A 141,709-nucleotide genomic window follows, 5' to 3' on the forward strand; every position below is an offset into this window, starting at 1 on the left:
AATAAATGTCTCCTAAAATAGCATGTTACATTATTTTCCCTGGAGATATTAGGAGACAAGATAACAAACCTGTATCTATGAATTATTAACTGAATGTGCCTTGTACATTTGAACATGTACAAAGACAATGCCAGAGATTACAAGGAAATGTTTCTACAACAGTTTTTCAGATTAATAGAAGTAGTGTGTTAATGAGTAGTGTATTAGTTTTGAAGGATAGGTGGGAGGTCAGTTGATGTTTTGCTTTAGAAAGCTGAAAACCTCCCATGAAGGGTGGGTGGTCTCAGGTTATGTGCTGTAGTAAGAGCCCATAAATACAGAATTAATTCCAGTTTACCTGAGCAACACGAGGCTGAGCATTACAAACAAGGTGATTTGAAGAGATGAATGCAGCTGTGCTCTTCAACATCAACAAAGTCTTGGGCAGCAATTCAGTGTGGAGCCACTTCTGTGAGAAATACCTGGGTGTGGTAGGAAAACAAACTTAGTAAAATGGTTTAAAGCAGATGAGTGTGGGAAGTTGCAAGGTGAGTTCAAATTCCACATGTGTTGCAAAGGGGTTTGAGCTTGATAGGTTATTTTTTTGAATATTTATTTATTTATTAAATGACCTGCAGATCCTAAAGTCGCTTTCTTTTAAAATAGGGGACTACCCTTCCTAAGCTGGAGCCCAAATTTGCCAACTATGTTAAGAACTGCTTCAGGACGGAGGACCAGAAGGTAACAGAATTCACTGGAGCTTATAAAGTCCAAAAACTTTTATAACCTGAATTAGGGATTCTTTTCCACTTCTTAATCTTTACAAGCTTTAGACTGTTTCAAAAGCTTACAAACCACAAACAATACTTCAGATTAAATATATGGGAATGGTTTTAAGGGTTTAGTTGGCTAAGAAGGGAAAGCGAATATTTTATTACATTTTTCCAGCTTTTATATGGCTGGTAAATTATCTCTTGCTTACTAAACCCACAGAATTTTCCTTTTGGCACGATATTGGCTAAGGAAATGAGCTGTGGTTTCCCTTGCTGCTGAATCTGGCCACCTAGGCCAGTCTGGTGTTCAGCCCTTTGTTGGGGGGGTGTCTGGGACGGGGAACTGTTTTGTGATGGAGATTGTGGCATTCCTGCCACATTCTCTCCCAGAATCAACTGAACAAAAGGAGCACAAGCCAAAAGGTGGTACCAGGAAGCAAGTTTCTGAATTAGTTATTACTTAACACAGACTAAGCTGAAAATGTGTCTCAGATTTCCCTATCAAAATTCCTTCAAGTTAATTTTTTTTTGCAATGACAGAATTGCTTATGCTTTCCTGCTTCTCTCAGTGGTTCAGAGTAACCTTGTCTGAAGGACACATGGATCTGTTCCTGAGGGAATGTCACAAGGCAGTCAGCCTCAGCTCCTGGGGCTGCTGTGGCATTGGCCAGGGTAGCCAGAGTTCAGCCAATATTTGCCTCTCTGGTCCACACCCATCCTCTCCCTCACCTTCAGTGAATTCTTACTACTGTGACCAGTGTAAATAACAGTCTTTAGCAGAAGAACCCAATGTCATGCTTTCAAGTTGGTTTTCTCTGAAGGGAATGTATTTCTGTTATAATTTAATGTCAGTATTTTATAAAGTAAGTTTAGTAAACTAAAAATAATTTTTAAGAATGGATTTCAATTTCTTAACTTTTGTTTACACTTCCAGGTCATTCAAGCTCTCTGGCAGTGGAGACAGAGTCTGTAAGAAAAGAAGGCAGTTTAAACAGTTTGTTAAAATCTGCAGTCTTACTTCTGTAACCATTATTTGGCTGTTCTTTTTACAAATGCTGAAAGAGCTTTCCCTCCTGTGTCTGATAAATGTCATCCAGATTACCTTGCCAAGAATGTGTTGTCCAAAATGCCTGTTTAGTTTTTAAAGATGGGACTCCACCCTCAGCTTCATGTTAAGTATGTATGGAATGTTTTGATAAGGCACGGTGGTGGTCAGACAAATGGAAATGGTGGGGAGACTAAATATATTGTGGAAAAAATAAAGTTTAGTACTTTAATAAAGTACTATTGTTTCTTTTTTTTTATGGGTGAGGAGTGTCTGCATTCTAAGGACTTACAAAGTTCTCTGAGGAGCTATCTTTGAGTATTTTAGCTACTTCTCTTTACCAGGTACACATAAACTATCCTCGTGTGTTGTCAGCTTCAAAAACAACTCCAGTTCCATGAGCTTTGCAGCTACTGAGCACATGATTGGTGAGAAGACTGGAGTGGCAAGCAGGGCATTATTCTTGTCTGGAAGTGACCACTAATTGTGTAATTGCCTAAACCAGCCCTTCCTGCATCTCAGTTCCTGACCTGCCTCACTGCTCTTTGGTTTATGGTTTCTCTCTAACTGCTGTGTTTATAGGGCCTGGAGCTCCACTTGTAAAATGGAATACTTTTGATTTGGGATTTGCTGGCTGTGCTGTTTTTCTGAGGAGCTGCAGAGTCTGATGTTGCCTCTCATAATGACTCCTGAGAGGGTTTTGTGGAGAGAATAATGGGTGAGCCTAGGGAGCTCACTGGGTGAGTTCAGAGCCTGTGGGTAAATTCCTGGGAATGCTGAGACTAAGCTCCAGCAAATCCTAAAGCTTAGAAGAGCAGGAAGTCCTCTCAGGTCCTCTGGTCTACACGTGATACTAAGAGCCAGAGTTCAAGTTTTGGGCTGATCTTGTTATGTGAATTAAAAACCCCAGAGGTTGTAAGGGCTTCCATGTGAAGGGAAGCATGGATGTAATGTCTCTATATTGTCACTTCCAATGACTGTTCCATCTTGCGCCCAGGAGCTGCAGTAATGGGGGGAGACCAAGAATACTCACAAAGCATTCAAACAGTTGTATGGTAACAATTAAATTGCTGTAATCCTTGCTGTGTTTGAGAATCTTCACAAGTGACTTGTACTCTTGCAGAGGGAACCCCCTGAGTAAATCAGGGTGAGGTTTTCCCCACTTCAGGGGCCTGGACACTTGCGTGCTGTGGAGGTGGCCTTGCAGGACCTGTGAGCACAGCCTGGCTTGTGCTGCTGGGGCATGGGGACTGCTCTGAGGATTCTGTATGATGTTCAGGTAGGATTTGTAAAATTGCCACTGAATTTATTATGTTTGCTGTTATAAAACTGTTAGCTTCTGTAGTTGAGCAGCTGGGTGCAATGGAAAGCAGTGCAAATCTCCAGAAGGAAACATTTTTTTGGGAAAACAAAGCCAAGTAAGGTGCATGGTAGAGAAGCAAAATGGTGTCAAAGATTTGTTTAAGCCCGAGTATAATAGTAGTATGTGAAATGGCAGAGTGTAAGGGTTTGAAATGCCTGTTTTGGTGGGGTTATGTCAATAGATGATGTCATGTGCACAAGTGAGAGCAGATTTCCCTGGTGAAATAGAGCTAATGGCACAGACAGACTTATTTAAGCAAAATTGCCCTCAATTTTGGCTGAAAGAAGTGAAAATTGTACTGTAATTTCAGCAAGCGGCTTTCTAGCCAGTCAAATATTCAGATTATTCAAGTTTTAGGGAAGGGCAGCATGCTGTCTGTCTGGAGGTGACTGACCAGAGCAGGTCGTGGGCAGCTCTGGAGATGATGGCAGTGCTGTGCTGAGCTGCGGTGCAGTTCAGGTGCTGCTGAACCTCATGAGGCATCTCTGAGGCACCCTCCTGGCATAAAAATAACTTCACTTGGCCCTGTTAGATCCCCCACTGTTGCTAGAGTTTATGGAGTGGTGAGGGGTGGTTGCTGCCCCACTTCTGGCCCTGGGGCCATGTCCCACCCTCTGCTGTTGTGCTGACCACATCTTCAAACCTGGCTCCTTTTGGGAATGGCCATCTGATGACTGGCTACAGCTGTATCCTTGGATATTCATGTGCAGCTGCCAGCTTCTTCCACTTTGAACAGAGCCTCAAAGGTTGATTTTAAAAAAAGCTCAGATGTGAAAATACCTGTTAAAGAGAAAAGACAAATACCAGATGTGGGTTTTTGAAGTACTGCTCTTGACTTTCTGCAGAGCTGAAACATGTTCTTGCCATGGTAATTGTGGCAACAAAGCCTTAGTGTTTTGATAGCTGTGTTGAGGGTTCTAAGGCTCTCTGTGATCCTGGCCCTTGAGGATGGCTTATTTGAGGACATGGAGCTCCACAGCCAAGCACATTGCAATAGCCATTGCTATTTCCTCATGCTGTGATGGGAAAACAGCTTTACTTCCTTTACAGGATGGTGAAACCCCTCTCCAGGTAAGAGTGCCTTCCCCTTTCCTTTGGGAATTTTCCCTGTGGCAGCAGTCTATCCTGGCTTTTTTCATGTTTCATTTCCTTCTGTGATGTCCCATTCCTTACAGTGACTGGGGTGCTGGTGTGTCTGTGTGGGACAGAGGGGAGGCCACCCAGCTGAGAGGGCGTGTGTGACCATGCAGGGCTGCCTGCTGACAGCTGCTCCATGTGCGTGGACCTCTCTGGTGTCTCTTGGCATCTCACTGCAGGAGAGGTGATGACAGGAGGACAGCATCCTGTCAGCAGCTGTGCCTGGTCCCTAGGGGTGCTCAGAAGTGCTTGTGGCTGCCCTAGGTCTGTCCTGGGGTTCTGCTTGCTCCCCTGATCCAGCACAGCTTCCAGAGTGCCTTTGCACAGGCCAGGGGCTGTGATGAGTGTGAGGCTCTCACTTTGCCTGTGCTCAGCAATTGTTGCAGCCTTTGGAGAGAAGCAACTGGAGCGTGGCTGGCAGGAGGGTGGGAGTGTGTGTGGGCTGAGGTAATGGAAAGCAGGGCCAGGATGGGTGGTGGTTCTGGGCTCCTTGCCACCCAGACAGTCCCTCAGGGGCTAAGCTCGTGCTCTGCCCAGATACCCCGAGCCATGTCCTGTCTCTCTCTGTGTGCCATGACTGACTGGCAGCCAAACTCTCAACTTTTCCTTCCCTCTCTGTGGAACCAGCACCTAGATCCTTGCTCTCCTCACTGTTTTCCCAGAAGGGTGTTAAAGACTGGATCCCACTGAGATATGTCAGAAAAAGCTGCAAAAGAATGGGGTGGTTTGGAGCTCAGTGTTGGATGGAGCACAGCCCCTTTATTCCTGCCCTTGGCTAGTGGGCAGTAGGCTCTGGCAAGCAGCAGCAAGTGCAATCAGTGGTGTTGAGTGAGATTTAGAGGTTTTGTGATCTGGTATTTATTAAGGATTGCTTTGTCTGAGCCTGGTTCTCAGTGTGAACAAGGAGAGCTGAGAGTGTCATGGGTGCAGGAGAAGGGATGCTGGGCCTGCAGATGTGCCTGAAGGGTGACCAGGTGTGCTGAAGGGCCTGACTTGTCCTCCATTGCAGGTAACTCGGGGAATTCCCTGCTGGCTGCTCCCTACTGTACCTGCCTGGACTCTTTGGGAACAGTTCTGTGTTGAGCTGGATCAGTTCTTCAGTGGCTGCCTCTGGATTGTCTTATGTGTAAATGGGTTTTAAGAAGTCCCTAATTGGGACCAAGTAAATCAATCAAATATATCAAATGTTAATTTGATGTGTGCTGTGGGGACCAAATGTATGGCCTGTGTCCAGTTGTATGAAGATGAGTTTTGCTCTTCTCTTTGCAGAAACTTTCTCCTCCCCTTCCAGCACTTGTCACCTCTCCCTGACCAAGCCGTGAGAGCCTCTATGGGAAAAGGATCCCAGAGAAAACAAGCAAGGACAATGAATACAAGGGGATAAAGGTGTCCAAGACTCAAAAGTGGGAATGGGAGGGGAGCTCAGCAGGGCAGTGCCTACCACACTGAGCTGGCTGTGCCAGCACTGCCTGCTGCTGCCCAGAGACTTGGCCAGGACAAGGGCACAGCCCCACCCCACTGGAACTGCAAATGGCCAAGAGAGGGAGCAGAGCCAGGCCACTCAGAGCTGATGCACCTGACTCACCTCAAGGAATTGGTTTGTGCTGGCACTAGAAACAGTCCTTGTTTTAATTGAAGGTAATTTTGTCAGAAGGGTCCTGCAGTCTTACTCAACCAGTTGCTGAGGCCTGAAGCCTGCTGAGCCCCATCCACCTCTGTTGACTTACTGTAGTTAAGAGAAAACAGTTTCTCTTGCCCATTTTCAAATTAAGCTTTAGGTTTTACCTTAATTTTGTTGTTTGTAGTTTTTTGGGGTTTTTTAATAAGTAATAATTGCAGAAAAAGTTGAAGGTGTATTGACTTGGCATTTCACCACTGCAGCCACCTTTATCCTGTTCATGAACCCTGGCCCACTGCTCCTTACAGTGTCCCAACGCCTGTAACTGCTATTTTCCCAGGAATGTCCTTGATGAAAGGCTCCTAGCAGCCCTTTTGGTGCTATTTTGAGGCACTGAATGTTATCTGGGCCCTGCTGGAGTGGTGTAAAGCTGTTGCCTGGGTGTAAATGTTTGTGAGGACACCATAACCACTGCACAGCTACAGCTAATGAGGAAAGCTTTCAAATTGATAATAAGGCCATCTCTGGTGTTCAGAACATTCTTCCCTGTTCCTGAAATATTTTTCCCATACTTTAAAGTCCTTCCTTCCAAGTTTTGACATGGAAAATAGATTTTAACTATTTAACTGCAGCTAAATGGCTGTAGCTAAGGGCAATACCATGTCATGGAACCACTGTAGGGCAGGACACCCACCAGTCCAGAGGGCACAGGGACATTGGGGGGTCTTGGCTTCATTTTTAAGGTCTTGAATTAGAAGAGATGCTTCTACTTGTTCCCTCTAGCTTCATGGGTCTAAATGGTTCTTTTCAGCTCCTTCCCAGTTCTACCTTTTGCTGCAACTTTGTCCTTGCTTAGTCCTTCACTGGTCTTCAGACTTTCCAGTCTTCTCCTTTCAGTTCCTCCTCCAGTCTCCCCCTGTTGGAGCAGCACAGCCTGTCCCTGGTCTTTAGGAAAAGCCTGCACACCATTGCAGACATGATTCCTGTATCCCTGTGCCCTATCTGGGCTGCTTGTCCCTGTGTCCCAGCTATGGCTGCTCCCTCCTTGTGGTGTGCTGGCCAATGCTGATCACAGCCCTGCTGTGCCTCCCCGGCTGCCTGGAGCTCTGCTTGTAGGGGATGGTTGTGCATGCCCCAGGAGGATGGGACTTCAGAGATGTCTCTTTACTGATCTGTGCCCCTGATTTTCCAGGAAAATGCTATGTTCTGGTAGATTTTTGTGTAAATCCACCCATATGATGTTTTTTGAATTCTTGCTCTGATGTAAAGTGTGACTACAGTTCCTCTTCAGAAAGATTAGTAGAAAGACAGATTTTTCCATCATTGTTTTCAGAAAGTGTCCTGTCTCACAGCCCACCCTGAGCTCCTCCAGAGCCACCCACTCACTTGTGCCACCACTGAGGGCAGTGGCAGAGGGCAATGAGAGCTCTGGGATGTCACCAGTCAGTGGCTGAACTGCCCTGGCAGTGCTACTGTGGGGATGTGGGTGGCTTTGCTCATGCTGTGAGCCAGCAGCTGGGGCAGAGGGCACAGCCCAGGGTGGTGCTGTGGCGTGGGGAAGGATGGCTCATCCCACAGACAGGGCTTGGGGATGGTGACTTGCTGGAGACAGCTTCGTTCAGGAGACTTCAGTCAAAGAGCTTTGTGTTTAAGAGCTGTTGAGCTGAAAAGCTCCAAGTTAAGGAAATATTAAGTTTTGAAGCTTAACAGCTTGTGATTTTTTTTTTTTTAATTTCTTTTTTAGGGAAAAGTGAAACCATAGAGGAATATAAATCCAAGGAGCCAAGCCCTAGGATTTAATGCAGTGCAAAGGCTGAAAAGTGGAATTTCCCAATGGTTTGTGTAGGGCTGTCTGCAGAGGTTGGCTTGTTCTTGCCTCCCTTCAGGAGCATTCTGGCAGCTGGCACGTGCTTGCAGAGGGGTGCTTCAGTGGGATCCAGGACAGACTCTGTGTGTCCAGCCTGTGCTGGACCCTGGAGCAAGGTGGCTGGGCTGGGGGACACAGGGTGGCTGGGCTGGGGGTCATGGGGTGGGGCAGGCTCTGGCTGAGGGGCCCTGGGCACTGGAGAAGGGCTGGATACCCAGGAGAGCAGGGTGTGGAGCCAAGCCACTGGCCTGCCCTTGGCTTGAGATCTCCATCACTGTCAGGAATTTTGTTTGCCTTGTTGTTCTGCTGGTAAAGCACTGGGATTTGTTTATCAGTATGCTGGAGCTTCTAGAGGAATCTGAGGTTTCAGTCCCCAAATCCCACTGAAAATCCAAGGGGTGTTCCAGTGGAGTAGAACCTTTGTAAGCTCTGAAACCCTGCCTGCTGAATAATGCCCTCCTCTCCTGGGTTTCTTTTCTCTTGCAAAGCAATGATGCACATCAGAGTAAGGGCTGCAGCAAACTGAGCTCTTCCTCTGTAAGGGGCCCCCAGGCATCCCTGTGGGCAGAGCTGGAAGGGAGGCTGTGCTCCTCTGTTCCCCAGCAGTCCAGGCTGTGATGGCTGAATCCAAGTCTTGGCTGTTCTTCACCATGCTCCTTCTGCAAGACTGCCTGAATGTGGTGGGGCTGAGGCTGAAGTCCTGTCCCCTGGACAGCTCAGGGCTGTTTTGAGGTGGCTCTCATGTCACATGGCAGTAACTGCAAACCCTCCTTCCCTGAGCATCCAGACCATGTGGCAGAAGTGCTCCTTACATTGGGATGAAGCTGTCTTTTTGTGTGTAACCTGAATAAAGACAGAACATGCACCCCAGCTAGTCTGAAAGTTGTTTTTCCTTTCACCAAGGCTTTCATTTTCAGAAAAACTCTTTGGCTGGATTTTCTGCAAGGAAAATTTGCTGATAGGAGCAATCCAAGGCTGGAGATGCAGATGACAGAGCAAGCTATACATGGATTTTCTCATGGGCAGCAGGACTGGGATGTGGAGCTGAACTTGGTCTTTGTAAAACATCAGCCCAGACTTTTCATTTTAATTTAAATCTTGGTGTGCCAGATGCAGCGGGAGCAGATTCTGGCTGTTCCTGCTGGCTTCTCTTTCACATTCCAGAGGGGTGTTGGGGTGGGAAGGCTTCTCCCTCAAGCTCTGACTCCTTGCCCCATTGAATGACAATGTGGGCACTGTGGGACACAGCTTTATTTCAGGCATTTGCAGGGGGGAGGGGAAGGAGTAGCCCCAGGAGCTAGAGGGCATCCTGCACTGCATGGCTCTACCTGGCCCTGTCCTGCTTTATAAAGGGTTGGGAGCACCAGGCTCTGAGGAATGTGCTGTGCCAGCCTCACACCCTGAGCTGGAAGGAAAACAAACAGCCTGAAAGGTTTTCCAGTGGGCATCAGCTGCTCTGGCTGGAGTTGTGCAGGGAATGTGATTACACAGGAGCCTTAAGCAGTGCAGCAACAGGTCTGGGTGTGGAGCTTCTCATATTAGATATAGATATGTACACACACACACATATATTCATAACAGCATAAATTATATTTCTGTTTGTTTGTTTGTTTTTTTTTACAGACATGCATGAGCTGCCTTTATTCTGTGCCCCATCTGTGTTGTTCAAGACTGGTAGTCTGAGATTCACCCAATACTGGTATTATTCTCCAGGTAGCTATTTGGATATTAAGGGGTTTTGCCAGACTACTGAGGCACAAAGGATGGATCTATTTGAAGAAAACCCTCTTTAAAACAACCCCTGGTGTAGCCCTGGCAGTTCTTGCTGTTTGTGGTGTCTGGGTCCTTCTGGCCTGTATGATCCAAGTCCTTCAGGTCATGGCAGCTGTGCTGCCAGCCTGTGGCTCAACCTGCTCTGGGCCAATGTCACCTGGGATGAGTTTTTCCATGTGTAGCTCACAGCTCTGTTGTAGCTGCTGTAATTTTACCTGCTCTTGGGGCAATTAAAATTACTGGCAGCAGCTAATAATTAGTTAGCTAGCAGCTTTACAAATTCCTTTTCTAGCTGTTGTGCTTCCAGCCAGGTGCAGCAGCCCTGGGCCAGCCTGGGTGCTGGGCAGAGCCATCAGTCCCTGTCTGAGGAGCCTTTTCTGGAGGGAGGTGATGGACCTGCCATGTGAAAAATCTGAGGAGCAGCCCAAGCTCACACCCACAGGTGACTGTGAGGGTTTTGGAGGAGTTACTGCCTCTGGCTTTGCAGAACTGCTATGTGTATTGGGCAGCAGACACTAGACTAGGATATGTATCTGGCAAAGTCAGGGGCTGGTGCATGTGGAAATGCTGTGGCTGCCTTTCCTGTGGCACTGAGCAGCACTACCAGGATAGGATGGCACAGGCTGGGCTTCTGCCACTCAAACTGCTTCCAAGAATTGAGGTATTACTGATGATTAGGGATGTATGGAATATTTTCACATCTGACTAAATACTGTGATCTTGTGAGTCCCCAAATTCTGTATTGTTCCAGTATAGGCATCTTGGTGAGCTCAGCTTGTAGGGCTCAGGATGGTGGCTCTGATGCTCTTGACCAGGTGTGAAAGGAGCTTTCAGCTGTGTCAAGGTGCTGTGAGACTGCTGGGACAGGAATGCATGGGGCCTCTGATGCTGGTGGCTTCAGCAATTGACAGCAGTTTGGGTTTTTGTTTTTTTTTTAAAAAAAACTTGTAGATCCATAAGACCAGAAGTGTGAAGTCTGTTAGATACATCACAGACATATGTTACTGCTGGAGGTTTTATAAGGACTTGCTTTGATCACTGTTTTAAAACTTAATGTTTTCTGTGCCTCTTGGGCCTGAAACCATGGGCCAAAAAACCCTGTGACTTGATACTTGAAGGCTCCCCAGTGGTGAGCTCCAGGGAGTAAAGATGCTGCTTGATTTGTGGCTGGATGCTGGGGGAGCAAGCACTCGGTCCCTGCAGAGGTGGGAGCAGCTGGGCCCGACACGCTGCACTGGTGCGCGCTGTTATTGGAGTGGAGACTTTGGAAAGCTCCGAGTTCTGAGCTATGGTTGTGTTCTCACTTAACAAGGTGTTAACTGATGTTGGGTGCTCTTTGGAGAGTTGGGCTATGCGTGGAGGTTAAGGGCTCCTGGCATCCCGTCTGAGCTTTCAGACAAAAGGAAAGAGTTACCGCACGCTATCAGCGTGTGAATTTTTTTTCTTAACTTAAAGCAAACCCCCAAACTGACGAAAAGACTCCCCGGAGCTGAGGCGGAGGAAGCCGCTGGGTTCTCGGCGGGCTGCGGCCGCTGGAGGGCAGGCGAGCCGTGCGGAGCGGCGGGGACAGCGCCGGGAGCGGGGCGGGCACGGAGCGCCGGCTGGCGCGGCCCGCGAGGGGCGCTCCGGGGCCGTCGGGGCAGCCGGGCTCGGGACGCCGCGGGTTCCACCCGTGTCGGTGGAACCCGGGGTTCCACACGTCTCCGTCATATCGGGGTTCTACCCGTGTCGGTGGTACCGAGATTCCCCACGTGTCCGTGGTACCGGGGTTCCAGCCGTGTCGGTGATACCGGGGGCTTTACTCGTGTCGGTGGTACCGGGGGTTCCCCACGTCTCCGTGGTACCGGGGGTTACACCCGTGTCAGTGGTACTGAGATTCCCCACGTCTCCGTGGTACCGGGGGTTACACCCGTGTCAGTGGTACCGGGGTTCCAGCCGTGTCGGTGATACCGGGGGCTTTACTCGTGTCGGTGGTACCGGGGGTTCCCCACGTCTCCGTGGTACCGGGGGTTACACCCGTGTCAGTGGTACTGAGATTCCCCACGTCTCCGTGGTACCGGGGTTCCAGCCGTGTCGGTGGTACCGGGGGCTTTACTCGTGTCCGTGGTACCGGGGGTTCCCCACGGCCGCTGTGCCGCCGTTCCGAGCCCCTCCGCTCCCGGGCGAGCGCCGCCGGCTCTTTGGGCCGGGCAGGGCTGGGGGCAGCCCGACCCCCGCTCTCAGTTATTCTGTAAAAATCGCTTTCCCGGCCGGGCGGTGCCCGCTCGGCGCAGGCGGTGCCAGCCCCGGGTCCGCCCGGGCGGTCCCGCCCCGCTCCGTGCCCGCTGCCGCGATGCCGCCCGCCCGGAGCGGGGCCCGGAGGCTCCATCCGCCCGGCGGGGCCGGCCCGGTCCGGGGGGACGCGGGGGGGCACTGGCTGATGATCGGAAGTTACTGACAATAAGCACCTTCATCCCCCCAAAGGCGGAGAGAGGGAGAGGAGGAGGAGAGACAGGGGGAGAGGAGAGCTGATGCCTGACGAGTCACTCGGCGCAGGCAGAGCGGGCGGTACCACAAGTTCCCGGCGGCGCGGAGCGCGGAGAAGCGCGGATCGCAGCGCAGCGGAGCGGAGCTCGCCGGCCGGATCGCTCCCATGTCAGCGCGGCGGCGGGGGACTGCGCTCCGCTAGCCACCAGCCGCGGCCACCCCCCTCCTCGCCCAGCGATGTATTCACTGCTCTCAGCCTGCACTTGCCTGTAAGGATTATGGCATATTTATAATTTCTTTCTTTTTTTTTTTTTTTTTTTTTAATTTTTAAATTTTTTTTTTTAATTTTTATTTTGGAGGCTCCGGTTGCATTTTCCTTGCAGCCAAGTGGTAATGGGGACCTGAGCCTTTTTATAAGCAGAGCATCGCTCTGAGCCCTTTAAAATATTGCAAACAAAAACAAAGCAAAAAAAAAAAAAAAAAAATCAACTTTAATCATTCTACCACATCATTTGATCTTTTGTTGCTTTTTTTTTTTTTCTCCTCTCCAGATGTTTACATTTCCTGCTGCTGTGCTTTCAGGTACAGGTACGTGTCCTTTCTGTCCTCTCTCGCTTTTGGTTGTAGAATAGAAACAAAGGCGGCGTGCTGACCTCGAGTGCCAGGCAGGTTTGGCTGGGGCTTTCACTTGTTTCCCTCTAGTTTTTGCGGCTGTATTGCACCGAGCGCCGCAGCAGATGCTGGGGTGTCACTCGCCCTGCACCGGGGCTTGCCCTGCGCTCAGCTCGCGTTCCGTGCCCGGCTGTGCTCGGCCCGGCGCGGGCAGGGGTGCAGCCGGTGCCGGTAGCGGGATCCTCTGGAGTGCATTAGCCTGGCTAATGATGTGAGAGGGGGTGCTGGACTCTCCTCGCACAGCGTTGATTGATGCACTTGCCTTGGAAGAGCAGGAGCTCTCCTGCTCGCCCTTTTTTCCCTTGCTCTCCCCACCCCACCTCGTTTATTTTTTGGTTGTTTTGGGGGGTTTTTTCCCTCCCTTCCTCTCTTCGGGAACTCACTCCCAAAAACTGATGCTTTGAAAAACACAAGTTTTGCTAGCCAAGAGAAGGAGGCTGCGTGCTCCCTCCCCATTCAGTAGAACGGCGTCCAAGTCAGCCCCAGCCTTTGATCCTGCCTCGGCAGGAATGAGGCCGCAGGAGAAACACCCTGAGCGGGGCTCTGCAGCCCCGATGCCCGCGGGATGGGGATGAGGATGGCAGCTGCCCCCTGCCACGGGGATTTTCGCAGGGCATCCTGGAGCAGCCCCACCTGCGGGGCCGGGCACAGCAGGTGCCACTACTCTCCCCTCTGGCTGGGGCTGGGGACACTTGTGCCACCCTTGGCCCTGAGCTGAGCTTTGGCCGGGACTGCACCTGCTCCTCACCCTCTGCAGATCCCCAAGGGCAGCAGGGGATGGTCCTGGATCAGCACAGCCTTGGAGGGGGCTCCATCCCTCTGGCCAAGCTGAAACCTGGACCAGCCTCAATCCCTGCTCTCCCACACATCCAAAAAATCCCCCATCCCATTTTTTCCCCTCATCCCCTCCAAAAAGCTGCAGCTCGCACCCGACACCAACAGAGCCTCCCCAGGTGGAGCAGCGTCCCCAGCAGCAGAGGATTCACAGCTGGAAATGACCCTGTGGCTGGAAGGTGTTTGCTCTGTTTCTGGCCTGCGGGGCTTTTTCAATCGATAATCGCCGGCTGCGCAGGTCTCTCAGCGCCGGAACCCTTTGCAGCGGGGAGAGGGTTTTTTGTGCGGTAACTGAAGTTAATCAGCCCTCCAGCCCCCTTCCTCTCCCCCTCCCTTCGGTGCTTTTAGTGAATCAGAAAAAGTTTGGCTGACTGCCTGGAAAGCACTTGCTAAAATCTGATCTCTTACTTCAGCAGCCTTAAAACAAAGTTATTGGCATTTATACAGTTGGAGCTTGCAGGCTTCCAAAGCAATAAAATAATTAAAAAAAAAAAAAAAAAAGGGAAAAAAAGAAGAAAGCTGTGTGCTCTGGTGCTATTAGAAGCATACTTGCTCCTTTCCGTGCTGCTGGTGCCGCGTTTGGGGCTGTGAGGTGGGATGGCCCGGCCGAGGTGTCCCGGCTGCGGCCGCAGGGGCAGCGGAGCTCGCTGGGTGTCACTCGCAGAGCGGAGCTCCTCCGGCGATTGCTGTGGGGAGCCAAAACATCAGATTAGTCATACTCGAGGGCCTTCCAGTGAGTGTTTACAGTATTAATGGTAGATGAAAAGATGTGAATGCTGTAAGTTTTTATTGCCCATTTTGTTACACTTTCTTTCTGGATTTATTCATGGGATTACATGTTTTGAGCCTGAATGGGAGCGAGGGATTATAGGATTTCTTTAATAATGATCAGTTTGGGTAGGAGTTAGCCTTTGGTGAACTGGAGTAAATTAATGCATCACTTAGGTTTAATATTTATTTAGTCTAAAGGAAGTTGTTTAGTTTTGCTTAAAGGGCTCTGTGTTGTATTGGGGAGATTTAAGAGCTCCTGAAGTGGATTATATTCTAAGGCTGCCTTTTGCCCTGTGTTCAAGCCATGATCTGCAGCTTGTCTCATGTGCTGGTCTTAGAGTTGCTCTGCTCTGCTGCTGCCTGGTGCCTGTGGCTCTGTGTGCAGAGGTAGAAATCCCTCCAGTGTGTGTGGGGCTGGAGAGATTCTGGAACAAAACCCCATGGTTTGGGTTTGCTCTGTGTGTTCTGGTGGCTGGGGTGCACTGATATGTGAGCTGCTGTAGGTCTGTGCTGGGGCTCAGCTCTGGCCAAAAGCTTTCCCACAGACCCCAAGGCCATCCTGAAGGCACCAGTGGGTAATGGGGCAGGTGTAGCATCTCCTGGGGGCAGATTGCAGCAGCACTGGGAGGTGTCCCCAGCCCTGGCCACAGTGGCAGGTTGGAGGGTCAGGAGTTTCCAGGAGCAGGATTCAGACCCTTGGATGAGTCAGACTCCTCCAGGGCTTTGCCTGACATTTCCACTCAGGAGCACAGGGACAAACACACGGTGGGGCAGAGGGGAGTGCTGCTGGGGTGTGCACGCAACACAGCCCTGGGAGTGGCCCTGGACCTTGCAGGTCATTCACCAGTCCCCTCTCCAATGCCCCTGTCCTGTTTTCTTCTCTTCCCTCTCAGGAAGTGTCTCTGCTGCCTGGGGTTGCTGCATTTCCCAAGTAGGGACACTGGATACCCTCACAGACCCTGGAGACATTAATTTATTGATGCAGGTTGTTCTTAGGGATGCCCTTTTGCTGATGGTTGTGAACTCTCCCTCTATAACATGTCTTTAGCATTCTTCAGTTTATTCTCCTGCCTTTTCACACTTCCAGGAGCAATTTCTCTTTAATGTGCTTTTTCATTCTGTGTGTCCGGGAGTGGTTTTGGGTTTGGCTTTGGAGTCAATCTCTGCTCTTCAGGCAGGTGAGAAACCCAGAAGCACCTTGCAGGGTTGGAGGGGAGTGCCCCACGCTGTGCTGGCTCTGGCAGCACCAGCAACCCTGAGGATGACAAGTCTGGGGACAGGGGACCACAGAGTGCCCCCTTTGCCAGGGCAGGTGGGGGCTGGAGGAGCTTCAGTGTGGCTGAGCAGTAGGATCTGAGGTTCTGAGCTCTGCCCTGGTTTGCAGGAGCTTCCAGCTCTTGTGTCCCTGAGCCACCTGGGGTGCATGGGCAGGCAGAGCACGGGGCCGTGGCCTGGCTGTGCTGCAGAGCACAGGGTGGTCCTGCCTCAGCCTCCTCCCTGCTGATGAACCTCGGGTGTTCTCCTGCACTGAGTGCATCTGTCTTACATTATGAAGAGGTCCCTGATAGGGCCAAATCCTTTGCTTTTATGGCTCTTGTAGGTTAAGATCCAGCTTTGGAATCTGATCCAGAAGCAAACAGGAGGTCAGAGGAACGCACAAGGCAGCACTAGGCTATTTTCACATCTGCTGGTGTTGTGTAAGAGGAAGGCTGCTGTGCACCATGCCAATAGCAACTGATGTTTCTCCTAAGCTCCTGTGCAGCGACAGACAGTTATTGTTTGGGGCTTTGTAAAATGAGACACGGAGAAGTGTTGCTTCCACACATTCAGTGAGCCAGATTCTGCGGTCTGGCCAAGCCACACGCAGCACATGTCAGAGGCGTGAGCCTGCTGAGCAGCTCCTCCCCTCCCCTGCCTGCTGCTCCTCCCTGGGACGAGAGGGACGGGGTGAGTGCCACCGAGTGGCTCTGCGGATGCACTGTGGAGAAGCCAGAGGAGGTCCTGGTCACAGCCCGCACTGCCTGGCCAATCTTTCTATGGGTGTGCAGCAGTCAGAGAGCTCCCTGCCCTCCTGGTGACAGCACCAAGGCAGAGTGCTGGACTGCACATCACCAGCAAGGTTATTCTCATGTGTCCCCTCCCTGCAGATGGGCACCCACCTGCTTTGTCGTCCTTGGGTCCGTCCTGAGGCTGTGTGTGCTGCCAGGGATGGAGCTCTGGGCATCCCCCTCTGCTTCTGAGGCACTGGGGATGGGGCAGTGCTGCCTCCCTGGGCTGCTCCCTCCTCGTGGTCAAGCCCTGCATGCCAAGACTCGGTGGGGCCCAGAGCCCCAGGCTGGGTGATCCCTCCCATGCCTGCCCTCTCTCTCAGCCTGGATTGGGAACAGCATGTCCTGGGCACAGCATCCCTCGGCCAGCACCTGCCTCCTGCTCCAGCAGGGTGGAGAAGTTATGCTGAGAAGGGCAGAACGTGGCAGAGGTGGTCTGTGGAAGGCTGGGCAGCTCTCTGTTGGTGTTTTGGGTTGCACCTGCCCTGGTTACTTAGAAGAGTAGAGGAGCTGCGTGAGGAAGGCTGGAGTAACGAGCAGTGTGGAATGCCTGGCCCCAGCATGGCTGGAGGTGATGGGATGCTCCCTGGCTCTGGCTCCGTGCTGTGCTGGACTCCTGGTGGAGGATGCAGCTCCTGGTGCTGTGGCTCTGCTGGTCTGCACCCTGCAGGGGCAGGGTCCTGTAGCACATGGGATCCTTTGTTCCAGTTTCAAATGCCGTTGCTCTCCAGGAAACCACCATGGGCTTGCCACGAGGCATTTTTATTCCCTCCTGCTGACTCATTGCACCAGACTATGAAGTGGTGTGTCCTGAAGCTGCCCTGTGTATCCTGCTTCTGCTTCCTGCACTTTGGAGAGCTGGGGCTGGTGGAGGAGCAGGGGACACGCTGGAAGAGTTGCCTGGGCTGGAGCAGGGAAGCTGCTGTTGGGCTGGTGTGTGCTGTGATATCTCTTGTGGGAGAGGCTCAGCTCGGGTGGGTGTGAGTGTGGGTGCTGCTCCTGCACAGATGGGATGTGCAGCTCTGGGCTGCCTTCTCTGGGCACACCCTGCCTCTGCCTCTCCCTGAGCGTTCCCCAGCCCTGCAGAGCCTGGGGCAGCCTCTCTGCCACAGAGAGCCCTCAAACACATTTAGCAGGAAGATTTGCAAAGCTGTTCCCAGATTCTCAGCTCAGCAAGGCTGACACAAAGGTGAGCTGTGGCAGCGTTTGGGGGCTTGGCTTTCAGGGTGTGCTGTGGCAAGGGGCAGCAGAGCAGAGCTGCTGGGGGGCTGTGCTCTGCACCCCTGTGTGGGTGCAGTTTGCTGCTCCAAAGCTCCAGAGGTGTGTGAGATGCTTCAGAGGACCAGAGGTGGATGTGGATGTAGAAGGACACCATGAGGTTCAGATTTTACTTGGAGGCAGCGTGGTGGCTGTGTTGCATTTCAGTTTTGCTTTCCTTATTGCACCTGACGAGTACAAGGCTGGATGGAGGCGAGGGGTGCTGGGTTTGGAACAGTGCTGGGACTCTGAGAGGTGCAGGGCTCTGAGATGTGCTGGGTTTGCAGCAGTGCTGGGTTCTGAGAGGTGCTGGGTTTGCAGTGCAGTGCTGGGTTTGCAGCAGTGCTGGGTTCAGAGCAGTACTGGGGCTCTGAGAGGTGCTGGGTTTGCAGTGCAGTGCTGGGTTTGGAGCAGTGCTGGGTTTGCAGTGCAGTGGGATTCACAGGAGGAATTTCTGCTCAAACCCAGAGTTAGTTTTTGCTCACAGAGCAGCTTGGCTGTAGCATACCCAGGCAGGAGAGAGAGGAGCAGAGTGGGCAGAGGGTGGCACTGCCTGGGCTCTGTGTGTGGCTGGCAGGAGGGGTGAGCTGGTGCTGGCAGTGGCTGCTGGGGCTTGCAGGAGGCTCAGGGAGGATGAGCAGCACTGGGGGCTCGGGCAGCCACACTGAATATTTGATTCTGCTGTAAGCTGATAGCAGTGAGCTGCTCAGCCAGGCCAGTGGGTATCTTCCTGTGCTGTGGGAGGCTGAGCTCTGGAGAGAGACTCCCCTGGGACTGAAAATCGTTATTTTGGATCTATAAAGCTACTTCCCAGATCCTTGGGAGTATTTTTATGTATCCTCCCTTTTCCCTGTTTTGCTCTATCCTCTTCTCCCTTGCAGAGATGCTTTTGCTTTGCTTTTCCACAGATTTGGATACTTTATTATGCTAAGTGCAGGTGTAAAATGTGTTCATGGAAAGTGATTTAAAAAGGGAAAAGAAGAATGACTGCTGTTGGTGCCTGTGCAGGGATGAGGATACCCTGCCAGGGTCCCTGCCCAGGCTCTTTGAGCTGCTGTGCCCTGGGAAGCCTGGGGTGGGTCATGCTGGGGGAGTTGGGAGCCCTGGGCCCAGAGAGGCACCTAAATGCCCTTGTTCCTGTGAGATGCTCTGCACAGGACATGGCCTTCCTGTGCTCTGATGCTGAGACCAGGGGGCTTCCACCTGGCTATTTGTGGCCTGGCAGGTCCAGACAAGATTGATTTTCTTGCCTGCCCTGGGTTTTTGTGTTTTGATCACACGCTGTGCCATAACAGCAGGCACAAGCAGGAATTATGCAGAGCTGTGCAGTGTGCTGCCTACCTGGCATGTCTCCTCTGTGTCCTGGTACCTCTCCAGATGTCCATGGAGGATTAGGCATCCAGCAAAGCAGCTGGAAGGAAAGTAAGGAAAAAAAAAAAAAAGAAACAAAATATAAAAGACTGTCTGGCTCTGCCAAAGTATTTCCCTATTGCCATTCAGCAGCCTCGCCATAGCATGAAGAGAAAGAAAGGGGAACAGAGAGGAAGGAGGAGGCTTAGCCTGTCATGGTCTGTGTGTTTCCCTTTGTGCTACCTCCTTTCAGCCCCAGGGGCTGCGGTGGGTGGGAGCCGAGTGCCAATCTTCCCCTCCAGGGCTGTGGGTCTGTGCCCTGGTGCTTCCATGTGGGGCTGGTCCCCTGGCAGTGCTTCCCCAGCCTCTGCCTGCTGTGCCCACAGCAGCAGCTGCATTCCAGGCTGAGCCACAGGGCAGTGCTGTCCATGCAGTGACAGCACATCTTGCCTTTGCCAGGCTGCTCACACCCTGCTCTCACCCTGCTCACCACGTCTGCCTTTTCATGGAGTTACTGCCTTGGTTCTGCCCTAGCCAGGAGAGCCAGAACCTCTAACCCTGTGGAGCTTAAGGTGCAGCACAGCTCTGATCTCCTGCGCGTGGCTCAAGCTGGGCTGGTGCTGCTGGAGCTGGGCTGGGGCTGGTACTGGGCTGGGGCTGCTGGAGCTGGGGCTGGTGCTGCTGGAGCTGGAGCTGTTGGTGCTGGGCTGGGGCTGGGCTGGAGCTGGGGCTGGTGCTGCTGGAGCTGGGCTGGGGCTGGGCTGAAGCTGGGGCTGGTGCTGCTGGAGCTTGGCTGGGGCTGGGCTGGAGCTGGAGCTGGTGCTGCTGGGCTGGAGCTGCTGGAGCTGGTGCTGGATTGGGGCTGGACTGGAGCTGGGCTGGAGCTGCTGGAGCTGGGCTGGAGCTGCTGGTGCTGGGCTGGTGCTGGGCTGGAGCTGGGCTGGTGCAGGGCTGGAGCTGCTGGTGCTGGGCTGAAGCCGCTGGAGCTGTTGGTGCTGGGCTGGAGCTGCTGGTTCTGGGCTGGGGCTGGGCTGGAGCTGCTGGAGCTGGGCTGGAGCTGCTGGTGCTGGGCTGGAGCTGGGCTGGAGGTGTTGGTGCTGGGCTGGAGCTGCTGAAGCTGCTGGTGCTGGGCTGGAGCTGCTGGTGCTGGGCTGGAGCTGCTGGAGCTGCTGGTGCTGGGCTGGTGCTGGGCTGGAGCTGGGCTGGAGCTGGACTAGAGCTGTTGGTGCTGGGCTGGAGCTGCTGGAGCTGCTGGTGCTGGGCTGGAGCTGCTGGTGCTGGGCTGGAGCTGCTGGAGCTGCTGGTGCTGGGCTGGTGCTGGGCTGGAGCTGGGCTGGTGCAGGGCTGGAGCTGCTGGTGCTGGGCTGGAGCTGCTGGTGCTGGGCTTAAGCCGCTGGAGCTGTTGGTGCTGGGCTGGAGCTGGGCTGGAGCTGCTGGTGCTGGGCTGGAGCTGCTGATGCTGCTGGAGGTCAGCATTGTGTGGGAGGAGACGGGAGCCTCTGAACCTGTGGCATTGGGGTAAAAGTTGTGACAGGGAAGGTTTAGATGGGATATTAGGAAAAATTTCTTCAACAGAAGTGTTGTCAAGCAACAAAAAGTGTCAAGCACTTGTCAAGCAAGTGATGTTGTTGAAAGAGTGGAGGCCCCACCCCAACAAGTGTTCCATAGATGTGTGGATGTGGCAGTCAGGCACATGGTTTAGCTGTGGGCCTGGGTTAACTGGCAGACTGGTGATCCTAGAGACCTAAATGATTGTGTGGTAAGAAGTGGGCAGTGGGGAATGGCCCAGCACTGCTCACTGCTGTGTGGCTGGTGATGATGACAGGAGATGGGGCAGAGCCCAGCCTGGGCTCCCACATGGAGATGGAAGCTGGGGAAGGCTGGGGGTGCTGGCACTGAGGGGGAGCAGGGTGGCAAGGGGCCACTGTGATTCGTCTGCTCATCTTTTAAAATCCACATGGATGGATGCTAAACCTTGGTGAAGGTCCTAGAGAAGTGCATATTGTCTGGGTACAAATGTCAGGATGCAGCAATTAATAATGGATTGCTATTCCTTTAGGGTATTCCCAGCACTCCTTAGTCCCCCCAGTTCTTTTTTCTCCTGCTCTTATTTCAAATCCCTTTTTTCCTGCTAGAATACTATCTTTGGCATAATTTTGAAGGACAGCTTGTTAAAAAGCTTTTGTATTGTTTGGAATGCCCAGTGCTGCTCTTGCACAGATATGCAGAATTAACAGAGCAATGCAGGGAGCAGTGGTGAGCCCAGTCAATGGCTCTGGGCATGCTGGGTGTCCCTGGACATGGCTGCTCACATAGGAAGCCCTGGCAATATGAATTAGGAAGTGGCATGAAGGACATTTTTGAGAGAAGGGCACTTTGCTGCTTCTCTGATGCTTTTTATTGGTGTGAGGAGAGGGCAGATGTGGAGCTGGCAGTGCTGGACCACTGGGGCTGGGGTCACTCCCTTGCTGCCCCCCTGGTGTGGCTGCATTGCTCCTCCCTTGGAGTGCTGGGCACAATCCTGACCAGAGAATCATATTTCCTTCCCCAAGCTGAATTTAAACCACAGGTGGAATTCAATTGGGCTGTAGGAATGTGGGAACAAAGAGTGAGTGGAGTGTGTGCTCCATGTGCAGCCATGTTCTCCAGCTCTAACACGAAGCTGCTTTGACCCCCTCACTCTCCGGGCCGGGAGGTTCTGGTCCCACAGGATCCCTCAGTGCCCGACTGTGAGGCTACACTGGAGGCTGCAGAGGCAGGGCACCATTGATTAGCTGTACAATTAATGATGATGGATGTCCTGCAGGTTTCTGACCCCCTGGTCATGACCTCGCTGTGATTGGGGCGAGCCCCGGCCAGCTGAGATCCGAGAGCAGCAGCCCTCAATCGATGGGAGAGCAGCAGCTCTGTGTGGGGACAGGGATGGGGCATGGGGATGGGGCACAGGGACAGGCATGGAGACATGGACAGGGCACGGGGATGGGGCATGGGGACAGGGACAGGGCATGGGGATGGGGCACAGGGACGGGGACAGGGACAGTGCACAGGGACAGGCATGAAGATATGGACAGGGCACAGGGACAGGCATGGAGACATGGACAGGGCACGGGGACAGGGCACAGGGACAGGGCCAGTTCAGGCACGGGGAGAGGCACAGGGCACCTTGGTCCCAGAGTGCTGCACACCTTCCTGGAATCAAACAATGAAAGCTGGAGTTCTGTGCTGGGAGCTGGGCTGTGCCAGCCTGGCCCTGGGCTGGGCACAGGAGGGACTCTGGGGCTTTTTCCTTTGGGGTTCCCAAAGCTGGAACATCTCAGGCTGGAGGGGAGGAATGAGGGCAACTCTGGGAGCACAGAGAGTCTGCCCTGCTCGTCACAGAATTGGGTTGGGAGGGACCTTAAAACCCTTCCAGTGCCACCCCTGCCATGGCAGGGACACCTCCCTCTGTCCCAGGCTGCTCCAAGCCCCAGTGTCCTCGCTGGCCAGGGTTGGAGCATCCTGAGGATGCTCCAGGAGCATTTGGACAGCACTCAGAGGTGCCCTGGGCAATCTGTGCCTGTGCCTGACCATCTCTGAGGAAAGAATTTTGTCCTAACATCTAATCTACATCTCTCTTCTTTCACTTCTAGCCCATTCCCCCTTGTCCTTTAGCAAATGGGAGCAGAGTGCCAGCGAGGCAGACGCCTTGCTTTGTGCTGTTTATGTTGAAAGAGTAGGTAATAGGAATTTAATTGCTGTTTAAATGTAGCAAACAAGAAAATTGAATTTATTTGCTCAGCTTTCATTTCTGGGAGCCTGATTTCCCTGTGTGCACCATCACTGTGTGTGCCAAGTCACTGAGCACCACCAGGTTCAGCTGTGGGGCTTCACTTCCGAAGGAAATCTGTGCAAAGTCTGAGCTGGGGTCAGCAAGGCTGAGCTGGCAGAGCTGCCTATGCTGGGTGGTGGCCCAGGGTGGCACCTGTGGGTGTCCCAGCCCAGGCAGGGGCCTGCGTGTGGATGCTGCTGGCTCAAAGGGCTCCTGGGGATCCCCAGCTTCAGGCCATGAGGGCTGGTGTCTCTGTCTGCCCATGCCTGGCCTGAATCTCATTTTCCCACTGCTGGTGACTGGTGATGGATTGAACAAAATGTGTGAGGTTCTCCCTGGTACCCCAAGCTGTGCAGGGATGCAGCAGCACAAACCTCAATGATTTTAACACCACTTTATTTTTTCCCTTATTTAAAACATTTCAGATTTTTCAGATTTCTTTTTTTTTTTTTTTTTTTTTTTTTTTTGCAAAACTGTTGAGAATTGTTTCCTGAAAATGGGAGACTCATAATCTAAATTAGTTAATACCAAATGAGAATTTCCCCTAACTCAACAAAGCAGAAAGATAAGAAATCCTATTTGCCCAGCGTTTGCAGTGTAAATATTTCCAGGCAGAAGCGTGGCTAATAGAGATCAGAACAAATCCTCTATTAGAAAACAAACCCTGCTTTTCTTTTCTGGCCCTAGGCTTGTGTTTGTTATATGGGATCCTGAAGGCAGATTGACAGTTTGGTTTGGATTAAAGTCAACACATGGTTTATGCCACATTTTTGATAAGGCTCAGTAGTAATCTGATTTTTTTTCTGGGCTGTCTTTAGTACATAGAAAACAGAATTGTCCATTCCTGGGAATATTTTTGCAGTGAAGCTATTGAGGAATTTATTTCTGGAGGGAAGATGGAATTACTTGTTTTAAAAACTCTTAAAATCCCAAGTAAAGTTGAAATCCACTAGTTGCAAACTTGACATGAGCTGGGCAAACTTCAGATATTTTATTAACTGTTCTGGAGAAGGTTTAAATTGCTTTAGGAAGGCAGAAAGGAGGAGACTGTCTCATGCAGAGGGAGCAGAGCAGGTCCTTGTGCTTTACTTGCTGCTGCTTCCCTCCTGGGTGTGTCCCAAAAATGGGCTTTGGGTACCCTTGGGTACAAACAGCTGTGTATGGTTTTGTATGGTAGAGATTTATTCTGTTTGTAAATAGGCTTCACTCTCCAAAGCCAGTGTCTTTTTGTCATTACTGTGTTTCCTAGAAAGAAAGTAGGGAACAAAAGGAGAAAAATTTGGAATGGGGAGGACCAAAGGAGGAATTGCTGAAGAGATTGGAAGTCTGTGCCTGGAAATCCATCTGCAGAGTCCTGGGTCTGTCCTCACTGGAGGGTCACAGAGCTCTTGTGGCTCATTCTGTGGCCACCTCCATCTCTGATGGCACTGTAGAAAATCCCAGATGGGGTTCATTGGAATAACTTCACCACATGGGGTTATTTGATCGGGGTGAAATGGATCCCAGAGCTGTCTTTGGTGCCTGGGAGTGACTGGTGCTGGCAGGATTGCTGGGTGACTGTGCAGTGCCAGAACTGGGCACTGAAAAGCTCTGACTTGCTGTGATGCTGAAAGCAGCTGAGATACCTGTGCCAGCTGTATTTTAACTCCCTAGGAAATGCAGTTAATGGAGCTGAATGTTGCCTGCATCTGCATTCATTTGGGGCTGCAGGCTGTGCCCAGCAAGGGGCCCAGGTGAGCTGTGCCCTGAGTGCAGCTCCTGGGGCGTGGCAGGGGCTGAGGTCCCTGTCCCTCAGCAAGGGGAGGGGTCCCTGCATCCCCCTGTGCTGGGTGAGTTGCAGTGCTCAGGCTGGAATGGAAAATGTGTTTGCACAATTAGCGTGGCCGTTCCTTCCCTGGCAGCAGAATGGTTTATTGATTTCTGTGGCCCACTCACCCCCAGCTATTTAGCAATAATGACCCTTCCACCCCAACTCTAAATCATCCCATCCCATAAGCCCTCTAATCTTTTGGGGTTGTTGTTGATATTGATGCACGTGCAGGTTTAAGGTCTGTTGGTGCTGGCTGCTGAAATGCTTTATTTATCATGGGCTGGGCCACACAGTCTTCTGTATCATGTTCAGGATGCTTCAGCTAAGGGTTGTGTCAGCACTTCCATGCACAAACCTGGTTATTCAGGGTTTTTCAGCCCTGCGGAAAAGAAAACCAGCAAGCTGGCATGGCGAGGGGAGGCTGGGAGGAAAGCCCAACTATTGCATGGACAACCTCCTTCCCTGAGGAAAACAGCCAGGAACATCCTCCTTCCCTGCTTTGATTTTCCAAAGAAAACCCTCTTTTGTGTGCTTGTGTTGGGGTCGGGAGAGCACAATAAGGTAGCACACGGGCTGAGATCATCTCTGGATGCTCAGGGAACAAACCTGGCTGCTGCAGGACAGAGCTGCCTTCCCCATGGGGTGTGGAGGGCTTGGGAGCTGCTCTGGTCCAGCCCACAGCCCTGGGAAGAGCAGGTAAAGGAGATCAGAAATGTGATTTATGGCCCTGTTAGTGCAGGAGATTGTGGGCTTATAAATTATTTTGGGATTTCTTGCTAATAGAGGGAGCGTGGTATAAACAGGAGAGATAATAGGGCTTGAGAATGTATTTCAAAGTGCTTTGGGGGAGGGAAAAGTTCCATGACTGCTGGCAGGTATGGGTGATCCTGGCTGTGCTGGAGGAAGAGCCTTTACAGAACAACCCAGCCAGGATATGTTTTATTTCTTGCTCTTAATGCTGATGGATTTTTGTGGGGGTTTATGGGACAGCCTGGAGCAGAGTTCATAATTTGGAGCAAAAATGCTCCTTGAGGCCTTTGGCTTGGACAGCAGGCTGGGGCTGGCATCAAGGGTGACTTGTGCAAACAGAATTGATCAGTGCTTGGGCAGGAGCAGGCAGTGGTGAAGCACTGAGGGAGCTGACAAAAAAGATGGAGAGAGAATTTACAAGGTGGTGTGATGCCAGGTTAAAAGGCAATGGCTTCACACTGCCCAGAGAGTTGGTTTAGATGGGTCATTAGGAAAAGTGCTTCCCTGTGAGGGTGGGCAGGGCTGGCACAGGCTGCCCAGAGCAGCTGTGGCTGCCCCTGGATCCCTGGCAGTGCCCAAGGCCAGGCTGGACACTGGGGCTGGAGCAGCCTGGGACAGGGGAAGGTATCCCTGCCATGGCAGGGGTTGGAACCAGGTGATCTTTAAAGTCCTTTCCAACCCAGGCCAGCCTGTGATTCATCCTGTGGCTGCTCAGGAAGGGAGCTGTGGTGCCAGGGTTGGCACAGGATGCTCAAATGCTGCTCCATCCTATGTGACTGGCAGAAACCCCTGAGCAGGTCCCTTCCCCTGGCACCATCCCCACAGAGGGGCACTGGGTGTTACCTTGTCAGGATGAACAGGAGTGGAACTGACTGCAGTCAGTAAAACCCTTCCAGGGAGGACAGCTGAGAGAGGAAAGTGATGTGGGATAATCCAGTCAGGTCCCCAGGCATCTCTGCTGGATCAGCTCTTAGAGAAGCCACCCCTCACCTGAGCTCAGTGCTTGGGAGCTGTGTGGGGACAGTTGCTGGCCAAGCCTGTTTCCTTTGCAAATGCAGTGCAAAAAGGCATTTTGTGAGTCCTGCCCTGGCCTGGTGTGCACTGCTTGGCAGTTGCTGTGTTTTACCCTAGAGGGAGTTGCTTTTCTGCAGTGGGAGCAGGGATCTGTGTTCCTGGGAGGATCAGGGGACCAGATGAGGAGAGCTGCCAGGATAAGCACTGACTCACTGCTGAGCTGCTGCCCCTGCAAATGTTCATTCTCTTATGGGGAGGCTGGTCTTTGGTGATCTTCCATCTCCTGATGGCAGCGTTTTCCTAGGTATCCCTCAAGTATCCCTTGTGTTCTCCTGAGTATCCCTCAGCTTTTCTGTGTTTTGTGCCATTGCTCCTGTTTCTGTGGAGCTCTTGCCTAGGCTGGTATCAAGCAGAAGAGCAGAGATGTCACCTTGAACCTGGCAGGCCCGTGCTTCAAGCTGACATTTTAAGTCCTTGTGGTGAATAACTGCCTTCTTCCAGCGTTTGGGGAATGCCTGACCAATTTCAGGGAGTGGGCTGGGGGTTTCCACTCTGCCCTGCTGCTGTGGCCAAACGGGTTTGCAGCAGGAGCAGCTGCCCTGGGGAGAGGGGAGAAAAGGTCAGGAGTGCTTTGAACCTGGCAGATTTCTCAGTAATTGGACTCAGGTCTCACTTCAAGAGGTGAACAAATTGCTGGTAAGTATTTTTAGTGGGGTGCTGCAGCTTTTGTCCCAGGAACATCCTGCTGGGAGCTGTGCCCTGGTCTCACTGCAGCCCCCTGCTCCTGCAGCCCTGGGTAAGCAGCAGATGTCACAGGGACAGCCCATGGCATGGGTGTGCCAGACTTGGCTGTGCCGTGGCTGTTCCATGGGTGTGCCTGGCCAGCAGTGCCCTGGGGTGGGGCAGGTACCCCCTCAGCCTTGTGCTCACCTGTGCAGAGCCACCTGTGCTGGGCACAGGTCAGAGCAGGTCATTTCAGCTTTCTCCATCCAGAAAAGAAGATGTTTTTTGTTGGGAGTGGAGGCACTTGCGGCATGCCAAGCTCCCTGGTCCTTGGTTTCACAGGGCTCGGTTGGGTTGTGCAAAGCCTGTTGTGATTTCTTTGCAGCAATGCTGATGCTGTGAGGAGGGACAGGGGCATGAAATGACTTCTGAGGAATCTGTGTGTCCTGGTGTGAGCAGTGAGGGGTGGTGGCAGCAGCACAGAGCTCTCAGGGACCAGTGTGGCCCTTGTGAAGGACATTGCCACTGTCAGCAGAGTGCAGGGGACATGGATGGACTCAGAGACTCCTTGTGGAGCAGAGTGCTCCCGTGGGGAGAGGAGGTGCCAGAGCTGCAGTGGCACCTCTGTGTGGTGTGGGGTCATTCCTCCAGCCCTGACACAGGGAAAGTCACAGGGACCACCCAGTTCTGATAAGGGCAATTTAGAAAGGAAGGGGAAGATTGTGAAAAGAGGGGCAAAGGGGCACAAAGGGAAGAAAAACCCCACCCCAGTGCCGAACAAAACTGCAGATGAGGACTGCTGTTAAACACACTGCCTGCGAGGGAGGTCTCACCGTGCCTTTCTAATCTAGAGCCAGCCAGGATTGCATTAACAGCTTCAACACCATGGAACAAATTAATCCCTGATGTAATTGAAATCGGTGAGGTCTCACAATAGGTGAGTTTGACCCAGTGGGATAGAAATAGAACAAGTATTGGAATGAAGGAGTGAAACGAAGTCACACTGTTCAGCCATTGGTATTTCATTCCTAGAAACAAAGGCCAGACAAATGCAGAGAATACATGGCTCTGCTGGGCATGGTTGAAAGCTGCTCAATAATATCAAGCTTTGAAGGGATATTTCTGTGTGCAGAGGAAGTATATAGCAGAGATATAACAAGCATTAAAAAAGAAAAAAAAAAAAGACAAAGAAAGAAAGGAAGAAAGAAAAAGCCCTGCTTGCTCCTTGCCTGATGGATAGCGTGGTAAAATAATACCAACCATTAACTAACAATAATCAACACCATCAAGATATATCACAACTGCAGAAAAATAAGGAAAGAACTTGAGGTCTAAGCTGTATTTCTGGAGACCCAAGCTGTCAAGAGCCCATGGCAAGCTGTGGCATCCTGCAGATTTCCCTCAGCTGAGGTCATGGGGCTGCTTTGCTTTGGTCAGCACAGGCAGCAGGAGCTGTTCCCACTGGGAAAGAGCTGCCTTGGGTGCTGGGGGGAGCTCAGCCTGGCCCCCCTGGGTGCTGCAGCTCCAGGCAGCTGTCCAGCTCAGGGACACTGGGTCTGCCCCATGCAGGGAGCTGAGGTCGTGGGGACATGGTCAGTGATGTGACCTGGGGGCTGCTGGCACTGACCTGTTCTGAGCCAGTGAGAACAGGCAGGTGTGGGGGCAGATGAGAGGCTGGGGCTGTTGGAGCCCCTCTGGGAGCTGCATTTTGGCACCTCAGCAGTACTCTGGTGCTGGGTGTGCCATGGGCAGAGCTGCCCTGCCTCCAGCTGGGCTTTTAAAAGTCATTTATCAAGGCTGGAACCCTGCTCTTCCCCAGGATTAACCATTTCTCAGGGTGCCACAAGTTTAGAATCCCACCACACCACAAATGGTACATTTTCACCATTCTGGCTACATCTCATTCCACCATCAAAAGGAGAAACTTCGTTTTCTTGAAGGTGGCATCATCTTTCTCTAGAAAATGGTCGAATACTGACTGATGGGCCATAAAACATTCATTTCCTCAAGCTCTCAAGTTCCAGATTTTGGCACTCCCTGCAGCCTCCCTCGTGGTTTCTCCAGGCTCAGTAACACTGTTCCTGCCATCCCAGGGCCCACAGATGCATTGCTGTTGCAGTGCTGCGTGGCTGGGACAGCTGGCAGGGTCCAGGCTGCAGGAATTGTGGCTGAGTGAGGGCTGCATGTCCCAGAGCTTGTGTGTTCAGAGGGGGCAGAGGTCTGCCCCTGCCCCAGGAGCTTCCATCTGCTCTGAGTGCACAGGGCTCTCTGGAGGAAAGGAGGCTACACTTGCAGGGCAGCTTTTGGATCCAAACATGTGTCACCTCATGGAGCTGTGTCCCCTTTCCCAAGCCCTCCAAATGTGTTCTCTTTGGGTCTTATTTAACATTTCTGAAATCCAAAGGGACAGGCAGGCTTGACCCCCACATCACCCCATTTCCTTCTCCTTTTCCAGTGCTCTCATCAAAAAGAAATACCAAAAAGCATTTCAAGTGGAATACTTTGTAAATGCCACTGGTAGAGGGTTTTTTTGCGGAATCTCATATCTGATCACTTTGAACAAGCCCTTCCACAGGGCTCCCTGCCCTTCCTCACAGACCATCTGAAAGGGTGCACAGTCACCATCCATGGTGACATCTCCCACGGCTAAGAGTGAAGCTTAAATTTCTGGATATTTATTTTTCGAGAAAAAAAAAAAAAAAATTTCCACGGGTATCAAGAAGAAGCAAACACCAGAGCAAAGCTGTAAGTTCTGTTATTTGGAAAGACTTTGGTCCATTTGTGGGATTCTGCCACTGTTGCCCCAGTGCCCTCTCTGCACTTCTGAGCCTGGAGCTGCTTTCCCAGCTACTCCTAAAGCCAAAGAGGGACACACCCAAGCACCGCTCATCCACTCCCCTCTGGCTCTGCAGCACGGAGGTAACAGCCTCCTGGTGGTGGATTGGCTTTGCAGTTAGATGGAGGAAAAAGGAGTGTGCTGTGTTTCTCTGTGTGCCACGGGCAGCTGGCAAACCCTGCTGGGACCTGCATGCAGGAATCCTGCCAAAGTCACGGAAGCAGAGTGGTTTGTTACTTGCCTTTGAAGGCTTGAGAGAGATCTGTCTTGGATATCCTCTTGTTGACCTTATTGAGTTAACTTCCATGTGTTTAGAAGGTCATGGAGAAAATCATTAATATTAGGTTGATTTGATGGCTGAAAGGTAATAAGTATTTCCTGCTTATCAGATGGTTTGAGAGGACTTTGAATAGCCTGATTTGTTTATCTTTTGCAATCGGCAGGGCCCGTAGCAGGAGGGGTTTGGTACTCCTGCTTCAGCTGGGGAATGACATATGGTTTGCTCTCTGCTGAGTGCTCCGTGGCATAAATAGCAAAACACCAGGAAATTGTGAAGCCCAGCTCCCAGTTAACTTGGCCATGCTGTGGGCCTTGGACATCTCATGCTGTAACGCTTTGTGACATGAACAATAACAGATTAACATCCCCTGTTACTGGAAAGCTCGAAATAGAAAATGCAAAGTGCGTGGAGGTTGGCTGGGGGGAAAGCCAAATCCCGGGAACGTGGCTTGGCACGGGCAGGGTTTCATTGACCTTGGCGGGGCTGGGACTGCTCCTTTCACATCTGGGAGTGCAGGGATGGGGCAGGAGCCCGGGCAGGGCTGACATCACAGCGCTGCTGCTGCAGGCTTGTGCTGCTCCTGAGCTTGGATTAATGCTCAGTGAAACCCGAGGCTGCCTCAGCAGAATGGTCCTTCCCTCACCCTCTGTCTGGCGTTTAACAAACAGGGGGCTCATTCTTTAGGCTGAAGGATCGTTGTAAAGCCATCTAAAATGAAATCCACCCTTCTTTGAGAATCATTTGGCAAAAAAGCACGTGAGACTCTCCTGCTGTGGACTCACTAGAAGACAGGTGTCGGTTCTGGTTCCTTTGGCTTTGGCAAGGGAGGTGGGACTGAATGCTCCACCTGGAGTCATTGGGCAAGGACAGCACACGAGGGACAGCAGCTTCTTCTCAGAGTGAGGCATTCCTGTTGATGCCAGAGCTTGAGGGGATAGTTGTTTTTAAAAGAAATGCTGTTTATTCCCTTGTATAAACTCTGGATAGCCAACTGTATTTGCAGCTGTGTATTATCACTGAAAGGTGTTGTGACAAATAAATAGTAAATAGATAAGGAACTGATGGAAAAGAAAAAGAGAGGAAGAGTGAAAATGAAACCAAATTCAATGCTCTGATTTAACAACTGGGATTTGCAGGCTAGAAGTTGTTGCCAAAGAATGAGATGGAATTACACAAAACCACTGTCCTGAGATGCTGAAACCAGCATGCATAAAGAGCAGCCTGTACCAGACAGACCATATTAGAACCCCAAATCCTGCAGGAATCCTGTCTCCTATGTCCCAAAGTGCTGCTAAGGAGCTGGAAGGTGCAAGCAGCCCTTCCCTTCAGGGCCCTGTTGTGTGGAGCTCTGCCCCAGGCTGTGTTCTGCTGCCTGCACGGGGCTGTGGATGATCAGCCTGAGAGGCTGAAAAGGGCTCTCACTCGGGGTAGGATTGTTCATGTGCAGTAATAGCATTTCAATGGTGAAAACAAAAAAGGAAAACTTGCTTTGGTGAACAGGAGTGAAAGCCTTTCAGTTTAAAGGACTTTAAGACATTTCTGGATTTGAGTGTATTTGAGGGTGGATGTGCTTGGTTTCAGGTGACCTCCCTGACTGGGTATTGCCAATCAGCTGCCAAAAGAGACATATGTTACTAATTTTTGTGAGATTTATAGAAGAGTCTTTCCTATGGTATATATACATGGCCTTCCTTATCTCAGGGAAGTCTGCTGCTTGAGGGAGTGCACCCTGTAGGGAAGGGGTTCTGTGAGAGCAGATTTTAGCAATGATCAAACAGGTTTTATCTCATGAAATCAACCCTGCATTTCTACATGAAATAATTTCTGCATGAAATTTTGGTTTTGGGTATTGATATTCTCCGTTGCATGCCAGATGCAGCCCAGGCTGGCACGGTTGATTCCCTTTGGCCACCCTCCAGCAGAGCATCCTGTTTCCACAGGGGGTTAAGCGTGAGCTTATCTTTAAGCAGGCAGCTAAATCCGGGTAGTTTCACTGCTGCTCTGAGCACAGCTCCTGGCCAGGGGACAGCTCAGCTGCAAGGGGAGCCTGGGGCTGTTCCTCCTGCAGGATTTCTGCCCTGGGGCAGAGCTGGGCACCTGCTGGGGCAGTGATGGGGTGATAGAGGCTGGGCTGGCTGTGTTTGGGGTCAGCATCACCTGCTGATTGCTGCATCAGCTGCTTCAGGGCTTGTCTGAGGGTGATGCTGCCAGCTCCTTGGACAGGGGAGGAGGAGATGTCACCCCCTGTGACATCCCCTGTGCTGCTAGAGCCCTTCTGGCAAAGGAAAGGGGTGCATGATTAGCTGAGCTTAGGCAGGACAGTGGTGACAAAGGTGCACAGGTGTGTTGGTGACAAAGGTGTGTTGGTGACATGCTGGAGCTGAGCACTGAGCTGGAAGCTCTGTGGGTGCTCCTGAGCTCACCAAGGCACTGCAGCTATGGGCACTGTGAGTGCTCCAGAGACAATTAGAAGAGAATTAAAACATGTTTTGGAAAACATTGCATTTTCTGTTGGGAGTTTCCAAAAAAGCAAAGCAACCTGCCCTTCCCCCCACTTCAAATCCCACCTGCTTCGTTTTTTTCCTAGAAAAATGTGAAATTCATTAACATGTGGTGAAAGCAATGTAACGACGTCATCTTGATTTAAAATCTGTTTTAAATCTTAAAATGATGGAGCCAGAATTTTAGCTGCAAATAGCCTTGCTTTGTGGGCACAAGACAGACTGACAGCATGAGGGGAATATCCCTGGGTTTGGTAGTTCAGCATCCTTTGCAAAAATGGGATTTGAAAAGAAAGTAAGGAAAGACATAGCAAGGAAAAAAGAAATTGATATTATTGCTGTCAAAAGCCAAGTCCTGCCTTCTGTGCTCAGGTGTAGCTGTGGTGCCTTGGGAGTGCAGGGCAAGCAGAGCCCAGCTCTGTGCTGGCAGAGCTCTGGCAGCATCCAGCTGTGGCACCCTGCCATGCCCTCTGCCAGGGGCTGCTCCTCCCTCACAGCCCCAGACCGGGGTCACAACTCCTGCCTGTGCTGTTTTCTGCCTGTGGGAAGTATTGTGAGCCCTGTCTGTCACCTCTGACATGGCTGTGAATGTCCCAGCACTGCCCTGAGCCTCCCTTGCCCAGCCTGTGCCTGTGCCTTCAGCTCCCTGTGGGCTTCTGGCAGCAAAATCAGAGCATTGCCTGCCTGAGCTTTTCTTCCTGCCTGGGTGTCCCACAGATAACTGGGAATGCTGCAGAGTTCTGTTGAGGTTGACCAGGATTAAACCAAAGAAGGGAGGAGCAGAAGTTTTTATTCAAGACCCCCCAGCTTGATTGTAACCTCCAGGTTTGGTTCACTGTGGAGAACCAGCTGTGGGTGGAATTACACTCCAGTGCTGCAGGGCAGCCAGCTCTGAGTGCCCAGTGCCCTTGGCAGGCTGGTGTGCAGCCTCTCTGCCCCAGAGCCTGCTTGTGCTCAAGGTCTGTTCTCTCTCCCCACGCTCTCAGATGTTTGCTGCTGAGGAGAACGTGGATTTTCGGATACACGTGGAGAACCAGACGCGGGCGAGGGACGATGTGAGCAGGAAGCAGCTGCGGCTCTACCAGCTGTACAGCAGGACCAGCGGGAAGCACATCCAGGTGCTCGGCAGGAGGATCAGTGCCAAAGGAGAAGATGGAGATAAATATGGTAAGAATATTTACTGGGATTGCCCCTGACTGCAGGTCAAAGGCTTTAATCCAGGGTGTTGTGCTAGAACCTCTTGGGAGAAAAATAATGAGAGGAAAAAAACCCTTTTCCAGGTTAGGACCATGAGATTTGTTTTGCTGGTGCTGCCTCCCAGTTCAGGCAGTTCCCACAGTCCTACCAAGCCCAAATTTATTGGTATATGGTTGAAGAGAAGAATGAGCCATGAGCTCACAGTGTGTTTACAATTCATAAATGGTCCCTAAATTAGTGGGGAAGTAATTTCCCCATGAACTCCTTGGCTCATGTTTGGGTGAATCCAGTGTTTGAATGAAGCACTCTCACCTTTTCAGGTGATGGGGTGTTTGGTTTGAACTGAATGAAGCACTCTCACCTTTTCAGGTGATGAGGTGTTTGGTTTGAACTGAAAGTAGACTTTGAGAGCTTTGAGAGTACCCAGAGCTCAAGCTGAATCTCCAAGTGTATGGATCTTGCAGGAAAAACAATATTTACCCAGTGCTAGCGGTGCATTCAACTGATCTTGTTGTGATCTGTACACAAGCAGCATGCTGGAAATGCTGCTAGAGGCTGGGAAGTGAAAGGTGCTGTAATTCTGCTTCATTCTGAGATGGTTGCTGCTGAGATGTTCTTACTCCAGCTGGCTCTTGGTAGGATTTGGGGGCTGCTGAGGGCACTGCTCCTGTTGGTGTTTGGGGTGTGCAGCGCTGTGTGTTCCTGGGCTGCTACAGAGCTGTGTGTGGGAGTTTGCTGGCTCTGCCATTCGTGTGGGATTGTCTGGTGCAGCACTGCTGAGGTGGAGCTGAGCTGCAGGAGGGCAGGTCATCATGTGGGAGTGGCTCTTCCCACTGAGGTACAGGTTGAGCACTGAGAGAGGGGCTGCCACTGAGCTGTGCCACGGCAGGGACAGCCAGAGAGCACCTGGCAGGTAGGGAGTGACCCCAAGGCACCGCTGTGGGGTCAGCCCCTCGTCTCTCAGAGAAAGCCCTGCCCTGAAGTCTCATTACCTTGTCCTTTGTCACTCCCGAATTTCCAGATGTGACAGGAGTGACAAGTGCCACTGGCTGCTGCTGGCAGTGCGTTCCGTGGCACTGGTGCTGCTGGGCTGGCTCTGGAGCGGGAGGCTGGCGCTGCCCGGACGCTCCTGCCAGTGCCGGCAGAGCTTTGCTCTGGCGGAGAGCAGGCGACATTTACAGTGGCTGCAGCAGGGAAGTGTTCCCGGGAGCAGCTGACAAGTGCTAATTTATGTGTCAAAGCCCATCTTGTCCCCTTCATACATATGCAATCGTGTCTGAACAACAAATCCGTACGGGAGCGTGCTTGTGGCCGAGGGTGGTGCTGCCATGGCAGAGCCCGGCATTCCCGGCCGGGAGCTCCTGCATCCCTGAGTGCCTCCAAACCCTGCTCCTGCATCCCTGCCTGCCTCCAACCCTCTCTCCTGCGTCCCTGAGTGCCTCCAAACCCTGCTCCTGTATCCCTGAGTCCCTCCAACCCTCTGCTTCTGCATCCCTGCCTGTGTCCAAGCCCTGCTCCTGCATCCCTGCCTGTGTCCAAGCCCTGCTCCCCATCCCTGCCTGCCTCCAAACCCCTCTCCTGCATCCCTGCCTGTGTCCAAACCCTGCTCCTGAATCCTTGAGTGCCTCCAAACCCTACTCCTGCATGCCTGAGTGCCTCCAAACCCTGCTCCTGCATCTCTGAGTGCCTCCAGACCCACCCATCTATCCCTTCCTGCCTCCAAGCCCTGTTCCCCATCCCTGCCTGTGTCCAAGCCCTGCTCCCCATCCCTGCCTATGTCCAAGCCCTGCTCCCCTCCCAGTCTGTCTCCAAACCCCGCTCCCCACCGCTCTCTGTCCCCCAGCCCTGCTCCCGGAGTTGTTTTCCCGCAGCCCCAGCCCCGTCTCTGGAGCCTCCTCAGCACAGGCTCTGGGGCTGCGGAGCCCTCTCGGCCCCAGCCCTGTGGAAGGTTCTGGAAGTCTCCCGGTGCTGCGTGGCACGGAGCACTCGGAGCATGACAATCGGGGAGACAGTGAGGGGGGATTCGGGATGGGACCACGCAAAGCTCCAGTCTGGGACAACGGAGGGGGGGAGAGATGTCGGAATTACTGGAGTGAGAACCATCTGTGTTCCAGCCCAACCTGGACACAAAGGCATGACACAGGGCCCTTTATGTGCCAGGAACCCCTCCCCCAGAGGCATTATTAGGGACTAACCTTTGATCAAGACCAGAGAGAGGCTTAAACCGGGTCTGGGGATCTCAACAGTGGCAAACTTGTGATGCACATCTCCGTCTTGCCAGCCAGGTCTGCGTCTGGAGGAGGACACCTCTCCTCCCACAGCAGATGGCTGAGTGTGCCCCTGCCCTTTCCCTCTCCTCGTCCCAGTGTGTGCCAGAGCCGGGCTTGGCCGGCTCAGGGCTGTGCGGCCCCCACGGATGGCGCCGGCTCCCGGGCCGCAGAGGCTGTGGCCTGTCCTAAGGATCGCAGCTGGGGGAAGGCTTTGGGAGGATAAGCACGTCTGAGAAACGCCTGAGGAAAGGCAAAAGACGTGGGGAAAGGTGCCCGTGGGCTGGCTGCTTGAACTCTCCCAACATGGCAGGAGAAGGTGGCATCAGGCGAGGCCATCCCGGGGTTTGTGGGGAACTCTGCGAGGGCAAGGTCCCAGCGATTAGCACAATCCTGATTTAAATACAGCGGAGCAAATAATGCTTTAGCACCTCTTTGCCATGTTACTTACATTCGCAGCAGTGTCCAGATGCTTTTTTTTTTTTTTTTTTTTTTTTTTTTTGCACATATCCAGCTTCCAAATGGAAGTGTTGTCATGCCTTTGAAGGGAGGTTACTTTTATTGCAAAGTTTATTGGCTTCTGTAAAACTTCTCGCCTCTTGGCTGCAGAGAATGCCCAGAGCAGAGGGGAGGTGGCAGATCTGGGGCAGGGTGGCACATCTGCCACATTCCTGCCACAGGAATCCCCCTGGGCTGCTTTATCCAGGTGTGCAAAAGGCAAAATTCATGCTCTGCAATGCATAGTTCTGCTGCCGTGATAATTCCACTGTGTAATTTTTGGTTTGTGCGTTCTTTGGGGCCAAGATCCTGCCCCGTGTGTCAGATTATTAAATGGCAAATTAAGTCAGTTAATAGAATTAATTGAGTCTATGTAATCCTTTTAATCAGATGGATTTGATCCCTTCTCAGATGAATTAGAATCCATTAACAGATAAGTCAATTATTGGACTAAATTAAATCTAATAATAATGCCTGCTGCTCACAGCAACACTAATTAATCTAAATACACTTACCTATCTCCCAAGGTTGGTTTTTTTTAAAAGGCTTAATTGATGTTCCTAAAGCGCTCTGAGATCTTTAGATAACAGATGATCTATGCGAGCAAAATATTATCTCTTAACAGACTATAAACTAATTAAAGGACTGATCTATTTACAAATTGCATTTTTACTTTAATCTCTTCGACCTATTCAGAAAGAATTTGCACTGGCCCAGAGAAACAATATTCCTATTATAAGCTTATTATTACTTTACAGGTTCCTAAGTGGTCCTTTCATTCAGAAAATGAAAGGATGAAGGAGAAAAAACAACCATTAAAGTGCTGACCAAAAAAAAAAAAAAAAAAAAAAAAAAAAAGAAAAGAAAAGAAAAGGACCTGGAACCTTTATATTCTACCTCCGATAAATGGTACAGATAGGGAAGAGAGGGATCAGTGACCTGAAACCTTAGATCCTTTCATTTATTTTCATTTCACAAAAGGCAGAAGACATTCTATCCTGTTTGTTCACGGCCTGTGTATCCGGGCAGACAGAGCTCTCTTGCTTGGCTGAAGGCATTTTTTGCCTCATTTGTATTTCACAGCCATGGGGTTTTTGGTTTAATTTGTCCCCAGCTCCTGCTGTCCTGCGGGGCGCTGAGCGGTGTCAGCCTCAGTGCAGAGGTGTGAGAGCGCTTTGCTCCTCTCGGGGAGGGAGCTTTGGTTCGGGAATGTTTGGGTGTCCCGAGGCTGTGCTAGGGTGTGGGGGTGCATCACTAACCGCACGTTCCGGGCGCTGTTTGTCCATGGATCCCATGGATCCATTCCATCACAGCTCCAGAAACGCTCCGGGCTCCCTCGGGAGGTTACAAACCCTGTTTTATAAACCTTCCCACTGCCGGGCTCTCTAGGCTACATTTTGGGGGACAAAATAAACACAGGGACCTGTGCCTGCAAGGAGCAGGGCACGAGGGGGACATCAGCACCACGGCCGTGCCAGCCCCCTGGATCCCCCGGGATCCGTGGGTTCAGCTCGGAACTGCCGGGGACAGGAACTCAGGGGGCTCAGCAGAGCTTGGGTTTGGGGAAGGGAAGGGAAGGGAAGGGAAGGGAAGGGAAGGGAAGGGAAGGGAAGGGAAGGGAAGGGAAGGGAAGGGAAGGGAAGGGAAGGGAGGGGAAGGGAAGGGAAGGGAAGGGAAGGGAAGGGAAGGGAAGGGAAGGGAAGGGAAGGGAAGGGAAGGGAGAGCACACAGATGTGCTCCTGGGGTGGTACAGGACACAGGAGCTGAGGCAATCGGGTGTCACCTCCTGGGGCCGCTCCAGCCCTGCAGCCCCCGCTGCTCCCGGGGATGCGGAGCGCACATTACAGCTGTCTAGACATCAGCCTCGCTCCATCCTGCCAGAGATCTCATTTGTGGTACAAGTGGGCTCTGTTCCACGAGGAGGTGTAATATGTGTGGAAAATATTATTATAGCAAAATAGCCTCCTTTAATTGACTCTAAATTTTGCAGGATTCCTTCCTAGGTTGGGGTAATCCAGTGCTCTCCAGAATTAATGGCTGACATAGCACTTCTCCGGACTTGGCAGTCTGACAGCTAATTTAGAACTCCCTAAACTCATTTCACTAATGACTCCCATTTGTTCTATCTGAAAGCCTGGAAACAAATGCAAAATACCAGTGCCATTGTCCCATCTTTAGCAAGTCATTCTTTCCCCTCCGTATTTCTGGCACCTTAACAGCAAGCTGCCTTGGGAAATCTGATTAACCCATTCCCTTCCTGGAATAGTTTAAATCTATTTTGATCCCTCTCCTAGGACGAGCAGGAGTGAAAACCAAAACTCATTGTGGCTGGACGGCTCAGAATTTATCTGCAGGGAGATGTAGAGATGTAGTCCAAACAGCAATTTGGGTTTGTGAAATATTTCCACAGTTTTTCCGCGTGTATTTCAAGTTCCTTTCCTTGCCAGGAACAGGTGCGTGCAAGGGTTTGTCTGCCGGTGCAGCTCAGCCCCAAATCCCGCATGAGCCGGGATCTGCTTTGTAATTTATTGTGCTGCCCCATCAGGATGGCTGTTTCCCATTTAACCGACGTATCGCTGCCTCCAGTCTCTTCCCATTACAGTTTTGACATCACGACAAGACAAATAAATTTTTTAAAAGACCTTTTATCTCCTAAACCATTTATTTTCACTTACTTAGCCCGGGGGGCAGAGCTGACCTCAGCGCAGGGGATGATCATTCACCGTGGCAGCTGTACAGTCATATGGGGACTGGCCAGAGCCCTGCAGCTGCTGTGGGCTCTGCCCTGCTCGCCGGCAATCCTCAGAGCTCTGGTATTGTTTGTTCCTTAAAACATCTCCTTTTCATCTGCTGGGGCAGTGCTGGAGCTGCTCCTCGAAAGCAGAGGGGATGAGCTGAAGCTTCTGGCAGCTCAGAGCTGTGCTGAGCCAGGAGAGAGGCAGGGACTGGGGATGGGATGGGGCAGGAACTGGGGCTGAGGATGAGGATGGAGCTGAGGATAGAGCTGTGGCAGGGGCAGGGGCTGAGGGTGGGGATGAAGGTGAGGATGAGAATGGGACTGGGGCTGAGGGCAAGGATGGAGCTAGGACTGGGGCAGGAACTGGGGCTGGGGATGAGGATAGAGCTGGGGCTGGGGCAGGAATTGGGGCTGGGGATGAAGATGAGGATGGAGCTGAGGCAGGAACTGAGGCTGAGGATGAGGATGGAGCTGGGGCAGGAACTGGGGATGAGGATGGAGCTGAGGCAGGAACTGGGGATGAGGATGGAGCTGAGGCAGGAACTGGGAATGAGGATGAGGATGGAGCTGGGGCTGGGGCTCTCAGCTTGCTCTGGGCAGACAGGGCTCCTGGCTGCCCTCATGTTCCTGGTGGCTCTAGAAGGTTCTATTTGAAACACACTGTATCTTATACAAGCCATCTGTACACTGAAGACATTCTCAGTTTTTATTTTGTGCGTGTGCCAGGATGGGGAAAAGCCTTGCTTAGGCACGATGAGAAGTTTTAGAGAAATCCAAGCCTTTTTGATTAATGACAAACCTATTTCAAACAATCAATTTATTGCTAATTTCCTTTACTTTTGATTTTGATATCTGCTCTCCTGAGCTCCTGCTGCTTCACACCTGAAGCCCAGTCTCTCTGCACCAGTCCTTGTTCTGTGCCTGCACTAACAGCAAAACCTTTTGTTTATTTTCCTCCTTACACCACACCGATTTTGGAATTCCCTACTCCTGGATTTTGAGATAGCTTAAAAAAAAAAATCTCCTTTTAACTCTGTATCCAAAATTCAAGTCTCCACAAGCACTGGTCAGAGTTTGGAAAGCACAGGCTTGTCTGTCAGCAAATATTAGGACCCAGAAATAACGAGGAGAGGTAATGTAGAGATCTGCTGATAATTTGTCATTTTTTATTCCTGTGTGGAGTGGAAAGCGAGCTACAAAGTGAAAAATCTTTATTTTCATAAAGTCATAAAAGGGTTTTTGTTAACAGTTTGTGTGTGTGTATATAATTCTGTACTGTGATTTAAGTGTTCCCATTAGAAATGCAGAATAGGAAACAGGATCCCATCTGTGAGCAATTTAAGAGGAAGTGAGACAATGGAGTCGATTGCTGCTTCAGTTTAGATAATCAATACAAATATTATTAGTACAGTGATTTATCTTCTTAGACACTTTATGAAAATGTGAATGCCAGCCTCTGAAGACAGGTCAATATGATGTTATCTGTTCCTGCCTTGCTGTGCTCATAGTGCTTTCCCATGAAGGTCAAGCAGTGCTTTGTTAAATGCTCTTGCCTGGCTCTGATGAAAGAGCACAGAAACAAACTTAGGGTTTTCCTTTCTCCTCCATGGCTCTGGAAATTTGCTGTTCTTGTCAGTGTAGTGATTACTTGTGTCAAAATATATATGGGGGCCACTGGAGATGTATGGAGGTGATCTTTGGGGTCCCTTCCAACCCAAACCATTCTGTGATGATGTTCTGGAAGAAACTTGTGTAATTTTAAATCTGTTTCTAGGAGTGATTCTGTGCACAGATGCTGAGAGCTCCTTTGGTTTATTGCAGTTGTTCTGTGTTGCTGTCTGTTACCAAACCTTGTTTTGTGCTCTCTGAGGTTTTCCCATGTCTAAGCATTTGGTCAGTCATTGATTAATCCAAGTTGGTTCTTGGGGTGCAATTAAAAATACCCTAAAAATGGGCTAGTCTGCATTTTCAAAAGGGGATTTAATTGCTTTTACTTTGGAGAGGAAGGAAAACATTGGCACAAATGCTCTTGTACATTTTGCTTTGGGTGAACATTCCTGTACATGATGTCAAGTGGCCAAAGAGATTTTTTCCTTCAGAAGAGATATTTGGAAGAAATGAGAAATGTCAATAACCTTGTTAAGAACTGCCTAACTAAGGACAGGATGGGAAATACAAAGCTTGATGTGAAGATTACACTTGAAGGCACCATGGAACCTCACTGGGCTGCAATTTTAAATTCCTGAAGTCAGATTCCTGGAGACTCATGGTGCTGGCATTGGCCACACCCTCACCTGGAGCATCTCCTGCTCCACCTGGCTGAGCTGGGCTGTGGCACTGGGGCTGGACCCTCCAGGCACTGACACAGAAGGAACTTTGTTCCCTATAATGGAGTGGCATGAATTTCACCATCTCAGTGTCCTGACGTGTCCCTCCCCCAGCCCAGAGCCCCTCACCTCCAGGTGTGCTAGCAGGATGAAAGCTGTGCAGATGGAGAGATGCTAAAGGGACCCTGCTGATGGAGACCACACTGGTGGCCTGCTTGCAAACAATTATTTGGTGCTTTGAGATGCTGGGAGACTGTTCCTGTTTTCAGGTTGGGCTTTCCTCAAGAAAGGTGTTACATTTATAAAAAAATCAGGCACTTCAGTTGCTCAGATTTCACCTCATCCCTTTGAAAATGCAGATAGTCAGGAATTTCCACAGCTGCAAGGTGGAACACAGCAAACATTAGCAAGGCCAGTAGTGCTGCCTGGCCTGCAAGAACAGGGCCAGGCCCTGCAGAGCTGGCAGAAAGGTGAAAACAACCAAGCTGTGGAGAGGAGAAACTGCTCCTCTCAGCATCCCTTTTCATGAGTGGTGCCAGCAATAGACAGTGCCTGCTTTGGTCCCTGAAGAACCCTGAGTGTTTCCTGAATGCCCATAATAGACAGTTCATGCTTTTCTGGGGATGCAGGAGCTGAGACTATCTCAGTATATCCTGGGCTTTATGTCCCTAAGCTGTGCTGCCTTGGGGATGAATCTGTCCTTTGCTGATGCTGCCTGGAGTGCTGGAGCTTGGAGCATGACTGGGTAGTGCTCAGATTATTTTGCCCTTATCTCTGTGAGCTGAAACATGTGCCCAGAGGCTTCTCCTTCTCTGCATTCTCAGCTGCCAAAAAAGGTTCCTTTCCTCCCAGAGCAATAGGAACAAAACCTGTGACCCTGCCTTCTGGCTGTGGTGATGTTTGGGTGCTCTCCAGCAGTGAGGGCAGCTGTGCAGGTTTTCACCTGATGTTCTCAAGTGCTTTGGGAAGGCCAAGCAGGAGAGGAAATGCTGCTGGAATGTGGGAGGGGAGCTGTGGCATCAGGGAATGTCACCCACAGCCGCTGGGGCTTCCAGGACCTTCGAGAAGCAGCAGGGAAGGGCTAGGAATAGGATGGCATGTAAGCACCAGATAAATCAAAAAATGTTCTCCAGGTGTCCCCAATGCTTGGCCAAGGACAGCTGCAAGGCTCACAGAGCTGAAGCACACTGGGGATGCTTTGGGCTCCTGGCTCCAAATCACATATTGGGTGAATTAGAAGCTGGTCTTGTCCTGTTGGGCTCAGAGATGTTGGCCCAGGTTCCAGTGCCAAAGGCACTGAAGGTGACTTCAGCATAAATCCCCAGTAAGGCTTCTGCTGGTTGCATGGAGGGATCACAGGGCTGGATCTCTGTTACAGCCAAGGCTTGATTATTCTTTTTCCTACACTCCTGAAACTCCACCGACTTCAACAGAGCCGTTCCTGGAGCTCCTGTGTGAGACTGAAAGGAGATTAAGTGCCCAGCAGTGCCTCCCATTCCTCCTGTGTCTTGCACCTTTGTTCAGACCTTGCATTTCAAACCATTTTAACGGTGGGAGGCAAATCAAAGCTGTTAGGTTTGAGCCGGTGACAATGGCCTGGTGCTGTGTGGTGTGCCCAGCCCCTTGCCTTTGTGCAACGTTTGTGATTCTTGCCTTTATTTCATTTGCTCCGGCATCTGCATTTGTAACCGTTTTTCTCAAGTGAAGTTTCTGACTGGTGACTCATTAGGAGTAAATAGGCAAAAGGATATTGACTTTACACCTACTAATTTGGGGGTGCTAACAAGCACATATAAGAGCTTTATAGTCACCGGGTAAATTGTCCCACCTGGGGGGGCTGGAGGAGGGGAGATAAAAAGCATTACAAAGAAATAGCACTTTTGTTTCTGGTTCCCAGCCTTGGCTGTTCCTGCTGCTCCTGGAGCTGGGGTGGACCTTTGATGGTCACCATTGCTGTTCTGAGCTTCCCCAGGGTTTCCCAACACCATTAGACCTGTGTGGGAACAGAACTAATTCCTAATGATAGGATGCTGAATGTGTTTGCTCAGAAATGAGGTGCCCTTACAGTGGCTGGCGGAACAAACCCTCTTTGCTGTGAGTCAGGGCGTGCTGTGCTTGGAAGGGCAGCTGGAGACACAGCAGGGCTTGAGCACAGCTGTGGGGGTTTGCCAGCATCATTCCAGCAGTGTGGGATGGTGCCTGCTGGCAGACCTGGCTCCCTGTGCCACAAAGGCTCACGGGCAGGGCTGGGGCAGCTCGCTGGGCTGGGGCCGGGGCTCAGTCCTGGTGGGGCTGGCCCCAGCCAGCTGCAGATGTGTGTGTTCCTCTCCAGCCATGCTGTGACACAGCAGTGCCATCCTAGGTGTGCTCAGGTCAGGATGTCACTGGCTCAGAGAGTTGTTGGGCAGTGCTGGTCCCCAGCCCTGCTGGTCCTGCTCAAAGCAGAGGGTTGGGCTGGGTCACCTTTGGGAGCCTCCTCAGCTTGAATTATTGCTTTGAAAAGTGTCTTTTAAGACTGCTTGTCAGAACAGAGCTGCAGGTAAAGTCACTGGTGATCCCTTGCTCTGAAGGCAGATTTTCCTTTGGATGTGTTTCAGCGGGACCCTTGGGAAGTGACTTCTGTGGTTTGTCTCCATTTGTGATTTTTGTACTGAGATTTTAAAGAATATGTATTACTTAAAGTGGAGATAGGCAGAGTTTTTCATTCTCCCCCGTTGGTCCTTCTGCCCTTTTGGTGAGGTTGGGCTGACCCAGTTGGAATGATGCCATCCCATAGGGTGTGTGAGCTGTAGTTTATCCCAGCTGTGTCCTAGGGAGGCTGTTTGCACCGTTTACCAGGGTGAGAGGCAGCTGCCACCTCCACTCCTCTCTGGACACGGGTGTGCTGTATGCTCAGAACAGAAGGAACCACGGCTGGATCCCATGTCAGGCTCTCACTCTGTGCCCATGACTTCAGCCTCACCCCTTCTCCTGCTCCCTGCCTGACCTGCCTGGAGCCAATATCTGTCTCTCAGCAGGAGGAATCTGAGGAAAAGCAGTAAACTTCAGCTCCTGGGGCTAAATTGTTGTGCTCTCTAACAGCAAACTGTGTTGAACTAATTGACAACCAGCTTTAAACGTACCTCAATCAAGCAAACACATTGATTTATTTTTTCCTCTCTTGCCAAGCACTAAGCAGCTTCCAGCTTGGTTTCCTCCCCAAGAAGTGGATAACTCATCTATTGTGTAGTAAAACTGATGGGCAGTGTTGACTTCTATACAATCCTTTCAGTATGCTTAGGGAGGAAGGAGTTCTTATGCTTCTATGAATGTTTGACCACTTAAAAAAAAGCAAAACAAAAAAAAGCCCAACCCAAAACCACACAGAACAACAAAAGATGATCCATTTTCTCTGGATGTCTTTGAAAGAAGCTTAGTTTAGAGACAGACTGGAGAGAAAGGCTATTGATTTTGTTTGACCTCCAAAGAGACTGCGGTCAGTATATTTTCCCTGTTGGAAGTGGTTCAGGTCTCTGAATTTCCCTGTCAGCGTTTGTATCCTGAAGTGCACTGAAGCTTTTGCTGCTTCTTCAATAAATAGCAAGCTGTAGGGAAAGGTAATGCTGGGGTAAATTTATTCCCCTCTGGATCTGTTCTTCCTTTCTTTTTCTTTCCTGTGTAGCTTGGTCGTGTTGCTGATGAAGCATTCACAGTCTTTTTCATTGGATGCTGTGCAGGTTCGTGGGTTAAGCTGAGACTACAGGCATGGTTTTGTGATCCCTCTCTTGCTTTTTCCAGGGCTGAGCCAGATCCTTTTCCAACCTCTTGCACCAGCAAGGAGCAAGATGCCTTCTTGTGTAGAGTAATAAATGCTCTAAAACTGCCACCCTCTCTTCTACCCTGATTATTCTCAACCTCAGAGGAAAGCCTTCCTGATTTTTGCTTAGTCTCCTGAAGAGAAATAGATTATTCTGTCTGGGGACTTCTTGTACTGGAAATGCTCTGCTTGGTTCAGGTCTGTGTAGTTCTGTAGATGTTCTTGTAAAATGGCTCATGACAACTGATGTGCCCCTTCTCTGGCAGCCTCCTACCAAAGGCTGGCTTCCAGAGATGGCTATTCCTGTGGGATAAGTTGGTTGTCAGGTGTAAAGGAGCTTTTTAGAGCTCCCTCTGAGATGAGCAGTGCCAGCAGGCATCTGTCCATGCCCAGGTGTCAGCTGTGTTATCTCTGCATTTAAACAGAATGCCTCCTGTGGTGTGGTTTGGGGTGTGTGTTTAGCAGTTTGCTGCTCTCAGACCCTCCAAGGGCAGCCTGGCAGAGCTGCCCCAGCAGAACCAGGTCATGGTAGGGAGTTGCTGCTGTTGGGTACCAGCTGCTCATCTTTGTCAGCATGAGCTACATTTCTAGCCCACACAGACAGAGCTCCTTCCTGGAATCCCCTCTTCAGAGGAAGGGCTGGTCTTCCTGCCCTGCAGCCTCCCTCTGCTCTGGCTGTGCTCTGGGCCAGGCTGGACGTGCTGCTGTGGGTGTGTGAGCCCTGCAGCCTGTGTGGGCTGCAGACAACTGCAGGGCACCAGGCTCTAAAAAACTCCATTTCCCTGACAGCAATGGCAGTGCATCCCTAAAAACCAAGAATGAGTTTATTTGTGCAGTCTGTGCAGCCAGGCTGAGGCTGCAGCCCTTGTTGCACATGTGACTCTGCTGAGTCCCCAGAACCTTTCACTGCTGTCCTTGGCCCAAATGCCCCTCTCCCCACATCTGAATATTCAATTACATTAACCCCTTGCAAATGGCACAGCAGTCACCCTGGAGCTGTTAAGAGAGCTGGAGCTGGTTAAGCCTCTGCACAAACACCAAGGCAAGAAGCTGATGGGAAGAGCTTGTGGGAGGGGGTGGATTTGCAAGTGATGTCCTCCTGTTTGCACTGGGTAGGACAGGTCAATGCAGAACGGCTGCCATGGGACAGTTTACTAGTATTTATTGCTAAATTAATAAAATACTTATAATTACTGTATCTGTTTATAATTACCACTTATAATAATGTTTGCAAATAAACACAGTAATTACTATTAAATTAATACAATTCATCAATGCACTGCTTGCTTTGGGAGTAAGTGGTCCTGGGCTTGTGGCCTGTTAGGTATTGCCCACCTCAGGGTCCCCATGAAGCTTTGTTAATGAACAAGCAGGAGGTTTAGCCAGAGCTGTGGGTAGCAGGTGATGATGCAGGAAGGACAGGTACCCCCAGGGAAAGCAGCAGTGCTCAGCAGGACACTGATGATGGATCAGAAATACGACGGTTTCTTGTTAATGATCAGCACCAAAAACTAAGGGCATATAGAAAAGCAGAGATGTCCTTGTGTCTTAAGTGCCTGTAATCTGTTTCTCAGAGCTAGGTAGCAGAATATCCCTTTGATTCTCAAAGGTAATTGCACCTCTTAATTAGCGGGAGAAAAAAATTCCCGCAGCCTGAGATCTTGCTATATAAATTATAATTAACCCCTTGGCATTGGAAGTTGAGATTTCCTGCCCTGGAGCACGAATGCCGAATGCATTAGCAGCACTGATATCAGGCCCTGGGCAGCCCAGGGGTCCGGCTGCCACCCCAAAATCCAGCCATGCTTCCCAGGGCAGCGGGGAAGAGCCAGGAAACCACGGAAGCCCAAGGGGAAGCTCTAATTCACCATTTAGGTGTTTGACCTGCTCTCTGTTCAGAACTGCAATGTCCCAACAGGAAGGACAGCACAGAAGAAGCCAGGCCCAGCCCGGGGAAGGGCTGGGAGCGAGGAGAGGATTTGGGAGGCGACATGGCCGGGTGCCCCGGCGTGAGAACGGCGCTGGCGCTGCCCCACGCACCTCCAGCCCAGCATTGTCTGTGCCAGACACACTTGGCTGTGCCTGTTGTGTGCAGCCTGGCCCACCCACTGCTGCCATTCACTGCATCCTGCTTTTTGTCTCCTTTTCCTGGCGCCTGCTGGGGGATGAGCATTGGCTCCTCACGCCGGGGGTGAGCTGTGCCGGAGTGCCAGGTTGGGACAGAGGTGACAGCAGGGCTGGGGGTGCCCTGAGCCTGTCTGCACCTGTGACACCCCCTGCCTGCCCCCTCATCCTCACTGAGGGCACCTGGGAGCTCCACAGCCACAGAATGGTTTGGAAGGGATCCCAAGCAGGGGTGTGCTCTGGAGGTCCTCAGTCCTTTGCTTCCTCTGCTCCTGTGGGGTCCTGGTGCAGCAGTGGCTCCCTGTGGCAAGGTCAGGCTGCAGTTTTGTGCTGGGCTGTAAAGCCCTTGGAGAAGGTGCTGTTGGCGAGGGGCTCTCTTGTGCCACCACTGTGCTGTGTCCCGGGTCCCTCTGTACTGCTGGCACTGGCCATGAGTGTCCCAGCAGTGGCTGCTGAGCTCAGGTAGTGGCAGCAAACGTAGGGGCACTTGGTCACCTTGGCAGGGTTCAAAGGTGGCTTTGTCCTCCCATGCCAAGGGTGGGACAGCCTGGCCCTTGAGCTTGGCACAGAGATGTGGCCAGCAGGGCTGCCTGCAAACACCCAGGGCTGTGTAGGGTCAGGGTGTCAGGGTTAGGGCACTGTGCACTCCAAAGGCTGGAGGGAGATAAAAGCAGGGCAGTCAGGAGGTGTCCTGGCAGGAGGAGGGATGTGATTGCTGGGGTGGGGTAGTGAATGCTGGAAGGAGGGTTTGGTTTGATTTGGGGTTTGTCCTGTCTGTGTGTCTGCAGATCCTTGGAGTCAATTCTGTGCTGATCACAGAGTGCTCTGAGCTGCATGAGGTCTGTCAGTCCCAGGCTGGGTGGGTGGGGGCTGCACCCTACAGCAGAGATGTCCCTGTCCTGTAGGGACAGTGCACTCCTACAGCAGAGATGTCCCCTGCCAGTGGCACCTGCCACCTCCAGGAATCTTCTGCCATGCAGGTTCTCAGGGCCACCTTTCAGAGTGGGGAGAGGAGGGCAGGAGGGTCCATCCCAGCAAGGACAGAAAGGGTGGAGAGAATTTTGGATGGAAACATGGGGCTGAGTCTGAGCTTTAAAGTGGCCTGGATCTCTAGATAAACCGAGATAAATAGCAAATAATACATTATAAAACATATTTTCTGCTGTCAGTGCTGCTTCTTTAAACTCAGAATGCTCCCCAAAAAAAGCTGTTGGAGATATTACCTCTTTTCTTTGCTGCTCTTTATAATGCCACAGATGAGGACTGGCTTAGTTCTGTACTTGATTTATTTTTTATATTTTATTATATTAACATGGGATCTGCTTTTCTTAATCCAAACACTTATGGTTTGAATGCAGAATTATATTTGAGATTTTTAAAGTACCTTTATTAAAACATAAAACTAATTTTACAGTTCTGACAGGTCTTATTTAAATACCGAGTGCCAGATGCCTTTTGTCCCAAATGACTTCAGGAAAGAAAAAAAAAAAAGACTTTTAAAACTTCTCATGCAATTAAAATGCAGTAAAAGGGAAGTATATAGTCTTACACATGCTGAGGACTAGGGGTAACAGTTTAAGAGAAGTCCCGTGATAAATGTTTCCAAAAATAAATACGTGAAACCAAAGGTGCTAAAGGGAGAGTTAATGTGATACCTGATTTTTGGGTTTTGGTGGTTGTTGCTTTATTTCTGTTGCTCCTGCCCTGAGAACAGTTGCAAGAATTGTGCTGTGTCTGTAAGGAGGAACCTGTGCAAAGGGGCTGGAGCAGAGCATTTCCTCCAAGGTCCTTCCCCTGAGCTCTCCTCAGGTGCAGCTGTACCAGGTGGATCAGTCCTTGCCCATGTCTCTGAACCTGTACCCCAAAACTCTCTTATATCCTCTGACCCAAGATTTTCTGAACTGCATTTAATAATAAGTTCTTTTATCTGGCAAAAGGGAGATGCAGCAGCACAAGCACCAACGAGTCAGGTGTCTTTGAAACTGTGTTTGTGACCATGTCTTAAGAGCAAATCCTGCTTAAAATCTTAAAACAAGAGGCATTTTCCCCATGTGCCAGAATATTTTATTCTGGAAGGTTGTGCTGCTGCCTCTGCTCCTTTGGGTTCCAGAGCCACAAGAATCTCACTGAAAACACCAGAGCATCCTGCAACTTTATTTTCAGCAATTTTTCACTTGTTGGAAGAAGGGGATGTTACAATTATTTCCTTTGAGAAAAATGCATAAAAACACATATTCTGATACAAAAAATTAATTATCCTGATTTCACCTTTTACTGGTGCAGAATAAGAGCCCTGCTTGGTAGAACTTAACATCTTTGTGTGTCAGGCACATCAGACAGTCTGAATTCAGCCTATACATGCACTTCTGCTGATGAGCTCCATTTTGGAGCTTTCACAAACATTTTGGAGCACTCACAAACACAACAGTGGAGCCTGACTTGTGGAGAGTGTGGAGCCTGAATTCTGGAGAGTGTGGAGCCTGACTTGTGGAAAGTGTGGAGCCCTCTTGGTGTTGGGCTGTGGCAGGGATTGATGTGTTTGGGACTCCTTGGAAAGAGGAGGAGTTGATATCACTCTCTCTTCATCCCTGGGGATGAGCAGGCAGAGCTGCCTGAGGGTGATGGGCAGGGCTGCAGGCTCCCCTGGTCCGTGCTGCGTCCTGGGCACAAAGGGAGCAGCTCTGCAGGGGCACAGAGCTCTCGGGGTTCCCGGGCTGGTCATTCTCTCCTTATTGTTATTTTTGTGTACATCGGTGTTTCTATTGGGTCCAGCTGAGACTGGGAACAAGAGAGTCAAACTGACTTGCAGGGGTTTGTTCCTGCAGTAATTCTAACCCTCTGCAGGACAGGGAAGGTTGACACTCTCCCCAGACCCGAGAGACTCCAGCGTTTGGACGCGTTTCAGCAAGGAGCTCGGGTTCTGAGGTCGCTGTCTGTTGGGCTTGACTGTGTCAGTAGGAGTTTATTCAAATGAGAATGATCAAAGACATCAGGGTTTGGCCCTTTATTTTTCATTTTAGGTGCTTTTTCAAGCATAACAGATCTTCTGAGCTTTTTTGAGGTTCATCCTTCAGTAATTCCAGACTCAGAGCCTGGCAGCTTGTCAAGCAGTTTTCCTGTATTTCTCTGTAGAAATACTGTCCACTGGAGCTGTGCTTGGAGGCAGCAGGACACCCTGGTGAGATAGAGGAATTTCTGTGCTAACATTCTGAACGTTTCTCTTTCCAGGCTTATTTCTTAGTCATGGCAAGTTTGCAGGTGGCAAAGTTCAGGCAGAATTTGTTCACAGCTGTCCCCACCCAGGCATTTTTAAAGCACAAACCTCCCTGGCTCTGCTTTCACTGAATCTTCTCTAGATAAACTTACTCACTATCAGTGAAGCAACTGCCAAAATATTTTTAGTGTCTCTTATAGTGTATTATGTATAAAACATCTGCAAGAGGTCAAGTCTGATTTCCCACTGCTTAATCCTGTTTTCTTAGATGTACCAAAGGGTGCAATGGCTCCATGTCTGAATGACAGGATTTTACTGTCATTATTACATGGCTAAGTCTCTGGTAGTGCCAGCTTGGGCCAGTAAAATGGTACTTATAGCTCAGATGGGGCATGGGGGGGAGGATGTTTCTCTGTGTGTGTTTGTTTTTTACAGAATTACAGATTCAGGGATTTGAAAGTTTTATTTAAGTTGGACAAAAATCTCTTAGACCTACCTTGGTATTTATTCCTGTCTGATTCTGGCTTTATATCTGCTGAACTCTCAAACGATTTTCATATGTGTAGGTTAATGAAAGACATCAAATTAGCACACTTCTCCCAAGATGTAGTGACTAGAGTGAGTTTGTAGGGACTATATTTGGAAGCTTTGTCATCCTATAGGAGCCTGGGCAGTCTGGAGAAGAAGACTTTTATGTTTTAGAACCTCCTTTTTACCTTGAGAGTGCCATCCTGACATAAACAACCCATCTCTGCAGGGTAGGGAGGTAGAATCTCCCCAAGATGGTCCCTGAGATGCTTGGGGAGCACCAGCTCAGCATCATCCCCTGGGCGTGTTGTGTTAGCCACTGCTGAAGTGGGAGGAGCATTTTTTGGGTGGGCATCCCTACAGGTAAAAGCTCTGTGGTGGTCCAGGCCAGGCTGGACAGGACTTAGAGCAACCTGGTCTAGTGGAAGGTGTCCCTGCCCAGGGGGTTGACTCAGGACTGACTCAGCTTGAAAATCTCTTCCAACCATTGTGTGATTTCATGTTTCTAGGAATGGTGTGTCAGGCTTAAAAAGAGAGTGATATTAAATGGTGGAGAGTGATATTAAATGGAGAGTGTTATTAAATAGTGGAGAGTGCTATTGGACAGTGTGAGGGTGATTTCTGCCCTGCCCCTGCTGGGCTGTGCAGGCTGGGGTTGGTTCACTGCACAGCTGGCCTGGGCTGGCCACTGGGGCTGGCACCAGCACAGAGATTTTGGCACCTCGGCCCTGTGTGCTGCAGACAGCCCAGGGAGTGCCAAGGGATGGCTCAGATGCTGGATGTAGGCCAGGAGCCTCCCTGCTGGGAGGTACTGCCTTGGGAGTGGGGCCTGGAGCTCTGCAGAGGGGAGAGCCCCAGGAGATGTGCCAGGAGGGACTGTGGGCTCTGTGCCAGGCTCCTGCACCTTCTCCATCCTGCTGGCCTGGGGTGGTGCAGGTGGGCAGGGAGCAGTACCCAGCCCTGGGGAAGCTGTCCCTAGAGCTGTCCCTAAGGCTGTTCCAAGGCAGTCCCCAGAGCTGTCCCTATAGTTGTCCACAGCACTTTCCCCAGATCTGTCCCCAGGGCTGTCCCTATAGCTGTCCCCATGGCTGTCCCCAGGGCTGTCCCCATGGCTGTCCCCATGGCTGTCCCCAGATCTGTCCCCAGGGCTGTCCCTGTAGCTGTCCCCAGCACTGTCCCCAGATCTGTCCCCATGGCTGTCCCCATGGCTGTCCCCATGGCTGCCCCCAGGGCTGTCCCTATAGCTGTCCCTATGGCTGTCCCCAGCCCTGCCCCCATGGCTGTCCCTATAGCTGCCCCCATGGCTGTCCCCATGGCTGTCCCTATAGCTGTCCCCAGCGCTGTCCCCATGGCTGTCCCCATGGCTGTCCCCAGCGCTGTCCCCAGGGCTGTCCCCATGGCTGTCCCTATAGCTGTCCCTATGGCTGTCCCTATAGCTGTCCCCATGGCTGTCCCCATGGCTGTCCCTATAGCTGTCCCCATGGGTGTCCCTATAGCTGTCCCCATGGCTGTCCCCATGGCTGTCCCCAGGGCTGTCCCCAGCGCTGTCCCTATAGCTGTCCCCATGGCTGTCCCCATGGGTGTCCCTATAGCTGCCCCCATGGCTGTCCCCATGGCTGTCCCCAGGGCTGCCCCCATGGCTGTCCCTATAGCTGTCCCTATAGCTGTCCCCATGGCTGTCCCCAGGGCTGTCCCCATGGCTGTCCCCATGGCTGTCCCCATGGCTGTCCCTATAGCTGTCCCCATGGCTGTCCCCAGCGCTGTCCCCATGGCTGTCCCCAGCGCTGTCCCCAGCGCTGCGCTCCCGCCCCGCAGGCACAGCAGCCCGGGGCTGTGTGCGGCTCTTTATCAGCACTCGAGGCACTTCCGATGTGTGTGAAGTCCTTTGTGGGGAAGTATTTGCAGGATCGGGTGTGTGTAGAGGAGGTGCCTTTGAGGTCTTTGCTGCGTTGGGGATTTTCCTCTGATGTCTCCCATGCAAATATTTGAGCAGTCTGGCTCCGGAGAGCTCCCGGGGCTGTTGTGGGTGCAGGTTGTGTCCGCAGCCTGCCCTTTGTTCACTCGCAATCCTGATCCCTTTCCTTCCCACCCGTGATGGGGCAGGAAAACCTGCCCGGGATTTGGCTCCCCGTGTATGGGGGATGCCCTGAGGGCCTCGCACCCAAAAAACTCTTTGTCACCACAGCATTTAGAGGAAATCCTCATTTAGAGTAACAGCATCTTTCAACCCTGGGTCGGGACTGGGAGCTGCTCCCTGGCCAGGCTCTGCTGACACCCAGCACTTCCCTGCTCGTGCAATGCAGTGTCTTAAAACAGAAAATATCTGGAGCCTGGAGCTTCTCTGAGTCTTCCTCCCCACGAACATCCCTTTTGATAATTTGATGTGCATGTGCTGTGCTCAGGACAGGCAGGATGAGCTCAGGGCAGTGGTATGTGGGTCAGTGCACAACCTCACTAATTGGGGTGCTTACTCCTAATTTGCACCTGAATATTTGAAAAGGGAGTTGGGCTCTGTGGATTATAACTATTAAATACCTTTCAGTTTGCAGGACTATGCAAATGTGCAGAAAAGACTTGGGGATGCAGCCTTGATTCCCCCACTGGGAACAGGCTTCATTAGACCCTCCAGCCTTAACCTAATTTTGGTGTTATTCCCTCATCATTACATCATGACTGTGCAGACAGGGTCATTCTGATGTTGTGATCGTGGGAGGCATTCATGTGCTTTTGGTAGGGGTAGGCAATGTTTAAACAGATTTCAACTCTTTGAAGCACTGTTGGCTGTGCTGGGAGAAGATTCAGTCTCAGCAGAGTGGATTCTGCTCTCCCAACTCTGAGCCATGGGAATATCCTGGCTACAACACCAGGGTAACAACTGGGAATGCTCCATCCCAGGAGCTGTGCTCCAGCCTCAGTGTGTCAGTGCATCTTCTTCATTCCCTGGAAGGCTGAGAATGGTTTCCCCGACTGTTCCAGAAAAAGAAGTGCAACCAAAGCAACAAAATCTTGGTCCTCTCTGGGATCCTTTTCCCCAGGAAATCTGATGTACCTGCCTGGCTGTGGGCAGTGTAAGCAGCTGAGTTCCTTTCCCTGTGGCTCCCTTTGCAGGGGTTTCACCTGCATAAAAACCCAAACCAGTGGATACACTTGAGGATCCAGTCCTTCTGCACCTTCTTGTGTTTTTTTCTTTCTTTCTTTAGCTGGACCTGAGGATTTTGTGATTGGTACTTGTAAACCTGACACTTGCCAGGTGCCCTCTTTCTCCTCTCTTTCCCTGTGCTTTTCTGGCTCCTGTCAGCCCACTCCCAGGAAATATCTGGAAGATAATTTGGCATGTTTTCTGCCACCTTCACATATCTCCCTGACTTCATGTTTTCTTAGCTGGTAGATAGCTTTTCAACACACACACACACACACACACACATATATATATATATATATATATATATATATATATATATGTAATCCTTTTCACCTAGACTTGTGAAGAATTCCAGTCTCTTCCAGTGGGAGTTTTCAGGAAGGTTTAGGTTAAATGGGCCAATAAGGCAAAACATGTAGCAGGAGATCTCACCCTCCAAAGACATCTTTTCTCTTTTGCTCTTTTTTTTTTTATTCCCCTGGAAAATATATCAGAATATCTAGCTGTCAAAGAATTTAAACAATAACACCTGATCTGAGGATTGGAGCCCAGGGCCTTTGAAAATAAAGATTGTAATCTCTGTGTGGTGTGTCCAGGGACAGATGGGGCTGGCAGTCAGGTGTGCTGAGCAGCAGAGGCTGGGGGATGCTGCTCTGGCATGGGGCACTCATTTTATTTACCTGAGCTCTCCTGCACATTCTCCTGAATTTTCCCTGGCCTTTCCATTGTGCCATGGTATTTATCACAGGACAGGACAGCATTCCAAGTGCAGTTTGGATTAACATAAAATTCGTTAGTGGTGGCTGAGCTTTTCTCTTGCTGTGTGTGAGTGGAGGGGGAGACATGAGCAGTCCCTGGCCCTGATCAGCCTCCAGGAGCTCCCAGTGGATTTTGGATATGTTGTTTAAGGTGCCTGTCCCTGCCCCAGAGAGAATTTGGGGAGATGCTGCTGCACAAAGAAACCTCAGCTGCCAGGGGTGATGCAGTCAAAAGCCAACTGGGTCATAACCCACCCCAAAGCTGCACTGATCTCTCTTGGGGAAAAGGGATTCAGGATCCCTAGAAACAGGAAGATGTTTCCAACATCTTAAAACTCAAGATTTTGCAGAAGTGGGAACCTGTGTGAGGCCTTGGCCTGTGCTAAGGCAGCTCAGGTCATGGCAGGGATCAGACAGCTCACAGCTCCTGTGCTGAGCCTCCTGCCCTGCTCCCGCTCCTGGGCTGGGTGCAGGATGGATGCCACTCCTGATCTCTGGGCTGGGTGCAGGATGGATGTCACTCATGTGGCTCTGGGCTGGGTGCAGGATTGATGTCACTCCCTGATCTCTGGGCTGGATGCAGGATGGATGTCACACCCTAATCTCTGGGCTGGGTGCAGGATGGATGCCACTCCCTGATCTCTGGGCTGGGTGCAGGATGGAGCCACTCCTGGGCTCTGGGCTGGGTGCAGGATGGATGCTGCTGTGTTTGCCAGCTCCAGTGTCTCACTGGGTGCTGCCTCTCCTCTGCTGCTGGGGCTGTGCCATGGTCCTTGCCTGGGAGTGATCTCAGGGCTGCTGTAACCCCTGCAGCCTGCAGGAAAGGTGACTTCCATCCACTTCTAAATTATGACATTATTTTATTAGATCTTTAAACTTTAGTTAAATTTTTTATTTAAAAAGGGGGAGGAAGGTATCATATTTTAATTAGTAGTGGTGCCAAAGGAGTCCTAGATTAATTATTTGAAATCATTCCATCCAGATGGTTTTAATTTTCACAGCAGGGAACCGGCATCTCTTTAAGGTGATATTTTTCAAATTAAAATCAGCTTGGGTATTACTCATGCTGGCTGCAGAGCAAGGGGGTGGGGAGCCCCAGCCAGTGTGCCCCGTGTTTCTGCATCTGAGCAGGGGCTGCCAGGGGACATCACAGGGGTGTGAGCACCTCTGAAGGCACACAGTCCCAGCTTTTCTCTTCTGGAGAAGCTGCATTGCCCCTGAGCAGCTCCCTGAGATTCCAGCAGCACTCCTGGGGTCACAGCCAGGCTGCTCCACCTGCCCTGGAGGAGCTGTCCTGTGTCCTGTGCCATTCCCCCTCCTGCCTGCCTCACTTGGATGTCCTGTCAGGGGCCTCACAGGAGTGGTCACAGGTTTGGTACAGGTGAGGGGACACAGTGGGAGCACCCAGTGGTGGCTTCAGGCTGCTCTGCATCACAGGTACTTAAACCCATGAGGTGTTTCTGAAAAACTTCCATAAATATCCATACCTGTGCATGATTGGAAGTAGTAACCTGCTGTAATGCAGACATTATCCCACTTGCTGTCAGAAAGAAGTTTTAATTTAAATATCCCCTGTGATAACAGGTTTAAAAAATATATCTAAATAAATGTAAGCAGCCAAAAACTGGAAACCTCTGAACTTGCAGATGTGACTGAGCTGTAAGGGGAAAATTGTTTAGGGCCCTTGTGAGTTAAAGGTTTGTGATATTTGCACTGCTGCAGAAGCCAAAAGCTGACTTTACAAGTGGGAAAAATATTAATGTGTTTAAATGAAACAAACTCCTATTTCTATCCCCATGGTAAATCCCTACAATGAACATATTTGCTCTTAGAGGGCTTTAAATCTGAAATATGAATGCCAAAAAGAATGTGACTTTTTGCAGCACAGATCAAACATTCTCCAGAGTTTGGCAAAAGCTGCATTTCTACGCTGGGGCTCAGAACTCCCAGGCGTGAGCATTTCCAGAGCAGGAGCATGGAGCTGCACTTGCTGACACTCACACATTCTTGCATTGTGTTTCAACCATGTCTCCTTTCTCCTCCTCCATGTGGAGATGGATCTGTACCAAAATGTCCAGTCTGCCTGTTCTGCCTCTCCGGGGAAATTCCTGCAATCCGAACCTCGAGCATGACTGGAATTTGTGTTTAGATTAGAGCTGGAATAAAAGGCTGGATTTGGATCTGTCTGGGTTTTTGAGATGGTGGTGGTGATGATGATGTCACCATTCTGCAGGCACAGCTGTGCAGAGTAGGGGTTTATGGAGATGATCTGTCCCCTACCCTGACTCCTGCTGCAAACCAGCTCTGGCATCAATACCCTGCAGGTCCCTGAGATGGGCCACTAGAGCCAGAGACCTGGGCCTGGGCTGCCAGGAAGGAATTTGGAAGCACAGCCAGGCATGGAGGAGATGTGCAGGGTGGGTGTGCAGCAGAGAGAACAAGCAGTGCCCAGTTTCTCCCTGCTGGCTGTCGTGGTGACCTTCGGGAGATCACTGAGATATTTCTGTGGCTGAGCCTCTTCAGTGCAGTGCTTGGGGGCTGCTGGCTCTGGGGAAAGGGTTTTCCTTCTCATCATGCCAATTTTTCATCTCCATCAGAATAAAATCCATATTCTACTCCCCAAGAGCCCTCCTGCACCCCAGGGCAGGGGTGGCGTCACCATTCCCAGAGGTGTTCCAAAGCCAGGTAGATGTGACACCTGGGGACAGGGTGCCAGGGGAATGGTTGGACTTGATGATCTCCCAGGATTTTTCCAACTTGAGCAATTCTCTGGTTCTGTTAAGGCTGAGCTGATGTTGCTGGTGAGGTGCTGGGGTTGGTGTGGCAGACAGAGCCCACACTTGGTTGTTTTTTCTGTGCTAGACCAGCCAGGGGTGCCTGTGTGGGGTGAGTGTGTCAGTCCTGCAAAGAGCCATGAGCCATGAGCTCAGCCCTGCTGCTCCCTGGGCTGTCCCCTGTCCTGGCCTGGTGTGGCACAGTGGGACAGTGCCCTGGGGAGCTCTGCACCCTCTGCCTTCCTGGGACCACATTGGTAAATGCTTTCTTTTCTTCTTCCTTTCCAAGCCCAGCTTCTAGTGGAAACAGACACTTTTGGCAGTCAAGTCCGGATCAAAGGGAAGGAGACAGATTTCTACCTTTGCATGAACAGGAAAGGCAAGCTGGTGGGGAAGGTAAGTGTTTCCCATTAATTCATTTGTAACCCGAGTGTTACCTTGAGCAGCCTCCTCCGGGCTGTGATGATGTGTTTGAGCCTCTCTGTCAGCCTGAGAAGCAGGAGGGGGATGTGGGGTTTCAGGGCACTTCTCACTGCTCCAGCTGCTCTCCTGAGCTCTCCATCCACCCCCAGCCTGGAGAAGGAGCCCTGCAGGGCTGCTCAGGTGTGCACAGGGTCCTGCCTCACCTGAAGTGGCTCATTCTGGGCAGCAGGGAGCCAGGAGCCAGGCACTGGCACAGCACAGCCAGGGCTGGGGGCTGAACTTTGGGGGATGCCCCCACCAATGGAGCATGGAACAAATCCCATGTTTACCCCTTCAGCCCAATTTATATGCTGTAGCAGTATTTTTTTGTATTATTTTTGTAATTCACAGTCCTTCTTCATTGTTGGAAAAACTGGAGGCTTGCTAACCAGGCAGAGGCTTGTGCAAAGCTGAAGTGCCACCAAAAAATTAATGTTAAATAGAATATTCAAGCGTTCAAACCTCTGCTGCCCTCACTTTACACCTCCAGGAGTTCAAAACTGGCATCTCTGTGGCTGTGAAAAAGGGAAGCTGACTTTTGTTTTGAGTCAAGCCATGCTCCCAAACAGAAACAGAAACCAAATGGCTCTGATGAGAAATTCTTTACTGTTGTGGTCCAGGAGTGACACCACTGCCTTCCCTGGAACATCCCTCCCTCTTCACCTGCATTTCCCTGGGGAAGTTCTGGGGAGGCTGAGCCCTGGGTATTTGCTGCCAGCCAGGGCCCTTGCCTGACCTGCTTTGGAGCTGCCTGTGGAGGCAGGAGGCATCCAGAGTGCTGCTTAAAATCAGGAAGAAATGGAAATCAGCACTCTGAGAGGGCTGGGGCAGAGCACCAATTCTCTCTGCTTCCTGCACTGGTGTTACCACCCTGCATGAGCCCCCATTGTTTGGTGCTCGACAGGGAAATAATTTTAACTGCATTTAAACCAGCTGGATGCTTTTGAAGGTTGCACTGGACACAAACCTACCTTAGATTTTTCTGTGCCCTGATTTTCCATCCTTTAAGTATGATCGTGGCATTTTCCCCTGAAGTGTTACAAGGATAATGTTGTTCATGTTTACGAGGTGCTGGTACCAGCCATGGAGACTTTAGAAGCATTCAGGTGGGGTAAATTGAGCACAAAATCTTCCCTTTTTCTCCAGCAGCCATTGCCCCAGCTGGGTCAGCAGTGGCACAGGGCACAGCCTTTCCTGTTCTGCACAGGAGCATCCTGGCAAAGCCAGCATCACTTTTTCCAAACACACTGTGTGTTTGTATGGAGTGTGTGTTCCAGGCTCATCCCTTGCCTTGGCTGCTGGGCACTGAGGGAGGACACTTCAGCTTGTCACCTTTCAGACACTTGTCCAGCTTGTCACCTTTCGGGCAGTGTGAACTTTTTTTCTCCCTTTTCATGGTGTTAGGCTGCAAATGGTTTGTTACAAAGAAGAAATGAGTTTGTTGTTGTAAATGCTACTGCCCTCCCAGCCCAGCCTGTGACAAGTTCCCTGACTGCTGCCCACATTAACAGATGCTGATGCTCCTCATCAGCAACAAAAGCAAACAATAGCATGCCTTCTTGATAGCACAGTGTGGTTTTCATTAGTGTCATGGTTTCAACTCTCTTTGTGGCAAGAGTTTGAGGGAATGCTTTTTAGCCTGAATGCTCTAAACAGTCAGTAAACCCCAAAGAAAACATGAGATAAAAGTTATGCCTGGGCTTATACAAATATTGAAGTTCAGTCTGGGGTGGAGGGAAATGAAGCCCAGGAGTGATTGTACCATGGTTGTCCTGCTCTGTTCATGGGACAGCCCAGGCCTTCTTCTGCTCCTTTCCTATTGCCTTGCACTGCACAGTCTCAGCCCAGCCCATGTTACCTGCCTTTGTTCTCCTCTCTCAGCAGTTTTGGATCCCTCCCAGTTGAAAACTTGCTTTGAATTGATCCCCTTTTGTGTTCCATAATCACCTACAGAGTGCCAGGTCAGGAGCAGGTTGTTGTTCTCAGCTGGAGCTGCTGATGGACACAAGAGCTCCAGAGTGGGCAGGGCTTTGCCCACCTTGGGGCTGTGCTGCAGGGAGCAGATTAACCCCCTGTGAGGAGAGCAGCCTTTGTGTCTTTATTTCTGATAATTGTCCCTGCAGCAGTTTCCCTCTGCTGCAGGAGCCCTGAATCCTGTGGGGTTTGCCCCTCTCAGGTGTTTGTGTGTCTTCCAGCCAGCAGCTGCTGTGCTCACTGTGCTTTGCAAAACCAGACAGGGATGTGGTGTATAGCAGTGACAGGTGAACAGCACCTCAAAACAATCTGGACTGTGGTTTTGGTGGATCCTTGGTGTTGTTTTGAGGAGGGCCCAACAAACATTTGATTTTATTTCTCTTTACTTCTTCCCATGTGTTTCTTTGCCTGTGGGTTTTTGGTGCTGCATAAAAATTGTAGGTCCTGAGTTTTCTGGTCTTCCTGAGGTTTTCTCTGGACCACTGAACTTTATTATAAAATTACAGAAGTTTTTGGGTTGGAAGGGACGTTAAAGCTCATCCCATCCCACCCCTGCCATGGCAGGGACACCTCCCACCATCCCAGGCTGCTCCAGCCCCAATACCGAACCTGGCCTTGGGCACTGCCAGGGATCCAGGGACAGCCACAGCTGCTCTGGGCACCTGTGCCAGAGTCCTCAAAGTAAAGAATTTCTTCTTTATATCTATTATAAATTTATCTTCTTTTAGTTAAAGCCATTACTCCTATTGCAACAGATGCTGCTAAAAGGTTTGTCCCCATCTTTCTTTAACCTTTTTTAAATGCTGAAAGGCTGCAGTAAGTTCTTCCTAGAGCCCTCTTTCTCCAGGCTTTATGGTAGAATCATACTATAAGGAGACAGACTAAAATATGAAAATTCAGCTCAAGAATACCAGCTGCTTTTCTGAGATCCCTTTTTGTCTTTTTTAAAAAAAATTATTAAACCTGTTTATTTATCTCAGGCTTCTTACAAACACAGGGCAAGGGGACTCAAAGGTGCAATTCTTCCAAGGAGATGAGACTTGTCCACTTGTGACAAGGTGACAAGGCATCTAGAACACAACAGCTCTGAGTATTGGCAGGGATTCAGTGCTAGAGGCAAAGAGGCTGATGATCTCTTTGGAGGAGCTCTTGAGCTTCTAACTGGTTCTCCTGGGGATGCTTCTGTGGTTTTTCTCTCTGCCTCAGCTTCTCTTATCTCATGCACTGAGATAAGGCCATGGGCAGAGTGGGGATGTTGTGTTTGCTGAAGGCTGGCAAGTACAAAGTTTTTGAAGTCTCCAGGGCAAGGAGCAGCCTGGGCTGAACTCTTACCTGGTGGCTCTCACCTGAGCTGGACTCCAGCTGCTCCTGGGGCCCTGCTGTGCTGAGCCTGTCCTTACAGCACACCCAGCTCTCTGGAGCCTCAGGGATTGCCTTTCCCTGCCCTGTCCCAGCCTCTGGCAGGACAGCCTTTGCAGTCAGGAGTCTGTGTGAAGCCTGAACCACCAAAGCATGGCCAGACTCTGCCCCTCCTTTGGGCACAGCCAGGGGTGGTGGCTGCAGCATGGGGAGCAGAGCAGAGCATGCCCTGACTCCCAGCCCTGTCTCCAGGAATTCCCTGTGGTTCCCTGCCATCCCCCTGGGATGAGGCAGTCTCTGCTCAGAGCACCCCCTGACCCCCAGCCCTGTCTCAGGAATTCCCTGTGGTTCCCTGCCATCCCCCTGGGATGAGGCAGTCTGTGCTCAGTGCTGGTGCTCAGGCTGCAGCAGGCATCCATGGGGAGGGGATTTCACACTCCCAGCTTCTTTCAAAGATCCTTGGTGATCTGGTGCCCACATACTCCCAAAATCATTGTAGTATATGGGGGGTTATTTTTGTGAAAGCATTTTAATGAGTTTGATTTTATTCCTCCATTCTGTGAGCTGAATGCGAGCAGAGGGGAAAAGGGGTTTAGTGAAGGGTAGGAAGCTTTGGGTGGCTGGGGCAGAGCTGCAGACTGGTGACAGATAATTTGGGTGTCTCCTGACACCACACTGCAGCACTGGAGCCTCCCAGCACTCACCACGGGCAGTGCTGAGCTTTGGTCCCCAGGCACAGCCCAGCTCCTGAACAAAAGCTGTGCCAGGGGCATGTCACTGGTGCAGGGGACAGGAGTGGCATGGCTGTGCTGCCACCAGTGCCTCTCCCAGCCCTCACAGCAGAGTCCTGCCTCTCAGACACAGCATTTCTGTTGGTGTGATAACTGCTTTCCAAGCCAATATATTTCTTAATGTTACCAGAAAGTTGCTAATACCATATGGCAAGGCTCTCTGTATTTTTGCAGGACAACAAACAAATTGTTGCTAGATGCCAGACTGCTCTGGCAGAGCTTTATCACTGATGTCTGCCAGCAGTAGCCTTTGGGGGATAGTAATAATTTGGGGTTGTTTACATTACAGCTTTAAAATAGGGGTTTTCTTGAGGCATGTGTGTGTTTAGTCAGGAAAGTTGGCTAAAAAACTCTGACAGCATCAAAGAGTGAAGGTGCCCACTGTGGGCTGTGAATGTGCTCTTGGCCTCCAAAACTGCTCTGGCCCCGTGGGAGGAGCTGTGGGGGCTTCAGCAGGAGCCTCCCTCTGTGGGGAAGGAGACTCCCCTGGGTGGGAGGCACCAGGGGCTTCTCCAGAGCCTTTCTGCTGTACCTGGAGCAGGTTTCTATCAGCTGGCTTTGGCTGAGAGGGAGGTGAAGCTTTCCTGGAAAGCTGCCTTTGAAAAGCTGGAGGAGCAGCTGCTCAGTGCAGGGCTGGGGGCTGAGGAAAGGACACTCTGGGACAAGCCCTGAGCTGGTGCCCTCCACAAATCCCAGCCCTGTGGGGCATTTGGGTGCCAGAGCTCCTGGTGCCAGGGGTGCTGCAGAGGTGCCAGGAGCTGTGTGGGGAGGGCAGGGGCACCTGGGTGCTGCAGCTGGGAGCTCTGGTGCAGTGCAGGAGGTGTTTGCCCTCCTCAGATCGTGTATTTAAAACCACTCCTAGCTGCATTTGCATTTGGGGCAGAACTCTGAGTTGCACTGGGGTTTGATGCTTATCCAGAATTTTTCCTGGAGTTGTGCAGTGTTCTTGAAAGGGGCTTGTACAGCCTAACAATTTCTGAATGCTGAATTTGCAACATAAGCATGAGCAGGGCTGGTGGGGTGCCAGGTTTAATAGCACGTTTGTGGATCTCTCTGTGACATGCTCAGCCATAAACCACTCTGACCTGGCATCTCATGTGAGAGCAGCACTTGACATGGCTTTTGCTGGACCTTGCTCAGATCTCATTTGGAGCTGCAGTCTGGGTCTTTGCTCTCCTCTGAGCTTGTTTTAGTTTAAGTCATCTAAATGAACATGTGCACTGCACCCTGAAGCCAAGCAACTTTGGACATTGCCATGCTTTGGATGGGGAGATCTAATCCAGAGCCATCTCAAGTGTCCAAAAATCTGGAATCAGAGCTTGTGGGATTGCAAAGGTCTTAAAATCAGTGAGATGACAAAACCACTTTTATTTTGGTTGGCCCATCAGAATCCTCTGCATTTACCTGATCAGGCTTTTTTTCCTACAATCTCTGGAAAAAAATTCAAATTATTTCTCTGAAAATCTAGAAGCTGAGATTCTCATGAAATTGAAAGTGGAAGTGGAAGCTAAGCCACCCTCCTCCTTTTCTCACACCCCAGATATCGCTGAGAAACTGAGGGAAGCTGCAGGAAGAGACCTGGGGGTCCTGGTCCATGGCCAGTTGGATGTGAGCCAGCAGTGCCCTGGAGCCAGCAGGGACATCCCTGTGTTGGGGACATCCCTGTGCTGGGACATCCCTGTGCTGGAAACATCAGGGCCAGGGAGGGATTTTCCAGCTCTGCTCTGGGCCGGGGCAGCCTCACCTCCAGTGCTGGGGCAGTTTTGGGCACCAAAATATAAGGAAGTCACCTTTTAGCTGTATGTGAACATCTCCAGTTAACTTAAGCTTCTCAGCACAGCTGTAATTCTTCAAGTGATTGCTCTGAAATAAAGCAAATAAAAGCAAATAAAGCAAAAATAATAATAAAAAAAATCTTCATTATATTATTTTTATGCGAAGGACTCTCAGGTGCTGGAGATGTGAGCATTGTGTGTCCTGGCTGTGTCAGCTCACCAGAGAGCTGAGGAACACAGGTACAGATTTATTGTAATTTCTCTTTAGGAAATGTCATGTTTCCTTTGGCTGTTTCTAAGAAGCCCCAGTTCTCTTCAGACTGAGCTTTGCAAAGTCAAGGTTCACTTGCAGACCAAGCTTGTAAACTTGACCTCTGAATCTTTTCCTTATTCCATGGCTGGAAGATGTCTATCCCCTCCCAGGGAAAAAAAAAAACCCCATCTTCATGAAAGCTGTGTGATAATTTAATTTAATCCTTGCTGTGTTCAGGAAGCAAGTGTCACCATAAAGCTGCTGACCTCCTGTCCCATGTGTTTCGTGGTGGCTGCAGCTGTGTGTCCTGTTGGACTATTGCAGTTCCCTAAGGTTTAACGTTAATTAAAATTGCTGGTGGCCATCCCTGAGCTCTGCCCATGCCTTGTCTGGGTGGAGAGGGTGTGCTGCTGAATGCATCTTGTGCTGACAGTTAGCAGGTTGGATTTAATTGCCTTCCTCAGAGCATCTAATTTCCTAAGTGCAATTTGTTGTTGGTCTTGAGCATGTCTCAAGATGAGGGTGATGTTTCTTCTAAGCACTGCTTAGCACATACACTGATGTGTTTATTTAGCTGCAAGAGGGAACAGAGCAGTGCAGTCTTGTCCCTCTCAAATGGGTGCAGCTGAGATCACGTTCAGGGGACTCCTGCTCCTCAAGGACTGCTTCTCCTTGGCTTGAAGCTTGGTTTTGGAGGGGAGGTGAGAAAACAGAGGCCATTTTTGCAGTGGAGAATAAAACCTGTGCTCCAACAGTAGCAAAATAGAGTCTATTTGATATGGCAGCTACAGAACTATATTTAAGAAAAAAGAAAAGTAGACCCTGCTTAAATGCATTTTTGTTCTTGAGAGTTTGCTTCCTTGCCTTTTGGATACCCAAAGATAGAAAGTTCTTCTGAGGGAGGACAAGTCTCAAGCCTTGCATTTGTTGCATAGGGATGGAAGTTGGTCACTCACAGTCTGGAACAAACCTGGATGATCATTTTTTATGGATGGCATTTTATTTGATGATGGACTTCTCTCTTTTCTCAGTAATACAAAGTCATGAATAATGCCATCCTGCATGCAAGCAATGACCTTTCTTGGTTCTAAATTCCCCCCATTTAAGCTTGCCCCAGGGAAAGTTGTGTCACTACTGGAATCTTGGCTGGATGAGATTGCATTTGTTTGCAATTATTATCAGTTTGCATGTTTGCTTAATATGAATAAATCTGGGACTGACCCAGGACTTGCTATGAGGTCAGCAACTGTTTTAGTCTCATCATCTACACCTGGTGTGTTAAACAAGTTTTAAAGAAAACATTTCCTCCAGTGGCACAGCTCTCTGTATCACAGGATCACTGAGGCTGGAAAGCCCTCCCAGCCCATGGAGTCCAAGGTCCCCAAAGCCCACCTTGTTCCCAGCCCAGGGCACTCAGTGCCACCTCCTTGGGCACCTTCATCTCCATGGGCAGCCCCTTCCCACGTTAACAAATTCCCCCATGTCCATCCTGAAGCTCCCTCAAGCCTGAGTCCCTGTCCTCTCGTCCTGACACTTGTTGCCAGGGAGAGGAGTGACCCCCACCTTGCTACAGTGATATGTTGAATTAAAGCCCACATGGAACAGGCTGCTGCTCTTGCGTGGCTTTTACAGAAAGGGCAGGACTGGCATGTGGAGGCTGGCAATGACTGCTGGAAAAGAGCTCCCAGCAGAGCCCAGGAGAGCCCTGCAGCAGCAGGTTCTGCTTTGTACAGAGGGGTTAAAAACACCTTCCCATCCCTTCCCAGGGGCAACCCCTCCCAGCTCCATGGAGCTGCACCTGGTGGGTGCATGGTAACGGGAGGTGCCATGGATCTGCTCAGGTATCACACCTGAAACCTGCCTGGGCATTCAGATCTCCTGAAGAGCAGTAGCTCCCTGCTCCAGGAAACCTGCAGTTTTGACTTAAGTTTCCTAAATTTTCTCTTTGTTTAACGAAGTTCATTTAAAAAGCAGTTGCTATTTCTTCCATTAACAATAAGCACATGCAGCTCTCTGATGCAGCTTTGCTTGATAGGACATTCCTAGCTGCATCTTTCAGGTGAAGGCACCTGTTTGCCCCAATTCTGGCTGTGGGCACCCTGCTGCAGTGCTGGCAGGAGCCGTGGCAAGGGATGGAGGAGCAGGTCAGGAGTCCTGTCCCAGTGTTGACCCCAGCCTTGCTTGGCCAGCCTACTACACTCCTTTCATCTGTGTCCTCCTGTCTGTCCTGTGACAGAGCTCTCTCAGGGCAATGTGAGACTTACTGAGCTCACTTGGAAAAGGGGAATTTTGGAATGAAAGGCAAGAAGGGAAGAAAAAAGTGTAAACTGTTCTCTTCCTTCCTTGGTTCCTGCAGCTTGTGTCTGGCACAGACAGGCACGGGGCTCTGCCAAGCCTGGATGTCCTGAGCCCTGCAGGATCGTGCACTTTTTTGCTGTTTTTGGGAGGGGTGGGGTGTTCCCAGCGCGGGGGGGCAGACGTGGGCAGGGCTGCTGTGGAGCGGGGCCTCTGGAGGGAGATGTGCCCTGCAGGGAGCATCTCCTCCGCGAGGTTTTGTGTTACCCCTGCCTCGTGAGTGCACTTACATGTCCTGTATACATAATTAACCTCTCCGCTGTGCTGGCAGACACTTTTATTGAACTGCCCATCATGACTCCTAAGTATTTTCCTCTGAGGATTGTGCAGGTTCAGAGGGCAGGGAGCTGGAGGAAACGTGCATGAGGCTGAGTGACTCTTGGCAGTTATGGATGCAGCTTCCCTGATTTACAGCCTGCTCTAGGAGCAGGAATGTGCATTTGGGTCAAGAGGTGTCTCTGTGGTCAGGAATGCCTTGTCATAAATCCCGGGTGCTGAGCATCAGGATGCTGCTGCGGGATCTGTCCCACTAATGCCCATGAAGTGCAGGGCACGGCTCAGGCTGGCTGCTGTGAGCAGGTTCTGCCAGCTGTGCTCCCCTCCCCGTGGGGTTTTCTGACCTGCCTTTGGAAGGTGTGTGTGTGTCACGGGGGAGAGGGGCAGTGCTAAAAGCTGTGACACCAACACAGCTCCTGTAATGCCTCCTTCCACCTGGGATTTTCCAAGCCATGTGGAGCGATTCTGGAGGAGCATTGCCCCTCTGACTTTGAGCTGAGCTTGTGCAGAACCGCAGAGGGAACGTCCTGAAAGCCACACTTGGCTGAGCACTGCTGGGGGAGCAGCTCTCAGGGGTTACCAGGGGTGCTTGGGCCACCAGCCCTGGGTGCTTGGCTGGGCATCCTTCAGGAGCAGCTCACGGGCACTGCTGAGCTATGCTGCGCCTGGAAACCCAAAGCTTCCCAAAGCTTCCCTGCTGCCGCTGCTGTGAAACTGAGGAGACACAGGGTGGGATTCCTCTGTGTAATGCAGGGAGTGAGTCTAACAGCTTCAGTGTCCAGGGAATTTTCAGCAGCCCGTTGAAATAGTTGCTGAGCTCAATGGGTATCCCTCACACCTGCGGGTGGCATGGAAACCCAGCACGGTGGGGGTGCCGGTGCTTGGGGACTCCCTCTGTCTGTCTGTGTAGGGGGAGAGCAGATGCGTGGAGGAAAGGCCCCTTTTCAGCTGTTTTCCTTGTAAAAGCCTGGGTGCAGTCTTGTAAACCTTTCGCTTGAGTGGTAGCTTTCCCTGCTCCAGGATTTTTGGGAGGCGGGGGCTTGCCTCGCTCCCCCTGGAAGAGGGAGATGCTCTCGGGTGGAACGGGGCTGGTGTCAGCACATTTGACTCGGAGCCGGGGCGGGCTGCAGAAAGGTGCTAATGAGCCCGAGGCGCAGCCCGCTGTCAGCGGAGGGTGCCGAGCTCGCTGTGCCCGTGCCAAACCGGCATTCCTGGGCTGTCACAGACGCGCTGCTGCCCTTTGGGCTTTGTTGTTATTGCAGCACATCCACAGTCGCTCACCCAGAGAGCTTCTAATTGCAGCAGCTCTTGAGGAGGGGAAGTGTTTTAAGCTAAGCTTAGCTAACTACAGCTCCATTTGTGTCCCGATCTTTGCATACAGAGGAACTTTTTCCGTCCTGGAGGCTTCGCTCCGCGGTGTGACCCGAGCTGCTGGCGAGGGCTCTTGTTGCTGCGAAAGCCGAGGGAAGTTTGTGTTTCCCGGTGTCCAGATTTGTGAAGCGTGAATGAGAAAAGCTGCCCTGGCCTCCGTGTGCCATCAGGAGCTGCTCAGGTGGCTCGGCAGGCTGGGGGCAGGCGGAGGCGGTGTGCTGCACCTGCTGAGGCTTTGGCTCGGGCTGGTGGCACAGAGCGGCCGCGAATCCCCCCTGAGCTGCAAGCTGTTCGTGGCAGCAATGCCTCGCTCCGAGCAGGGCTCCTGCCACGACAACAAAGAGCTCTTTGATCCTTTCCATTTGGAGAACTTAAAACGAGAAAGCCAAACTACAATAAGACCAAGTTAGGTCATAAAAAGGAGAGCAGGAGCACCAAAGCGCTCCAGAGTGTAATTGTAGAAGCAGCAAATGCTTTGGCACTTAATTCTGCTTTAGTGTCACTTCACCATGTTTCACGTTTAATACTGGAGAGCCCCTCGCCAAATGCTCTGCACAAACAATCGGGCTGCTCCTGGGTGAGCCCGGTGTGCTCCGAGCCCTCGGCTCTGCTGCCCTCAGCTGCAGGCGGCTGGAGCTGCCTCAGGGTGCAGAACTCCTGGGTGCAGGGGGAGCCCTGGGTGCTGCTACTCCAGCCCCTGCTCTGTACAAACCCGGGCACCCACTGGGCCCCTGCCCGGTGCTGAGCACGCCCCACTGCTGGGGCTGCTCCCCAGCCCATGTTCCAGATGCTCTGCTGGAGCCACCCTTGGTGCTCTCCCCAGCCCATGTTCTAGATGCTCTGCTGGAGCCACCCTTGGTGCTCTTCCCAGCTCTTGTTCCAGGGGATGCTCTGCTGGAGCCACCCTTGGTGCTCTCCCCAGCCCCTGTTCCAGGGGATGCTCTGCTGAGCCACCCTTGGTGCTGCTCCCCAGCCCCTGTTCCAGGGGATGCTCTGCTGGATCCACCCTTGGTGCTGCTCCCCAGCCCATGTTCCAGATGCTCTGCTGGAGCCACCCTTGGTGCTCTTCCCAGCCCATGTTCCAGGGGATGCTTCTGCTGGAGCCACCCTTGGTGCTCTCCCCCAGCCCCTGTTCCAGGGAGCTCTGCTGGAGCCACCCTTGGTGCTGCTCCCCAGCCCATGTTCCAGATGCTCTGCTGGAGCCACCCTTGGTGCTCTCCCCAGCCCCTGTTCCAGGGGATGCTCTGCTGGAGCCACCATGGGTGCTGCTCAGGCTATGCTTTCCCTTCACTCTACACAGACCTGGGCCACGAGAGTTTTCCCTGAAGGTGGCTTTTAGATCAAGCATTTTAAAAGGCATTCATCAGGACTTTGGCTAACAGATACCAACATCTTCCCCAATGCATTGGGTGTGTTTAAATAAAACATGCTCTGTATGATTTCTTTGCAAAGAGCTGACCTGCAGGGTGGCATGGCCTTGCTGCATGGCCAGGCAACAGTCTTGGGCCAACACCAACAATGTGGTGTGTGACTTGCAGAGAGCCTTTGCTGGAGCAGGGCTGGCCTCTACTGTGTCCTGCTCTGAGCAGGGAGTGTGGCTGGAGTTGCTGCCAGTGGGATGGAGAGGCAAAAGGGCAGGAGCAGCCAGTGGGGTACATGGGGGCACACAAAGCCCTCACTGCTGCTCTGGAGGGGACAGGGATGTGGGGCTGGCTCTGGGACCTCCTCTGTCCTGTGGCCAGACCATCACACTGGCCAGACGGCCCCTGCGCTGCTCTGGGGCTTTCAAGAACTTCTTTATTGTCAGGAATCAGTTTGAAAGCACAAATCTCTGTGTTTCTGGAGGGTGAGTGCTCTGTAGGGCCATCCCTGCCAGTGCAGTGTGTGTGAAATGTGGCTGGGCAGAGCTCCCAGCTGGCGGTGCTGATGGAGGGTGCAGCCCTGGCTCGGTCACCAGGAGCTCCTGGGGAGGGTGAGCCCGTGGCTGGAGCAGGGAGTGATGCTTGGCCAAAGCTCTTCTCTTTCAGCCCCTCCTCTTTGGATGGCTGACAGACCCAGGGAGTGATCTGCTATGGCTGAAATAGGGAACTGATTAAATTTGCAATGTTGAGCACCCTGATGCTTAAAAAAATTACTGAAACCCTCACAAATTGATTTTTCCCGTAACAGATTGCTGTGGCTACAGCTCTTCATGGTGTAGGTAAATTGTGTGGATGATTTATCCTATTGGGGATCATAAAAGAAACTGTTAAAATTATCTTGTCAGTATTTGAAAATTATTTGTGTGTCTGTGACGTGTCTTAGCACATACAGGAATGCTCTGTTTGGGGGAAGTGAGGTCCTATCCTGATTTATCTCTAGGTACTTGTAAATGTTGCTGTAATTTCATGTTATCAACCATTTAGCTCTTCCTCTTCCAGAACGAAGTTATTTTATCTCATGCACCTTGTTTACTTCAAATTAGCCTGAGGTTGGCCTGAAGTGCACCTTGTTAGTCCTCCACCTCCTGTCTCCGTCTTAGGCTTGTCGGCAAATTTGAAGGTATAAGTAAATACTTTTTTGTTATTAATAGAATAAGTTCCCCCTCCTACACACATGTTTTCTTTTCATTCCAGTCTTCATTTTCCGTGAAAAACTGACATTGCAGTACAAGCGGGAAACCTCCCAAATTGCATGAAAAACCCTTAATTCTCCTAGCAACAAGGTCAGGGCTCAAATCCAGTCCCTTTCCACGAGCATGGGGGGAACAGCCCTTCCAATTACCTGCTCCCCCTGCGGTACGGATCCGGTCGGTTCACAGGCACCTGGGTTTGGGTGGATTTGAATCCCAGCCACGGCATTGTTTAAAAATTCTACACTCACTGGGGAAGGGTTTGTAGTGGGCTGAGCCCTGAGAAACCTGGAGCTGGTTTTATGGCTTCCCATTGAATCTGGTGGACCCTGTGGTGTTGACTGATTTCCCCCTTTGCCACTCATGTGGCTTTGATCAAACTCAGGACTTGGAGAATGACACACCCCCAGGAACTGGAACCACTGAGCTTTGCCCAGTTCTGCTGTTCATTAAAGCGTTTGTGAGCTTCCAGTTGTGGATGGTAAAATGAGGACCTTTGTGCCTATCCAGGATGGAGACTGCAGGTCCTAAGGCAGAACCCCTGTGCAGGCCCTGGATTAGCAGAATTGCTGCAAAAGTTGCCAGAATTTGCCCTCTTAAAGAGACCTTCCCTGGCGCCAAAAGCCTTGAGGCAGGAGGGAGCAGTGTTGACTTCAGGGCAAACACCAAACAAAACGAACACCTCCTGTCACAGGGATGGAACCACAGCTCTGCTGAAGGATTGAGCCCTGCAGGAATGGCTGGCCCTGGGAGCTGCTGATGCCCAGCCATCTTTTCCTCTCTTGCTGCTTCCAGCCTGGGTCAGGTGCCCAATGGTTCCCCTGTCATGGGTGTTTGGGGCTCAGGGCTGCAGGGAAACCTGTGCAGGATCCCCTGCCCTTCCCCACACTGCAGCAAACTCCCCAGGGGTTGTGCAGCACGTTTTAGGATGGCTCCCCTGGCAGGGCAGGCTGAGCTGTCCTTGGGGAAGGGATGATGAGCATGCAGGGTTGGCTCTTCGCCCTGGGGCAGAGCTGGGGCTGAGCAGCTCACCCTGCTGTGGGTTCTCTGCCCCTCAGGATGTGATGGCTAAAGACTTAGAGGGTCTGATAATGTCTGGTGTGGCTGGCCAGGGTTTATATAGCACATGTGGGTCTGCAGTTCTGAAAAATTCATTGATTTCAGTGGGAAGCTGAATTGGGCCTACGATGGAAGTCCTTCCTTTGGCTTTGCTGAGCGTTAATGAAGTCCTGTGTGATGGCTCATATCTGCTTGTCTTGTGTCTACTCCTGAATATCTTCTGATGCATAAATCACAGTGTGGGTGCACGTGATATGTGACATTCTAGGTACAGCACCACGAACTCAGCAGTTCAAGGACAAAGTGTTTTCTGGCAGAAGGTTTGGGTGAGAAGAATTTCCTTTATGCTCAAGGACTTGAGGATGCAGTTGTGTGATGCTGTCACTCACTGCAGTGCTGCCTGTGCGTGTGAGAGTCCTGAATGCAGAGATCTGTGTCCCAAGCCCAGTCTGGGTCTGGTAGTCAGTCGGATCTCCAGGCTGAGCTGAGCCCACTTTGCTTCAGGGCTCTCCAGTCCCAAGGACCGGAGTGGGGCCAGGGATCTCACGTGAGATTCTGGGGTTTGGATTTTTTTCTGACTAAGTATGATGTTTCACTGGCACGAGCTCAATTCATCCTTTCTCCCTAATGGAAAAAAGCAAAGCTGGATGTCTTGCTTTGCTTGCAGTTGAAGGCACTGGACTGGATAAAACTTAACTATTATCTTTGAAAAATTTTTCTTCCCTTGGATAAGAGCATTAAAAAAAATTATGACCTCACACTTTTATGCTTAAAAAAAAAAAAAAATTCTATTTCAGCTGATGCTTGTTATGGCTCTTATTAGCAATGTTTGAACCAAAAAAGAAGTCCAGATGTGATGATTTTATTTATGCCAAATTGGGTTTTGGTCACTGAGATTGCATTTGGATTATTTATTTTTTCTTTTCTTTTTTTTTCTTTCCTCCTTTTTCAGCCTGATGGCACCAGTAAGGAGTGTGTCTTCATTGAAAAAGTCCTAGAAAACAACTACACGGCACTGATGTCTGCGAAATACTCAGGCTGGTATGTTGGATTCACCAAAAAGGGAGGCCACGGAAAGGGCCCAAGACCCGGGAAAACCAGCAAGATGTACACTTTATGAAGAGATACCCAAAGGGGCAAATGGAGATACAGAAACCTTTCAAGTACACAACAGTCACCAAGAGGACTAAGAGAATACGACCCACCAACCCCAGCTAAAAATAGACAAAAACGGTGTCACAGTAAGAAACCACAAAAAAAAAAAAAAAAAAAAAAAAAACTGCACCAGAGGAATATTTTTACATTAAAAAAAAGGAAGAAGCTCTATTTTTGTACATTGTGTTTAAAAAAAATAAAAATAAAAAAATTAATAAAAGACTAGATGGCAAATGCTGGGGAAAGCTGTTCGGGATTTATTGTGACTTGAAAAATGAAATGAACTGCTCTATTAAATTGACTTCTTGTTGTTGATGACACACAGGTGCTTATTTTGCTTTTTTTTTTTTTTTTTTTTTTTTTGGAAAGGACAACTTCTGAAGCATATCCCCAGAGGGAAACAAAAAGTATTAAAAATAAATCAATAAAACCAAAGAAAACCAAAGTTCTTTCCCAAAGTTCCTGAGAGCCTGCCCTGCCAGTGGGGCGGGCAGTAATTATTTATTGCCTGCTGCCACTGGCCAGGCCAGGCTGGAGCTGCAGGACGAGCCCAGGAGCTCTGGCACCAACCCTCTGTAACCCTCCGACGACATAGGGACTCACGGCTCCGTGATCCTGCATCCTGCTCACTTCTGGAGAATGCTGCTAACTACATTCAAGTGACTACAAGATGACCTAGTACACCAATGATAAGGGAATATTTTAAAACCAGCTATATTATATATATTATATATATATAAGCTATTTATTTCACCTCTCTGTATATTGCAGTTCCATGAACCAAGTATTACTGCCTCAACAATTAAAAATTATTTAAAACATATGTACATATTTTTTGCTGTTCACACTTCTTCCCCTCCCTTGAGTAGTGGTTTTTTTAATGCATATTTATCCTTTATGCGAGGCCAGCAGGAAATGTTCGGGGCAGTTTCCCCACTCTAAACTTCATTGCTGATTCTGCTCCTTAACACCACCTTCATCTTCCTCCCTGGTTGTTGCCACAAGGAAAAGTCTCAGTGGGGTGAATGGTGGGCTGAGTGTGAGGGAACCCACACCGGTGTTTTTCGAGAGCAGCACATTTGGTACTTTTCAGTTCAAGGAATATTTCCTAAAGCTGTGGCCAAGCAGAAAGTAAACTGGAAAATTAGTATCTGACTGCATTAACATGTACTTACATGTGTCTTGTGTTTCCTTCATTGGAGCTTTTAGAGGGGATCTTGCTTTCAGCTGTTTCATTCAGAATTGTGCCTTTTAAAACCTGCCCTCAGCCAGACAAATCCCTCTCCCTTGTCCTGTATGGTTCACCCAGCTCATCCAGGGACTCCCTCCCCTGGTCAGTCCAGCCAGCTCTTCTTCCAGCCATTCTGCACAGGATATGGGAGATGTAAAGTGCCCCACAAACAGGAGTGGGGAAAAGAAGCAAGCTGAAATATCTGAGCTCAGATTATTGCTGGAATGGCAATGGAGCCCCAAGTAGAGTTGTAAGGAGAAGCCTCACTTGGCTTTTCCTTCTCTCCATGTGCAGACCATGGCTGTGCTCCCTGGTTACAGCCGGGCTGGAAATGCTCAAAGCCACTAAGAAAGCTTTTTCTTGTTAATCAGGAGAATGACTCTCCCAGAACAAGCTTTCCCAAGATAACTTTGAGAGCTGCAGCCAAATCCTGCAGATCAAAGCTGTTTGGGAGATGGTGCAGATAAGCATGCAAGCTGAGGATGCTTATCTGAACCAATCTCCAAACTTTGCAAGCCTAGAGAAAAATGAGCAGAGCTAAGCAGGGCCACTCCACGCTGCTCCAGGAGGAGTTGGGCAGCTGTGCAGGTGATGCCTCATGCCAGGGAGTCCCTCCTGTCCCAGGGGATTACTGGGAGCTGCTCTCCTGGGCACCTGGAGACAAGCACAGGAGCAGGACCCATGGTGGAATTGGTTGGTGGGGGCTGGAAGACTTTTGCCAGCTTTGTCTCAGATTGATTCATGGTGGGAAGGTATTTGGGGAAAGTTCAGAGGAAATGCTGGGGTGGAGCATTGGGAGCAGCTGAGATTTTGCTGTGTTAGTACTTCCAAGAGGAGACACCCAGTTGATTTCCTGAGTGAGGAAGGTTTTATGGGTGCCTTTTTTCTCCTTGAAATATTGCCATGGCCCATGGCCCTGCTGGTCCTCACTGTTTAGAATGACAGGGTTTGTTTGCCACTGGAGAAATTCCAAGGGGTGAGGGCAGGTAAAGGCTGGAGAAGTCTGGACAGAAGGGATCTCCTCTTCCAGATTGAGGCTGGGGAGCAACCAAGGAGGATCTTCTCTCTGTCCCACAGTGGGACATTGGCACATGGGGATTGAGGGGCCATTACAACTGGTGTGCAGCAGCGGCCTCTGTCCCTCATTGGTTTTCAGGAGAACTTCCTGTGAGCAGTGGGACAGGCTCCTCAGGCTGTGGAAAGGCAGCGGTGGTGAGGAGGTTGATGCTCACCTGGATGAGGTGATGCTGGAGGCATTTGTTGGCTGATGGGGCACATTAAGTGTTTGTGTTTGAACATCTGCTTTCAGGCTTTAGTAACAACAAAAGCAGGGGCAAAGGTGAGAACTATTCACACCAAGATCCCCTTCAGAGGACCTTCACGTTGGACAGAAGGTGCTCTGGGTGGGAGACATTCAAGGACTGAACAGAAATAGGGGAAATGCATCCTGTGTCCAGCAGTACGTGGTACTGCTGCCCTGGCTGTGCTCGGGCCAGGGACTGCTTTGGGGTTAGAGGGGGCTGGACAGGGCCCTCCCTGACCTCCAGAGCAGAAAGGAGCTTGTCAGCTTGTCTGTGATGCCATTTTGTCCTTTCAGAAAATCTTCAGTTGTCCTGAATATGAGTTGATATTTCCCATGAAGGCTTTGCATTTGATTTACTTTATAACAGAAGATTGTTAATGAGGATTTAATTGCTATTCTGGGATTCTCCTCAAGAGCAAGGGACATAACACACTGTGATGGCATTAGTGTGTGTGGAGCTCTGAGCAGGCACACTTACACCAGTACCCTGCTTTATTGGTTTGCTCTTGGAGCAAGGCTTGGCAGGCACACAGGTAGCTGTAGGGGTGGTGTCTGCACCATGTGTCTGCTGATGTCCATCAGCTTCCCCCTGATTCTCTGCTCAATTTGGTGTCTCTGCACTTTCACAAAAGCAGTGGAACAGTATTTCAGCCATGGTTTTAGACTCCACCTGGAGAAGATGGTCTTTGTGTTGTCCAGGAGAGTTTGTCCACCAAAGAAGATCTGAATGAGCAATTGGAGTCAACTCTGGGTGGGACAGGTTGGGTAATAGAAAAACATGGGTTACTTTGGCTCCCAGAGCACACTGAGTTACCATGCCTACCTCTGAGAAATAAGGTGGGATAGGTGGAGATGTGTGTGTGTAGTGGTGGATGGGATGTTTTAGACCACTGGATTACTCTACAACACGAGTATCTGGTGATGCAGGAGAAAAGAGGAGCTCTGTGTGTGCTGTGGGGTCTGTGCATTCCTCTGAGTCCACGCTCATCCAGCAGAGGGAAAAGGGTCACACAAGCAGGGGTGTCCCCAGGAAAATAGCTTTTCTCTGTGTCCCCACGAAAACAGCTTTTCTGTCTCTGTGTCCCCAGGAAAACAGCTTTTCTCTCTGTGTCCCCCAGGAAAACAGCTTTTTCTCTCTCTGTGTCCACTCTCAAGGTATTAAATGCCAAGGGCTGTGTCTGCTGCCAGGCAGAACAGGTATATTCCTATGCAGAATTTCCTGGTGCTGTGCCAAAGGGTGGAAGTTTATACTTAAGATTCACAACAGCTGTTTAAAGTGCCTGTGTCTCGTGCCAGCCATACCACCTGAATGGCCAAGGGATATATATAAAACTTCAATTATTTTTGAATGTTTGTTGTTATTCATTTGGAGACAGATGAGAGGAGATTCCTCACAAATGATGTAACCTATGTAGACTGTTATTTCCAACAGTGTGAGCTGAAAAATTAGGGAGGAAAAACCAGGTCAAAACTGAAACTTTTTTTTCTTTTTAAGTGAGACCAAAGTTCTGAGTGGAGTGATTTGACTTTACCAGAGACATTTAGTTCACTCCATTAAGGATTTCTTTAATTTCTTTAAATACATGTTATTCATAGAGGGGAAAAAGAGAAATAGAAGTTTTGAAAGTAAAAACAGTTGAGATGATGTGTAAAAAAAGTCTCCGTTGCCTATTTGTCAGATGAAATTGATTTGAGCCTCGCACTGGAACCTTCAGTCCTATGTCAGTTTCTGTTGCTTCAGTAAATGCTGCCTCTCTGCACTCACTGAGGCCCTGGATGGAACCTTTTCTGGAGAGCCCATGATGGGTTGCAGAGCCCAGACCTTCTCCCTGTCCCACCCATTCCTGCAGCCCTCCTTCTGCCCTTCCTTTTATCCGAGGTTGAACCCTGGCTGATGGGAGCAAAGCTCAGGACACTGTTTCCTTTCTCCTTTGGCATTTTAAGTTGGCAGTGCCTGTGCTAAGGTGCCAGCCCAAGGAGATGCTCTACACTGTGAGCATCCTCCACAGAGTTTCTGTCCCTCAGCAAGGTCTGGCACATACTGGGGGCTCTGTGGCCACCAAGAGCCATGGATTTCGTGGTTACTGACACAGGCAAGCCAAGCTGTGAGCTCTGGGCTGGTGGTGACCAGTGCCTGACTGTGTTTGTTGTGGGTGGGACTCGTTTCTAGTCAGAAAATCACGGAAAGTTTAGTCCAAGCAGTGCAGCGTGAAGGTGGCTGACACCTGCCTGGGCAAGGGCTGGTTCCCAGCCTTGGAGCAGACTAAAGGGGAACTGTCTGCACATCCCAGTGGCTGCCAGGCTGGAGAACCCGTGGCTGAGCCACAGGAAGCATAACTGAGTTATGCTGGGCTTGGAAAACAACCCTTGAGTTTCCCAAGCCACATCAAATCCATCTAAAGAGAGATGAATTGGTCTGCTCAGGCCTAAAGGATAGAAAACACTGCCTTTGTTTTGAAAAAAACAACCGCAGCGGCCAGGAATAACAGAAGACGTAACCGCCACCAAAGCCTGTGCTGGGAGTTTCCTCCTGGGTTCGCACACAGGCATCCCAGTTTGTGGGGTGTGTGAGGGATGTCCTGGATGCAGGACAGGTGGCCCAGCTGGGGCAAGCACTGCAGGTGATGCTGGCGCTCCCCTTCCCAGCTGAGGGCTTGTTCCTCCCTGGGGATGTGTTTTCAGTGTCTTGTGCAATCCCAGTCTTGGAAGGGCCATTTTTTTGGAAGAAGGTGAAATTCTGAACCTGCTTTTGTCCCGAGTGAATGCAATGAGCTATGGCAATCATGGGAGAAATTTGTAACTGAGAAATTTCACCCCAAAACTTTGCATCTTGGGGATCCAGAGATATATGCCATTTTGGGGTACACCATTATGACTACCCAGGAGAGAGGTGCCACCAGAAACTCAGGCATGGACCAGCAAGGGTGCAGGGAAAGGCTGTCACAGTGTATTCTGAGGCTGTGCAGAGTCACCAGCCCTTGTGGTTGGAGCTGGCTGGGAGCAGAGCCCAGGATGGCCAGCTGGGAGGTGACCATGGCCAGCTGGGAGGTGACCACGGCACAAGCCTGGAGCTGTTGGCCAGAGGGATTTGTGTGTGAGGCCAGAGGGAGCAGCCAGGAGCCAGAGAGAAGCAATGGTGTGCGAGGGATGGGCCATGGCCCAGCCAGCAGGGCCTGAGTTCCTGGGATGGTAGCACGTTACTTTGATCAGATGATCGGATTTGCATGAATCAGAATGTAAAAATCTTGGCTGGGGTGTACAAAGGAGTCTAGAGAAATGAGCTGCCTCTTTATCTGTGTATCTGACATGAGTACAGAATGAAAACCCTTCCACTCCTTGGTGGGACCGTTTTCCAAGGAGAGACAGCTATGTGGAGCTTAGATGTTGTTTACAGCCATGGCAGGCTTTTGGGCTGTGATCATCTCTGCTCAAGAGCTTTCAAAAGGATAAAATGAGCCTCCTATTATAAGGACTGAAAATAATCCTAAATGAATAACACACATACAGCTTTCACAGGCACACATTTCTGAGCCATTGGAAATGTTGGCACACGCAAACAAACAAAAACACATGTCCCAGGCCTCTGGTTTTCATAGATTTCTGCATGCCATGACATTTGGGGGATGGCATTGCCAAGAGCTAACGAACCAGATTCCCAGGCTTGACTTGCAGAGCTGCCTCAGGGATGCAGGGACAGAGAGGAGAGGTCTTTGGGCTGGGGACAGGCTCTGGGGACCACAGCACTGCAGGAAAGCCTGCATGGGGTGCCTGCCCATGGGGGCACATCAGGGGAGGGCTGATCCCCACGGGGTAAGGTGGGCAGTGGGGAGGCTCCAGAGAAAGGTGTGCAATGTAGAGGCTCTCTAGAAGCAACCTGAGAGCAGGGATCTGCGACCCAACTCCACTGGAAGGCAAAGAGCTGGTGGAGAGCAATTGCTTGAAACCCACAGCTGACAGCAGTGCCTGAAGCACTCTGGAGAGAAAGTCTGGCTGAGGTGCCTGTGCGTGGCTCCATCTGATCCTAGACTGGTGACAGTGGCAACCACCATCAGAGCCAGCACCAGCCTCTGGGGACCCTGAGGGTGCAGGACAGGGACCCTGCGTCTGCCCAGGGCTGGCAGAGAGCTGGGCTTTGCAGGCTGTGCCCTGCAGAGCAGCTGGGTGCTCACACAGCTCGTGTGCACCCTCCGTCTGCCTGCCTCCCTGTCTGGATTCCTTGGGAAAGGTAAAACACCGTTTCCTGCAGGGTCAGATATTTTGGAGGGGGAAGAAAGCAATTTGTGGCTGTGTTGTCTGCCTGATCAAAAGTGTTACCGGACTGAGCTACACAATGTGCACTCTTTAAAGCAGTCCCAATTAGCCCTTCTTGCTAATGCTGCGTTTCATTCCTGGGAGACTGCACTGGGAGAGCTGTTATGACTTTGTGATTGTGCACATACCTTTATGTGCTTTCATTCTTAATCCCCTTTTTGCAGAAGCCAAAAGGTCTTCCAGCCAAAAAGGAAATCAAAACCTTTTGTTGGCTGCTTCATAAGAATTAGGGGTGGGATGAAGGTTGTAGCAGGATCTTAATTAGCCATTGTAAATAACAAGAGCGGCAGTGCCTGCAACCATATACCACCTTGGGTTGAGATATTGTCAGACCACACAAAGCTAGGTGAATGGGCAGCACAATGGCAGATAAAATTCACCCCTGATAACTGCAAGGCAAGTCATGGTGAGGAATAATTCGAGCTGTGCCTGCACTCTGTCGGGTTCCACGTTAATTGTAATCATTTACACTCACAAAACGAGCACAATCACAGCCACTCTGAGCTCTTTTTTCCTCTTTGTTGTTGTGAGAGTAAAACAAAATATGAGGATGGTTAAAGAGAGGGATGTAAAATATTCCCTAATTCCTGTGTCTGCTCACAGCATAGGTCCGGAGGAGACCCTTGCTAACATGCCGAGCTTCCCTCTGGATATCTGATGTCAAAAGGGGATATAGTGGAAATAATAAGTGTTCAGAGGCTGACAATGAAAATACTTAGAGGCCTGGTGAGGGATTGCTTTATGTAGGTATTGAAAGGACTGTGCCTGCTTCATTTAGAGACAGGAAAGTAATGAATAGTCTAGACTGCAGAGAAAGTAAATTGGGATCTCCCACTCACCTGCTCTCCCAACACAGAGAAATTCAATGAAAGGCAGCAAATGTCAAAACTGCTGAAAGAGAGGAGTTCTTGACTTGGGGAAAATTAACATGTAGCATGGAAATTAGCTTAGGGCTCAGACAGTGGGAGCCTGCAGAGCAGCCTCGGAGGTACAGCATTAAATATCTCTGGAGAGAGAATGAAGTAGCTCCACATGTGCTCTGAATCCTTGCCCTGTCCTGTGTCACAGAGGCTGCTGTTCTCACACTCCTGTGCTGGCTGAAGGAGCAGCAAAGATGCTCCATGATGGCCTTGCAGGACACTTGTAGGGTCCATCCTCGGTCTTTTACCTTTCCATACCCACAAGAAGCTCCACAGGCACCTCTCTCCAAGGAGACCTTTGCCCATGTGGCAGTCCTGGTTGCAAACCCTACCTTGCCTTTTCTCTTGGTGCTTTTTTGGTTCCAAGGCCCTTCCTTGGAAGGTCACAGAGGGACCATCCCATTTGCTCACCATGGGGACAGAGCCAGTGTGGATGTGGCAGGGATGTATGGCTGTGTGTTGGATGGAGGGGAGGGAAGGACTGTCCTTCCCCTTCACAGGGTGTCCCAGACCTTGCCCAGCCCTCACTGCCCTCAGCCAGCCAGACAGCACAAGTGGTCCCGTTCTGGAAGTGGAGAAGTTAAGTTTACTCATCACTTCTTACACATGACAAGTTTTTCCCTCTGTGTTTCACAGCCTGGTCCTACAAGCTCCTTGCACACATTTGGGCTGAGATCTTTGTGGCATGGGGGATTTGGGTGCTCAATTCCCATCCGCTTGGCAACTCGCAGCCAGATTTCTCCTGTGGTTTCAGGAGGAGATCCGTGCAGACAGCAGACCCTTTGCTCTGGGGATCTAAATGGCTGCATTGCGTGGTTTGCTGGGAAGCACCATGAACTGCTGCTGGGTAGGAGTGAGTCAGGCTCCAGAGCTCGGGACCCTGCCATGGCTGGGTGACTTCTCCAGGAGCAAAGGGGCTGGGCTGAGCAAACTGGCTGTGGCTGTGACCCTGACATACCCCTGTGGCTGTGACCCTCCCTGGCTGTGGGCTCTGCCCAGCTGTGGCTGTGACCCTGTCCAGCTGTGGCTATGGGCCCTGCCCTGCTGTGTGCCCAGCTGTGGCTATGGGCCCTGCCCTGCTGTGTGCCCAGCTGTGCCCAGCTGTGGCTATGGACCCTGTCCAGCTGTGTGCCCAGCTGTGGCTATGGGCCCTGCCCTGCTGTGTGCCCAGCTGTGCCCAGCTGTGGCTATGGACCCTGTCCAGCTGTGTGCCCAGCTGTGGCTATGGGCCCTGCCCTGCTCTGTGCCCAGCTGTGGCTATGGGCCCAGCTGTGGCTATGGGCCCTGCCCTGCTGTGTGCCCAGCTGTGGGTGCTGCCCACAGATGCTGCCGTGGGTGGCCTGAACACAGCCCAGGGTGCCCTAATCTCGTATCTGCTGCAGCAGCCAAGTGATTCAGGGCTGGAGGTTTGCTCCAAATCTGTGCAAGGTATGAATCCAGACCATGGCCAGAGTGAGGGCAGAACCTCACTCTTTCCAGGAGGCTCCTCCAAACGTGGGGTGGCTTCACTCAGGTGTTGTGCCCACTTGCCACCAGCCGAGCCACAAGGCCAGCAAAGCACTTCTCCCTCTCAGGGCATCACTCTCCGAGTGCATGGAGCAAGGCAGATCCCACAGGCAGCTTCCAGCCACCTCAGGAGCCAGACATCACCTTCAGGAAGTGACTGATTTGGCAAATAAACCAAAACCCTGCCCTTGGGTGGAATTCATGACATGTAAATTTATGGGTGACTTCTGTGTAGCGAGGGAGCAGTGATGGAGTGAATGCCTTACGGTTGTGCTTCATTAAACACCTTCCCACTCCAGCCAAGAGGTTCCTACACCAGAGCAGCAATCAAAGCCTCTCCTGGCAGCCTCCCAGCCCCAGGGAACAGACACCCAGCTCCAGGCTGGCTTTGGCAGTGAGCAGAGGGGAGCAAGGACACCTGAAGCAGCCCTGCTGGTGGGGTCTGTCCTGCTCAAAGAGGTCAGAAAATCATAGCCCCAAGTCCTTGAACATGGCAGGAAAAAAATGGATTAAAGGAGTGTGCAGGATAAAAGATTAAAAGTCATTTGGTTTACAGAGAAGTGGTGGTGGGTGCAGGTGAAAACGTGACTGTGGCTGGAGGTTAAAGAATCAGAGGAGGGCTGTGCCTGTGTCTGTTGGCAAATATCTGAACTGGAGCATTTTGTTCCATTATCTCCTTTTGGGAGTGCATTATGAGCTTCACATCTCCCACGCACCTTCTCTGCTGTTTGAAAGGTGTAGCTGGCTCCTGAGCAGGAATTGCATCTTCCTGGAGGGAGCAGGGACACCCACTGGAGATACTGGATGTGCTGGGACAATGGAGGGGACAATGGGAGATGGAGGGGACAGTGGGAGATGAGATGGAGGGGACAGTGGGAGATGGAGGGGACAGTGGGAGATGGAGGGGATAATGTGAGTGCCTACCTGCACCTGCTCCCTCGGGGGCTCCCTGGCTCTGCTGTATCTCAAACGTGCATTTGGTGTCCTGCACGGATATCAGGGGTAAGTTTCGTCAGTTATCTCCCACCATCTCTCTTGAAAGTGGTACTTAATCCTTTCCTTTAAACTTTTTATCTGATGTTAAATGGTCATTAGTTTAAAAGAAAAAAGTTAAGCTGACTCCCTTTCCAGCTGGAAAAACCTTTATAATTACAGTAAAAACGCACTGAGGCATGTACTGATAACATTGTTTTAGGGAACAAACAAAAAACACCATCAGATTTGTATTCATTGTTTTTCTGGGCAGATTAATTAAACAAACAGGATCACTGGTTTGTAACTTGTGGGCACATTATTGTGTTTACTATTAGACCTTCCTGGAAATTTCCCAAGTTGGAAGAAGCATTTAAATTATAAACAACTGCACATTTCTGGTAGGAATCTTTCCCAGTCATAAATAATAGGAAAGTCTTTAGGCCGATGAGGAGGAATTCAACTTCATCTCCCCAATGTTTTCAGTCAAACCCAGGAACCCAAGACCCTGTTGCTCAGGGAATGAGGGGGGATGCTGCTGGGATGCAGAGAATGAGGAGGGATGCTGCTGGGATCCAGGGGTGAGGAGGGATGCTGCTGGGATCCAGGGGTGAGGAGGGATGCTGCTAGGATCCAGGGAATGAGGAGGGATGCTGCTGGGATCCAGGGGTGAGGGGGGATGCTGCTGGGATCCAGGGGTGAGGAGGGATGCTGCTGGGATCCAGGGGTGAGGAGGGATGCTGCTGGGATCCAGGGGTGAGGGGGGATGATGCTGGGATTCAGGCTGTGGGTGCAATGGTGAAAGCAGCAGACCTGACTCACTGTCTGTGCTGCTCCATGCACTCATGGGCTGTTTACATCAATGAGGAGCAAGTTTTTGCTGACCTACATCTACACCTGCACCCAGCACTACAACCAACACCACTGCTGCTGCTGCTGCCCTTGCCTGCCAAGCTCTCCACATAGGACTGGGGCTTATTGAGGCTTTTTGGGGCTGGAGGTTTGTCCAGCATTCAGCACGCCAGGGGCTTTGCATGAGAAAAGTCATGGTAAGTCATGGAAAAGCAGCACAAAGCACGACAGAAATTAGGAGCAGGAGCTCCCTGTGCACCAGAGCTGCTGTGAGAGGCTCCTGTTTGCATAACGAAGAGCTCGGCTTTTGCTGTCTGCCTGACTCATTTATGCTTTTCTGCAGCTCCGAGCCCAAATCCAGCCAGACTTGACATTAGCAGATGCCAAATGAATATTTGCACAAATGTTCAGCAGCGAGTTTTTGTGCCGCTCCCTCCCTCAAGGTGGCAAGTGTGGGTGTGGAGAGCTGCCCTGCCCCTGTTTGCGAACATGTCCCTTTGAACTCCCTGGCGGGGAGGGTGAAAGAGAGGGGAAAAGGTTTTCCAAACGAGAGAATAAAAATAATTAATAAAAAAAGTAATCTGAACAGGTTCCAGCCTGTGTTATTTTGTTGTTAACTCAGAAACCTGTGGATACTGAAATCTGGGAAAGGAGTGGAGGAATGGAACCGGCCTCTGTAAGAGTGGGAATGTGGTGAGAAAGAGAGCAAAGGCCAAAAAGCCTCAAATCATGACTTTGTTGATATGAAAATTAGGCACATACAAATTAGCGAGGAAATATCCTGTTTCTTTCAGGGTTTTGGGGGAGGAGGAGGCATTAACCTCAGCAAGGGAGCGCTCTGGCCACCCCAGGGAAGGTGGGAAGTAAGTGTGGGGTGATGTGTTGACTTTAATGCAGGAAAGGAGCCTGCAGCTGGGAGCAAAACTAATCCTGCCTCTGCCTTTTGGCCTGCTGACATCCTGCTTTGTCTCCAAAGGGGTGCCCACCCCCTGTCCCGGGCACAGGGACCCCTGCCTTGGCTGGGAGGGCACAAGGGGAGCTGAGGAGCCCAAAGCTGCTCACCTGTGCTGCACACAGGGAATCGCAGAGATTCGGTGGTGGGACTGAACCGCGAGCAGAACAGACCCTTCCCCTTCCTTCTCCTCCCCACAGCCCTCAGAGGCTCGGGTGGGAGGCAGGATCCAGCCACTTTTCCCAAACCTCCTGAGTCTCCAGCAGAGCCGGGAGCAGGAGCGGAACGCCTGAAGATGGAAGAGTTAAGCACACCCTGGCAGCGCTCCCCTGCCTCCCCTCCCCAGGCTCATCTAGCAGATGGGGGAAATACTAATTATCCCCGAGCGAGTGGTAGCTGTGTGCTGAGGGTGATGCTGTCCTGGAGCTGTGCCATGAGCAGCGCTGCGGGTGAGCCCAGCCGGGGTGACTCGGGGGACGGGGTGGCACCAGCCTGGCAGGAGGATGCTGCAGCAACCCCGTGTGCAGGAATCACAGCAAGGGCTGCAAATTCCTCCCAGGAATTCCCAAAAGAACAAATAGTTTTTAACCACTGCAGTTCGTCCTTGCAGGTGACTGGAAAGCTGCTCTGGCAGAGACTGTTTCGTTAAAAAACAAGCCAACAAACAGAACTCCATGGGTTTAGCGTGTCTGAGATGCCAGAGGTGCCCTGTCAGCAGGCAGCTTGTCCCTGGGGTTTGCAGGGTGGAGGGACAGGTTCCAGTTCTGCCTTTGGAGTGAGGGTCTGTGTCTGCCCCTCCCTTTCCCCCAGCTCCCTGCCACCACTCCGGGCTCTGCAGATGAAAGCTGTGTTCCAAACAAAGCATTATTGATTATTATCCCCTCGAATTTCAGAGTGGGCTTGCATTTCATGTACATGCCACAGTCCATGGGCTTGCTGGAATAAATAACACATGGGAGCTTGTTGGTACGCCGAGTCAATGGGGAGCTGTCGGTTTTCATGCGATTTCACACATTTTTTCAGCTAGCTCAGCAATCCAAATGCAAAAATCCAGCAAGCAGGGACATCGTGTTTATTTCTGACAATCCCTGGAGGGGGCTGTATCCGTAAACCAATGAATGGGTTACACTCATCCATAGATGATGGGGTTTTTTCCATCTGTGACAGATATTATATGGAAAATCTCCATTTAATATCTGATCCAAGAATAATTCAATACAAGTGAATAATATAAGTTAAAAATGCTGTAAATTCTGCTTAACTCCTTAAGGGTGGGAGGCAGAAGCTGGTGGAATGGAGCTCGTGCATGGGATCTCCACTCAAAGACCTGACATCCATCCAGCTCTGAGGAGCACAACCTGTGACCAAGTGACTAGGTTTAGACCCTTCTGAAGGATATCCCAAAAAGCCTGGCTGGGAAATGTATAGGGGCTCTGAAAGGGAGAGGCTGCAGGTGGATCTCAGTCAATGTTGTCATGATGGTCTTCTGGACTAGTCCAGAGTCCTGGAATCAGAGAATCACAAAATGATTTTAATTTGAAAGAGGCTGCTCCAAGCCCCAATGTCCAGCCTGGCCTTGGGCACTGCCAGGGATCCAGGGGCAGCCCCAGCTGCTCTGGGCACCCTGTGCCAGCCCTGCCCATCCTGCCAGGGAACAATTCCTGCCCAATATCCCATCCAGCCCTGCCCTCTGGCAGTGGAAGCCATTCCCTGTCTCCTGTCCCTCCATCCCCAGTAAATCGTCTCACTCCATGTTTCCTGCAGCTCCTTCAGGCCCTGCAAAGCCACCATGAGCTTACCCCAAAGCTTCTCCTGTCCAGGTGAACAATCCCAGCTCTCCCAGCCTTTCCTCCCAGCAGAGCTGCTCCATCCTCTGCCCATCCTGGAGCCTCCTCTGGCCTGGCTGCAGCAGCTCCAGCTCCTCCCTGTGCTGGGGCAGCTCTGCAGGTGGGGTCTCACCTGAGCACAGGGACACAGGGGCACAGTCACCCTTCCTCTGCTGCCCACACTGCTTTTGATGCAAGATACAGATACAGATGATATAGACAGATATAGAAATATATCCATATACATCTATACATCCATAAACACACACAGAGCCACATACCCATCACACACACACATACACATATATATATACATACACATATACACACACACATATACACAGCCACATACCCATTACACACACACATACACATATATATATACATACACATATACACACACACATATACACAGCCACATACCCATTATACACACACATACACACACACACACATACACAGCCACACACCCATTGTACATACACACACATATGTGTGCCTCTCTGCATTCACTGATACCCTCCCAGCATCCCAAATCTTTTGTCCTTGACCCAGTGATGAGCAGGAGAGGAAAGGCAGCAGATGGGTGCAGACAGAGAGCGAGTGCAGGGAGAGCTGAGCCAATATTGCTCACTATGATAGACAGTGGTCTTAGCACACCAGCAGCCTCATGCAATGCTTCTTGCTGTCAGCTTTTGGTGGATATGCTGGCAAGGGATGGATTTAAGGAGGAATGTGAAGTGTCAGAGCTCGCTGCTGTTTGCAGGGATCTCCTGGTGCAGAGGAGGGCACTGGGGCCCATCAGTGTCAATGGAAAGGAGCAGGCACCATGATTTATTGCTGAAAGTCCAGCTGAATTCAATGTATGTTTTACCTGCCTGGAGACTGGTTCTCCTTTGGATAAACTGGGAATGAGACCTGGGGCTGGCTGTGGGCCAGGGAGAGGGGGAAAAAAAAGGTTTTGCTATTATGATCGAATTTCATGTGGGATAGACGCTGGGCAACATTTCCTCTTTGCACCCTATGCATTCTGATATCCCTGAGTACCCAACCTGTCCTGTCAGCCATGGACTCCAAATGACTGTGCAGAATTCAGGAATATTTTGGAACATATGTTCCCCCACCTCTCTGGGGCCAAGTATTTCTTTTTTTCTTTTTTTTTTTTTTTCAACTACAAGGGAGGAAGTAGCTGATTAACACGTTCATTACTCATTTCTGGTACAGCACAGTCCAAACATCTCAGGTATAGCCCCTGATTTTTGTGGAGAGCACATTATACACTCCCTGAGCAACAGCTGTGGAGCACTTGGTCCTTGAGAAATGAATTCAATTTTGTGTCTTCCCAGTAAGCAAGAATTATATTGTCATGAGTGTGGAGGAGATTTGGCTAAACCTGCTGCCTGGAAGATGCTTGGTGATGGTTAGAGCCCTGCCAGCTCTGGTGTGGAGGTTTATGGAGCTGTATAATGTTTGTGTGTGTCCCTGAGCCTTTACTGTTCGATCAGTGAGCAAAGAAAGAGGAAATCAGATTTGTTAGCAATAAAGTAGTGTACACTAGCTATTAAAATAGGGTAATTACATAATTAGCACGGTAGTGGTAACTCACCCAGCATGAGCAACAGTAAAACAGGCTCCTGCTTCCCTCAGTCCCACTTGAGCTGGGATCCTAACAAAACTTCCAAAATGGTTATTTAGTAGAAACACACAAAAAACTTAAAAGCCATCGTAAAACTGAGAAGGGAGGCCCAAAAAACCACAGGGAAGCCAAACACTTTCAAAGAAACAATAGTAAATTAGGTGTTAAAGATATAAAAGCCTGTTCTCTAACAATTTAATTAGGTAGCATGTCTGTTACAGACATTATGCTGCTAGTTTTGGAGCCCATGGCAGGGCCTCACAGCTCTCAATTCACACTAGCCCCCAAGAGAGGAGTTTGTTATGAAGGACTGATGTTTTTGCTCTACAGAAAAGTGTGATGGTAATCAAGTGAAAATGGCAGGTAGCACAAGAAATTACTATTTTTCTTTGCAACTTTCCTTGACATATATTTACAGTAATTAAAAGCCCAGTTTGAAGAATAGTCCTGGTTTTAATTAGCACCTGCTTCAGTTTCATCTGAACTCATTCCCTCAAAGAAGGATCAAAACAACAACACTTTCCTGGAATGGGTTTGAGTTTGAGCAGTGTGAGATAAGGCTGCCCCAGCTCCTGTCCTGCCTGCAGGAGTGGGGCTCAGCCCTTGCCTGCGATCTCCTGCAGCCACACAGCATCTCTCAGACTTGAGACTGAGCCTCTTCTTGCCCATCTGAAATCGGGCTGGTGGGATTCTGGCTCCACCCAAAAAAAAAGAGAATCCTGGTGGCTTTCATGGAGTCACAGTTTGCCTGGGCTGATCTCTTAGCGACTTTTAAGATTAAATTTGTGAGGTAGAAGTGGGGACAGGAGTGCCAGGGGAGGGAAGGGTTTTACTTGTTAAGAGGCTGCTGTTAAATGGAAGGGACAGTCCAAGTGCCCCAGTGTTACTCAGAAAGTCACCCCATCACTGGACACTGTGATAAAACCTCTGCTTTTACCTCTGGAGCTCTAAAGATTTGTTTTTTTCTCTTGATGGGAAAGGATTGCAGTTAATGACTGCTGTAGAAAGAGGGGGATCTTGTGGGAAGACTCTCCCTGACCTCTTCTCAGAGGTAGGACACTGAGCAGTAATTCCTGCTGTGCTCAGGGCAATTTTCAGGGATAAAGTTTCCATCAGAGTGTTGCTTGATGGTTTGTTCTCCATCACCTCCCAGCAGTGCTTATACCATGGAATGGAGAGGCCATCACAAGCTGAGGTGTCAGTTATTTTTAGTGGAGTTTCTCTGTTCAAAAATGATGGCATGTCCCAATGGAGTTAACCAAAGAAAGTGAAGAGGTCCTGTCGTAACTTCTCTGTTGGTTTGCAGGCTTTGCCTGAAGCCCCAGTCTGATGTTACGTGATCCAAAGGTGAAGGTGCTGCCCTGCCCTCAGCACACCACCTTCTGCTGTCCTGCATCCCCTCAGGGCTGCCTCTCATCCAGCAGATCTCAAACAAGTGACATTGTCACCGAATGAGACCTGTGGGAGAGAGCTGTCTCTGCTCTGTGCAGAAATTGTAATCTTCAACCACAGCTCAGTATTTGTCCACTCCAGGATGAAAATGTACAAGTCCACTCCCACAGTGCCAGCTGGAGAAGTCAGATCTTCTCTCCTGCAGAGGCTGCACAGGGAAGTGCAGGAGCTCTTGGGCTCAGTGCACTCCAGACAGGTTTGACAGCTTGTCTGTAGCATTTCTTGAGGCTTCTAAGCCTTCCTTATCCCTTTGCACTTCCAGATCTCTAGAGCTGTGCTCAGCTGGAAAAGGGAGGAGCACTTTAAAACAGGACAGGTCTGCTTCAAGCACCTCTTTTTTTCTGAGGGCAGGGTATCGGGGAAAGCAACTCCCTTGAGGAAGAGCAATCCAAGGCCCAGTGTTTTGGGAACATGCATTCCCCTGCTTTGTATCTAGAGAATGAGCCTGGGCTGAAGTGGCTCTGCTCCAGTGAGGCACTGCAGGGCCTGGGGCTGCTCCCTGGAGCTGTGGGAATTGCTGCAGTCAGTGCTGGGTCTCAGTGCAGGCAGGACTGGGTTTCAGGGCAGGCAGGGCTGGGTTTCAGGGCAGGGTCTCAGTGCAGGCAGGGCTGGGTCTCAACGCAGGCAGAGCTGGGTCTCAGTGCAGGCAGAGCTGGGTCTCAGTGCAGGCAGGGCTTTTTTCAGTGCAGGCAGGGCTGGTTCTCATTGCAAGCAGAGCTGGGTTTCAGTGCAGGCAGAGCTGGTTTCAGTGCAGGCAGGGCTTTTTTCAGTGCAGGCAGGGCTGGTTCTCATTGCAAGCAGAGCTGGGTTTCAGTGCAGACAGAGCTGGGTTTCAGTGCAGGCAGGGCTGGTTTCAGTGCAGGCAGAGCTGGGTTTCAGGGCTGGGTTTCAGTGCAGGCAGGGCTGGTTTCAGGGCTGGGTTTCAGTGCAGGCAGGGCTGGGTTTCAGAGCTGGGTTTCAGTGCAGGCAGGGCTCGGTTTCAGTACAGGCAGAGCTGGTTTCAGTGCAGGCAGGGCTGGGTCTCAGTGCAGACAGGGCTGGGTTTCAGCGCAGGCAGGGCTGGTTTCAGGGCTGGGTTTAAGTACAGGCAGAGCTGAGTTTCAGGGCTGGGTTTCAGTGCAAGCAGGGCTGGTTTCAGTACAGGCAGAGCTGGTTTCAGTGCAGGCAGGGCTGGGTTTCAGTGCAGGCAGGGCTGGTTTCAGGGCTGGGTTTCAGTACAGGCAGAGCTGGTTTCAGTGCAGGCAGGGCTGGGTCTCAGTGCAGACAGGGCTGGATTTCAGTGCAGGCAGGGCTGGTTTCAGTATAGGCAGAGCTGAGTTTCAGGGCTGGGTTTCAGTACAGGCAGAGCTGGTTTCGGTGCAGGCAGGGCTGGTTTCGGTGCAGGCAGGGCTGGTTTCTGTGCAGGCAGAGCTGGGCCTCAGTGCAGGCAGGTCTGGTTTCAGTGCAGGCAGGGCTGGGTTTCAGGGCTGGTGGCCAGCAGGCTGGGATGGATGGGCTCCTCTGACCCCATCGCCGCCCATCTGAGCTGCATGCTCACACAGCAAAGATCCAGTCACTTCTCTTTCTCTGGTATCCATGTCCAAAATTTCTCCCCAGGCCACTGAGATTCCACTTCTCCTCCCAAAGTAGCTGGCAGCAGCTCCCCTCCCCATGGAGCAGAGGCTCCTGCATTTCCATGCTGTTGTGTGTGTTGTTTGCAAAGAGCTTTGGAGTGAAATCTTTCTCACAAGCTTTTTTTTTTTTTTATTAGCACTTCATTGTTTTTTCAGGGCTGAAAACATAAGCTCAGCCATCCCGATGCTATTTTGGACCTCACACCTCCACTTGACCTAAGAAAACTAAGGACAGCTGCAAAAATACAAACAAACAAATAACTTAGAGCATTGGATATGCTTTAAACCACTAATGAGCTGAGCCTAACAACCCCCCTAGGAGGCATATGTTAATTTATATGTTTTCATTAAGTCTAGTCTTCAGCTTCCCTATTTCCCTGTGCAGTGTGGCAGGGTCTTCAGTGAACATGGGAGATAGTGCTGAGACTAGAGCTTTGGAGAGAGCTGGAGACCAGAGCATTTTCTGCTCTTGAACATCTGCTGAAGAGGGCAGTGACAGTGTTAGGGTGGTGTGATGGGATGTTCTGGTGCACAGACACCATGCACAGAGCTGAAAGGATGCCCGTGATGGTGCCTGGCGGGAGGAGGGTGGCACAGGTCACAGGGAGCTGCCTCAGCCCTCGGTGGCACTTGGGGCCGGGGGCTCTTTCCTGCCAGAGCTGCAAACCCCTGCCCCTCTCACTCTGCTTTCCTCCAGCTGAGCTCAGGTTTCCCACAGACAAACCCTGAAATTGGGTGAAAATCAAACCCTGGAGAAGGGGACGGTAATGTTCCCCTTCATTGCTTTTTGGTATTGCTGGATGTCAGCAGTTCTGGCATAAACAACTTGTTCCCCCTTCCCAGCTCTATTTTCCAGCTCGTTCCTGCGAAGCAGCAGTTATTTGTGACTTCACTCCAGATCTATTGCTCTGGGATTTGGGAAGTGCTGCCACTCCCTCAGCCCACATCGCTGCTGTGGGGTGGGGAGAAGGAGAGATGGGGAGTAAACAGAGCTGTCACCTTACACTAAGTGGCAGATGGAGCTGCCTGCAGTGCCCAGCCCAGCTGCAGCCTGAGTGGGAGCCAGGGCTGTGACCAGGGCCAGGTCCTGCAGGAGCTGAATGAAACCATTGCCTCCAAGTATAAATAGCAACATGAGATCCTCACATAGCAGCTGAGGTGGGAAAGCACAGGACACATCCATGCCCTGCAGCTCCTCCTCCCTAACTCCTGGAGTCTAATGCTGTGTGCTGGGTGCTGCAGCAGCAGGACCAGGGGCTGCTGAGGCTGCTTCAGCCCCTTGTGCTCACCCTGGGCTGCTGGATCCATGGGAAATCTAACTTGTTCCCCTTACCTAGGGCAGAAGCAGCCACTGGGATTCAGGCCTGAGTGGTTTGACCTGTGGAGACAGCGTTGATGACCGGGGGTGTTAAGATGATCGGGGGGGTGTTGAGATGACTGGGGGGAGGGGGGGGTGTTGAGATGACCAGGGGAGAGTTGGGATGATCAGGGGGGTGTTAAGATGACCAGGGGTATGTTGGGATGATCAGGGGTGAGTTGGGATGACTGGGGGGAGTTGAGATGATCAGGAGGGTGTTGAGATCACCAGGGGTGAGTTGAGATGACCAGGGGTGAATTGGGATGACCAGGGGTGAGTTGGGATGCCCAGGGGTAAATTGGGATGATCAGGGTAAATTGGGATGATCAGAAGAGTGTTGAGATGATCGGGGGAGTTGGGATGATCAGAGGGTGAGTTAGGATTATCGGGGGGAGTTGAGATGATCAGGGGGAGTTGGGATGATCAGGAGGGTGTTGAGATGATCAGGGGGAGTTGGGATGATCAGGGGGAGTTGGGATGATCAGGGGGGAATTGAGATGATCAGAGGGTGAGTTAGGATTATCAGGGGGAGTTGAGATGATCAGGGGGTGAGTTGGGATGATCAGAAGAGTGTTGAGATGATCGGGGGGTGTTCAGATAGCAGAGGGATACTGATGGGGAGGGGAGTCAGCAGCACTCATTGCCCAGCCCCACTCCAGACGCTGGTCATGTCGTGACAGGCAGCAGAACAGAGTCCACTGACTCCCAGTATCTCTTTGACTGGAGAAATGAGATGGGTAAAAATAGCAGTTTACTGTTGAGGAAAACTGCTTCCTGTCTGGGACTGATTTCATCGCCCAGGCCGGTGCAGCTGTGAAACCACAGCCTGGCTCTGTCACTTTGCTCTCTCCTTGTACATGGTTACTGCACTCTAATCACTGCATTTCAGAGGGGCCTCTGCTCCTCAAGGCTCTGCTTCAGGGTAGGCAGCCTCACATATTTGGGGCTCCACATCAGGCACGTTTGGAATAGACTATTTGTTTATTTGCACTGAGATTGCCCTGAGAGGCTTCCTCGCTCTGCTAGGAAGTTCCCACCCTTTTTAGTTATGATCTAACCTTCAGTTTGTAACCTCTGGCCAGGGGTGGGCACCCATGAGAGGGAACACTCACTGCCCTGCTTTGTGTTGGGAGTGTGGTCATTTCGCAACTGGACTCAGCTGCAGCTGGCTGAGCAGGGGAAAAGGCTGGAGGGGAGTGGGGAGAGAAGCAGGTCACAGGCTGGACATGTTGCTCTGGAATGGATGCAAGGGCTGGAGCCAGCTTAGGTACAGCAGAATGCTGGTGGGTGCAGGAGCAAAGGCTAGGGGAACTGGAACAGTTTGGTCAAGACCAAGCTGGAACTAGCTGATCCTTTAAATTATCTTACAGGCCAGATTTTTCCCTTCCCAGGACTGCAACCCTTGATTTGCCTTGCAGAGGTGAAGGTGTTTTATGGGTAATCTTAAACCCCCCCCGGAACAGATTGAAGCCAACACTCCCCTGGGTGCTACTGGATTTATGGGATGGCTCCTCTATAGAGAGAAGTGTGGAGCCATTGGTTTGGATCACATCTCATCCTGCCAGCTCATGCTCCTCTGTCTTTCTGAGGTGACTGTCACCCCATGGTGCCACAGCCTGTATGGTCACCACCCTCTGCTCCCTGCCCTGCCAGGTTATCACCAAACACACAGAGAGGAGCTGCAGCACCCGAACCAGGGCTCAGGCACAGGGCAGATGAGCTCCAGCAGACACAGGGCACCTGCAGAAAGAAAGGAGCAGCTCTGTGCTGCTCTGGAACAGGAGAGTGACTGAGTTCACCCAGATCTGATGCTCTGCACTGAGCAGGGTCCTGTTCCACAAGCACTTGTGTTGTGATTTATCCCAGCAAGTGTTTCCTCTGGCTTTGGAGGTATCTGGTGTGGGTTCTAGCTGCTCAGCCTGGGGGGAGCTGCCTGTTCAGTGTCACAGGATGTTATCCCTTCAGTGGCCACAGTTTCTTCACATTCATGTGTCATCTCCCTGATTTTTGGTCAAACTGTATTCAGATTTTATTTTCTTATTCCCATCTTAGGAGTAAAATAACTCTGAGGATTTGTTCCACTACAATCCCTCTTCCCAGAACTGTAGATAAATATTTCAAGCTGTGTCTGATTTGATTTAAGACCATATTTCTGTTGCTGAGGTAGATTTTCCTTGCACAGAGGACAGGCTCCATCACAGCCATGGTGATTCACAAAGGGCTGATTTGCCGCTTGTGCTCTTGGGCTGTTGCAAATCTACCCTGGACCTTCCCACAGACCCAAGGGTTGCAGCTGGGTCAGGCTGAGCATTCATGGGAGCTGCTCAGAAGGTGGAATTTCCACTGGAGGAGAAGCTCTGACACTCCCCAGGTCCTTTTGTTATTGAATCAAGATAAAAAGATGACATTTGGATGTTTCCCACAAAATGTAAATTTAGGAACTGTTCAGAAAAGAAACCCTTGTTTAAATTATTTGTTCCTGCTTTCCTATTATACAAAATCAGGAAAAACAAAGACATTAGGCAGTGGGAAATCTAAAATCTCTAGAAGGTTTGAGTCCATATTCAGCTATGTGCAGCAGTGGAAGCAAAAAGTCCAGAATGAAAGGAAGCACATCAGTGCCATTGAGAGGAACCAGTGTGGGGTGATGAAACACCGTGTTTTGACATTCTCCTGGTGTAAAATTTCATTGAAATTGACAAACTGCCGAGAAATATTTTGATTTTTAAATAGACTTTACTGGATGAGAAATAGCTCTGTTGAAAAATTTTCAGCTGGCTCTGTTGCAAACTGAGTCAACAGCTGATGAGCAGACCCTGTCACTGCTGGGGAGGGCTGGAGACACGTGAGGGTCACAGTGCTGGAGCAGCTGCTCATCAAGCACCATTTGCCTGGAGCAGGGAGCTGGATGGAGCAGAGCAAGGTTTGGCACCTCGGAGTGTCCAGCTGGCCACGCTGGCTCTGCACAGTGGACACAGCCCAAGCTGTTATCAAGGCTTCAAGCAGCCATTGCACAGACTGACAAGTCAGGAGCCAGAGTCAGGTCTTAAATCTCTAAATTCCAAGCAGATGTAAGATGTGGGAGCAGGAGGAAGACTGAGGAGCTGTTCTCTGGAACAGACCTCCTGGAACATGTGCTCGTGTCTTCTGCTGGTCAGGCTCTGCCAAAGGACAGCATCACATCTGAGGAGCTGTTGGTTCACAGTGACACTTGATCTCCTCTAAGGTGATCTCCTGTGCATCCGTGGCACATTCATGACTCTCAACCATCTGCTGATTCTGAAAGGCCACTTTGTTCTGTGGTCAGCTTCAAAGTAAGAGGAAACAAACACGCTGAGTTCCACAACTGCCTCTCTTCCAGTGATTCCCTGTAAACTAGTAAAATTATATATGAGAAGTGTTGAATAATAATAATAATAATAATAATAATAATAATAATAATAATAGTAATAATAATAATGTAACACTTAAGAAGAGCTGTCAGTCAGAAAATGTGTGCCCTGTCTTTGGGTACATAACCATGTGCTGTTTTGTCTCTGGGTGGAAAACTCAGCCAGGCTCAGCCCGACCTGAGGAGCTGATGCAGACACAGGTCCAGTTCTGGCCATGGCTGCACTGGGGAAATGAAGGAAGACAGATCAGAACACTCCCCCCACCCTGAGGTTTCCTCAAGGGTTGTGCATTCAGACTGTTACATGACAGGAGGACTTGTGTGAAGAGTTTCACCCTGGAGAATGAGTGTGTGGATTCCTGATGGGAGATGAGACCATGAATGCCTGGAGGCAGAACCCAGCTCTGCAGTGACAGGAGCTGTGCTCCTGGGTGACCCCAGGGCCCTGGGTGTGCTGTGAGACCCCCTGGGTGTGCTGTGAGCCCCTCTGGGTGAGCTCTGAGCCTCTCTGGGTGTGCTGTGAGTCCTCTGGGTGAGCTGTGAGCCCCTCTGGGTGTGCTCTGAGCCCCTCTGGGTGAGCTCTGAGCCCCTCTGGGTGTGCTGTGAGCCCTCTGGGTGAGCTCTGAGCCCCTCTGGGTGTGCTGTGAGCCCCTCTGGTTGAGCTCTGAGCCCCTCTGGGTGTGCTGTGAGCCCCTCTGGGTGAGTGTGAGCCCCTCTGGGTGAGCTATGAGTCCTCTGGGTGTGCTGTGAGCCCCTCTGGGTGAGTGTGAGCCCCTCTGGTTGAGTGTGAGCCCCTCTGGGTGTGCTCTGAGCCCCTCTAGGTGTGCTGTGAGCCCTTTTGGGTGTGTTGTGAGCCCCTCTGGGTGAGTGTGAACCCCTCTGGGTGTGCTGTGAGCCCCTCTGGGTGAGTGTGAACCCCTCTGGGTGTGCTGTGAGCCCCTCTGGGTGAGTGTGAGCCCTCTGGGTGTGCTGTGAGCCCTCTGGGTGTCCTGTGAGCCCCTCTGGGTGTGCTGTGTGTCCTCTGGGTGTGCTGTGAGCCCTCTGTGTGAGTGTGAGCCCCTCTGTGTGAGTGTGAGCCCTCTGGGTGAGTTGTGAGCCCCTCTGGGTGTGCTGTGTGTCCTCTGGGTGTGCTGTGAGCCCTCTGGGTGTCCTGTGAGCCCCTCTGGGTGAGTGTGAGCCCCTCTGGGTGTGCTGTGAGCCCCTCTGGGTGAGTGTGAGCCCCTCTGGGTGTGCTGTGAGCCCTCTGGGTGAGTGTGAGCCCTCTGGGGGAGCTGTAAGCCCTCTGGGTGAGTTGTGAGCCCCTCTGGGTGTGCTGTGTGTCCTCTGGGTGTGCTGTGTGTCCTCTGGGTGAGCTGTGAGCCCCTCTGGGTGTGCTGTGTGTCCTCTGGGTGTCCTGTGAGCCCCTCTGGGTGTGCTGTGAGCCCCTCTGGGTGAGTGTGAGCCCCTCTGGGTGTGCTGTGAGCCCCTCTGGGTGAGTGTGAGCCCCTCTGGGTGAGCTGTGAGCCCCAGGGCTCTGGGTGGGCTGGTGCTGAGCATGGGGTGGGACACAGGGCATCAGTACCTGCACAGGGGACATGGGAGCTGTCACCTGCCAGTCACAGCCCTGGGACATCGACAGTGGGCACAGAACTTACACTGCAGGAGGTAGACCTGCAGACCTCTGCTTTGCAGTGAAGTATTGTTCACTGCTGCTGGCTCTGAGGAAACCCTCAATAAACAGGTGGCTTTTTGTTTTTTTTTTTTCTTGTTTTTTTTTTCTTTTTATTTTCTTTTTTTTTTAATCTTTATGCTGATTTGCTGCAAACATCTTGGATAACTTCTCCTGCTTGCCTTTTGGTGTAGATTGAAGGTTAGAGCTGGGCAGACCAACAATTGATGGGCTGAAAAGGAGATTCAGGTCCACATGTGACAAATGCCTGGTCAGGAGGTCCCACCATCAGCCTCATCTGGCTTGATACCCTCGGGCTGCTTTTAGTGACCCTTCCCTTCTCTCTGAGGTGACCCCAACTTTTCCACAGCTCCAGGTATGCAAAAAGCACCACTGGTAGCAAGAAATAGGTGGGCAATTTGTAATAATAATCTAAATATCAATGCTGCCTTTTCCCTAGTATGTGAGTTGTCTATATGAAAAGGTTGGATTTTTCTTTGAGAAACTTGTTATTTGGAATGTTAAAAAAAAAAAAAAAAAAAAAAAAAAAAAAAAAAAAAGAGATCTCTGAAAAGAAAGGAAATCTTGGTCTGGAACTTATTAGTTAGCAGTTTGTTGTTAGTGTTTGATAGTCCAAGCCCAGGCTGTCTTGCATGCATGCTCACAGCTCACATGGGCCTGATTAAATCCCCTGAAACCCAGGGAGATTCCTTCTGGCACAGCTGGGCTGTGGAGAGGAGCTCCTCATCTGCAAGGGACAGGAATACTCTGGAATGGGTTTCTCCATGTTTGTACCTGGCTGTAGGTAATCATCACTGAGACTCTTCAATATTGGCTCAACATTGGTCAGTTCAGGGAACAAAACTGTCCAGTAACTCTGGCAACAAGCCTGACTGAGCTTTGGGCAGTGTCCTTGTAAGCTCAGAAGTTAGCAAGGATTTTAAACAGGTTTTATGAAAAGAGCTCCTTGGGCAGAGGAGAGAAGCCAGCCTGTATTAAAGGGCTAGAATTGTGTGGGATGAATTTTCCGAAAGTGCATTTCCAGTTTCCAAGCCCAATTCCCACTTTCTTTTCATTCTCTTATGTTGGTTTGCCTGCTGCAGCTCTCACTGCTGGCTCTGTTCCTGACTCCTAAGCCCTGGCAATATCCCGCTGCCATCTCTGCCCCAGGACCACCACAGGGCTGGGTGGGACAGGTGCCACATCACAGTGCAGCTGCCATCAGTCTCCATGGGCTTCCAACCCATTTCTGAACTCCCAGCTGGAGCTTTCTTGTATCTCAGGGACCCACGAAAATCTGGTTCTGCAACCAGCAGGTGAATTCCTTCGACTGGCCCCAGGAGCTCTGAACTCTGCAAGTCTCACTCATCCCCTGCTCTTCACCTGCTGGGATTTGGCTGCTGGAGCAGCTCCTGGGAGCCCACGGCCCAACTGCAGCAACATTTGGTGTCTTCTTAGAGCATGGAAATGCTGAGCAAGAGCAAGAGTGCTCAAGGCTGCTTCTTGAAACAGTGTAAGCACTGAAAGGACAAACTGCTCTGGGAGGGAGAAAAGGCCATCCTTTGCAGCCCAGGAAGGTTCAGTGGCTTGCATAGATCTCTTCTGCCTCCTGATCTTTGTGTCAGCTCTGAGGCTTGGCTGTGAGTCTGGTCCCCACCGCAGCCACCCTTCCTGGCTCTTTCAGGAGTCTCCCAGTTCTCCCTCATGATACAAACTGTGCCACAGCTGCTGCAGCTGCCCAGCTTTCCCCAGCAAAGCCTGTCCCCTGCTCCCCAGAAAGCTGCACCCTCTCCTGGGACACTGTGGTCCCAGCTGGCCTGGAGCACAGAGAGCAGGACAAGCTCTGCTGTCCCAGTGGGGCACCTCTGTGACCAAGATCTGAGCAGGGGAGATGTGTCCCAGCTACCCAAACTCCTCCAGAGCCCAGCTTCTGTCTCCTTCAAGGCTTGTCTGCAAGGACAGCAGAGAGAAGGGGTGAAGAGGAGATAGAATGGGTTCAGAAAGAGGTGATATGTTCTTGGTGGAGTCAGTGCTCATATACCCTAGGAGGGACTGGGAAATGGGGAAGGAGCAGAGGCCAGCTCGCACAGCTGTGCAGCTGGCCACGGGCTGGCCAGCATGGAGCAAGAGCACTGTGCCATGACAGGAGGCTGGCGTGGGATCATCCCAGATTATTAGTGCCTCTTGTTTTATAAGCAAGGTTCTGGGGGAGGAAATGTGTTCTGAAGTGAAACTGGTGATTGCACAGGCACGCCGGCGATTAAGGCTGCAGTGGGTGGGCAGTCTGTGGGGGCTGCTGTGTTAACTCCAGCCAAGGAGAGGCACATGCTTTCCAATCTCAGCTATCTCAGTTTCAGGGCTGCAGACAACCCATCAGGGTGTCATTAACAAGCAGTTACTCTGCTCTCAGTGCTGTGCTTTAAGGAAATATGTCAAAAGCATTTCTGGTGAGAGAGGGCTCGGTGCGATCAGATTGCTGCAGCCTTCTCACAGCATTCCATTCAGATTATAATACACAATAGTTCAGACCCTGCTGTGTCCCATTACTCAATTATGAAATTGCTTTAGAAGTTGGAGCTTACTGATTGGCTCCCAATGATTTCATACCCATCTTATTTCTGTGTTTGTGCTCTTGGGCTGACTGCTCTGTCTGGTTGGTTCGAGCCATTTCACTCCTCTGTTTCATGCACTTGCATATATTGTATACCTGTCTGTGTCATTAACTGACTCCCTCAATATGCCTCTCAACTTCAAACCAGGCAGTGAAAGTGCAGGTTATCTCTGAGGGCTGTTTTGGGGGTTTGGAGCCCTCCTATCATGGGCTCAGGGCTGAGGGAGGTGGGAAGGGGCCAAGCACAGCCCCACGGTGCAGAGCTCTGCCTCCCCTCCTGGGACATGAGCAGCTGCCCACGGGGGAGCAAAATGGGGACAGCATGGTGGGGTGGCAACTGAATTTAGCTGTGCAGCTTCTGCCAGTCAGGCTGAATCCTAAAACACTTATCCTCCAAGTATCACAACCATTTAATCTGCCACCCATGACAATCAGCCAATTAAATAAAATTTAACTTTGTTCATTAATTACTCAGAAGAGATGAGGAAAAAGTGATATTGATAGTTGGTGAAACTTGCTTTCTCATGGAGAAACCTTTCTCACTGGTGGAAGATTTGCTGGAGAGAGGTACTGCTGCTTTATGCTAAAGCAGGGATTTTACACCTGTTGGAAAGAAACCCCCAGGAAACCTGAATGATGTGGTTTGGTTCTGCTGAATGACCCAATTTATCCCATCTTGCATAAGAGGAGAGTGAACAAGAATGAAGTCAGGAGGATTCAGCCTGTTCATCTTTGAGATGGTAGTCCTGACTTAACCCACCCATGCAAGAGCTGAAGCAAGGTCCTGCTCTAAATTTAAAACAGTGATCTAGTTTAGACAGCCAAATAAACTTGGGCTTTGAACTTTTCTAAAATGACTGCCCAAATGACTTTGAGCAGTTATTGTTAATAGTAGTGTTAATTTTCAGTAACATCTTGTACTATCCAAAGAAAAAAGCTGAGGCTGATAAATTGATAGCACCATACATTGCCAGAGCCTATTAGAATCAAATTGTATGACATCTTCTAGGGAGATGCTGAGATTACAAAAAAAATCAGTGCAAAAATGTCCTTGGTATGCAATTAATATTCTGCCTCCTCTGTCAATAAAAGAATGTGATTCAGAGTCAGGGGAGCTGCTCAGGGGTTGGATGTGTTTGGGAGTGTGGATGTGGAGCAGTTGGATGCCATTGACCTCATGCTCAGGCCCTCAATCTGCTGTTCAAGGGGGAAGGATTTCTTAATAAAACCCCTGAACTCTGGTGGTCCCTCAAGAGCTTCCCTTGGGTCAAATCCTGCAATCCTCTGTAGGTTAAGCCCTCGCTGGAGACATTTAGATACATGCACAAATTAAGATGAATTCAGGACACTGGATCTGTCTGGCTTGTTCTTAAGGAATAGTTTCTTTCCCAGAACCAGTGTTTAACATTTTTTTTGTTCCTCCAGTTCAGATTAGACCACCAGCAGGTTTGTTTCACCCTCTAGGTGTTATCAGGGAATTACTGGAAAGCAGCATGACTTTCTGTACCTTTGATGCTGTTAAATGATAGCCCCTTCTGCCTACACAGGGATGTAGCTAGAAGGTCTTTAAAAGGTTTCAGCTTATGGTTCCAAGATGAGTTAAGGCTTTGGCAATGGCAACAGGATCCTCTCACCTGCCAGCAGATAAGGATCATCATAAATGTTCACCATTCTGGGTAATGCTGTTCAGTCAATTGAATACTCAAAAACTATCCAGCATTGTGCCATTTACATTTTCCCTTTGAGGGTTTCCCCTGGATGTGATGGTTCTGACTACCTGCCACAGCACTCACTGCTTATCTTGCAGAGCTATTTCATGTATTTATTAACTCGTTGTGTTTACTTATTTAAATATTCTCTGCAGATAAGACATATGGCAATTGCTGGCCAGCTAAGTCTCAGCTGCTCCCCAGATCCAGCTGCTAATATCATTTCATAACTTGGCTCGTGCAGCTCAGATCTGTACCAAAAGACTCTGTTTTGAATTACCATTATATTTGATATTAATACTAAGCAAACTCACAGCTGTCCTACATTGCTGTTTCCACCCTCCCTGGAATTCAGCTCTCAGACACAGGACATAACACTCTTGTACGTCTGTCTCTGCAGCTTTCAGATCTGTCCTGGTCTGGTCCTGCCTGCAGCAGAGATGTGCTAATTGCACTGCAGTGTGCTCACTTCCAGGGCTCCGTGGCTTTCTCAAGGACAGGCCAAAGTTAGACCTGACCTGGAAAGTTCTTCCAGCAAAGCCACAGTGACTTTCAGCTGGGCAACCCAGGAAAGACTTATGTGCAGACAACCCAAAGTCTCTGAGGGTGTTTGGGATGGGATTTCAGAAGTATTTAGTCACCTAAAAATGAGGAATGGTGTCTAGAAGGATTTTCCAAACCACACTGGGCCCAGATCCTTGGTGGGGTTGTGTGTCTGTCTCAGCAAGTCAGAGGAGTTAGGCTCTGAAGCACACTGGGGTGGAGGGCTCCATGCCCTGGACACACCTGCAGGAGCACCAGCACTCTTTGGAGCCTGGTGATGCAAATGCCAGCCTGGAAGCTGAGCACACACCTTACTCAGCTCTAGGGAATGGCCTCATTCATTTATTCTCTGCAGAATAAAACCTCCCAGCTCACCTGCACACAGCTGCTGGCTGGGGCTCAGCTGTGGGGGTGCCCAGGACAGGCATTTTCAGCTTGTTCCATCACTGACACTGCACAAACAGCCCTCATCTGTGGGAATGACACTGCAGTCAGCTCTGTAGCCCCAAGATTTTCTTTTTCTCACAGAGGCAAAGTGGTTAGGGATCAAACAATTGGATTTTTTTGTGCTCTGAGTCCTGGATGAGCAATGCCCACAGCCACTCTGTCAGCCTATGGCTGCTGATGTGCTCAGGGCCCCATTTCTTTAGCACAAGGGGGGATGTGACCATTGCTAGTGAACAGCTCAGCTCTTTCCAGAGGCAGGGGGTCATGCCTGTATCACTTGTAGCTGGGTATTCCTGTTGGTGACAAGCTAGCAGGTCACCTTTAATGGATGAAAACAGAGAAAAGATGTGAATGTGCATCCTACCCTCAGCAATCCCCTGGCACAAAAGGCTAGAAGGCATCTCAGGTGACTCTGGGGTGTGCAGCAGGCTGGCACAAGCACACTGAAATGCACAGCTTTGCCAGGAGACACAACCCTGGCCCTGCAGGGAAACATGGCCAGATGTGGCTTTGAGGTGCACCTCACCTGGGAGATTTCCAAGATACACCAGGATCATGCTGTGCAGCTGAGAGCCAGCTCCTCACCCTCCCTCTTCTGCCTTCTCCTCAGAGAGGATCCAAGTTTATTTAATCTCAGATTTCTTGCTGAAAAACACTTGGTGAGCATGAAATGCCTTTGAACTCCAGGGGTTTTGCTACTGCCTGTAACAGGGCTGGGAGCTCATGGCAAACACCTCTGCTCTGCAGGGGCAGGGAGCACGGGGAGCCCTCCGTGCCCCTGCACATTTTGGGAGCAGGTTGGGAAGTTTGGGGGGCACTGGGGGTGCCCCTGGTGCCCACACCCTGCCAGCACACACTGAGCCCCACAGGAAAGCATTTCCAGCCCAGACAACAAACAGCTGCGAGGGGCTGGAATCCACCAGAGAGCAGATAGCCAGGAAACCTGGCTATCCCCTTTCCATGGGCAGGAGAGGGGATTGAGTTGCTGAGTGCTGCAAAGATGCATACATTCTCCTAAAAAAACATTCATGGTGCCAATGTGAAGATTCGGTGCGTTGTCAAAACAAGCCAAGATCCTTATTTAAACCAATTGCTTTGGTTTGTTAGACTGCTTTGCTGTGGTGCCTCTGAGCCAGCAGATGTGTTGGGGTTTAGGAGAGCTGCTGCAGCCAAAGCTGAGGTGACTGGAAGTGGCTGAGCTGAGCAGATGCAGGGGATCCTTTGCCACAGGAGGCTGTGCCATGGTCCCTGGGACACCGTGTGCCAGATGTTGGCTGGCTCTGGGAGCAGGAGGGCTCCTGATGAGCCTCCACACTGGAGGAGGCACAGGAAATTCTCTGGGAATCCTTGGTACCACCCACTTGCAGGTACAGAGATGAAGCAGAAGAAAATAAAACAAAATCCACTTGCTCTTCATTGTAATCTTTTCATGTGACTGAATGTCATGAATAACAAAGACCATTTTGAAGAGAGAGGTCATGGCTTGTATTAGGCTGAGTGTGCTGGTACCAGAGGAAGCCCTGTTCCTCCAGCTACTTTGGGCTAGCAAAAGCCTCTCATACTCCAGTAGTGCCACTGTTAGCTTAAGAAATAAATGTGATGTTTCTGATGTGCTGCTCTGCTCTTCATGGTAGCAGGGTTGTTCCACCCTGGCTGCTGAGGACAGGCAGGGTAAATGGAACTGGAACCAGGTCTGACATGTCTCTGGTGGATATGCTAATGTAAGCATTCATTTACCACCTCAGCAAACAAAGAACCCTCTTCAAAAGTCTATTGAATGTGTATTTGAAGCTAAAATTATTAACATTTACTTTATTCAGACTACAGCACTGGAATTAACAGCACAAGCCAAACAAAGGTTAGAACTTCTCGTGGGATGGGTAGAGATGGCAGTTCCAATAGTAAATGCATCAAAAAATAGGAAGCTGAGAAATAGGAATTCTTCATTTCCTGCTTCTTTATTGAGCCTTTTAGCTCTCCCCAGCTCACATCTCTCTGGAGTCAGTGCTAATATGCTCCTTTAGATGCAGTTTCCTTCTCCCTGCCATGCTGGGAGAGCTGCTGCTCTCATGGTGGCACACAGAAGGAATCCTGAAAGCTCCTGTTTGGGGAAGAGAGCTGCTGAAAGCAGAATGGTTCCAGACCAGTGATGTCCTGGACTGCCACAGCTGCCAAGGTCTGTGCTGGTGCTGGGAGCTCTCAGTTTGCAGATGGCTGAGCAGTGACTCTGTGCTGGAAGTGCTGCTGGACACGAGACCTGCCACCATTCCCAGGGTGTTCTACCCCTCCGGGGAGCACTGGAGCTCATTCCCAAGGGCTGCTGAGGGACACTCAGCCTTTCAAAAGCCAGGAATCCCATGATCTGAGCACAGGCGCAGCCCCAGCCTGCCTTCTGTGAGCAGTGCTCTCTCATCTCAGCTTTAAGGCAAGCTCCCAGCCTATCAAACTCTTGGCTTTAATTTCCACACCAGTTTGTTGTATTTGGACTTGAGATTCCCCCTTGACCCCAAAAGTCACACTAAAATGCTAAAAGTATTTTCTTTACTTGCTAAAGAAAACACAGAGGGCTTTATTTAGTTATTCAGAGCTGCTCAGCCATTCTCCAGTCACTTCATGATTTCCAGAGATGCTATCTGTGCTGTTGTCTCCCAGCTCAGGCTGCTCAGAGCAGCTCAGAGGGGAAAGAAAGCTGTTACATTTCATTGTCCTCAAAAGAGGGGAGAAAAATCCGACTTGTGCTCCCAACCCAAACAACTCTGCTGCCTGGTGCATTCTTGACAGCCAGGAAGGCTCCCTTGAAACTGTCTGCAGCCTTTAACTCCCTTCTAACAAGTTGGCCATTTCCATAGAGAAGATTTTTTCTCCATTGATTTATGAGCTTTAATTTATATGCAAGCCTGGAATACTTGCTTTGGGAAGAGTTCTACCTCTGGCCAAGCAGGGCTGAGATGCAGAGCACTTTGCCTGGTATGTTTGGTATTTCCACGGTGCACTGCAGAAGCCCAGAATACCCCAATTCCAGAGCCAGCTTGGTTGGAGATGGTGCTGAGCACTCTCCTTCAAAGCCTGGCTGGGCCAAGAAGTTGCATTGCTGAACTGGGTGGGTTTAAGGGCTCTGGGAAGCCTCTGTGTGACCCAGGCAGGCACAGTCTGTAAGCCTGGGCTCCCATGCAGCATCTGGGACATTGTTTGACCAGGTTTCCATGGGCGGTAATTGGATTTTCCAATCTGGAGCTGACTCACCAGAGCCTGGGTGTAGGTAAGATTGTGCTGGCTCTGCTGTTTCCTTTAGAAATGATGGAGAACATTTGGTCCTTCCCTGCATCAGGTCAGGATCTTCTGGCTGGCTTATGGTGCCTGGTGATCTGCACTCTGAGGTCTGGTACCATCCTAAAACGCTCCTAGGAGGATCCAAATTGCTGCTGCTGCATCTCAGCTGAAGGGTGGTACCTTCTACCTGAAGGTACCTGGGTTTTATCAACATTTTACTAATTTCATCACATGCAATGTAGGAGCAACATGCTTTTCATCCACTGGTTTGCTATCACTACTTGTGCATGTGAGGGCATTGGCTCCTGGGTCCTTGAAAGCTCAGGAGCCATGCTGAAACCTCTGGAGTCTGGTGGAACCTTCAGAGGCTTTGAGCCTGACTGGGGTGGAAGGGGTTCCATGAAGCCTCCCAGGCTGGATTCCCTGATTCAGCTCTGGATGGAGGTGCTTGCACATCCTGGTGAGCCTGCTGTCTGTGTGGGTCACCACAAAGAGCTGTGGGCTGGCAGCAGCAGTGTTTGCACCATCCTCGAGTCCTTCCCCATCCCTCCACTCCAATTCCTGCAGGAGCCTCCAATGCTTCATCTCTCACCTCAGGCTCAGGGTGCTGCTACCACCTCCAGATCCATATGGGAATAAAGAGACAGGGCTGGAGAGCAGACTCAGCTTTGGGTGAAGCCAGGAGGGGTCAGGGAAGGTGAGTAGAGCTGTTGTGTGGAGCTCAGCAGGGTTTGGTTCTGGGCAGCAGTTTTGGTCTGCAGGTCCTTGCCTGGGCCAGCACCATTGCTGGGTGACGGAATAAATTACTGACCAACAACTGGATCTGCAGTCTGAGTCTGAAGTCTGGAAGGGTCCTGCCACACCCGAGGAGCTCCTTCCACCTCCTGGACAGCTTCTCTGACTCTTTAGCTCACAGCAGCCCATGGGTTACCACTGACTGTGGCTGCCTCTGGCACAGAGAAGGCTCCCCTGGAAAGTGGTGTAGGGTTCATGAACAGCCCCTGGTGGGGATCTGCTCAGTCCTGAGGATGCATGCAGATCTGGAAGAGCGTGATGGGCATCCCAGGGGGCTGGGAGTGTGGATTTGGATCCAGGCACCAAGGCTTACTCACACCCTTGTGATAAGCTGGCCTGGGGGAGAGGCAGGGGTTATTTATCTGCTTGGCTGTAGACAAGGCAGTAAAAGGTGATCTTTTAGAAAGCTCAGAATAAGGAAACCTGAGTCAGAGGCAGCCTCAGCTCCTTCCCTGCTATCTGTGCTGCACTGAGCAGGATAATTCATCACTCTCTCTGGCTTATATAAAACTGCACTCTTGGATGGGACCTCCCCCATGGGACCCACTCCACCCAGAAATACCTCCCTGACCTCATCTCCCCTCTCTCTTCTCCTGCTGCCATCTCCCCTGCAGTGCTCTGCTCCCCTCCCGTCCTGCTGGCAGCCCCTCACCCCCAGGGCTGGTGCTGGGCTCGCTCTTGCCAAGGCTGGCTCCTGCCTGGCTTTGCATTCCCACCTGGGAGTCCCCTCCCCTACCTGCCTCTCACCTACACCTACCTTCCAGCCTTCCCCCTCCACCACTTCCTCATCCTCCCTCCAAATATAGGCTGTGTGGTTTGGGAGCTGCCAAACAAAGAAGAAAACCAAAACCAGCAGAAGTCTGTGGTTTCTGCTGATTTTCTCTTGCTTACCCCCATTGAGGAACCACCTTCGCACAAAGCCATGGCCAAGCAGCCCTGAGGCAGAGGAGCAGCAGCAGGGAAGGGATCAACCATGGGGATCAGCTGGGGTGGTGCTTGCAGCACAGGGAGCACAGTCCCTCTAAAGCCTCTGCTTCCTGCCCCATTACTCTCCACCAACTAACTCAGCATGGGATGGATTGATCTGGGTTGCTGCTGTGATGGAGTTAAAATGTTCCTTGGGATGCCCAGGAACTAAAGCTGTCTTCAGGCACCACACCTCCAGTGTCTGATCAACAGCTCTTTGGGGAAAAGGTCTCAGAAGCAACAGCAGCAACAGAATCTGAACATACTAGTATGTATATAAATATATGTATATTATGTCTGAGGAATGTAACTTGTTTGATATGAAAATCACAATGGGCTAGGGTGAAAAAAACCCCAAGCTTTCAGGACATAGTGTCTTACATAGCTGTCCTCTAACCCCAAGGCTTGGCAGGTTGTTCTCATCTGCATCAGTTTGTCTGATAAAATATAAATGCCACCTTTATCTGTGCAAATTTCCTTTCTAGAAAGGCAACTGCACAATCTCTACAAATCCTGTGGATGAAGAGATTAATTAAGCAATCTCTGGCCTTTGATTTGAGGGAAATCAAGAAGGTTTTGTTATGTCCTTGGTGTTGCAGGGATGGACACAGCTCTGCAACCTGTACATCATCATCCTCATCTGTGTTCCTTCCTTGCAGCTCTTCAAGTCACAGAGCTGCATTTCTGGATTTCTTGGCTTTTTGCAGTGTGAAGGAAAATCCCCAAAGGCTCCATCCAAGAACTCTGTGTCAGTGCCTTTCTTCATCCCGGTCTCAGGGCTCTGATTTCCCACTCTGCCATGAGAGCAGAGTTGTGTCAGTGGTGGAAACAGCCCTGAGAGCTGGTAGTTATTGGTCAGTGTTTATGGTGCATTTCCAGTGAAAAGAAGCAATTAGAGAAAAACAAACAATGAAGAGTCAGATCAGGATTTTTCTGTTTATGATATCTAGCACAAACCTGGTTGTCTAGAATTATTATTATCTTATCACTTCCACTGAGATGGGCAAAATATAAACCAGGCTTGTGCTGGGGTTCAACTTTGCCCTTAGGTACCAAAGTAACAGGGATAATCTGTGAGTTTGCCAATGTTCAATACCTGTACTGAGCTCTGACCTGTACTGCCTTTACATCCTAATGGTGACAATGAAATGTATTGAGCTACAAACTGGCTGATTTTCCATCAAACAGGAATGTACTGGAGCATCCTTGTGACAGTTATGTTGGGCTGACATGCCCTGAATGATTCTTGGCTTTGGGGAGCTGGTGGCATACGTGGTTAAAGCAGATTTGGGGTTTTTGTGCAATACATTGTCATGGTTTTAGTCCTTGGAGATGATTCTGTGTTTTAGAGCCAGCAGCAGTGTATGTTCATAACTGTGTAAGTACAGGACAAGGGAAACATAAAATGAAACTTTCTGTGCTTCAGAGAGTGGAAACATAGAATGAAAAAAATGCGATTCAAACTGGGAAAGAAAAGGGTTAACCATTCAAAGGATTGAGTCAAACAAAATATATCTGTGCAAGAGCCTCCCCAAGGAAGTCACTGAGACCACATCGCTTGGATCATTTAAAATTGGGCTGTACAAAGCAATAGAAGGAATTCTACAGGGAACAATCCTTCACTGGCAGGTGGGATGCACTCAATGACCTAATAAGCCTTTTCCATCTCTAAGTTCACAAGATGAGACTGTAACTAGTGCAATATGGGTTTGCCCAGAGTTCCCATGTGTTGGCTGTGAGCAGAGCCAAGCTGCACCAAACTGTGTTCAAGTTAACTATTTCTGTAGCTATTTTGCCCTGCTCTGGTTCCTTTTTTAGCAGAATTTCTCCCCAGACAGATGAGTCTTTCATACTCCCTCCATTTTTTTGGTATGTAAACATGTTAAACCACAGGCTGTGCCATATATTGTCCTTACACAGAGCAAGAGAGCAGGAGCAGAGACACCCAGCACCAGTGTGGCTGGCCCTTTCCTGTGGCCATGAACACAGAAACAAACCTGCATGGGGAGGAGTGACCTGGTGGGCTGGAGGAGGCTCTGGGCTCTCCTGGGGCTATAAAACCATTCTGACACCACAAATGACCTCTTTGGATGCTCCAAGCTCACATTTTGGGACAACCACACACACAGCCCACATCACCTGAGTTCCAAGGCTGTGGGACCCTTTCTCCTCCAGGAGTATTTTCCTACCTTTTAAGGGATGCCAAGGCTGTTGCCATCTGTGCCCATCCCTTGGAGAAAATAATCACCATTGATCTTTTAGGCCCTACTAAATACACACACAGTGGAAACCTGGTAAGGATAAAGGTGTTGGTGTTACCCAGCTGGCCAAACATCTTTGTTACCTGATTCAGGCTGGGGAGAGGGATGCAACCCCTCCAGGTTCCCTGTCTGAAGCCCAGTGCTGGGACACAGATCCCAGCTGTCCCTGTATGACTGGGACCTCCCTGCTGCACTGCTCTCGGGCCTGAAGCAGCAAAACTTCCACCCTCCCCGTATGGTTGCTGGCTTTTTTCAGGTTTTATCAGAGGAAGAAGTCCCCTCCCAGCTGGAGGGGAGGGATGGCAGTGCCCAGAGGACACAGAGCACCAGCAGCACATCCAGGAACAGGCCAGTGCTGGAAAAGGTCAGCAACAGGGTGAGGAAATTCTGATTTGTACCAAAACCTCAATGTCCTGTCTCCATACTCCAGCTCATGACTGCACAAAGCCATGGCTGTGTGAAGTGTCTCCAGCACAAGTCACTGATGGCAGCTCTGTCCTACTCAGAGCACAGGTCTCTGCTAGGAAAGAAAATTTCCCTTCACAGCTTTTTAGACCTTTTAAATATTTGTTGTGATTGCTGTACTAATTAAATTCAGCTGTTGCAGGTAATATAACTCCTGACAGTTGGGTTTTTTTTTGTTTTTTTTTTTAAAGGTACTTTCTCCCTTTTAGAGGGCAAGTGAGCAGCACTTAAAGGTATATGGTCTGTCCACTGGGATGGCTGCTGGCAGAAATGCAGAGCTTTGATTGAACTCTGAAGTCATGGCTTTAAACTGTGCCAGTTTGCCTTTGCCCCAAATGGGGAGGGACTCAGCCACAAGGCTCTGATGGGAGGGCACAGGCCACATTTGGATTTGTCCTTTCAATCTGAGAAACTGGACAGGCAGTGATGAGAGGGGAAGGGACAGTGTCCATCAGCTGAGTCCATCTCCAGTTGCTTTGTGTCCTTCTGGCCTCAGCACCAGCAGCCCTGCAGCTGCTGCAGCAGGCTGTGCACAGCAGAGCTCCCCTGCACCTCCTTTCCTCCAGAGGGGTTATCCAGCATCCCAGTCTTTGGAAACATGGTTCAGATTTGCTGGCCAATGGTGCAGATGAGCAGGCAGTGTGGTAAAGTGTGTTTCTGTGGTCTGCTCTGACACTGTGCTGCGCTGTGTGTGGGGTTCAGGCTGCCTGGCCTCACCTTTCAGGTTGTCAAGGAGAATTTCTGCTTGTCAAAAATGATTCAAAACGCCCTCCCTGTATGTCCTCCAATGTTTTGAATTTTAAAGAGTAGCCCCGGGGCAGTATATTTAAAACATGATCTCAGGGAAACTGGTTCATTGCACTTGGAAGCCTGAAGAGCGAGAATGACAACGATAAATAGACATTAGGGTTGGCGGAGTCACACCGGGGTCAGGGGCTCCCCTTCCCCCATGATTTGGGCAAGTCCTGCCTTTCCTGGTTGAACCCCAGCCTAGTTCTTTGTGCTGGATGCTGCTCCTGGCCCAAGCTGGGGCCCTGCACAAAGCCCTGGGTGTCCCAGGGCTGCAGCAGCTGCAAACCCCAGCGCTGCCAGCCTTGGGAAAAGCAGCACGGAGCTGGGGATTCCAGACTGGGATGAGAGTGATGCTGGGTGATGGAGATACTGCAGCTCAGCGAGCCACTGCTCACCTGCCAACCCTGAGTGTGCATGCAGCCTGCCACTAGCCAGCCCTAGGTGCCATTAGCCAGCCCTAGGTGCCATTAGCCAGCTCTATCTGCCACTAGCCAGCCCTTGGTGCCATTAGCCAGCTCTATCTGCCATTAGCCAGTTCTGGCTGCCATTAGCCAGCCCTAGGTGCCATTAGCCAGCTCTATCTGCCATTAGCCAGCTCTATCTGGCATTAGCCAGGTCTATCTGCCATTAGCCAGGTCTATCTGCCATTAGCCAGCTCTATCTGCCATTAGCGAGCCCTAGGTGCCATTAGCCAGCCCTAGGTGCCATTAGCCAGCTCTATCTGCCATTAGCCAGTTCTATCTGCCATTAGCCAGCCTGGCTGCCATTAGCCAACTCTATCTGCCATTAGCCAGCCTGGCTGCCATTAGCCAACTCTATCTGCCATTAGCCAGCCCTGGCTGCCATTAGTCAGCTCTATCTGCCATTTGCCAGCCCTAGGTGCCATTAGCCAGTTCTATCTGCCATTAGCCAGCCCTAGGTGCCATTAGCCAGCCCTGGCTGCCATTAGCCAGCCCTAGGTGCCATTAGCCAGCTCTATCTGCCATTAGCCAGCTCTATCTGCCATTAGCCAGCCCTGGGTGCCATTAGCCAGCCCTAGGTGCCATTATCCAGCTCTATCTGCCATTAGCGAGCCCTAGGTGCCATTAGCCAGCCCTAGCTGGTAGTCTGGCTCCTGGTTCTGGGTTTTGGAGTGCATCAGGGAGCTGGAGAGAGGCAGAGTTCCTCTGGAAATGCGGGTGGAGCTGTGTTTGCGTTCAGCAAAGCACAGAACCATCCCAGCAAGCGCCCCTGAGCATTTTAATGGACGTGAATCCCAACTTCCAGGCTTCCTCCAGGTGCTCCCAACGCCTCACTTTGCCCTCAGGGTGTTAATTACACTAACCAAGAGTGGAAGGACTTCTGTGAGAGCTGGTCCTGGCTCCTTATTCCAATTTTCCTTCAATACGGCTTTTGGTTAAAGCCCATCCACTAGTGAATCAGGGGAAAAAAAAAAAAAAAAAAAAAAAAGCCTTCTGGACTCGGGGGTCCCTGGAGTGCTTGGCTCTCCACAGAGGTCTGTGACTGAGCCATCATCCCCTGAGTCAGGGATAGCAGAACCTGCCTGGATAATCAGAACCTGGAGCCATCAGTTTGTCCCACACTTCAAAGAATCCTTCTGTGCACTCAAGAGGCCAAATCATATTTTCCCCCCCAGAATTTTTTTAACTTTGGGCACCTTTGCAAATGCCTGGTCTGGCTGGGATGGAGCCCCCGAGTGCCAGAACACCACGGGAAGAGGCTGCTCTGTGATGCTGCCAGCCTGAGGAGGAGGAGGAGGAAGCTCTGGAAATCCCCTAAGCACGCCTGTTTTCTCGAGACTCCCAACTCAATTCTGCAGACTCAGAAGGTTTTATATAAGTTGCTTTAGTCAGTTTGGAGGTTTAAGGCACTTGGCTACACATCTGGATTGCATCTTGGGGGTGGGTTATCCAAAAAAGAGCTCAGGCACTGCAGTAGAAAATTCAGCCATTGCTAGCAAAACCAAAGGAAAACAAGAGCATGGGAAGGGAGTTTCTTCTTTCCTGATTGGTGTGCTGAACTCTGGATTTAAACCATGAGCTGTGTCAGATCCAGAGCCATCAGGTGGAGGAGGAAAGGCAGGGAGTCCTGGATGTGCCACAGGCCACTGTCATCCAACCTGACAGCCTGGCTTGTGCCAGTGAAGGGAGCTTCAACACCCTCTGCACTGATCTTCCTGTGCCACCCGAAGGTCTTTGGAGCAAGGAAAACAATTTGAGGTGTAATTCCTGGGTGTGCAGATAACTGCAGCATCCGTGCTGCAAGCAGAACCAGCACAGCTTCCTGCACCAGCGCCCAAGGGCTCCACTCAGCCTTCCCAGTCTGCAAATCTTGGCCTGAAAAAGCCCCGAAATGAAATGTTTCAAGTTGAAAAGTCCAAGTCGGTTCAAAATAGAAACAAAGAAAGTTAATTTTAAGAGCCCTTTAATTTTTAGCCCATAAAAGCCAAGAAAGTTGTGCATTGATGAGACAATGCCTGGAGACAATTGAAACCCAGCTCAGCAGCCTGCCGGGATGTTGACTATCCTCAGGTCTCGTTGTCTTCAAGAGCTGATAGAGATCAGCACCTCCGAGATCTGAACCTTTAACCATTTGCCATGTTTTGCCTCACAGGCAGCTGCACTTCAGTGGTGGGTGAAAGGATTCCTCTTTGTCTGAAAGGGCAAATTCTTCCCTTTAGATGTTTGTGCTCACCTGCCATTAACTTTGGTATGAGCTGAGCTCATGCTTCCAAGAGCAAAATTTGGCTTATAATTTCTGCATGCTTGGAGTTCCTCTGGGTACCATATAAATGTAAGATACTGTGATTCAGTGCTAAAGAGCAGAGAAAACCCAAACCCCCGGGAGACACCGCCAGAGAAAACCATATAGAACTCGTGCTCAAAACAAAAAAAATGAAAAAAAGGAGAAAGATTAAGACAAACAATAGAGATTCATTCCAGAGGTGGTTTCAGTGCAAGCCCAGGACAGAGCTCACATCTCTCCTGCCCTGGAGTGCTTTGGGCCATGGGAGCAGGCACAGTTTGGGAGTTTATTGAAAACTCTTAACTCCTGTATTTCCTGGGCTTTAATCAAACTCACTGCACTGCCAGAGGTGTTTCATTTACCAGGAGAGGGGTCAGCCCTGAGCAGCAGGAAACAGCAGATGCAGAACTGTTCCTCCATGCTCGGGAGCTCTCTGAGGGCAAGCAGTGCCTGGATGTTCATTATTGGATGTTCATTATTGGATGTGCATTATTGGATGTGCATTATTGGATGTGCATTATTGGATGTTCACTACTGGATGTTCATTACTGCCTTCCCTGTACCCTGCCCAGATCAGAGGCATCCTGCTGTCTCCCCTTGGGGGCACTGGGGCATGGGGGAGGTGGGCAATCAAGGGTTCCTGGGTTTGGGAATTTTGGTTATTGTCTTCCAATTTCACCAACCAGCTCTGTGCCAGTGAAAAGAGCTAACAATGCATGTATTTTATAATTCTGTTTTCTATCTGCTTCCATTTTAGAGTTCCTTGGCTTGTTACAACTGTCATAAAATTACTTTATTTTATTTTCCCATCTGTTACATTTTCCCCTCTTTACAGGGGGACATTGCATGATGCACATGGGCTAATTTAGCTTTAAAATGATTGTATGGCTGTTGTTTATGGAAAACGAACGCTTTATTTGTGGAGCAACATGTGACTTCTCCACAGCACCAAGGAGAACATCTGAAGTCTGTAAAGCCAAATGTCAGCAAAGGGACAGGGCAGACCTCCTCTCCTACCCAGCCCTTTGCCTTTATTTGTGACCTCATCTACCTAAGTCAATATTCAGTGATCCCCTCTGCAATCCCAGCACCCAGCTGAGGGATCTGATGGGATCTGATGGATTCTCACCTGGAGCACTGCTCTGCCTTTGGTGGTGAGGCCAGTCAAGCTCTGGGTGCAAACTCAGCCACAGGAGAAGTGATTTTACACACACAAAACCATGAATAACCAAGTGGATCTGCTCTTCCTTCCTTGCCTTTCTTCTCTTGTGCTTGATTCCTCTGATTCTTCTGCCCAGCTCAGTCAAAGCCCCTAAACTTGACTCTTTCTCACAGCAAGTGTCTATTGGGAAGTGGGAGCTGCCCCAGTCTCCAGCTCCCAGTACAGAATCTGGGTTGTGACACCTGGTCTGGGGATCAGTCAGGCCTGGGGATGTTCTGACTACACACTGGCTTTCTGGAACTCCTTCTCTGGAGTTTTTTGTGCTTTTTCACTCCCACTTTTTATTGCAATTTGCATGGCCACTGATGGCACCATCAGCCCATGTTTTTCAATATTTATGAGATGTATATTAAAGACTTGGTACTGTTAAATTATACATTTTATTAGATGAAATTGAGTGTTTGAACTGGGGGGTTGGTGATCTGAAGGGGTTTCTGAATACACAAGATCTTGCTTTAAGGAAAAAAAAAAAGATAATTTAATTTCAGAGTCCCATTTATGTACAATCCACCCCCTTCTTTCCTTCACCTCTCTTTCCTGTCCTCAGGTGTAACACATTGTACTTTTAAACCATCATTTTATCTACAAGAGAGCAAGCAGGAACTGCTCCAGGGAATGTGTAGAGGGAGCATTCCCATCACTAGTGACCACTGGTGTCACTGGGAGGCTCAAGAGCATCCATGGAAGGGACCAGGGCTGCACTGAAGGACTCCAGGCAGGGATGTGAGCATCTTTTCTCTGCCAGGACCTGTGAACAGTATGGAATGCCCTTGGCTGGGATTCCATACCTGACACAGCTTTGATCACAGCTGGCTGGGAAGTCCAGGTGCATTTTTAATCTCCACAGTTACCCAAGAGATTGATGGCAACAGATTCAGAAAATGAACTCCAGGTTTTTTTGTTTAGAATAATTTTCATCTGTTGATTGTGGTAGGAAGGTTAAAAACCAGAAGAGGGGATGTGGCAATGCTCCACCTGAGCAGGGCAGCTCCTGGTGCCTCTGTGTTCCCTCTCCTTTCCTCTGGCAGAGCCTCTGGTGAATGCTGTCCTGCAGCCTGAGCAAAGGGAATGAACAATCACACACAAAACCATGGCTCCTGCTGGAATTCAGCTTCATGAAGACCTCAGACTGAACTGGCAAGTGGGTTTGGTTTGAACCCTGCAGCCCCCATGCTCAATTCCTTATTAACTTTTTCAATATATTCCATTGCAGTCAGGCAACAATAAGGGAGCTACCTTGCAGCTAATTTAACACCTGTAAATTCCCATGGCTGCTAATGAAACCTTGCACAGGCTAGTGGGTGAAGCATTTGCTTCATATATCAAAGGTCACTAGTTCAGTATTTGTTAACACTGTAGCTTTTATTAAATTTTTTCCTGCCTTTTTTTAATTTTTTTTTTTTTTTTTTTTTTATAAGTGTGCTTACAGCCTGATTAATTCTTCTGCTTCCCAAAGCTTAATAGCAAAAATGGGTATCACCCAACCCAGAACACTGGGGCTAAATTCTTTGTTGAAATCTGAATTAGCCTGCTAGAAATTACACTTGCAAAACCCCTGACCCATTCAGGGAGAAGCACATAGGGAGGCTGTGTGAGAAAGAGGAGGTGAGCTCCTTGCAGCAGGGAGCAATGGCTTTGGGTAACTTGTGTGCCTGCCAGCATTTTAATTAATCTTTATGTCATATTCAACAACTTGACACCTCTCTACTACTATTGATATATTTTTATTTCCTGGTTTTCCCATTTTTGCTTGTTTTTTGCTAGGGTAGTTTGCAGTTTAGGACTATTTGAGGCAATCCTGGTGGGACAAAATTGGTGAAGAGGAGGCAGAGCCCAGCAGAACCAAACCAAAGAACCTGCCAGTAAGAGATTCCCTCCCTTAGTGTCCTGTGGATGGGTCTGAAAGGCCCTGATTTAGGGGTCCTGATCCAGCAGGGACCCCTCTGCCCAGCTGGCTGCTCACACCAGGCTGGTCACTGCCCTGCCCAGGGCTGCTGCTGGAGGGATACTTCCCTGTGCTGAGCAGGCTGTGTCATCCCTGCTGTGCTAAAAACAGCTGACACGGGGAGCTCCCAGCCCCACAGCTGCTTTCCCTGCATGTTTTGTATCTAAGCTGACCCTTTCTCAACCCTGTCATGGGCTGGGTCCATCACAGTAGCCAACTTTTCAAAACACAACCAGCACAAAGCAACGTTATAATGAAACCAAGCAGCTTCTGGAGATGAAATCACAGGGATTCTGCATCCAAAGGGGATGCTGCAGCTTCTGGGAAGTGCTGAGTGTGTGCTTTTTCACCTGGAAAGGTCCTGGCATGGATGCTGCTTGTCAAAATACCAACTCATTGAAGCCCAGCTGGAAGTGCTGAACGAAGCGCTGCTCTCTCCAGACTGCTCTGTCTCTGTGACTGCTCCAGAGAAGGGGAATCATGAATACAGAACTCACCCAGAGGTGTCTGACTCCCTCAGGAGCCTGCCCCACCATCCCAGACCTTCCAGAGCAGCACCTTCCCCTCTGCCAGCCTGGAGGGATCCTGGACTCTGCATCTCACAGGAGGCACCTCCCCTCCCAGAACCTGCTGAGAATGGTCCTGCTTTCAATGAACTCGAAAGAGAGAAGAGATCCTGGATGCAATCCTCAGACTCCCTATTAATTTAATCTAAAATAAGATGAGCTTTTTATTAACCTCTTTTGCTGCAGCATTTTATAGAATATTGGGTTCTTTGTAAGGCATACGTGCTGGTTTTTATTCATATCTGTGTCAGCCTCAGAGCTGGCTTTGTGATGCAATTCATTAATTCACAACTGAAATGCCTTTCTCATTCTACAACACTGAGATGCCAGATATTTTCTACAAAGCTTATTAGATTGTGTTTTGTGCAAGATGGTTGGAGGTTCCTTTTAATTGGGAGTTTAATGATTTTAGTTTAATTTAACAAATAATTTTACAAAACCTTGGTTTTTCTGCAATTTGTCCATATCTTTTATAGGTCTGGAATGCTGCAGGCCAGCCCTGCCACCTCTCCACTGGCAGAGCCAGGGCTGGCCCGAGCATCCCTCTGGGCTCAGACACTGCCTTCCCCTGCAATGCTTTGATGTGCACTGTTCAAAGCATTTAAACCAAGATAGAAAACTCATATTTGACAGTGTTTCTGTCTGTTTGATTGAACTTCTCAAGTCTCTCCATTTCTCTTCAGATGTAGAGAGCCCGTGAGCAAAAAGCCAAGGTTTTTCCACAGCTTATGTTCTTGTAAAAACAGCTCCAAGTACACACATTCTGCTCCTGCTCCAGTCAGGCTCCACATGCCAAGTCAAGTATTTATTTTCATTACTTTTGAGACCACCAAAATTAATGTATCTTTCAGACAGGAAGAATTTTATTTATTATGGTGGATTTGAATCCAAGAGATGAAAGAGGAGCACCGTGCATCTCGAGAGCAGCCCAGCCTGGGAGCCCGACCTGAGCTCCCCTCCCTGCATCCTGGAGGTGTTTCCATGCATGCACCCCAGCTCCAGGAAACCCTCCAGAGCAGCACCTAACCCTGCCATGGTGACAGCAGCAGGGGTAGGTGTCAATGCTTTAAGAATTCCCCATTTTCTTGAGTGCAGCTCCTGGTTGATGGCACAGGTTGAGTGGAGTGTGAGGCTTCAGGAGGGAATCTGCTCACCCCTGGGGAACATCACTCAGAGAGAAAACAGATTAATCCTTCCCTTTTTGGTGCTCTGCTCCCTGAACTCCTCCTACTCACTGAGTGATCTCACCTGTACTATGCAAGTGCTGTCTGTTATTTTTTGCTGTTTGCCACGGTATTGTCATTTTTCTCTCCATCTGAAACCCACCCAACACTGCAGCCCTGGAAGTGCTTGGTGTAAAAGAGCTGGAGCTGTGTCCTTGAGCCAGCACTGTGCCCTGCAGTGCATCTCCATCAGGAAGTCCAGACCCAGCAGGATTTTGTCTCTGTTTTCCTATGGATCCCATCACGAGCTTCTGTGAAAGTGCAGAAATGAAATCCTAGCATGTTCAAGAAAAAAAAAAAATGCTGCTTCTGTTCCTTTCCAATGTGGCTGGAGTTCCACCCAAACATTGCCCAAGTCATTTTGCCCATTAGGAAGAAAAGTGATTACAACACTGTAACAACTTCAGAAAACACCACTTCACTTCCAGACCAGAGCCAGTCACGAGATGGGCTGGGCTGGTCACTGACACTGGTACTTGTTAGATGAAAATATGAGAAACCTCCTTAGTGCCACTGCACTCGGGGCTCTTCCACACAGGGAGAAGCTGCCTTGTGTCAGAGATTAAACTCTGGTGGGGCTGAGAGGGGGACAAGGTCCATGAGAAAGTGGGCTGGGGAGTTCAACATCTGATTGCTGCTTCTTCCATGAAGCTCTCTGAAGCTTCAGACAGGCCCTAAATGTGTTACCAAGGCACCTGGCCCAGGTGTCCTGCTGGAAATCATGCCAGCTTGGAAGTCCTTGAGACTGAGCACCAGGTCCCTCCCAGGCTGTGTTTGATGATTTCTCACTGCAAAACCTGCAGTGGAACTGTGATGTTTAGCTGCTTTCATCGTCTCTGACAACACCTCAAGCCTGGTCCCAGTTCTTTAAGACAGTGAAGAAAAAAAGCAGAGTATTGGACACCCAATAAAGGAGAATTTTAGTATCCACAGTTAGTTTGAATTCGACTTAATTGTTTATTACTCTGAGGTCTCTGAAGGATAAAGAATATGGAATAAAATATTTCTATCACCTCAGCCTTTCTCAAAACATTCACAACCTGTTAAACACTAGGGTCACTAACTTTGAAATGATCTCACAATTTGATTTCATTATATTTTAATTGCAAATGATATATTGCAGGGCTCACGGAGAGTCCTGCAACATTAAACCCCTGCTTTTTTTCATTTCTCCAGTCAGATGTACTGCAGGCAGGTGCAGCACAAGCTCCCAAACACCCTGCTAAGGTAATGAGATCCTGACTGGAGGGGCTGATGTGAATGGGCTTTTCAGCCCCGTGCTGGGGAAAGGCTGCCAGCCCTGAACCCTGTGCCAGAAGCATGGTGGTTTTTTTAATGCAAAGTTGCAAAACCACAAAACTCATTTTTACTAGTGACCTTTTTACCACTAATTGTCAGGGTACTTAAAAAAAAAAAAAAAAAAAAAAAAAAGAAAAAAAAGAAAAAAAGGCATCTACTTTGGTCAGGGCTGAATTGACATCACTGCTCCTGCACCCCGCTGCTGCTTTCCCAGAGTTTGCATCCCAGCCCCACTGGGTCCTGCCTGCATGAGTCAGAGCTCTCTGCCCTGTTGGTTGGGTTTTTTTTTTCTTGGAAAGCAGCTTTTGATTGTAAAATAAATCATCAAAAAATGGCTGGTGTGTTGGAAAGAGGGAGCAGAGTCGGGGTGGGAGTGTGAGGAGGGCACAGGGCTGAGTGGAGAGGCTGCTTTAACCCCAAATTCTGCTTTCCCCCCAAATTCTGCTTTCCCCCCTACACCAAGCACTGTGTGGAGTGGCTGCTTTCCCCCCTTGCCTTCACTGCCTATTTCACTGTAAGAACACACAGCCTATTTTGCCCAGTTTCTGACATTCTTTACACATGGCTAGTCAGTAGCTACAGCTGGATTGACTGTCCCTTTGAGAGTTCAAGCAGGTTTTGAACTCCTTTGCCCAGCTTTTAATTCTGATTCATTCCCTGATTCCACTGGAGTTGGCCACATGTCAGAGGTGTGTTTGTGAGCAGAGCCTGGCTGACTTTTTCCAGCTCCTCTGCAGAGCATTCTGCACGGGGATGGAGCCAGGGCTCAGCTGGGGGCAGAGGGACTCTCAACCAGGTGACCTATCAGGCCCATCCAGTTTCACACTCTCCACACACTTTTATGGAGAATCCCAATTTCAGATGAAAAAAGGAGACCAGTCTATTGTAATGAGTTCCAATAAATTAAAGCAACTCGATGTTCTTGGCCTGCTTTATTTATAATTGTTGCCATGTTGCACTTTTATTGAATTAGAAGGGTTGGAAGGGATCTTAAACATCACCTTGACCCTGCCATGGCAGGAACACCTCCCACCATCCCAGGCTGCTCCAGCCCCAATGTCCAACCTGGCCTTGGGCACTGCCAGGGATCCAGGGGCAGCCACAGCTGCTCTGGGCACCTGTGCCAGCCCTGCCCACCCTGCCAGGCAACAATTCCTGCCCAAGATCCCATCCAAATGTACCATTCCCTATGTCCTGCCCCTCCATACCTTGTCCCTGTAATAAACACAGCAGGGCCGAAGCCTTTGTTAGAATCCTATGGGAAAGCCAACGCCTGCTGCCCGTGGTAGAGCCAGTGATGACGCAGGGAAGAGGTCCTCTAGCAGTCCTGCAGGCAGAATGGCAGTCCCAGCCCTCGCATGCACAGATCTTCCTGTTGGCTCAGCTGATCTAGGGTTGTCATTCTTGGGCACTACTTCATAGACGATGGTTACTCTGGCGAGGCTCCCTTTCAGTATCTTTGGGTTTTCTCCATTAACCAACATCAGTGGTTTTTCTATATTTGGTGTCATTCTTCTCTTTTTATGATGTCTTGGTGGGGCTGGGACTTCCGCTGCAGAGGTGTCCATTGGGAATATTTGCTACTTTGCATATCAGGGCAGAGTCTTTTGACTGGCAGGTCTCAGCAGCAGGCGGCCGGAAATGGGGCAAGGAGAAGGGCGGAAGTGGGAACAGGAAGTAGAACAATGGGGCAAGGGAAGGGCGGAAGTGGGAAACACAATGGGGCAAGGGAAGGGCGGAAGTGGGAAACACAATGGGGCAAGGGAAGGGCGGAAATGGGAAACAAGAAGTACTGGTGTTTGAACTGGGAACCATTGGTGAGTACAGCCTCGAACTGAGGGATACATAACATCTCTTTTTAGAACAGTAAGTAACTCAACTCTTTAGAACCTTATAACGTTAACAGTATTGTAACACTTTCAAATTACAGCTGCTGACCCTATATTCACCACACCCCCAGTCCCTCTCCAGCTCTCCTGGAGCCCCTTTGGGCTCTGGAAGGGGCTCTGAGCTCTCCCTGGAGCCCTCTCTTCCACAAGCTGAACACTTCAAATTCTCCCAGCCTGGCTTCTTCCCACCACTGTGCAACAGCCCCAGTTATCACACTGGGTATATGTTGTCACTTTTACAGACAGAAAATAGAGACATTTCATTTCCAGTTTAAATGAGAAAGAACCAGAATTTGCAATAAAGCACTCGATAACTAATGGCCTGGGGATTGTGCTTGGTCACATTCATGTGGTGAAGGAATCTCCTTTCTACAAAAGAGTTTTGTTATTGCTTGCTCTGTTTGTTATTTTTAGCCATTGTCTCCCAAATTTTTCCTGTGGTTCAGAAGTCATAAGGTGATTTCCTCTCCCATTCCCAAGTCACATCTTCCCCGAGTCCAGCAACTACTGCAGAACAGCTTGGCTGTGAACTTGGGGTGGAAACACTTTACTCCAGTTTTCATTCTGTCAGCACATCCTAATTTTTTTGTTTTGGTTTTGTTTTGGGTTTTTTTTTTTTTTGTTTTTTTTTTTTGTTTGTTTGTTTGTTTTTCACTTTCCAATATTTATAATTATCTACAGAAAGTCCTTTTGGCCTCTCACTTGCCCAGGCTGGTTTCTAGCAGTGCTAAATGCTCAAAACCATCTCTCTGCATTGGCTGGTGGCAGCTCCAGCCTGGCTGAGCCCAGCAGGACAGGGTTTCCTGGAGCACAAATCTGCCTCCAGAGCAGGGGCTGAGAGAGCTCTGGGCTGGATGGGAGGTGTTGGAGGGGCAGGACTGGCCCTGCATTCACCCCCACATCTTGCCTGGCGGCCATCCCAAGCTGCTGCACCTTCACACACTTGCTCTGGAGAGCTCTTTGCTTCTGGAAACTTAATTTCAGCAGTAAACAGTTGATGGGATTATTTACAGCTCAATTTACTGAGTATCCTGCCAGAGCACCAAGGGAATGATGCGGTGTGCTGTCTGTTGAGTGTGGTCAGCAGCAGAGAAGTCTTCCCTGAGTTTTTAATGCATTTTGGGCCCCTCTCCTTCCTCCCCTCCCCAACCACTTCACCAGTACCAGTGTAAGCCTTACACATGGGAAAACTGAAGCTAGAAAATTACTGGAACCCAGAAAGCCAAGGAAAGGGAAAAAAAAATTGTCCAGAATCACAGAATTCTTGGGATAATCTGTAATTTTCCTAATTTTCAGGGTTCTTTTTATTATTATCCCAAAGGATCTATACTTGAGATTTGCCAGCAGCCAGGGTAGATGGGCAGCTTGGCAGGGGAAGAACTTCTGTGCCACTACTGCTGAGGTCAGAGGGGGATGCAACAGGGCAGGCTCCATACTCCACAGCAGCTGCTGCTCTATCTTTGTCTGGATTTTGAATTTCACTTCTATTACCTTGGAGCCTGATGTCTTTCAAGCGAGCCCTCCAAAATGACAGAAACTTTGTTCCCATTTGAAGGCAGAAGAAGCCTCACCCTCAACTGAAGAGAGTGCAGAAACAGGAGAGCTCAAGGCAGTTTGGAAACGGGGAGCTGAGATATCCTGTGATCTCTGCCTCAGAAAGGGGCTGCTCAGAATTTCCTGGAGAGCTCTGGTGATCTGAGGGTTAATTTGCTGATGTTCAGTTGTGGATCTCTTTAAGTGACACAGAGGGCTCTGCTGGAAGGGAATACTTGTGATGTTACAGTGACAATGGAGATCAGCTGAGAAGGTTCATTCCCCACACCTGCAGCAGTGCCAGGGTGCTCCCTCAAATACCCCAGAGTGACCCCGGGAGAGGAACTGCAGTGACCCCAGCAGAGGGACTGTCCTTGCTGTCCCACAGAGGCACAGAGCTGCCCCCCAAAGAACCAGAGCTGTCTCAGCCCTGGTGAGCAGAGATTGTCTGATCTGACATGGGTCAGGGTGAGACTGTCTCAGGCCAGCCGTCCCTGGCCCAGAGCCGGGCTCAACTCCAGAGCAACACCTGCTCCAGAGCCAGGCTCAAATCCAGAGTCAACCCTGCTCCAGAGCCAGGCTCAACCCCAGAGCCAGGCTCAACTCCAGAGCCACCCCTGCTCCAGAGCCAGGTTCAACCCCAGAGTCACCCCTGCTCCAGAACCAGGCTCAACTCCAGAGCAACACCTGCTCCAGAGCCAGGCTCAACTCCAGAGCCACCCCTGCTCCAGAGCCAGGCTCAACCTCAGAGCCAGGCTCAACCCCAGAGCCACCCCTGCTCCAGAGCCACCCCTGCTCCAGAGCCATCCCTGCTCCAGAGCCAGGCTCAACCTCAGAGCCAGGCTCAACTCCAGAGCCATCCCTTCTCCAGAGCCAGGCTCAACCTCAGAACCATCCCTGCTTCAGAGCCAGGCTGAACTCCAGAACCAGGCTCAACTCCAGAGCCATCCCTGCTCCAGAGCCAGGCTCACCTCCAGAACCAGGCTCAACTCCAGAGCCAACCCTGCCCCAGAGGCAGGCTTAACTTCAGAGTCAACCCTCCTCCAGAGCCATCCCTGCTCTAGAGCCAGGCTTAATTCCAGAGCCAGGCTCAACTCCCGAGCCAGGCCCAACTCCAGAGCCATCCCTGCTCCAGAGCCTGGCTCAGCCCATAGCCAGGCTCAGCCCAGATCCAGGCTCAGCCCAGATCCAGGCTCAGCCCAATCCCCTGTCCCCAGCTGGGCTCCAGGTGTGGCTGCCGGTGCCAGGCTGGGCTTAGGCTCTGCCAGCTGTGGATGCCCCCCCAGCTGTGGGATGTGCCCTGTCCTCCCTGCATCACCTGAGCTCTCTGGGTTGGAGCAGGCGTGGGCTCAGATAAACAAAACCAGACCCAGGAGGAGAGGAACCTGTTTGAGGTTTGAGATGACAATCCTGCCCTCAGTTACACTTTCTTGAAGGAGAGCAGGTTTGGTTAGTAACAAGATACAGACCTAATTCTGATTATTTTTACACCAGCAAAGCCAATGGCAGTGGGAGAAGGAGCAGTGCTTTACACTGGCACTGGTGCAACACCGAGCACTGCTACCCTGGATATTTTCTCTGCAAGATGGTTTCAAACACTTGCAAGAGCTGAAAACAAAGAAACGAAATACCAGCCTCGTGCAGACTTTAAAATAAAATGTCCAGGAAATCCCTGCAAGGTTTTGGACTGAACAGGAAGATACATTACAGAACTTTTTCAAACTTTTTTTGATTTTTTTTCAACTTCCAAGCTGCAGAACGCCAAAATGCTAACAGGCAGGGCAAATTGAGCAAAAATAAAATATTCTGTGGACTGGGTTGGAGAGTAAGGCAGTGTTTATTTTTTTATGCTTTACACTTTGGCCAGCATTTATCCCGAATGAAGGCAGCAAATGTTATTAGATTTCATGGAATGTAAATAAACAGTTATTGGTAAATACATTTTGGTGGTCTGCTTGTTACACTGCATGTCAGGAAAACTATAGGGAACTGGCAGGAGTTCAGACGTCTTCAAGGAACACAGAAAACAGACATATTTTACTAATTATAGCTAACAAAAACACTCTGAGATTACAGTTAAATTACATTAAAACATAACTTGCTGGCAAAGGCTGTGAGCATAATGCTTTGCCTGTATCTCTCTGTATAATGTTACATCAGAACAGAGCAGGACCATGGGGACCCCTGGCACAGCCCAGGCTGCCGTGGCCTCAGGGCTGGGCCAGCTGGGCCAGCTGGGCACTCTGAGCCCTGCAGGAGCTCCTGGAGGTCCAGAGGGGTCCAGGAGGGCCAGGACCTGGGTTTGGGTGCAGCAGGGCTGATCCCACAGCTCCACCTGCACCTGCACGGGGGGAAGGAGGGACAAAGAGGCACCTGCTGAGCAACCCAGAGAGGGATGGGGAACAGGAACAGTGGGAATTGAGGGGCAGGGGCACTGGGAATTGAGGGACAGGAGCACTGGGAATTGAGGGACAGGGGCACTGGGAATTGAGGGGCAGGGGCACTGGGAGCTGAGGGACAGGGGCACTGGGAGCTGAGGGACAGGGGCACTGGGAATTAAGGGACAGGAGCACTGGGAATTGAGGGACAGGAGCACTGGGAATTGAGGGGCAGGGGCCCTGGGAATTGAGGGGCAGGGGCACTGGGAATTGAGGGGCAGGGGCCCTGGGAATTGAGGGGCAGGGGCACTGGGAATTGAGGGCTGTGTGGCTGGAGCTCCCAGCAAGGTTCTGATCTCCACACCACCGTGTCTTGCTTCAGCCCTGTTTTCCTAGGGCTATGAGCTGGGTGCCAGGGCTGCTCCCCAGCAATGCTTTTTCCACCTCTGGATCTGCTCTGTAGCACCTCTGGAATGAGAAAGACAGAAAGAATGGCTCTGCTATGGAGCTCCTGTGGGCAGAGGGATGTGTTTTGGCTGTGTCAGGATGCAGGGACCTCCAGCAGCTGATTGCAGAGTTAAAATCAGAAACATGCCTTGACCCAAGCCTGGAATTCCCCTTCAGTGGGTCCCAATTCCAGTGAAGGATTTCCCTCCTTACAGGAAGGGAACTGGGCTGGCTGTGCCCATGCCCACGATGCTCAGGAGCTACTAGGGGCATGGTTCTGGAGCTCTGCTCACACCTGGGGCAGGTCTTGGGCTAAGCCCCCCTTTGCTGCTCCCCAGCTCCACTCCTGCTCCATCAGCAGTGCAAAACATCCCTGCAGCAGAGCCCAGGAGGGAAGGGAGGTCTCTGCAGAATTCATCCTGCTTTAATGACATCCAGAGTTTCAGAACCAATGTGCTGTTGTGAGTGCTGTGCCCCACCCGCACTCGAGGGGCAGACATAGACATCAGTGCAGGTGTTACACTGAGTTACAGCACAAACTATTCACTGCTTGAAGCAGTTTGTGTGAAATAACTCAGTTTAGAGAGATGCTCAGAAACCTGCATGTGAGCAGCATTTGGGGCACAAAAACCCAGGTGCAAAATCTGTTCTGTTCTCCCATCAGAGGATGACATTATTGTTACTTTACAGAAAGTCTCTAAACTTGAAAAAAACTCCTTCCTTCATGTGGTGGGATATTGAGGCTGTGAGTGGTCCCTGGCAGGGTGATGCAGGCCCGGCTGGGACACAGTGATGATCCATTTTAAACCCAGGTAAATCCAGGTGGTCATTGGTCTGATCCCAGTTGATAAGGAAGACATGAATCATTTTGGCAGCCAAGTAAATGGAGGGGGAATGCACAGGCTGATCTGCCCAGAATATTAATAACACTGTGCCACTGTGCACCACTCCAGAAACACACAGCTCCTGGGGACTGGGGTGTTCTTGTGCCTGTGTGTAAAGAAATACTGCAATGAAATCATACTTCACCATTACCCCATGGTAATCTTTTCACTTGGACTGTCTTTATGTCACATTTATGGCCTGTTCTTTGCTGGGAAGATTTTTACAGGGGATCTGAAGTTTAAAAGAAGACAGATGACAAGCTGTGATCACGCGGAAGAGAGGCTCACCATATGGAAATAGAAAGCCCTGGCTCCCTCCCCTATCCCTCCTCCCCCTCCCCTGCCGAGTTTCTCTACTTCACATGATGCTATTGGGATTTGAAGATCAGAATACAAATTAAATTATTAAATGAGGGAAAAAAAAAACCAAACCCAACAAACAACAACAACAAAAATCAAAACTCAGGCCTTTCCTCTCCATCATTCCATGTGATCTGTAATTAAAAATCAAAGTAGGGAAAACAACCCTCTGGAAGCTGGCATTTGGGATCCAGCCTGGCTGCCAAGAGAAGGATGGAATGCTCAGGCAACATGTCTGTGCCTTTGCATGCTATGGGGCTCATGCTACTGGAGCTAAGGCATTATTGCAATGGAAGGTTTGGTGTGGGCCATGTTTATTGCATTATTTATTATTTACTTGCTGGGGGAAGCAGGGGCAGCACTCCTCAGTCCTGTGCATGTTTCCAACACTGGACTCTTTGTCACCCCTCAGTGTCCCCAAAACCAGGAGAGCTGCACCCCCATCAGATTTGGCTTTTTAGCCATTAGTCTCTGCAACCTGAATGTGTGGCAGCAATCTCTGAAAGTCTGGGCAGGGAAAGAGAAATGAATGAACCCGTTCCAGGAGGACAGAATTCGAGCTGGGGCAGTTTTCAGGTTTGTTTTGACTGGGCAGTTGTAAAGGGGTTGGTGATGTGGCTAGAGACAGCCAGGGAGGGTGGCCAGCATGCGGAAGGGACAGGGCACGCTGGGCTCCAGGGGCTCTCCTGTCCCTGAGTCAGCTCTCAGCCCTCCCACCTGCACCCCCTGGGAGCTAGAGGGGATTTTGCATTTGTGAAAAACCCCAAGTACACACAGCAGGCCCTGAGCTTGTAAAATCTGAGCCCATTTTCAACAGTGGCCTTGCAAGGCTTGGGTTCAGCTGTTGGCCTCAGTGGCCAGACTCACAGAATAAGCACTTGGTCCCCTTGGTGCAGGTTTGGGCTATGGACATCCCATTTAGGCACCCATGTTTGAACACTGCTTCCTTGGAGCCAAAATAAATAACTGAATCAATGCTACACAGAGTTTAATCTAAACAGGTAATGGACTCCAGCTCAGATATTCCCTGTGTTCCATCAGCAGGTCCTGGAGATGGCAAACTGAAGCCTGCTTTTATAGTGTGCCAGCTCAGGGACCTGTTCCCAATTTGCAGATTTGGCCTGTTGCATTCTAAAAGATGTTTAATATAATCGATGCCTGTTTGTGTTAATGTTTACCATTGAAGTTTTTCATTATTTGATGTTGTATTTGGCCATAGCATTAAAATTCCATTGGACCAGCTGAGATCTAGTGTCAAATCAAAGCCAAAGAAGCATCTTTTTGATAGACTTTCAGCTCCCATCCAAAACCAAAAATCAATTGTAGGTGTTTGTAACTTTTCTTTCCTTTGCCAGAGAAACAGCAAACACTTTATTTATGAGCTGTTCTTTTATATGCACAGTTCTGGAGGAGCTGAGCCCAAAGCCATGGAGCAGCAGGGTAGCATGAGCAGCTCTGCCAGGAGGGCATAGCTCCATCCCTACCAGGCTCAGGAGGGCATGGGGATGGCTGAGAGCACCCTGAGCCTCCTGCAGGCCCCAGGATTTGGGATAAGAGCATCACCTGCAGCTCTTCACACCTGAACCCCAGCACCCCTAGGCATTGATGGACTGCACAGTTCTGCTGCATGGAAACCTCATTTGGGTCACAGAACCACAAAATCCCAGAATGGGTTGGGTTGGAAGGAACCCTAAAGCCCATCCAGAACCCCCTTGCCATGGCAGGGACACCTCCCACTGTCCCAGGCTGTTCCCCAGTGTCCAACCTGGCCCTGGGCACTGCCAGGGATCCAGGGGCAGCCACAGCTGCTCTGGGCACCTGTGCCAGGGCTGAGGGCAGAATTTTTCCATGAGAACTCAGAGATAGAGGATGAGGAGTCAATCACCACGTGCCATGGCGAGTTCCAGGCTTTGGGAGAGGCTGAGGACCCTGGGCTCTCACAGAGCTGGAGCCTGCGAATTTCCCAGAGCTCACAAAGCCCCTGGCAGGGCTCAGCAAGGCCACAGGGAACAGAAAGGGGTTTCCTCAGCCCAGATGTTCCTGAACTCAAAGGAAATATGATGGCCTGGATTGCACACTGGGAATCACCACTTAAACTCCCAGCATTAAAGCTAGGAGGATAGATTTGAGGATATTCTCTGGGCCAGTTAAAAGAGGAGCTCTGTGAAAAGCCCCTCCTGCAGCCCACCAAAATACTGCCCAGGTGGACAAGGATGTTTCAAACTGTGTCCCCTATCCAGAACCTTTTCTTCAAAGATTTTATCAAAATTAAGATACTTTGCACTTCAGTGAACTTTTTCTTTTTTTCAGAATGGTGTTTTTTTATTTTAATGATAATAAATTAAATTCTGTAAATGTCATCTCAGTACATATGAACATTTCTTTTGACAGTATTAATTGGCATATTTTGATTAACAAAGAGCTCCCACTTTGTTCCAAACTGAATTTCTTTCTGAAATGGGAAAAAATGCCTGTAAAACTTTTCCCTGCTGTAGTTAAATGTTGACAAACCAAGAAAAAAAGATCCTCAGCCTATAGCGAGGTAAGAATTCTATACTCCTGGTATGTAAGCAGGGGAGGGGGACAGAAGACTTCTTTAGTTGCAGCAAACAGCCTTGGCCACCCCAGACTGTGTCACCTTCTGTCTCCTGAGCCCATCTCCCACCCAGGTCTGAAGAGAACAGCAGCTCTGTGCAGCTTCATGCACAGTAGGAACTTCTCTCCCCTTCCAGTAAATCAACTGCTGCCCTTACAGGGGCTTGAAGCAGCTTCTAGCTGAAGTCAATAAAATAAAAAATTCCAGAATCACAGAATCGTGAAGGCTGGAAGATCTCTACCAGCCCATGGAGTCCCAGCTGTGCCCCATCCCCACCCTGTCCCCACCCAGAGCACTCAGTGCCACCTCCAGGAATTCCTTGGGCACCTCCAGGATGGGCACTCCAACCCTCCCTGGGCAGTTCCAGCCCCTGAGCTCCCTTTCCATGGGGAAATTGCTGCTGCTGTCCCCCCTGAGCTGCCCTGGCCCAGCCTGAGGCTGTTCCATCTCCTCCTGTCCCTGTTCCCTGAGCAGACCCCAGCCCCCCAGCTGTCCCCTCCCTTAGGTAGGTGTAGGAGGGGCTGTGCTCTCCCCTGAGCCTCCTCTGAGGGAGACTGAGGGGCTTGGATGTGACCATTCCAACAGCTGGGCAGGTTCTTCTGTGCAAATGGGATTGTTCCACTGGCTCCACTGAGCCAACTCAATTTTTAATAGCAGAGGATCCCAGTATCAGCACTTGCTGAGCTATCCTAAGTCGTATCAGTGACAAATCTGGCCTCCAGACACACTTATCACATCTGCCACTTCCAAATCAAAGGGGCTTGTTGCATCAATGAAATGGCATCAGAGGAAACTTAGAGCTGAGGCAATATGTTAAGCATTAGCCACAATGCTCACAGGCCTAGGAAGGCCTGATAAGCCATGATTAAACTTAATTGTGGATTATTTTATATTACCTACCTCCAAGCACTGTGGAAAATTGCTTCCTTTTAACTGCCTTGGCGGCTCTCTCTGGCCCTGCACTTTCTGGGGGAGGTTTGCCCGTGATTGATGGATTTGTTTACGGAGCTCCCTGCTCAAACACTCCCATCCTCCCTTTAATCAGAGGTGTGAACACCTTAATCGTTGTCAGAGCCCACATGAACCTCCTGATTAAAAGCCATCCTCGCACTTATCATTAAAGAAATACATGAAACAAATTAAATTTGTGTTCTCATCATAAGCTCCACAATGGGTAAATGATAATTTGGTGTTCGTGGACTTGGCTTGTTGGTATTTCATCAAGTTGTACCTTACAAGAGAAATGGGTTTTTTTCCTATTTTTCCCCTTTTACCAATGGAAGGGAAGGGTTTTGGTGGGCTGGGTTCTATTTTTGCCTTTGCCTAAGGGCAAAAAGCTCCATGAACATCGTTTTTCACTCAACTTCCTTTGCCTGCTTATCTACCCTGGCTATTACTCTTGTTGGCTACAGCAATATTACCAATAAAATAATCATGTCAAAATTCAGAAGCACAAACAAGTTCATCTGTGACACTAATTTTGCCTGGCAAATAATTCTCCTTGTTTCTCTAAGGGCTTCAATTTCTTGTGGATTCAAAGCAAATTCATCTTAAATTTGATGCCTCAGTCTTATTTTTCTTTCCCAATCTCATTAGAGTAAAAATAGCAAGGATATCCATATGATTAAAGACTTCATGTGCAAGAAAGCAATCTGGTCATAGTGCTCCTTAGCTTTATGTACTTCTTTCTATTTGACAACATTAATTTGCCATCTGTCAGCTCAGTTACAGAGTTTACTTGCTGCTTGCGTGGCGTTCACCTCCCCCTTTCTCGTTGTCAGCTGTTTTTAATAGTTCGGCCTCCTTGAGTGGGCCACTTATGCAGATTTGAAACAGGAGAAATCCCAAAAACTGACCAGATGGGAGCCCACTTTGTACTCCCCAGGCTGGCATAGCCATGCACAGACCTCCTTCCCCTTCTTCCAGGCACCCCCAGCACTTAAAAAATCTGATTTTTCCATGCTTCCATAGCACCTTCCATCTGGGGAACTCCAGATCATCACACCACGGATACAAACAGATGAATTTCGCTGTCTTGGGCAGGTCAGATTTCCTGGGAGCTGCTTTCAGCTCTGAACATGCAACCAGATAAAAGGTACAAACTGAGCACTCATCCTTTTCTTGGACAAGCCCTGGTTTTTGGGAACAGAGCATCTGGGACAAGAGACTGACGTGGGAGGTGAGGCTGGCGGTCAGACTGACAAGATTCCATCAGCATGGGCATTTTTTTCCACATCCCAAATATTTAAACCTCCAAAACTCATATATGAAGTTAAGAATTATTCTTATGAGAAGAGATACAACAGCTTATATATCTGAAATCCCACCCATTTATTTGAATATGCAGGGGGAAAAAAATCTGTCAATTTTTCCCTTGTCATTTTTCTGCCAGTTGAAGAGATCCAGGACCCTCATGGGCATTGAAGTGAACTTTTCTCCTGAGAAAAACCAACATGAAGAGTGATTATTGCCTCATTGTAAAGGAAGAACAAAGCTGTGCCCTGGCCAGGGCTCCGTGGCTCATTCCTGATGGGAGTGTGAGCACTCTGAGTGCTGCCCATTGCGTCAGGGTGCCCCAAGCTCCTGCTCCTCCACCTGACTCAGCAGAGGGGAACTGCACTTGGAAGGGTTTTCATGCTCAGGAGCAGTGAAATCAACTGCAAGGACGTGAATTCAATGTTTTGTGTTAGCATGAGAATTCCTTAGTTTACTTTGCTCGTGTCTCATTCCAGGAAAAATCACATTATCAGGGCTCCTGACTGCTTTCACTGGGGGTTTGCTGGTCACCTTTCCAAAACCTCATTTTTAAGTGATTAGAGGAAAAGGTAAAAGCTCAAAACCTTTTCATCTGAAAAGCCAGCAGCAGCTGTAGAACAGCTTTGCTTTGGGGGATCTTCACCTGCCCTGAGCCCCTGCTGAGATCAGCCCAGCAATCCTGACCAGGCTGGGCAAGGGCTGACCTCAGAGGAGCCCAGCTGAGGGTGTTTGTGCTGGTTTGGATCCACAGGCTGGGCAGGAAGAGCCCCTGCTGGGGCAGATCCTGCCGGGAATCCTGACCAGAGCTGGGGGTGATGGGGACAGAGGGTGACCCTAGGGGGCCAGGCTGCTCAGGGGGGTAGTCACCATCACCTGACTACACATCAGGAATGGTATTTCCAGCAAAGGGAAGATGGAGGAGGTTTTCCAGCTCTGACAGCCCCAGCCCAGTTCGAGCAGCCATGGGATCACCCTAGAAAGGGAAATGTGGCTGAGACAGAGCCAGGGCCACACATCCAGCCCTGCTGCCCAGCCAGATGTGTGCCTGCCCCTGTGGCTGGAGCAGCCCTGTAATTTAGAACAGGCTCCAGGCTGCTCTCATTTGTGTGGGGCCAGTGCTCAGCTCCTTCAGACAGAGTTCAAAGGCTGCCCCAGGAGCTCTGCGGCCACTGGCCAGCACCTGGCACCATCCCCTTGCCACACCCCGACCCTCCCGTGTCTGTCACGCACAGACACAGCTCTGACAGGCTACCAGAGAACCATCCCACCTCCTCCAGCTGCCTGGCAAGCCCTGTTTGCATCACCTCTCTGCAATGCACACGTACACCCAGATTGATGCAGGGTGCAAAATGCAGCCCACGAAGATACCCCAGCAGGTGTGATGGTGACAAAGCTCATCCCATAACTGCCTGCCAAAAACACACAGAAACTCGGTACCAAAGGAAGCATTTCATAGTTCTGAAATGTAATCCCTGCTCCAAAGATTTCCAGTACCAGCACATGTTGGATTCAGGTATCCAAGTATTTAAGAGCATCTTTTGGAGCACCATTGGCCAAACCCTGCCTTCTGAAGCCAATGTGATGGTATAGATGACAGAAGTTACAATGACAAAACAAATCCATCAGTGTTTTGACAGAAACAGAAATACTGGGGGGAAAAGAACACCAGCATGGTGTTAGCAAAATGTGGCTGAAATGTTCAGTTTAAGGAAGCTGATCCATTTTTATTTGTAATAAAGCCTAACAGCTTTCAGGACATGCTGTCTTTACAGAGACTGGATTCATTCTAGAAGCTCATTCACTTGCACAGGGTTTAGTGAACCAGCCAGGGCTCCTCCTTCTCCTCTCTGGGAAGACTCATTAGCTGCAGGATCTCTATATGAACGGGAGGTGTGTGTGAGGTATTGGTAATTACCAGCACCTCCGAAATAAATCACCAACCTACAGCTGATATGGCTTCAAACCTGTAAAAATCCTCATTTTGGGCTGGGAGAGGGTCTTCAGCAACACTCTGTAAACTACAAAGAAAAGAAAAGGAAATTTACTTTAAAAGCAACATTTTTAATAATACAAAAATGCTCAGAGAGCAAAGGAGCTCCATGACACAGGATGGACTCACTGCTTGGGAAGTGGCTCCTGGCATTGTCTAGAGCTGTGCTGGGGACAAGAATTCACTGAGCGACTGCTGCTGTCCCTGGTGCCTGGAGGAGATGCTGGGTGGCAAACAGGCTGCAGGGTCCTATGGGATAAATTGGCACCGGCTGTGGCACAAGTGGCCAAGTGCTCTGATCACTTAAACGTGCACAGTCCAGTAAAAAACATCAGCAATGTCCCACACTGCCACATCCTGTGCAGCACCTCAGGTGCCTCTGCTCCCCTCTGTGCAGTTGTGTGTCCCCCAGGGACAGCACAGGACACCTTCCAGTCCCTCATCCCACCTGGGCAGCAGCCACACCTCCAGGACCCACTTTGTTTTAACTAGAGGGACAGAAGAACTGCACTTACACGTATTTCGGCCATGTCCTGCTATTTCAACCCACTAAAAGGGAAATTAAAACCCTCTAAGTAACTGAGTTCTGCAGACCTTCCTGTCCAAAACTTGGGCTGCTGTCCTGAGTCCCTCAGAGAGAGATCCTGGCAGGAGAGAGGCACTGCTGCTGTCCTCTGCTCCTCCCTGCTGACTCCACTCCCCTCTCAGCTTTCCTCCCCTCAAACACTTCGAAGCTTCTCTTGTGTCCTGGTTGGTTTTCAGATGTGCCATAAAAATGCACGTGCTGGGAATGCTGTGGTTGAGACATGGGATTGCAAACACTGTGGAGAGAACTTGCTATTGTTTTTCTTTTCCTTCCCTGTTTTTCCTTTTTATAAGACAACTTTTCCACTTCTCCAGTATGTTGGTACTTAGAACTTGCTTGGCCTATTCACAGAAACAAGGACTGGAGGGGGTCACAGAAATGATCTACTCAGAGAAATGAGCAGAGGCTGCTGCAAGCTCTCAGCCAGGATTCCAGCAGACAATTCCAAGTGCAAGGACCTGCACATCCAAGCGCTCAGCTGCTGGGAGCTCAGTGGCTGTGACTTGAGACCCAGCTGGCACTGCCTTCACACCTTGTGTCCTTCACGGACTTTTTTGGAAAGGTGTCAGGTACTGGTGAGTGCAGCCATCCAGGGACATGGAATCGTGGACTCACAGAATGTTTAGGGTTGGAAGGGTTCCTAAAGCCCATCTAATCCCACCCCTGCCATGACAGGGACACCTCCCACTGTCCCAGGCTGCTCCAGCCCCAGTCTCCAGCCTGGCCTTGGGCACTGCCAGGGATCCAGGGGCAGCCACAGCTGCTCTGGGCACCCTGTGCCAGCCCTGCCCACCCTGCCAGGGAACAATTCCTGCCCAATATCCCATCCAGCCCTGCCCTCTGGCAGTGTGAGCCATTCCCTGTGTCCTGTTCCTCCATCCCTTGTTTCTAGTCTCTCTCCAGCTCTCTTGGAGCCCCTTTAGGCTCTGGAAGGGGCTCTGAGGTGTCCCCAGAATGGTCCCTTTTCCAGGATGAGCAGCCCCAACTCTCCCACCCTGGCTCCAGAGCAGAGGGCTCCAGCTGTTTTTCAGTTTTTCACTCTTCATCAATGTTTTGGGGATATCTTGATGCTGTTCCTGCAGTGCTTTGGACACTGATGGCAGTTCCAAAACTCTTCCCAAAAGCAGAATAACACCAGGGTGATTTGAGCTCCTTTTCTCTGGCCTGTTGCAAAGTGTCTGGGGAAGTGATGTTGTAGGCAGATCATAATTAATAATTAGCATTATTTATAGTGGGGCCTGCAGAACAGAATTGAAAGTGTCATCAGATTTTACATCCAAAATATTGTCTCTGTCAGTCCTTTCTAATTCCCAGGCAGGGCTGTGGGAAGATACAATTGCACATGTGAATACTTTCCCATGCCTCCTCTCCATGTGCCTATTTCCATGTGTAAAGCATCTGGGAATGCTCGTAGGGCCTCGTTGGAAATGCAGTGTGTGTGTGTAAATTGTTGCTTGTCTACATCTGTGTATCTAATTGCATGTGAAAATCACTACTTGAGTTGCATCAATGAAATACAACTTTTTGAAAATACAGCTTGCATGTGTTTCTCATTCATTTTAGTGAGGCACAAGATGATCCAGTTGAAAAACAGTAGCTAAGACCAGATGTTCTTCTGCTCCTACAGCGTGAGAGAAGCAGCTCAGCCTTAAGAAACTCAAAGCTGCTCAGCTTATGATACTTGCAGTATCATGGGAGAGAAAGATCATCTCCTGCAGTGGCCTTCCTTCCCCAGGACCCACTGCCAAGGGAAAATGGCAGGAGCTCACCTTTGCGGCCAGGAATTTAGAATCAAGCACCAAGGCTTCTTCAAGTGCTGATGAGCAATGGCTGGAGATGTGCTGTGGTCATTTAGAGGGTTTGGAGGCAACCAGGGGACACTGCTGGCCAGTTAAAACTGGGCATGTGGCAAAGGTTTAATAAAATATATGATGGGAAGGGTAACTTACACAGCTTTGCCAAAATGTAATTTTTAAGCTATGTGCCTAATTTCTAAACAATTGAGTTTTAAAGATTTAGTAACTCCTTGAATTTTTCCACAGCTCTGCTGCTACTGTGGTCATATTTCCAAATCCAATGTACCTCTTACTCCTCCACTTAAAACATTCACTTTTCATTTAGACCTGCAGGAAAAACAAAATCTGGATTACTTTCAAATTATTGGCCAAGCTCAAGAGACATCCCAGCCCTTTATGGGGTGCAGATAAAAGAGCTCAGAGTCCCTGCTCTGCCAGGAAAAATGTTCTCTTTCTGTGAAATGCATTAAGAAATCAAATGAAGCGCTTATTAAACTTTTAGATGCAAGAATCTGTGAATTGGACAAGGATGTGTGTCTGTGTCAGACCCCTGAGATGAGATGGAGCCTGTCATAAACTGCTGCTGGATGCATAAATGAGGCTCCCTGAGCCTCCCCCAGCTGCAGAGTGTGGAAGCAGGAGCTGGGGCTGAAAGCACTCTTTGTGAGGATCAGCTCCAAACCCTTCTCTTTATTTACCAGCTTGCTGAGACTGACAAAGTATTTGATATCTTGGAGCCTCCAGCCTGAGGGCCTGGCTTGTAGCCATATCTGTCAGTGCTTGTACCTGCTTTGCTGCTGGTTTTCAGTGCCCTGACCTGCACATGTCCTGCTGTCCTGTTGATGGAGGACCTCAAGTGAAAGAATCTGCTCCATGCTCTCTTCCCTTCAATCTCTTCCAAAACCCTCAATAAACCCATTCTGGGTGCTCTCTTCCAGGCTACATAAACCCAATCCTTCATTTTCCAAGGCAGAATTGGATATTCCATGGCAATTCCCAAGTTATCCTTGTGAGCAGAGGTGTTTGAGTTGGCAGAGCTCCTCCTGCCCACTGCAGGTGTTGGAAGTGCAGCAGCACCCCAGGCAGTGAGGATGTTAAAGATTTCTCCTCCGGCCCATCAGCTCTGGGGTGACCTCCACAGACACCCCCAGGCCATACAGGGGAGTCAGGTCATGTCTCTGCTTATCAACCCCCAAAATGGACTTAACTGCTGCTAAACCCACGAGCAGCCAGGGCTTGCAGAGCCCACTCTGAGTTCCAGCAGCTACAGACACCTTTTCACCTCTCATTGCTAAACTTACTGCATTTGATCTGCACATGGAGGCAGGACAGGATCTCAGTTTATAAATGCAAATATGTGAATAGGGCTGGTGCAAATAAGGATGGGTGTGACCCCTGGTTTACACCCAAAGATGCAGCAGAAATCTGCCAAATTCCCAGGGAGCTCAGTGAGAAAAGCAGTTTGTACTTTTGCCTTGTTTAGACAAATACAAAACATACACAGCTAAATGATAGTAAAAATAAACATCTCTTTGTTTTGTTTCCCAAATGACCCTATTAAATCATGAGTAAAGATTCATGTTCATATGGTTTGTCCTCAAAGTAAAGTGTATGGTACACTACTTACCCTGCTTAAGATACTGCCTGCTCTATTCTTCCTTTCTCCTGGCAAGGCCCTATCCAGCTTACTGATGAATTCTTTTCTAATTACAACTTAAACAGAGGATTTGAAATATTTGGAAACCTTGCCTGCACATTTAGATTTTTCTTGCATATTTTTGCTCCTGTATTGACTTTTACCTCATGTACTGGCAGCGAGACTTTGAAGAAGTAAGATAATTAACATTTTTTATTAGACCAGCAGGGATCTCAAACCCTAAACCATCAGAGATCTGCACTGACAGTAGACTCCTTCACCTGCAGGGTCCCTGGGGCTTCTCTCAGCCAGCTGGGCCCTGCAGGGTCACTGAGCTCCCAGGGCTCCTCAGAGCTGCCTGCTCTCCTCACCTGGAGCACTCCAGTGTTCCCATGCTTGGCCTTGCATTTCTTTTCTCAGCTTTATATGGCAGCTCCAATGATCTGAAATCTCTTTAAATGTCCTGGGACATTTTCCATTTGCTGTGGGTGACTCAGCAATCCCACAATGATGAGAAAAAAATGCCTTGAAAGTCCATTTTCTTCAGATACCCACATAGCTGACTCCATCTCTCTGCTGCTTCCAGGGATGGGATGGAATCCTGACGATGCCACGTATGGTGGAGCACTAAATTAATTCCTTTTGGAGTCATTTCCTAAGACTCATCAGTCTTCAACCAAGCAGGCTCTGGCAGAATGGTGGTCAGAATCTCCCTCCACTCATTCAGAACATGTTATTGCTGGTATGGGAAGCAGATCCAGCCGACCAGAACTGCTTGATTCCAAAGAAAACACTTGCTTTACTGTGTCTGGTGTTGTGAAATGTATGCAAATAAATTATTTATTATCATGACTTTTGGGCTGAACCTGTTTGCATGGGCTTGCATCTGTCTGATCTAAAGACTGAGTCACTGACTGACAGACACCCTCTTGGCTGCTCCCGTTACTTACATTATGTCCATACTGTTCCAACAGCTTCAATAAAAATAGTGAGCTTGAAACTTCTCCTCTGTTGGCATTTCTTCATAGAGACAGAGTGTTTCTTAAAGAAACATCAAATCACTCTTAAAGAGGTCAGATGTGCAGGGTGAAATGGCAGAATTAATGGTGAGACTCCCTGGCTGCAGCTTCCAGCCCAGATTTAGCCTCCTCAGCTGCTGTGCTGGATGCCAAGAGAATGGTGGAGGAGGTTTGGACATTCAGAGCTTCCCACAAATATCAGTCAATGACAACTAAAAATCTACTCCAGTCCAAAAGCTGCTCCAGGCCAAAACCTGCAGCCCTTCTGCCCCTGCAAGCCACTTCCATATCTGGCAGCTGGGGTAAACTCAGGAGCAGCATTTCCACTGACACCAAGTTAATTCCTTTCCCTCCTTCTCACTTTGTACCTCCTCAGAGCAGTGAAGACTGAAGTGAGAGCTGCAGAGGACCCCCTTGGAGAGGGAGCATGAGGGAGGGGTGGGGCTGCAGCAGAACTCTCCCATCCCTGTGCAAGGATGTTATATCATACAGAACTGGGGATATGTGGCTCAGTAGAAACACAATTCCTTCACTCTCCCATCCAGCAAGGTCCCAATGTCTCAGGACATTAGATGTCCTCACCTGGCCTGTCCTTTGGATGGCTCCTCTGCAGTGTATTGAGACCACAAAGAATTGGTCACAATTTATGTTGCAATGGCCACCAGAGTCTGCCTGCCAGACACCAAGACTAAACCAATGCGCACTCATGCCTTACATCTGCTGGTTTGAATCCTTCAGCATTTCCATTCTAAATGCTCTGCTCAGGATTAGGAGCCCAGATATGTCAGGTGGTCTGTGCTGAACACTGTGACTGGCCTTATGTCCCAGAATCTCAGCTCAGTGAGTGGAGCCACTGCTGGGCTGGATGTGCAGTTGACCAACCAGGGCTTTTCCACCTGATACTCACCTTTATCTATCTGAAACAAGTGTCTGATCACCATTTCTCCCTGTGCTCAAGATTGCTTTAAAGGAGAAGCAGCAATGGAGCAGAGTCTGGAGTTCTGCAGGCGAGGAGAACGTGCAGAGATGAAG

General features: G+C 50.1%; 2 protein-coding genes across 2 annotated transcripts in view; both read left to right on the forward strand.

The window, feature by feature from the left end:
• NPM1 (nucleophosmin 1) overlaps positions 1-2,036 on the forward strand; it is an 11,106-nt gene extending 9,070 nt beyond the window's left edge. Inside the window, exons 10-11 of the mRNA XM_079319428.1 lie at positions 646-720; positions 1,687-2,036. Of these exons, the coding sequence (XP_079175554.1) occupies positions 646-720; positions 1,687-1,725 (114 nt within the window). The 3' untranslated portion in view covers positions 1,726-2,036. The remainder of the gene's footprint in view (positions 1-645; positions 721-1,686) is intronic.
• Positions 2,037-11,976: 9,940 nt separating this feature from the next.
• On the forward strand, positions 11,977-74,264 carry FGF18 (fibroblast growth factor 18). The gene is given in 6 exon segments (XM_079320069.1): positions 11,977-12,290; positions 12,573-12,609; positions 33,662-33,842; positions 58,327-58,433; positions 73,276-73,378; positions 73,381-74,264. Coding segments are annotated over 6 exon segments (621 nt in total). The 5' UTR covers positions 11,977-12,258; the 3' UTR covers positions 73,542-74,264.
• The last annotated feature ends 67,445 nt before the right edge of the window (positions 74,265-141,709 follow it).

This window comes from Erithacus rubecula (assembly GCF_903797595.1).
Source record: "Erithacus rubecula genome assembly, chromosome: 16".
NCBI lineage: Eukaryota > Metazoa > Chordata > Aves > Passeriformes > Muscicapidae > Erithacus > Erithacus rubecula.